Source organism: Bos indicus, chromosome 5 (genome assembly GCF_029378745.1).
Source record: "Bos indicus isolate NIAB-ARS_2022 breed Sahiwal x Tharparkar chromosome 5, NIAB-ARS_B.indTharparkar_mat_pri_1.0, whole genome shotgun sequence".
Lineage (NCBI taxonomy): Eukaryota > Metazoa > Chordata > Mammalia > Artiodactyla > Bovidae > Bos > Bos indicus.
Window position 1 is genome coordinate 74,774,152 of NC_091764.1, and position 143,396 is coordinate 74,917,547.

The 143,396-nt window shown below is 50.3% G+C and overlaps 1 protein-coding gene across 1 annotated transcript; it reads right to left on the minus strand.

The window, feature by feature from the left end:
• Positions 1 to 287: 287 nt before the first annotated feature.
• MYH9 (myosin heavy chain 9) lies at positions 288 to 86,420 on the minus strand. The gene is made up of 41 exons (XM_019961321.2): positions 86,236 to 86,420; positions 55,372 to 55,723; positions 51,422 to 51,578; positions 38,240 to 38,267; positions 37,151 to 37,244; positions 32,953 to 33,045; positions 32,407 to 32,470; positions 31,577 to 31,675; positions 31,073 to 31,216; positions 30,246 to 30,341; positions 29,363 to 29,481; positions 28,426 to 28,578; positions 27,083 to 27,256; positions 26,225 to 26,398; positions 24,290 to 24,404; positions 21,730 to 21,923; positions 21,281 to 21,402; positions 20,202 to 20,271; positions 18,267 to 18,427; positions 17,309 to 17,417; positions 16,167 to 16,298; positions 15,504 to 15,710; positions 14,808 to 14,945; positions 13,974 to 14,097; positions 13,549 to 13,720; positions 12,913 to 13,125; positions 12,033 to 12,177; positions 10,575 to 10,781; positions 10,265 to 10,369; positions 9,847 to 9,999; positions 8,516 to 8,764; positions 8,165 to 8,377; positions 7,795 to 8,007; positions 7,346 to 7,507; positions 5,670 to 5,798; positions 4,688 to 4,776; positions 4,464 to 4,587; positions 4,037 to 4,245; positions 3,269 to 3,377; positions 2,992 to 3,164; positions 288 to 1,832 (listed from the first exon to the last, which is right to left on the minus strand). The coding sequence occupies exons 2-41, from the start codon at positions 55,702 to 55,704 to the stop codon at positions 1,700 to 1,702; spliced, it is 5,898 nt and encodes a 1,965-aa protein (XP_019816880.2). The 5' UTR covers positions 55,705 to 55,723; positions 86,236 to 86,420; the 3' UTR covers positions 288 to 1,699.
• Positions 86,421 to 143,396: the final 56,976 nt, after the last annotated feature.

Genomic DNA, 143,396 nt, shown 5'->3' on the forward strand with positions numbered 1-143,396 from the left:
TGAGCCAGCTCAGTGTCCAGCACATAGTAGGTGCTCAGCAACTGAAAGGAATTGAGATTTATAAGACACTTGTAGCATCCTTAAATCTGGCCAGCCTGCCTTTCTGCCTGACCACCACCCCCTATTAAAGCCTGGGCCCCAACCATGCTGCACTCCTGGAAGCTTCCAGAAATCGCACAAAGGAGGTACCTGCTGCAGAAGCAAAGCACAGTCCTTTCCAGGGAGCCCAGATACAGTGCCTTCTAGGCCACCTGCTCCAGTGCACAGACAGCCCCCAGACACGTGTCTCATAGCACAAGGATCTCTTTATTGTGACGCTCAGTGGAAAACATCTGTAAACCAGCTCACTGTAGTGGTGACAGCTGCAACCATGCTAAGGCACTTTCATTATATAAAAAAAGGGCGGGGGTGGGAGTTCTGTCCACTCCTTTGTGACAGCAACTGGGACCTGAATTCAGAGCTTTTTAGGCCTATGTAGCTTTAATATATCTTCATGATTTCTTGAGTTTGTTTCCTTAAAAAAAAAAAAAAATGCCTTCTTTGCCATAAGTAAGTCTAAATGCAGCATATACAAAATAGTTAGGAATACAAGGAAATTCAGCCACCAGTGTAGACCAGTGTAGGACAAGCTATTCTCTTCTAGACGTGCTTCTGAAGGAAAGGCAGTGATAAAGACTGGGAATTTTATCACTAATTACAGTGAGAGGGAGAAAAGACAACAATGTTTTCTTTTTCTTTTAAAAATGTCTGTGCAGACGGCAGCGTCTTGAGTTATACTGAGTCAACGGTGCTGATCAACTACCCTCGGGCCCCAGTCCTGGCCCTTTCCACTGCTCTGGCTGTCAGACTCGGGACAAGTCCATTAACCATTAAATATATTTGGTCCCCAAGAGTGTTGGGAGAGGCCACGGCTGGCCTTTCCAGCTTGGCCCCTAGGCCCTGCCTGCTCGGCCCAACAGCCCCGCTGCGGCAGGGATGGGCCAAGGAGGGGAAGGGGTCATCATTGCACTTGAGACGTTTGAGAAGCAGGAGGGGACAGTGGCGCTGCCCAGCGGGGTAGGGAGGAAGGCCCTTCCCTCCCCGCCCCCGGCATCCTGTGCCCTGCACAGAGGTGGACCCCCTGGGTCTGCTCATGTTGGACCACCCAGAGTCCACGGGAGCAGGGGAGCCAGTGGGGCAGAGGGTGTGAGGTCACCGAGTGTGATTGCCAACAGCAAAGGAGGGAGAGGGAAGAGCTGGTGGGGAGGCGGGGGAGGTGACAACTCTTCTGGGGCACTGGGCTAGCAAAACTCCTTAGTCTGAAGAAAAATAGATTCATAGAAAATTCTCTTGCCCATCCCCGGAGGCCTGCTCTTGCCCTCCTCGCCTCACCATCTTGTGCTCTGTGGCGAGAGGGCGGGAGATCCGGCTGGTCGCTCTGTCCCTGGGCCCGGGCCCAGGACCCTGACTCTTTGGTATCAGATTCGGGATGGGGGTGGGAGGGGAGCAGGGGGGCTGCAGCAGAGGAAGCCGAACGCCCTCAGGGAGGCCTGGGGGACGGGTGGGGTGGTGAGGGGGGCCTGAGGTCCCTGGCCTGGGGGGACGAGGTGGGGTCACAGTCACAGCAGTCCCCAGAGGGAGGAGGGGGTGCTGTGGGGGCTGGGGAGGGGAGGCGGAGTCACTGATGTCCGTCTCCGGGCAGCAGGAGAAGAAGAGCCGGTTACTCGGCAGCTCTGGCCTCGGCGGCTTTGGCCTCAGCCCCGTCGGCTTTGCCATCCATCTCATCGTCCGAGCAGTCGCTGGCACCTTTCCGGGCCATTCGGCGGGGCACAACGAATGGCAGGTCCCCACGCCTGGGGGCAGAGGCAGCGGTTAGCAGGGCCGGCCAGGTGGCCACAGAACAGCTCGTGTGTTTCAAAGCAACCTCAGAGGAAGACTAGCTCCTGACACCCCACGGGGAGAAGCAATGGGGGGCCTCAGGGTGGGACAGGAGGGCTCACGATAAGGGGGGTGACTGAAGCTTCCTGCTTTCACTCCAAACACCAGCAAAAAACTGTCAGGTAATAGGGGCTGATTAAAAGGAGGCCCAGTGGTAAAGAAACGCCTGCTAATGCAGGAAATATGAGAGACACGGGTTCGATCCCTAGATTGGGAAGATCCCCTGGAGAAGGAAATGGCAACCCACTCCAGTATTGTTGTCTGGAGAATCCCACAAAGGAGCCTGCTTGACTACAGTCCATGGGGTCGCAAAGAGTCGGGCACGACTGAGCGACTAAACAACAGAAGGAGCCCCAAGAGCAGAAGGAGCCACCTCTGCAAAACACCACACTCTGGTCACACTTGGTACCAAACAGGTGAGATCAAGAGACAGGCCGTCAGTGCAGTGTACACAAACAGGCACCTCTTCCAGTCCCAGAAAAGAAAACCAACAACATAAACACTGACTAGACTGTTGCTTTTATGCTTAAAAAACAAAAAGGATCACTGGGAAAAGGAAGTCAACAATGAGAATCTCGACCAAAAAGGCCCTCTGCCTCAACCATTTCATGCTGCCTGATCGGGACACTCCTTCGAGAAATGCCAAGCAGCCCTCTCCACCTGATCAGGGTTGGAAGATTGACCGGAGTTGTGCCAGGGCCTGGCTGGGTGGCTTTGAGCAACTTCTAGTTCACAAAACCTGAAAACGTTCTCAGCGGGTTTAAGGGCCATGACAGGAACAGACTTTTCAGGCAGGATGGGAATCAATCACCCAGAGAGATTATTCAAAAGGCTGGGCTACAGCCTAGGAGGCCGGAGAACCAGGAAGGGCTCTCTGAAAAGCACTTTTCTGGTGTCAGTAAGTGCCCTGCCCACTGACAGGGCTGAGAAAGGGGACTGAGTTTTACAATAGCCTCATGGTCAGAATTCTGCTTTTCAGGACAAAGCAACTTTTTGGAGGAGAAAGGGTCACACGGCGGGGTGGGTATGGGTGAGGGAGAGGGAGTCGGGCGGGGGGCAGTTGGCGGGGCTCACCTGAGCTTGTTCTTGAGGGAGCTGACCTCGCGGTTCATGGCATCCGCCGTCTCAGTGGCATCCTCCAGCTCGCGCTGCAGTTTCCGGCGGGAGGCATTGGCCCGCTGGGCCTCCTCCTCCGCCTCCTCCAGCTGCCGCTTGAGCTGCTTCAGGCGGGTGGACGCCTTGTCCGCCTGGAGAGACGCAAGGCCAGGGGCCCAGGTCAGGACCCCACATGCTGGTGGCCCACCCCATTCTCAGCTGCCTCGGGGCAGGGCCCTGCTCCACCCTGACTCACCTGGTCCTTGTACTGCTCGGCGTTCCTCCGCTCGTCATCCACCTGCAGCAGCACATCCTTCAGCTTCTTCTCGGTCCGACGCACTTGCTTGCAGGCTGCCTGGCGCTCCCTGCGAGGCACCAATACAGTGACTCAGGGGGACCCGCTCTTTTGGAGGGTCTGGTGGATAAATCCACAAACTGGGCCACCCATGTCTGGGTCTCACTGGCCTGTCCCCTGTAGGGAGGCCTTGATCAATGCTCTTGTGAAGGCATTAGGATTGGCCCCATTTCACAGATGAGGAAACTGAGGCTCAAGGAAGTGACATATCACAGAAAGCATATATAAAGCTAGAAAAAAAGAATGACTGATGCCCATTACAATCCGGGTTCAATCCCTGGGTTGGGAAGGTCCCTTGGAGAAGGGAATGGCAACCCACTCCAATATTCTTGCCTGGAGAATCCCATGGACAGAAGAACCTGGTACGCTACAATCGATGGGGTCGCAAAGAGTCGGATACGACTGAGTGACTTTCACTTTCACCCCTAAAGAAGTCTGTCTTGCTGAGCCCACAGATGGGCTGCCCAGGGAGTGGGAACTACCACCTCTCTGATTCAGCCCTAAGAGAGTCACCAGGCCCAACTTTAGAAGCGGGCCGTGGGTTCCTCTTCAAACTCTAGAGCCCTAGCAAAAGGCCCCAGGAGAAAAGATGAGAGCCCCATTAGGATAGGGGATGGGCACACAGAGAGGCCCGAAGATGGTGCTGGGTGGTGGGCGAGGGACACCCACTTGGTCTCGTTGTCCAGCTGCTCCTCCAGCTGTGCGATCTTGGCCTCCAGGGCAGCAATGGAGGCCTTGAACTTGGACTTGACGGTGCCCTCCATCTCCTGCAGCTTGACCTTGAGCTCCTTGTTCTGGCGCTCCAGCTGCTGCCTTGCGTTCTCGTTCTTCTGGGTATGGCTGCGCTCCAGGTTCAGGTCTGTGTTGAGCTGGTCGATCTGTGGAAGAAGGGCTGGTAAACTCAAGGAAGGCAGGGACCCTCATCACCAGATCCTCCTGGATGAGGGAGCTGCCCAATGGGAAGGGTTCAGAAGCAGCTCAACCCCCAAAAGAGAGGAACCAAGGAGACGGTGCAGGCACCAGGATGTCCTCCTCTGAGCATCGGATGGATGGCTTCTGCTGGGGGGCCCGGTGGGAGGGAGGCCCGACTGCCCACCTGCAGGTTCGCCTTCTTCAGCCTGTCGTTCACCAGCTCCGTGTTGCCCTGCTCCTCTTCCAGCTCCTCCTCCAGCTGTGCAATGCGGGCCTCCAGCCGCCGCTTCTCCTCCAACGCCAGGGCACTGGAGAGGGTGGAGAAAGGTAAGAGTGGCTAAGCTGGAGCTGGGAGCCCCCACACCCACCACCTCCTCCAGTGGACACGCCACGCTTGCCCCAGCTCACCCCTTGCCGCTGCTGTTGGCTATCTCGTCGGCCAGCTCGTCCCGTTCCTGCTGGGCCTGGCGCTTGGCACGCTCGGCGGCTGCCAGCTCCTGCCACGGGAACCCAGAACGTGACCCATGGGGGTCCCCATAGCCGACAGCCTCCACTCTCCATTCCCAGTACTCTGAGCCCCTGGCCTCCTCTTCTGAAACCCCTTTCCCAGGCCTGCTTCCTCCATGAAGCCCATTTTCATGAGCCCCTCTGAGGTCACAGCTTAGGCACCATATGTTTACATAGCCCCCACACCTAAGTGCTAAAAACTAAGCCAGGGGTGTTGTAATAAATAAGAAATCACCCTGGCCTGATGGAATGCTGGTCCCTCTGCTTTCCAACGAGACAGGAAGCAGGGGCGACAGGATAGAGATATGAGTTAAGGCCAGGGTGCCGGGGCTCTGAAAGCCAGAAGGGCAGAGGTGGCCTCTGCACCTGAGGCTGAGGTGGCCTCATCAGAAACCCACAAGCTCAAGAGGGCACAGCCAGTCTTGACAGGAAACCTGGCTACCTGGCCCAGTCAGGAGCAGAACTCGGTTGCCAGCATCCTCTCTGCAGAAGATGGCCTAGAGCCTGGGGAATGCTTTCACAACCAGCCTTGCATGAGGCAAGAGGCCGCCAGGGGACATTCAGTGCAGGAAGCCTCTGGAAGGGCCCCCTGCTCGCCAGGCGGCAAGTCACAGTGGGCAGCGGTGGTTACCACAGAGCCCCGTCTTGTGCAACGGAGTCGGCCCCAAATGGTGACAATTTAATTCACACACAATTTAATCACACCAGGGAGCCTTCCAACTTAATGAAACCTTGCACGGCAACCTTTCAGAAAACAAGAACCAGCCCTGCCCACGCCTGGAGCTTGGCCCATTTTTCAAGGCTTTCCCAGGTGACCCAGGCTGGTGAGTGGAGGCTCTGGGCTGCCACCTGCTGGTCAGAGGGTGCACTGCACCCGGCCCACCTCCTGCAGCTGGATCATCTCGGCCTCCATGCTCTTCAGCTTCTTCTCGTTCTCCTTGGACTGCGCCAGGATCTCCTCGCGGGAGGCGCGCGTGTCGTCCAGCTCCCGCATGTAGTCCTTCATCTGGGCCTGGGGGCGGGGAGGAGAGGCTTGGCACCACCACCCCAGCCATTCCCGTGCACCACCCACCAGAAGACACCCCACCAACCCCACCCCAGCCCCAGAAGACACCTCACCAACAGGGACCGGTGGCTGGTTCTCAGCCTGCACCCACGTTCAGCTCACACAGTTATCAAAGGGCAGGAGGGAAGACAAAGCGTTTCTGTTCTACACCACTGACAGTCTTCTGACCGTTAGGGTTTACAAAGGACACCTGTTAGGCCCTGGGTGTGTGTTAGTCCAGCTGCATTTCTGTTTACTTTCTACCACTTCTGGTTGTCTTGGATCCCACGCTCCAGGTCAAGGGCCACCTGCCAGGTTAGCTCCAGCCACAAGACTTATAAGCCTATGTCCTTTGTTCTCCTGTGATTCATTCTAACTCTAAAGATCTTGGGAAATACTTTTTCCCCCTCCTTTTCTTTTGTAGGTAAATCCCAAACTGGGATTCCCCAGGCCCAAGGGTACAAGTCTCGTTGTGTGTGGCCAGGTGGTACCAACTAAACTACCGCCATCAATGCATCTACAGCGCACGACTCTGCCAGCACCAGATGCTGACATGTGTTATCGTTGCTGGTTTGCAGGGTATAATGAGGCATCTCAGAGCTGGGTTTTGTGTTTTTTTAACTTGTTATTTTTAATTATTGACAGGCCAAGCATGTGTTCTGTTTCTGGACTGCTGCACTGATTCATCAGCTTGGAACCTTCTGTCACTGTCCATTAAGGCTGGATTGAGTCATGTCTGGCTTATTCTAGAAAACTGCCACCAAGTGACTAAGTAACTATAACGCCACTGCACTTTTAGCTTTGCACTTGTTTCTTTGTTTGATGTGAAGTCAACAATTTTTGACTACTGCAAGTTTGCTTCTGACTATAATATTTTGTCTCCACTCGGCCTCTGGGTCTGCATCTGTGTAGCAGCAGTAGTATTAGTCTCTAAGTCTCTAAGTCATGTCCAACTCTGGGACCCCATGGACTGTAGCCCGCCAGGCTCCTCTGCCCATGGAATTCTCCACGCAAGAATACTGGAGTGGGTAGCCATTCCCTTCTCCAGGGGATCTTTCCTACCCAGGGATCAAACACAGGTCTCCCACCTTGCTGCTGCTGCTGCTGCTAAGTCGCTTCAGTCGTGTCCGACTCTGTGCGACCCCATAGACGGAAGCCCACCAGGCTCCCCCGTCCCTGGGATTCTCCAGGCAAGAATACTGGAGTGGGTGGCCGTTTCCTTCTCCAATGCATGAAAGTGAAAAGTGAAAGTGAAGTCGCTCAGTCGTGTCTGACTCCTAGCGACCCCATGGACTGCAGCCCACCAGAATCCCCCATCCATGGGATTCTCCAGGCAAGAGTACTGGAGTGGGGTGCCATTGCCTTCTCCGCTCCCACCTTGCAGGCAGATTCTTTACCACTGCGCCACACCCAAGACCTTCAGGGTAGCACTCACAGGCCAGCCCAGCAGTGTCCAGTCCCGTGCTGGGCCCAATGCTGCCGTGTGCAGCTGGATCAGACCAGCCTGAGCTCACCTGCACCTTCCGCAGCTGCTTGATGGCTTCGTCCCGGTTCTTGTTGGCTGAGTCAATGTGGGCCTCCAGGTCCTTCAAGTCCATCTCCAGCTTCTTCCGAGCGGCCACAGCTATCGAGCGCTGCTTCCTCTCATCCTCCAGCTCGGCCTCCATCTCCCGCACCTGGGGAGGTGCTGACAGCTCAGGGGGCCGGACGGACCCAAAGATACTGCCTCAGCTCAGGGCCCAGGTGGGCTTGATCCAGTCCCAGGGAGTCCACAGGGCCTCCAGGGCACAGTGAGGATTACTGACCATAAAACCCTAGTAGAGGGGGTCACTGACCCCCGGGCAGAGAACTAGGATGCAAGGATGTGGAGGACACTCCCACAGACCAGTGGAAGGAGAAAGGAGCACCCAAACTCGGGCACCCCTGTGCGCCTCTGCCCAGGGAGCGGGCAGGCCCTCCGCACCTGTTTGACCAGCTGCTTTTTCTTCTCCTCACTCTGCTCGTCACGGCCCTGCAGGTCCCTCTCGAACTGGGCCTTCATGGCCTGCAGGTTGACCTCCAGCCGCAGCTTGGCGTCCTCAGTGGCCTGCAGCTCGTCCTCCAGCTCCTCCAGCTGCGTCTTCATCTCCTCCACCTGCTGCTCCAGGGCCCGCTTGGACTTCTCCAGCTCATGGACCTGTCACCAGGGGTTCCGGTAAGGACCAGAAGGGTGCTAGGCCCCGAGGGGAGCCAGGGCCCCCAGGTCCCCGGCCCCAGTGTCTGTGAGGCCCTAACTCTTGGTGTCTGGAGGCCGCCCCCCACCCCGAGAGCTGGCCACGGGCTCAGGGACTCACGCTCTTGCCCACGTCATCCTTAGAGCTCATGAGGTCTTCCATCTCGGTGCGGAACTGCTTGTTGAGCCGCTCCAGTTCTGCCTTCTGCTCCATGGCCTCCTCCAGCGCCCGGGCCAGAGACAGCGCCTTGGTCTCCTTCTCCCGGGCCTCCGCCTCTGCCCGGTCACGCTCCTCCGCATACTTAGCAGAGATGGTCTTCTCCTCGGCCAGGAGCTGGGAGACAGGCAGGCACCATGAGTGTGAGCAATGGGCTCTCGGAAAGGGTCAGAGCCTGACAGACAACAGCCTCTGCCCGAGGCAGGGTGTCTGCAGAAGGACGGGAGGAGGGACTGATGCACTGACGGCACCCACCTGGTCAAACTTCTTCTGCTTCTTCTCCAGGTTGGAGACGCTCTGCCGCTGGTGGTCAAGATCCACGAGCAGGTCATCCAGCTCCTGCTGCAGCCGCGTCTTGGTCTTCTCCAGCTTGTCGTAGGCAGCCACCTTCTCCTCATAGCACTGGCTCAGCCCCTCCAGGTCCTTCTGCAGCTTCCTCTTGGCCTCCTCAGCCGTCTCCAGGCACCCCACGCTGTCATCCATCTTCTTCCTCATATCGGTGACCTGGGTGGGAGCAAGGGGTAAGGAGCATCCAGTTGGCACCTGCTCTGGGAGCCGGGCTGCCACTGCAAGCAGAGTTATGGGGCACCAATTCAGTTATGGAAACAGCTTCCCAGCCGCTTCTCTATTCCTCTGGGACCAGGGAAATGGGACGTTCCACAGAGTGCAGGTGTCTAGCACACAGAGCCCAAGGCAGGTGGACACACAGGTCAGCTTGGAAAGGCCACTCAACCCTGACCTGACCAGCCATTTGTACCAAGACTGAGGCCCAGAGTAGGGAGCCTCCATCCCTCCCCTCTCCCAGGCAGCAGCCTGGCATCCCCCGCCCACAGGTGTCTACCCTGCAGCCCCCTCCTCCCACCCAGACACACAGCTGGCACCGCAGGAACGTGCTCCCTGTCCCCACCCAGATGTGGACCCGACTCCACGCCGTCCCCTGAGCTGGTGCAGATCTCGGGGCACATTTAAGTTCTAAGACAGGATCCACAAGAGGGCTCTCCATCTATCTTTGGCCCCAGATCCTTTTAGGGTCTAGAGAAGACCACGGCCTCCTTTCCATGATGATGTTATAACAGGCATAAAGCGAAATATGTAGGACTACCAAGAAACCACTGTAAAAGAGTGCAGTTGTCAGGTACTTTTTTAAGACAATGGTTCAGTAACCAGTGTGCTTCTTTAGCACAGCAGAGAGCAGGCTCCTGAGCAGCGAGGAGCACAGTGACCTTCCCAAAGCCTGGCCTCAGCTCAGACACAATGACCAGTGGTTTCCACTCAACAGGCCACAGGCACTGCTACCGTCACAGCTTGTTGCCCACATTCATAAGGGAACAGAATGCTGACGGTCAGCTGGAGACTGGTGAAATGAAGATGAACTCCAGCCAAGTTCAAGGATCCCTGAATTCTCCTCGGGGACCCCAGGAGTAAGCCCTGGTCTGGGGAGGGCAGGAGCTCCCCGAGGGAGGGCGGCCAGCTTGGGGAGGCCTGGCTGTGCTTCCAGGTCCAGGTGGCTACCCAACCAGAAGCTCCCCAGCCTGCAGGCTCTGACCACCGTTTCCGGGGCGATCTGAGGGGATCCAGCTCCGAACCTGGGCGTGGAGGGTGGAGATCTGCTTCTCCAGGTTCCGCTTGGCCTCTTCCTCCTCCTCCAGCTGCTCCTTGAGAGAGTTCTTCTCATCCTCCACCTGCTTCAGCTTGGTGCTCAGACTCAGCTTCTGCCGGTTCTCCTCCTGCAGCAGCTCCTGCTCAGCGGACAAGGGGGGCCAGGGCTCAGGACCCACACTGTCGGGGCCTTGTGGTCCCCATGGTCTCGGTGGGACAGAGAAGCAGGCCCCAGATTAGGGGGCAGCCAGCAAAGATCTGGCAGGGAGCCAAGAGGTCCCAGAGAGCCTGGGGACGCTGGGGAGGACACTGTGAGGAAGACCCAGAGGCCTGGCAGCTGACGCCGTGTGGGCACAGGTCCTCCCAGGATAAGAACAGCTGCGGGGGGCCCATCGCTGCCCTTACCTGCGTGTCCTGCAGCTGTGACTCCAGAGCAGAGAAGTCCTTGGTGAGCTTGCTAGACTTGCTGTCCGACTGAGTGAGAAGACCTGTCACATTGTCCAGCTCGACCTGTGTGTGGACGGAGACAAAGCCCCGTGAGCTTGACCAGGCTTGCTCGGGGCCCACCTCAGCTCTCTCAGCCATGCTGGACCTGAGCCACGGGCTGAACCCCGGGGGGCTCACAGATGGGCCGGGTCATGGAGACAGAGAGAGAGAAAAGACCAGGGGCCCTGGCAGCATGGCTAGGACCCAGGCAGTCCGGCGGGGGCCTCACCTGCAGCTTGGAGACCTTGTCGGCAAGCTCTGTGCGCACACGCTCTCCCTCGGTGAACTTCACCTGCAGCTCCTGCAGCTGGGCCTCCACCTTCTTGCGCTTGTGCTCGGTGTCCGCCTTGCCCTGCTGCAGCACCTTCACCTCGTTGGCCAGCTCCCCTCGCTCGTTCTCCAGGGTCTGCTTGGCCTTCTCGAGGTTGGCTTTCACCTGCGAGGGGAGAAGCAAAGACATAAAAGGGGGATCCTGTGACATGAGACTGGTTTTCCCAACATCATCAAAGAGCCGGTGGAGCCAGACCTGGAATCTGCTGCCTGGCAGCAAAAGCGACACTGGGCAAGTCCAGGGGGCAGCAAGCTGGCGAGGGCCATGGACTTGGAGGGCTCAGGCCTGATGTGGACTCATTTCCCAGCTGGAACAGGACGCCTGGCGCGTGGCCTCACCTCTGAGGACCACGGCTCCCCTGGCTCTCAAACCATCCCTGCCTGGCCTCCCGCACAGGGAATGTCCAAGGGCAAGACACTGTCATTGCTGATGTTAAGATTTTAGAATTATTTTTATAAGCTTAGGGAAATTATAATTGTTCATAGTTAGACTTCCAAGAAAGCCTCTTAGAAATTTGATGTTTACCGTAACACTGAAATGTTCTTCCAAAAGATATAAAAGCCAAGTTTACAGAACAAACACAATTCCAATCTATTCTATATCAAGCCAGTCACAGTATCAAAGGCAAGTTCAAAGGTAAACTGGACCCCAAGTGCATGCAAAAAGCTTTTTGAGTGAAAACAGCTAGAGGAAAAGGCAAGGCTTCAACCTGCCCAGAACCAGGAGGAAGTCAAAGGGAAACAGAGGAACAAGGCATGTTTCTGAAAATATTGTACAGGCTGCCACGCAGAAGAGCCTCTGTCTTCTCAGGCTGCCAACAAGGGTGGCCGTGGGCTGGAAACCACAGGAGGCAGGACTGGGCTTGTTCAGGAACTGCCTGGTCACAGTCCCCTGGCTGAGAAACCAGCCGGGTCAACATCCCCAGGGTTCTCCCTGAAGATTCCAGCTGACCATGTGTTGGAGGTGTTCTAGAGAAGGGCTGGGCTTCAGAAAAGGGACGCAATGGCCCTCTGAAACTTCAGCTTCAGAGTCACTCCAATTCCATGACACTTTCTAGTCTGGCAGGGTGTTGAACAGGATAATGATGGTAATAATAAGACTAGAACAACTTACTGAGCCCTTACCGACTATGCACTGTCACATGTTACCAACTCCAATTCTCATGTAATTGTTTGAAACGGGCTCTCACTAGCCTCTCTCATAGAAGAGGAAACTGAAGCAGAGATGGACCTGTATGCGCCCCCAACTCACACAGTCAGGAACGGCTGGAGCCTGGACTACGCGAGGGTCCCCCAACCCTCCCCCCGGCCCACAGTGGCCAAGCCTCACGGAGCCAGTCCCAGGGGGCCCACGCACCCGCTTCGTCTGCTCCAGCTGCTCAGCCAGCTCCTCCACGGCCTGCGAGTGCTTCTGTCTCATGTCCTGGATCTGGGCCTCATGGATCCTGGCCTCATCCTCAAGGGTCCTCTTCAGGATGTTCACTTCTTGTTCACGTTTGGACCTGAACAGAGAAACGCCTTCAGGAGGGAGGCCAGGGCCCAGGAGCAACGCTGCCCTGGTGGCACAGAGTCCACAGTAGGGAGCACTGGCCATTCCAGGCAGCTTTCTGCCTGCTGGCTTCCCTCCTCAGCGTCCGTCCTATAGCGCAGGCTCACAGACACACTTTTTTTCTTTTATTAAAAAAAAAAATGTAATATAGGCCTTTTATGCAAGGAATTGGATTTTATTCTAAATATGGGGAGCCAGGAGTAATTTATAAGATTTTTTTTTTTTTTGGCTGCACCACAAAGCATGCTGGATCTTAGTTCCCCTACCAGGGATTGAACCCATGCCCCCTGCAGGGGAAGCGCAGAGTCCTAACCACTAGAGAGCCAGGAAGTCCCCACAGACACGCCTTGTAGGGCTTCTGTAGCCTTTCAGCCTTAAAGCCCACCCCTGCCTCAGCCCAACTCCAAGCCAGGTTCTTCAACTCTAGAGAGAAGCTGCGAGGCCCCATCAGCTTCCATCTGTTCTTGTTGTTCCATCACTAAGTCGTGTCTGCCTCTTTGCAACTCCATGGACTACATCACACCAGGCCTCCCAGTCCCTCACTATCTCCTGGAGCTTCCAGGCTCCATGACAACAGGCCACACTGTGTGTGTACAGAGGCCCTGGGGTCCCCCCTCTGAGGCCAGGGCCCCTCTTTCCCTGCACCACCCCCATCCTCAGTGACCAGGCAGTCAGCCCCAAGGCACACCTGAGCTCCTGTTGCGCAGCTGTGGAATCCAGAGTGTCCTCCAGCTCCGTTTTCAGAGCCTCCAGCTCTTCCCCGAGGTCTCGTTTCTGCTTCTCGGCTTTATTCCTAGCAGCACGCTCAGATTCCAGGTCTTCTTGGAGTTCCGAAATCTGAGATTCCAGCTCCCGGATCTTCTTCAGGGCCATGTTCTTCTGGGTGGTTTCTTCTTCCACTCTGCCAAAGAGAACACCAACGTCAGGAGGAGGTCGCTGTCACCGTCAGAGAGCAGAGTCTGCAGAAAAGACTTAGGGAGGTGCGGCCGAAGCCACTCCTGCTGGTGACCATCATAGCCCCTTAGGAGCTCTTCTTGGCAAAGACACTGAGGCATCTGGAAGACTTAAGGGCTATTCCACTTGGAGAATTCAAAAGCCTCATAGAGTAAAAATTTCATTTTCCAAATTAAGCTTCAGTGCTTTAAACATTTTTTAAAAATTGAAATGTTAAATGAAAAAAAAAAAAAAAAAGGAAAGCTGTAAACTAGCTTCCCAGACAACAGTGGAGCACATGCCCACAGTTCACTGATGCACCAAGAACCACAGCAGGAAGCCTGCTGAGAACACAGGCACTGGCCATCCAGCCTGATACTCTGACCCTCACCTGGCCAGGGCTGCCTGGAGCTCCTCCTCCTTCTTGGCCAGCTGCATCTTGAGCTCAGCGATCTGAGCCTGCAGCTCAGCGATCTGGTCATTGAGGTCGGTGGAGTCTCCTTCCAGCTTCCGGCGGGTCTTTTCCAGCTCCTGGCGCTGCTTCTCCTCTCTTCGCAGGCGTTCTGAGAAGGAAGAGTGGAGAGAGGCCAACAGAGTCTTCAGTGGCTTCTCTTTGTCTTCAAATCTTATATAAAATACCAGACTTCACAGGGAGCAGCTGCCATGTCCCACGTCTGGAGGGTAGTGGCTGGATGCCACAGGCCCCGGGAGACCTGCTTGCCACCCCAGCTCCTGGCAGCAAGGTCCATGCTGGTCCTCGAGTGGTGGGTGCCCCGGAAACCCCAAGTCCAACAGTCCCTGCGTCCCACTACTTACCCTCCAGGTCGGTGATCATCGCCTCATGCTTGTTCTTGAGTTTGGCGAGGCTCTTCGATTTCTCCTCCTCTTCCATGAGGTTGGTGGTGAACTCGGCTATTCTGTCTTCCAGCAGCTTCTTCTCCTGGGGTGCGAGGATGGGTCAGGGCTTAAAGTTAGTTGACTGCAGAAGGCACTGGGTCTCCTCAAGCACAACCCACCCAGGCACTGAGGTCTGAATGGAGGGGCAGGGCCTGAAACACCTGGCCAAGTGCATTAGGATTTCCCAAACCAAAGGGGTCATTTTTAAGCCACCAGCTCCTCTGAAACAGCGGGGTAAGCCTCCTTGGGCCCATAAGCGGGGTGCCCAAGCCCTTCCTGCATTACCCCTTTCTGCGCAGGCAAAAACACCTCCCAGGTGACGGTGCCAGTGAGGGAACTGGGGCAGGAAGGCGTTACCTTCTCGACGCCTGTGACCTCGCCCTTCTCATTCCCTAAAGTGCCCCTGCTCTTCTCACTTTGTCTTCAAATCTTACATAAAATACCAGTCTTCACAGGGAGCAGCTGCCATGTCCCATGTCTGGAGGGCAGTGGCTGGATGCCATAGGCCCCAGGAGACCTGCTTGTGTGGCCACCACTGGAGTCCTAATTCCACAACAGCGACCACACAGCCTGCTTACTCCCCACGTCACAGGGTTCTGGACAGCCGTCCTGCCCTGTGAAGCCTGCCACCCCCATCTCCTCCGGAGATGAAGGTCAGCATCCTGACGGGGTCTCTCCCACTCCTCTAAAGTGATGCCCAGCTATCATCTGTGGCCAGGAAGACGCTGACAGGGGCCCAGCCACCGGCCTCACCTTAGCTAGCTTGCAGTTCTGGTCCTCCATGATGATCTGGTCCTCCTCCAGCTTCTTCAGCTTGGCCTCGGTGGTCACCTTCTCCAGCTGAAGCTTCTGCCGGGCACTCTCCTCCTCCTCCAGCTGCTCCTCCAGCTCCTGCCGTGAAGCCAGGGCAACCGTGAGCAGATAGGATGGGGTCCAGCACCCACGTGTGGGGTCACGTATTTAAAACTGGGGTGCGGGGATGAGAACCCCAGGTCCCGATTCCAACACAGGGTCATGTGTTCTGAGGGGCCACCTCTAGCGAGTGTCCACCCTCAGCTTCTCAGACCAGCTGGAGTGATCACAGAAGAGGGGAATTAAATCAGATTCAATGCTTGGCGGGACAGTGCTCATGAACACCTGACACGTGTCAGAAAAATTAAGCCAAGGAATTCCCTGGTAGTCCAGTGGTTAGAACTCTGAGCGCTCGCTGCCAAGTGCCAGGGTTCAATCCCTGGTCGGGGAACTAAGACCCCACAAGCCACAGAGCATAGCAAACAAACAAACGGAAAAAAAAAAAAAAAAAAAAAAAAACCTGCCTCAAAGAGAACACTCCCCAAGGCTGCTCCCAGGACAGAGCCTGTCCTCCCATAGCACTTGGGACGTCCCCGCTCCCCGCCCACCCTGTCCCCCACGCCCCTCCGGGTCCGGCCCGGCCCCTCCTGCAGGCACCTGGATGTTCTGCTGCATCTTCTTCTTCTCGGCCTGCAGGTGTTGGCATCGCTCTTCCTCCTCCTCCACCCTGGCCTCCAGGTCATGGCAGATCTCTTCCAGCTCCTGCTTCTTGGCTGTCAGACGGGCACGGAGCTCCTCAGCCTCGGCACACAGTTCCGTTTCCGCCTGGAGCTGCTCCTGGAGCTGCAGCTTCTCAGCCAGGAGCTGCGGGAACACGGGAGAAATGTGAACTCTGACGGCTGCTTGTGGGCTGCCTGTCCCCATGGGAGAGCTGGTCCCCAGCAAAGGCTCCATCTCAGGATGCTTAAGCTGCCAGGCATGTATAAACATCACATCCTGCATCGAGGAAATTACCCCCCAATTTCCCTTCAATGCCAAGTTTATGCTTTGTCTACTGGGGCTTCCCTGGTGGTTCAGTTTTAAAGAATCTGCCTGCAATGCAGGAAACCCGGGTTCGATCCCTGGGTTGGGAAGATCCCCTGGAGCAGAGCATGGCAACCCACTCCAGTATTCTTGTTTAGAGAATCCCATGGACAGAGGAGCCTGGCACGCTGTAGTCCGTAGGGTTGTAGAGAGTCAGACACAACTGAAGCAGCTAAGCAGGAGCCCTGGTGGCCAGCAGGAGGCAGCACTACGCGGGCAGAGTCTGCAGACACCCACCTGGGACTGGAGGGTCTCCATCTCTGAGAGCCTGTTCTCAGCAGCCAGCTGCTTCTCCCGCACCTTCACCAGCTCCTCCTCCTTGGCCATCATCTCCTCCTCCTGCCGGCTCACCTGCAGCAACGGCTTGACCTAGGACAGGAGGTAGAGGAGACAAGCTCAGAGAAAGAGCCCCGTCCAGGCTGAGATTTGGGGGCTTTCTCCTCACTTGGGGAAGCGCAAGGGCACGAGAACAAGGGGCAGGCAGGACCCTGGGCAGAGCAGGTATGCCCGGGTACAGCTTTTCAGGAAATCAATTTGGTGCTGTGCGCCATAGGCCTCTGACCCACTAATTACAGTTCGGGGAAACTAGCCCTGTATGTGCATGAAGATTTTCAGGACAGCATTGTTTACAACAGTGAGAATTTAGCAAAGAGATAAAGATCCACCGCCGGAAAAGTAGCCAGATAAATTATAAAACATCTCTAGGGAACAGTATGCTGACTTTTAAAAAATTATGCTTATGAAAAAATTTTAAATGGAAAACCCAAAAAAAAAAATATTTACACAAGTCAAAAAGCTCAGCTATGTAAGAAGATGTATGGTTTACACAGCAGAGATTTAATGGGAGTGTTTAAAAAAAAATGGAATAAATATTGAAACATCTATTCAATATTGATGTTGGCTCAAGGTTGAAGGGATTATAGGTGAATTTTTACTTTCTTGTTTATCCTTTTTGTTGGTATGGTATTTTGCAGTTACCACAAATTATGTACCATAAACAAAAGTAGCTTGACCAACTTTAAATACAAGAGAATTTTTTTGTATAGGCTGGGGAGGACCTAGCCACCGGGTACAGACCACGGTTTCCTGAGTGGGCAGCACTGTCACCTCACGGGGCCGTGGTGGGCAGGCAGGGCCTGGACATCCCAGGAGCTGCCCCTGGAGCCGCCCCAGCCCAGCCCCGCAGCACCTCGGCAATCCACGCTGGACACACACCCCAGCTCACGCCCCTCAAGACCCCACAGGGCAGGACCATCCCCCGCTCAAGTGCTGGGCCCGGGGACACGAGGGCAAAGTGCCAGCCCCGGGGCCTGAGCCCCGCAGGAGGCCAGTGTGAGGCCGGCTCGTCCCTGTGCCACGCGGAGCCCCTCCAGACCCACCTTGGTGAAGAGCCGCCACCACTGCCAGTTGCGCAGTTTGAGGTAGGCGGCACAGTTCCTCTGCAGGACCTTCATGGCCGTCAGCTGCTGCTGCCGCTTGGCGAAGGCCCTATGGGGCGAGGGTCATGGTCAGCGCCTCCAGGCGGGGGCCGGCCAACCTCCCTGCCCACAGTCCTAACCTCGCTCCTGGGGGCTTTTCTGGAGGGACCGACCCCTGCTGGGAGCACTTCAAAATAGATGTGGGGGGAAGGAGGCAGGCTTGGCGTTGAGTCCTACAGGTGACCTCGCAGAGGTGACCAGGACGAGGTCACAACCACCTTCCTTCACTAAAGGGTAAGTGAGGTCGCTGCAGAGTCAAGTGTAACCACTGGTCATTAAGGCCACCTGTCGACTGCAGCTCCCCACCCTCGTGTCACCCCCAATCTTGGGGCTTTTGTTTGGGGAGAGAATGTCAGCAGATGATGTCCTGCAAACGTCCATCTATCCAAACACCCACACTCATGCTCTCTCCACAACGCTCAGAGCTCAGGCTGGAACAGATGCCCCAGAGCCCAGACACAGAGGAGTCAAGGGGCAAATGTGAAGCTGCCCCGCCCACTATCCTACATAAGTCAGCCCCTGACCCCACAGGAGTTGCCGGAACTCAAGGGCACCTCCTCCCCGGAGCTCAGGGTCCTCTGGGGACAGCCGGCTCTGGGTGTCACCCCTACAGGAGGGACACAGGGAGGAACAGTGGGAGGCAGGGGTTTTCTTGGAGGGAAAATCTGAACAGTCACCCTTCCCTCCTGCTCACTTTAAACCTCAGGCAGAAATCCAGGAAGCAGGGGGCAAGGAAAGCTATGTGGGTCTCCCCAGGGACACCTCCTGCCATGAGGGTGCCCAGGCCCTGCTTCCTCGGTACCCTCTGCTACAGGAGAGCTGGGGGTCCCGAGCAAGGTGTGAGCGTCCTGGGACTCACTTCCTGGCCAGGTAGCCCCTGCAGCAGGCCTGGAAGCCGATGATGACATCCGTGATCTTCAGGTCCCGCTCCTCCTCCAGGTGCGCCAGCACGCCAGCCCGGAAGAAGACTTTGCTCTGCCCAATGCGGTACAGATTGCTGTCGAGTTCCAGGGCTTTGATCTAGAGGAGGAGAGCCAGCTGCTGAGCACGGGGCACCCCAGCCACCACAGCGCCCTGGAGCAAGGCCAAGGCCAGGGAAGGGGCCTGGAGCCGGGGCCGGCCCTGTTGCTCTGTGGGCAGCCTTCTCCTGGTGAAAGGAAAGTGGAGCTGGGGAAACGCTGGTATGGGGAAGGTGGGGGCCAGCAAGGGACAGGTAAGGAGTCAGACTTGCAGAGAAACACAGGATCTCAGCCCTGAAGGGACCCTGTAGGTCTCCTCTTTCTTCTCTGCCCCACCCCCTCACTACAGGCCTGTTCTATAAGCACCCAGTCAGGTCACCCTCTGAGCAGAGGGTCAAGCATCATTGCTTTGTCCAAGCCCAGCACCAACTCCAGCTCAGACCAGGATCAAATACTAACTAGGTGACCCCAGGCCTTAACCTCTGTGCGCCCACGTTTCCGCAGCTGTAAAATGGAAATAATGGTTTCTTTAATTAAAAGATAAGTTAACAAAGCAAATAAATAGCACTTCCTTCCTAGCAGAGCTGTGGGAATGAAACCAGAGAAGGCACACAAGGCGCTGAGCATGGGGTCACACGTGGGACCATTGCTGAACGAGCTTTAGGCAATGTGTCGTTACCATCACAGGGCTGTTTCGGTACAGTAACAAGGCTCTCTTATTAAGCCCACTGGTAACAGTCTGTCTGTCCATCTGTCTGCCTGGGAGAGAGGGGATTCAGAACAAACTCCAAAAGGCAGAGCCTTGAATAGGGTAAGAGGAATCTCGGGCTCTTGATGCCCAACGAAAGGCCCTGCAGGTCTGGAAGAGGCCCCAGGAGAAGGGCAGACCAGGGAGGGCAGAGCCATCACTGGGTGCCCCACCTCCCGTCATGACGAGCCTGGCCAACTGTCTTCCCTACAGAGCTGGACGGAGGAGACCTGCTTATGTCTAAAAGGGGGACATCCCTCACAGACCAGCAGCTGAGTCTCCGGAGAAACAGTGGCCCAAACACAATCTGGGGGGGCACCTCTGTCCTTCACACCTCCCTTCCCCCGGGTGACAAGCATCGCAGAGCACAGACCCGTGTCTCCTCCCTCCCTCTCTAGGCTCCACCTCCCTGCCCCTTACAGGGCTGCTCTGAACAAAGGTGGTATTGAATTTTTCTTCCCTTTTCTCTCTCCTCCCCGATGCCCACCCCAGCCCATCCTCTGTTGACTGTTTGGCAAAGATGCAAAGTAAAGAAAGCAGGGGGCGCTGGCTGCTGACCGTGGACACATGAGACCCAGCCAGATGCCTGTCTGCAAAGCAGAAAAATGACCAAGTGGGTAGAGCCCCACCTTGGCCACTGAGTCATCTCGAGGCCTTCATTCACTAAGCACAATCCAGTGCCCACTGCTGGTCGAACACTGGCCAGTGGTGGGGAAGAGAGAAAAGGGCCAGAAACTCAGATTCTGCTAGCTTTGGGCTAGTCGTGGGGCCATGGTGGTGAGCTGCCCCCTGTGAAGATTAGAGGAGACGGGAGCAATAAAGAACCAAATATGCCCAGAAGGAAGGGTCTCTGCCTCACACCACAGCCTTGCCATCTGAGACCTGGCCTTCTCCTCCCCTCCCCACTCCCACACACCATCCTGACCACCTGATGCTCAGTGCGCCTGGCAGAACCAGAACAGGCTCAATGGAGGAACAAGAGAGCACAGGCGTCAACAGATCCAAAGGGCCCTGACCAGGCACACGGGTGCTGGCCACTCGGGTGTGCACACCAGCCACGCGTCACCCACCAGAAGAGCCCACTCACCATGAGCACACACGCCTGCTTTCCGTCCATGAAGCCCTTAGGAATGGAATTTGGAGTCAGGATCTCGTATCTGAGGAGGAAAAGGGCGGCAGGTCAGTACACCCCTTGCTCGGATTCTATGTGGCCTGGGATATCCATGAGACGAGGGCCGTCCCTACAGTGGAGCAGGTGCAGGATTCTTTCCACAGAGTGTCTGAGGGAAAGGGGACACTCAGTGAATTATATCCTGCGCTTTCCTGAGGCTGAACAGCACGAGGAAGGCCTGGCGTTTTCCAGAAAGCGAATGGAAACTTGTGTCAGACTTTTCATTCACTTATGGGTGAGCTCTGAAGTGGGCTTACTAACTGCTAACCAGCACCTGCGTCTTTAGCCCTAGAAGTTTTTTAAATTAAATGTCTAGTTTCACAAATATCATCTGATACAAATCAGAAAATGCCTCATGACCTCATGTTAGAAAGATATGTGGAGTTCAGGCATTATCAGAAAAAAAACCAAGTCATGATATGTCTAAAGCCACCATTTCCCACTTCTAAACACGTCCTCCCTATTTGTTACCAAAAAGAAAAAAAAAGAAATAAATGGCATATATTGAGTACAAAGAGAAAACCTTTTGCTGCAGAACATTTTCCTAACAATCTCTGTCTATGTAACAGACCACAGTTGGTAAACACGGCCAGGCCCGTCTCTGCTGAGATGCTGCAGAGAACCGCTAATCAACGGGGTAGTCCAAGAAATTAACCAGAGGGCTGTGACAGACAGCAACCAGGGCTAAACACGTCATTAGGCAAATAGGCCCGTGTCACGACTGTCCCCGCTCCGCACACACAGCAGACATCCAATTCCATCGATTTTTTTCATACTCAAGGCTCCAGCTGATCCTCCTTTAATGTCTTTTCAGAGCTCGTCTAATTATAGCAAACAGCACCTGGCCCCCACAGTGACTGGGAGTGGAAGCCAACGTGATGACTTTCATTTTAGAGACAAAACAGGAAGTCCTTCCTCACGTGGAGCATGGCACAGAGGACCCCAGCTCAGTGTGGATGAGGAGACGACTCCCCCACTAAAGGCTCTCCACTCACCTCTGCCGGAACTCCTGGAAGACCACACGGTTGGGGAAGCCCTGACGGCAGATCCGGATGCCTTCGAGAACCCCGTTGCAACGCAGCTGATCCAGCACCAGATGGGGGTCCAGCTTGCCGGCCTAGGAAAGAAATCCATGCACGTGCTCTTTCTGTATGCCCAGGGACTGATGGAGAGAGGACGGGCCCCTCTGAACGCAACAGGACAAACGCCCCCCCAGGAAGGAGCAGTCACTGCCCGCCCATACATAGTAGTGACAGTTCAGTTACATGGTCCAGGTCTGAGAGGCAGAAACGCAGGCTCTACGGGCAGGCTGTACCCTAAGACTGCCCGAGCCACCCCGCAGGGTGACTGAACCAAGGGCTCTGTGTGCCACAGGCGAGGGATTTCTGCTCAGGGAGACAGACAAGGGCTGGGCGGCCCGCTGCACACTACCAAGCAGCCGCACCTTCTTCTCGTGGTTGGGGATGATGCAGCGGACGAAGTTGGGGTTGGTGTTCCTCAGCGTGGCCATGAGTTTGGCCAGCTGCTCCTTGTACAGCTGCCCCACCGTGCGGAACATGCCTTTGCGCGTCTTGAAGGCCCCAGGCATTGCCGTCTCCGACATGCCAGCCACCTGGTCCAGGCCAATGATGCGGTCCACTGGAGAGAGCAGGCAAGAGCACGTGAGTACCCGGCAGTCCAGGCCAGGGCAGAGGGGCAGGACAGACAGACAGGCCAATCTGATTAGAAAAAGAGGAGACTACAGAATGGCAGACCATTTCTACTTGGAGCTTACAAAGCAGGCTAAGGTCATCTCCAAAGGCTGAGAGCAAAGGTGACCTTGTGAGCAGAGAGGAGGGAGGAGGAAAGGGTTTGGAAAGATTGCAGAGCCGCAAAGTGGGGAAGCACATTCGTGAAGGCTGACTCTACGTTGTCACTTATCTCAGCCACCCTGGGATGCTCCTAACCCAGAGACACAAGAGCTGATGATGCATTCTGGAGGAGTGAGCAGAGCTGGTCCACTAGCCTGGCTCTGAGGAGGTGTTCAGACTTGACTGACAGGAACCCGATAGTCCATTCAGTCATTTGAAAAAAGCGGACCAGTATCCTGAACTCACACTGACCGTTACCTGAGAGCACTGGGCTAGGTCAGGAGGCAGGAGCTCTAAAGCTACTTGGCCACTGCCTGCAGGAGTCTGGCACACCCTCTCTCTGTCAGCAATCCCCCCATGCAGAGCTCTCTATATCAGGGGCCTAGAGCAACATGCACGGTGCCAGGGCAGAGAGTTCCAGAGAACCACTGCTGCCCACGGCTACCCCAAAGGCCGAGGATCCTTCTCCCTCTCAGGTCTCGCTTGGTCTCCAAGATCACGGGTCTTTCTCATCTAGACCAACCCTCTAAGCAAGCAGCCCTCATCACAGTGGCTCCTGCCCAGAACAATGAAATGAACTGCCTCCTCCCAGGCAAAAACCAAATGGTGAACAAGCCCAACCTAAGTGGCCAGCCATCTGAGGTCAGGCTTACACCAGAGCAAGTATTAAATTTGAAGACTTTCATTGCTAGATGCAAAAGTTAAGAATTCTATGACAAAGTCAGGTTCTTGTTCCTTTGTGGCCAGATCTCTGTTATTTATTTGAAAGCAACAGAAAAGACAGCTGCTCAAGAGGGAAGCCAGGAGTGAGGATAGACCCATGAACCCCTCAGTTAAAACAGGAGGCAACTGTACCTCTTGCAGCCCCCACAGGGCCCCTCTGGCCACCAAAGGTGTCCTGGGACTGGGTGGCTTGTGAAAGTCACTCAGGTTGCCCAGGAGAAGGTTGAACACACCCCCAAAACAACTGGTCATTTCATGCGAGGGTGTCCTGGCCCCAAAAGACCCTGCCCAGGAGGAGAGGTAACTGCTGCATAGACACACAGGTGCCCTTGTCAGCACTGAAGTGTCTGGGCCCACACGCGCACACACATGGCAGTGCCCGCACACACACACAGAGCAATGCACACAGCACCCTGTGCTGGGACACAGCAGCCATCACACACACACGCATGCACGCACGCACGCACGCACACACAGCACCTTGTGCTGAGACACAGCAGCCATCACACACACACACATGCATGCACGCACGCACGCACACACAGCACCGTGCTGGGACACAGCAGCCATCACACACACACACACACACACACACACACGCACGCACACACAGCACCTTGTGCTGAGACACAGCAGCCATCCAAGCAGTGAGATGCCGCCTTCATGAGGGGAGTTCTGAAGGGGATGTTGGACTGTGAAACAATTTTTTTTTTCTCCTTTTAAGATCTATAACATGAAGCTGTCAATATCAAATCACCGCCCAGATGGGCCTGGCTTTCTACTGGAGGCCTGTGATGGGGAGGGGACTGGAGCCTGCGCACAAGCCTAGGGCAGAGACCAGGGAAGGAGCACAGGCAGGCAGGAGCAGCCAGGCAGAGCAGGCAGGCTCAGCAGAAGCACCAGTCACGCAGCCCAGGGTGCAGCACACGTTGGCGCCGCGCCAGGCGGCCAGTCACCTGGTTCTAGGTGGAGGATAGGAAAGCGCTGATAGAAATAGGCTCTCTGGGTGCTCTGCATCTCTGCAACAGAGAGGTTAAAGCAAAACCCAGGCAGAGGGAAGGAGAAACTGGCAGAAACAAGGAAAAAAACGGCTTCGGGAGGTACTGGCTACCAAGGAGATGCAAGAAGGCAGTAAGGAGTTGGACAGAACCCAGGTGGCCGAGTGCTGGGCCTACAAGGGAAAGGTCTGTGGCCTCAGGGCCTAGAGCCTCTGCCCCAGAGGAAGTGACCGTGTGCCATGTTCAAGGATGCTTGGGGCTCAAGGACGCCAGGATTCAGGGACAGGGTGACCCTCAGGGCTGGAGGAGCCCACGCTCCTGGGAGCTAAGTGAGCACAAACCCTCTGGCTTGAGCCCTGCACTCAGCCAGGGCCAGGAAGGGAAGGGGCCTAGCTGTGGGCACGGGGAGGCAGGATGAGGGCCAAGGGCGTACCATCCTTCCACAGCTCCGAGACAAACTTGTCAGAGGACTGGTGCAGCAATGTGGCGATGTTGTCATTCAGCGGGTCCATGTTCTTCATCAGCCACTCATCGGCTTTGTAATCCACCTGTAAGATCAGACCTCGAGTCACAGGCTGCTCAGGGCACACTGGCGCACGCAGGCTCTATGGCAGCAGGCTGACCCCATAGGTGGAAACATCAAAAACAGCGAAGACCCTCAACCTGGTATTTTCATCCCCAAGAAGGAAATAATGAGAAGCGTCCATGAGACGTTCTCTGCAGAGTTAGGTGAAGGCAAAATATTTAAACAGCACCGACGTCTGGCTGCAGGGAACAGGCTAAGAAAACTATGTTGCAGCTACATAGTAGAATATTCTGTTTTTAAAAATGTTCACGGTAATATGAACATTGGGGGGAAAAATCCTAATAATTCCTTTTAGCAACAGGTAAAGTAATTTTTGTTTTGTTTTGTTTTTTTCAGGATATTCAGGTTTTCTCAGAGCATACATTCTCTTACCGTTTTTAAAATATGTTCTCAATAACAAGAGTAATAAAACATCATATATTGTAACAATACAAACAGAGCTACTGGCCACCACGGCCTGCTTCCTAACCAACACAGCGTAACTCAGCCTGTGGTCCCCTCCTGGCCCCTTTCTGCAGGTTTTCCCACACGCAAGGCTGCCAATGATGAGGTGCAAGATGGTGGCGTCTTTCTCCCTAGAGGCAGAATGACCTCCTGGGAGAGGACAAACCCTAGAGTTGGGTGTCTTGGCATGTGTCCCCCTGGGCACGGCCAGAATCCTTGTCTTTTGAGCTGCTGCAGTGCAGGCCGGACGGCGATGCCAGTTTCACCATTCAGCCCTTCCTGGGCTTTCAGGCGTGCCCAAGTTTGGCATCACCTACAACAGTGCAACAGAAGCCTGCCTGCGTTTCTAACAAAGGTGGCGGGAGAACGTGGGCTTTCGGAAGGGGGCATGGCCTCAGGTAACTAGAAAAAAGAGATCTCCTTAACACGTAGTTTAAAATCAAGAGTGGCTTCAACAGCCTTAGGAGACAAAGGAGCTAAGCAGGGGAGGCCGAACAGCGCAGGGCCACGTGCAGAAGGGTGGGGGAGGACCAGGGGTGGCTTGGGAGCACCACTGTGACAGCAAGTCTCTCATCACCGATCCTCACTCATCGCCGATCCTCACTGACGGGAAGGCTGAGGACCGACCAGCTCATCACACCTCCAAGTGTTAGACATTCTGTGCAGGCGACACAACTTCCTGAGAAGAACCAGCTTATAGTCTAAGCTTGGACCTCTGCAGACTCAGGACACACCTGTTCAGGTCCAAGCCCTGGGATCAAGCCCACTGGAGGACGTCTGACAGCTGGTATGAAGACAGCTCTGCTACTTCCTGGCCGGTGGTCTTGGCAATAACAAAGCCAACAACACCTACAGGCATGACTCTCATCCTGGGGACAATGTTACCCCTCAATCCCACCCAGCAGATGTTCCAGGATGTCTGGAGACATTTCTGGTTGTCGCAGGTAGGGAGGGTGCTACTGACCTCTGGTGGGGAGAAGCCAGGTCTGCTGCTAAATATCCTACAACGTGCAGGAGGGTCCCTGACAATAAAGACTGATCTGGCCACTGAGGTGGGCAGTGTGGAGGCTGAGAGGCCCTGCCCAAGAGCACTGACTGCCCAGCACTGGGCTTTGTGAGCTCCGTTAATACACATTCCCCAGTACAGTGGTGGTCACCCACATTTTCCAGATGAGGCAACTAAGCCTCAGAGAGGTGAAGTAACTGGCCCAAAGTCACATAGGAGCGGAGCCCTAATTCAGACTGCAAAGTCCATGACTTTAGCACAAATAGCACATCTACACCCTGAAAACACGCTTAATAATAACACCGCATGACACCAGGGTGTGCACGCCTCACCTTGCCAGCGTAGTGGATGATGCAGAAATCTGCCTTGTCCTTCAGCTGCTTGGGCTTCTGGAACTTGGGGTGGGTGCCCTGCTCCTGCATCACCTTCTCCACGAAACTCTTGTCCGTGGCTTTGGGGAACCAGCACTCCTCGTCCAGCAGGGCCAGGATGCCAGGAGGGCCTGCCTGGAGGGAGCATAGCATCGCGCAGGTCAGCTTGACCTGGAAACCCACCGACTCTCACCCTTGTAAAGAAGTCACAGCCTGGTTTTCAGAAACTCAAGAATCTCACCAGAAGGTGGGCAGTGCTTTCCTCACACAAGAAAAAAATAAGGAGCATGACTGAAAGCACTCCAATTACAAGTTCTAGCTGAAAAAGAAATTTCTGAGGTCTAGGCTATGTCCAACACACCTTAATCCGATGATCCATTGCAAGATTCTCCCATGAGAACACTGGAAATCACGTGGTGGCTTGATGGGCCATGCAGACCCCTGACCCACGTCCAGAGGCTGCCCCTCAACAGGGGTCCTGGCCCCTCGAGTCCCTCTGGGACCCCACTCGACACACAGTGTGTCCACACAACTATGTGGTGAGCGGGGACATTGAGGATAAGGCTCCTGAGGAAGAGGAAGCGCCCCGGAGCCCCAAAGCCTTTCAAACTCTGAGTTTATAAGAGAGCAGACTCGGGCACTGTGGGACTGGCTGACAGGCCTGGGAACCAAACACCAACTTGTTTGTTGGAAAACAAAACTGATTTAAACAAAAAACTCATCATCAAAGTAAACCATTCGGTATTAGGATCACTGATGGTTCCGTCCCCAGAGGGGTGGAGCAACAGGTGGGGCGAGGCGCAGCCTCGAGGCTCTTACCGGCTTCTCGATGAGGTCGATGCAAGGCTGCAGGTCGAGGCCGAAGTCGATGAAGTTCCACTCGATGCCCTCGCGCTGGTACTCCTCCTGCTCCAGGATGAACATCGTGTGGTTGAAGAGCTGCTGCAGCTTCTCGTTGGTGTAGTTGATGCAGAGCTGCTCGAAGGAGTTCAGCTGCAAGAGGGAGATGGGGTCAGACAGATCCCTGTTGTTGCCGGCGAGCCCCCAGGAAGGACCGGAGGGGTAGTTAGGCAGAATCTCCTGGGGCCCCACTGTGCCACCCCCGTGGGCCTTCCCTCATCACACCCGCAGCAGTGGCTGCACTGCTGGGGCCCATGGATCCCGCCAGCAGTCTGGTGGAGCCCCTGTATCAAGATGATGTTTTCAAATGCATAAAATTGATCAAAAGAGAAAGAAGTTATCTGGAAATGTAATTATCAAACGTGGTAACATAGAAATCTACAGTGCTTCTTAATTAACAAGCACAAGTCCAAGCCGTCGGCTTCGTAACACCTAGAGTTTGAAGCAGAGGTGAATGCAAACAGTATGCGTGTGTGCCAAGTCGCTCAGTCGTGTCCGACTCTTTGCGACCCCACGGACTGTAGCCACCAGGCTCCTCTGTCCGTAGGATTCTCCAGGCAAGAATACTGGAGTGGGTTGCCAGTCCCTTCTCCAGTGGATCTTCCCTATCCAGGGATCGAACACGCATCTCTTATGTCTCCTGCGTTGGCAGGCCGGTTCTTTACCACTAGCGCCACCTGGGAACCGAAACAATACAACATCCAACAACTGCTATGATGTGAAAATCCCTGATTTCTACTAAGACAGAACACAAGCATTGCTAATGCAGCTGTGGTTTGCGTACTCTGCTGAATATACTGAGAGGTTAGTGAAAATAAAGAGGTAATTCTCTCCCCACGCAAGTTCGCAGCTCCTCTGAAAACAGCCATGGACCCTAGGCTAGGCTGAAGAATCTCTGAGCTCCTGCAATTACAAGTTTTTGCTACCTGACCTCAAAGTCTTTATGGGCAGGGACAAAGTCATGTCACAACACTCAAAATAAATATTTGAGAAAACATAAACAATAAACAAACAGAAAGCCCCTGCCTGTGAGGCCTCCTAGGACACCGTCTAGATGGTACCATTCTCGCCAGCATTTCTGTTTGGGAAAGGGCACTTTGTTTAAGCTTTAAATATACCCAACTACTGTCTCCTGTCTCCACACAAGCAAGGAGGTGGCCAGTTCAAATCGCTGTGGGACCAGGTGAGAGAGGACCCCAGCCCAAGGAGAAGGCAGCCCCAGAGGCTCAGGAGGTGAGAGGGGTCTCAAGGGAGAAGCTTACATCAAAGATCTCGAAGCCAGCGATGTCCAGGATCCCAATGAATGAGGCACCCTGCCTCTTGGTCTTGTCCAGAGCCTTGTTGATGCGCAGGACGAGCCAGCGGAACATGCGCTCGTAGGTGGCCTTGGCCAAGGCCTCGATGGCAAAGTCAGCCTGCAGGGATACCCGGGGCGGCGGGGAAGGGTCAGACACAGGGAGTGTCTCATTCCTTTTACCCCAACAATGTCACCTGCAGGGCCCACCCCCAGAAAAACAGCCTCAAAGATGAGAAAAAACCTTCAAGCACAGATACGTTCACTGCAGTGTTATTTATAATGAAGAAAGTTGCAAGAGCCCAAACTTTCAACATTACATGCCAAGTGAACTTGTGTGTGTGCACGCTAAGTTGCTTCAGTCATGTCTGACTCTTTGCAACCCTATGGACTATGGCCTCCCAGGCTCCTCTGTGCATGGGATTCTCCAAGCAAGAATACCGGAGCGGGTTGCCACGTCCTCCTCTAGGGGATCTTCCACTCAGGGATCAAACCTGGGTCTCCTGCATTGGCAGGCAGGCTCTTTACCACTAGTGCCACCTGGAAAGCCCCAGAATGAACTTAGAGCTTTGCAAAGACTTTTTAAAAAATAAATGGATATGAACTGAAGTAGCTACAGAAGAAATGACATCTGAGATGTGCTTCAAGTAACACAGCTAGGGGTATGGAGACCAGATTAACCAGAAGCCAAGACCAGCCATGAGTCAGTGACTCCTGCAGCCTGGACCTTGGGCCCAGCTTCCTCCTGCTCTCAGTGGGGTGACACCACCTGCTCTCCAAGGTGCCGTGAGGACTCAGAGAGGTGACAGTGCTAACACAGGGGACACCCCAGGGCAGGCCTCAACGTGGCCACTGCAACAGTCCTCGCCAAGGAGGTGGCCCAACCCCCCAGCCAGAGGGCTCACCTGCTCCTTCGTCTGCGCCTTCTGGACATAATCCCGTCCCACCTTGATGCGCGGGGTGAGGATTCCTCGGGTGAAATCGGTCACGTTGATACCCAAGAGGTGGGATACTTTCTGGGCAGCTAATATTTTTCAAAGAGTAAGGAAGGAAGGGATAAAAGGTTTTAATTAAACCCAAGAGAACAAGTCCCTCTGCTCAGCCTGAGAAAGGTATGGTAACTGAGTCATCGTTACCAGGACAATCAACCCGGGCTCGGCCCTTCCTCCACAGGGCACAGAACAGTCGGCTCTCCCCTCAGACAGGCCAGCGGGCATGGCTCCCAACTCAGGGCCCCACAGCGGGACCTCTGCACACCCTTGGCCACGTCCTGAGTGTGAAGGAGGGTCCTGAACACAAACAGCACCGCCCTAGACACAGGGACAGAACAGGACAACTCACACGCCCACCCATTAAATTCTATCGAAAGCCCCTCCGGAGCACATGTTAAGGCTAACTTAAAGTAGGGTCACTTGCCATGACCTGAGGACTAGCAATGGCCAAAGAGCGAGGGTGAGGACAGTGTTTCATGTCCTCCCAAGTCCACAGGCAAGTTGAACGACAGCAGAAATGACTGTTTTACAAACAGAGACAACTGGTCTGGTCTCAGCATAAATGAGAGAAATCCGGGGCCACAGATCATGGGTTTTCTAGCTCATTCTGACACTTACTCCGTGAAGGAGCAGCAGGGTCATGTTCACGAATGTTTTACCAAAATACGGCATGACAGGCAGCCACACACATGCAGTAAAAAAGAAGAGTGTCTAAGATCTCTCCAAGACTCCTTCTCCTGACCCATCTAACCCAGGCCCCTACCCACATAATCAGGTGAGGGGCCCATGGGATTACCTGTGTTGTCGGGCATGGAGGCCTGGTCGCTGTTACGCTCCTTCTTGAAGACGATGTTGCCGAGCTGGAGGACCCCCGAGATGACTCGCAGCAAGCCTTGGGGTGCAATGAAAGGCAGCTCAGAACCAGGTGGGGTGTCACCCCCCTCAGAGGCCCTCGGGTAAGATAAACCATGTGGGGCACCAGGCCTTGGCCTAAAGCACATCTCCAGGGCCTCTGGTTGACCTCCGCTGGGGCAGCCTTGTGCTTAGATACAAGCTCTGTTAATGCTTCTAAGTTCAGACGTGCCTCTACCTAGGGCCCACTGTCTGTTTTTAAAAATAAAGTTTTATTGGAACACAGTCAGGCCTGTCCATGTACATGCTATTGGTGGGAGAGCAAAAGTGACCCTGACTCTAATGCTGGAGAACAGGGTACACACACCCCAGCCCCTAATCTTCCTAAAATACAGCATCAAGGCCCCCTCACCACCCTCTAGAGAAACAGGAAGACACAGGCAAGGACACCTTGCCACACCACTGTCACTCTGGGTGTCACCAGTGCAGAAGCCCCAGCCCCTTCCACACTCGGCTCGGACAAAGCCGGAATATTCCACTTCCAGCAAATGGCAAGGACAGGAGCAGTAGACCCAGGCCCTGGGAAGTTAGGGACCTGTTCTTTGTCCTCATATGTCCCCGGGAGATATGACCAAGAAGAAATAACCCTGAACCTCAAATCTGGGGGCCCACCTCCCACCACTCAGCCTTCCTCTGGTCTCTATGGACTTCCTAATGGCCAGTGCCAACAGGAAGTGCTCCCCAGCCTCCCTGGGGAGGGCTGGCCCATACCCATCTGCTCTTCCTCTGGGATGCCCATAATCCGAAAGGCCTCCATGGTCTCCTGGAACATGTCCTTGTCCTGTTGCCCGGGAATGGTGACATGCCCATTGGACAGGAAGCGGTATTTGTTGTATGACTCCAGCAGGAGATCAGCTGTAGGGAGCAGAGGGCAAAGTTCAGTGAGGGTCAGGAGGCTCCAGTCAACCCTGTGACCTCAAAGGTGTGGGAGATGGAGAAGCACCCCAAAACACCCCAGGAATGCTGAGTCTCCCCAGCACGAGAGACGGGCACACACAGAGCCCCCTTCCCAAGAGCATCAAGGCCCAGAAGCCTGCAGCTGCACAGTGACCTGCGCAGGCTCCCTCTGGCCTGGTTCAAAACAGGGGCCAAGCCTGCAGCTGGCCCAGGAACAGAAGTCAGGCTCTCCTTGCCTGCCCCCAGGCTGAGATTTCATTTCCTCACTGCAGTGTGGCCTGACTGCAGGGGGATCCCCAAGGTGGGCCCACAACTCACACTTGAGGTGCTCCCCAGCCCCAGACAGCAGGTAGTAGAAGATGTGGAAGGTCCGCTCTTCCTTGGCTTGGCGGATGGCACGAGATTTCTCCAGAAGATCTTCAAGAACATTAAGGAACTGTGCACACTGTTGGGAAGGCAGCCTGCCACATTCCCCCATTCAAAAGCCATGGAACTTCACCAGCAGAAAACAGCAAAACAAAACAAAGGCAAACTATCCTGGCTCTGTCCCTCATGGCGTGTAGCCTGTCCAAACAGCAGCTCTCACACTTGGGAGCCTCGTCTGTGTAAAGGGCCCCCTTCTCACAAGAGAAGGGAGCTAAGAACACCTCCCCAGGCTATTAACATAAAGGAGCATCCACCCAACTCTACCCTCAGGGAACCACACTGAATGACCTTCTATAGCTCCATCCTATTCGAAGATCAATTTTGCACACATGCTCAGTTATGTCCAACTCTTTGCGACCCCATGGACTATAGCCCGCCAGGCTCCTCTGTCCATGGGATTCTCCAGGCAAGAATACTGGAGTGGGTTGCCATTTCCTTCTCCAGGGGATCTTTCCGACTCAGGGATGAAACTCATGTCTCCTGTATCTCCTGCATTGGTAGGCGGATTCTTTACCACTGAGCCACCTGCAAAACCCTAAGCTCAATTTTATCCCTCCTATAAAGAAAAATCAACTTATCCTGGTCCTTTCCCTGGTGCCATAGACAAGGTGTCGCAAGAGGCCGGTAAAGGGGAAACCGCAGGAATCAGGAAGCAGCCTCTTCTCCATCAAGGTCACTTCTCCCAACCCCAGAACACTCTTTACAGTTAACCACAAGGATACAAGTCTCAATGTTGGCTCCCACGATGTAGCCATTGACATCAAAGTTGATGCGGATGAACTTGCCCTGAGGAAAGACAGATGAAGAGATCAGAGCCCCATCGTCCAGCCCCTTCCCCAGTGGCACAGCCTGGAGGCAGGAAACCAAGAGACTGAGCCTGCGTCTGGCAGCCAGGGACCCAGCACCCCAACCGCACAGGAACTCAGGACTCAAAAGGGCCACAGGGCTAAGCCTGAGTCAGGACCATCTCCAGGGGTGCCCAAATTCCTCCACAGAAGAGAGGAGGGAAGCAGTTATCTGGAGGCGCTCCTCCTGCTTGGTCTGACTCTGGGTTCTAACTGGCTGCGGTTACAGCAGGACAAGCAGGGGACCGGTGGGGACTCCTCGCTGCCTCGCTGTCTTCGTCACCTGAGCTGAGGAAGCTCCTTACGCAGGTGTGTGACCCAGTCTACTGCCTACAACAGGCCCGGAAGCACCAAGTCTGACCCTTCTCTGCGTCAAACACTCAAACACTCGGTGGGAAGGTGCCCGTGAGCACCACCACTCACAAATCGAGAAGAGTTGTCGTTCTTGACAGTCTTGGCGTTCCCGAAGGCCTCCAGGATGGGGTTGGCCTGCAGCAGCTGCCGCTCCAGCTCACCCTGGAAAGGAACCCAGAGGCATGGTGAGGGCCAGGCAGTGGCGCGGCTGCCAGACGTGCTCTGCCAGGCGGAGGGGAGGCGGCAGAGCTGTGCCCACACACCCCACGTGCCAGGGATGGGGGCTTCCGGACTCCAACCACACCGGCCTTGGCCTGGTCCCCAGTGTCACTCCAGAGCAACCTTTTTGCCAGATGTCTGGAAACGCTGCCTGACTTGAACTTGCTTCCTGGGCTAACCAACCAGCAGCCCTAGAAAGGGAAAGCAGGCTGCCCATCCAGCTCGGGGACCTGGTGGGACGGCCTGGATCAGCCCTGGAGGATGCACTGGGAAGCAGCACTTGAAATAAGAAAAGACACAGAGGCATCAATCCTTCCCCTGGATCGTTTCCATCCAGGACGCTGCCCTTCCTCTGCCCCCCGGACCTCTACTCCCCACCCAACAGCCCACAAAAAAATTTTCCCTTTTCATAGGACAAGGAGAGAGGGAACCAGATCTGCAAGACCCCACCTGGTCACATCTGTGTCCTAATAAACTCTGCATTTTCCCTGCTGGTCCCCTGTCCTGCTACTCCCCAAGCCCCCCCACCCCCCAAACCTGTTCCCAGCAAGTCAGGTGTCTGGGCATGGGATGAGCAAGGCCCACTTTCAGTTCTAATTATTTACTGATAACATCAATAAGCCCTACTACAGTCTCATGATACTTGGTGGTTGGCAAAAATGTCCCCTTATTTACGCCTTCTTATCCTTGGGTCCTCGTGATACTTAGAGTAGGAAATACAAGACTAGCCCCATTCCACAGAAGAGAAAACTAAAGTTGAGGGAAGGGGAATGAATTGCCCGAGGTCATCCAGCCATCATCCAGCAAAGCAGGTCATCGAATTCAAGGTTTCTACCTCACACCTGTCAGTTACCACACCATCTCTCGCCACGCCCCAGCCCTACCTGGGGATCTCCCTGCTATCAGGTGGGCAGGACTTTGGAAGCAGTTATCATCCTCCTGGCAGGCCAGGTAATAACTGACACTGCCTGAGGAAAAGACGGCTCTTGTTCACCTTAATACCTGGGCACTCTAGGGAGACAGCACATCACACAAGGGCCAGGTGGGGTTTTCTAATTTATCGGCAGGGCTGGAGTCAAGCCAGGACTTTCTGAGAATAAAGGCTGCCTGCCTGTAATCTGTGATGAAAGGGAGAACTGGCGGCAGGTGCTCCCCAAAGAGCCATGAGCTACAGCGTCCCAGGGACGCCTGCGGCACACAAGGCCACTCAGGCACACCATTCTGTACATAAGTCTACAGAACACCGAGGATGCTCTGGGGTCTGGAAAGGCCACCAGCGACTGGAGGGGGCCCCACTACAGCCATCCCTGGTCAGAGATCCTCCCAGGGTTGGAGAGTCTTGATTTTGGACTGTATAGATAATGTGGAGGAGGGTCAGTGCAGCCAGGTCAAGGGGCAGAGGTCAAGCCCACAGAGGAGGCCCTACAGGAGTGCAGGGCACCAGCAGTCACAGGACATTGGCTTCCATCCCCTAGGTTCAGACGGGCTGGGAAGACAGCGAGGCAGCCCACGGATCCAGAGTTGGTTTGAGCGCTGCTCCCCCACTCACTAAAACACCTTCTCCAAGCACAGGCCAGGCGGCCAGGCTGGCCGAGCCACTCCTGTTCCCAGTCAGGTGGGAGCTTGGTCCCCACCGGAGCAGGCAGCCTGCTTAGACGCAAAGCTAAGGCCTCTGTTGGGGACACAGGCTGCTGCTGTGGAAACGTGGGGCCACCAGGCCAACCCAAGAGCGACCAGCTCGGAGTCCCGAGCTGAACTCAGCTGAACTGAATGGTGGTGGCTAACCTACAGGTTTCTCTTCATTGATGCCTAACCGGGCACAGCAGAGACCTTTATTTGTCAATGAAACCTGCATATGGTGAAATTATGAGGCACTGCTATAGGCAGCATGTGCTTGTGAGGTTTGGGATTATCTGCATGCTCTCTGAAGGGCTTCCCTGGATGGAGTTTCTGCCAGGGGCCTCCAACTAGTACACAAAAACCAGAGGGAGGAAGAGCCTCAGAGGTCGCTGTTCAGACTCCAGAAGTCCATCTGGAAAGTCCCTTCACCCAGAGCTGCTTTGCCAGCTTGCCATCTGGCCAAAGCCTGGAACCCCATAAGCTGAGGTTTGGGGTATCCGAATGGGTGTTCTTGGGATGAGCACTTGGGTCACTGCGGGGAGCAAGCTCCCCAGCGTATGCCACAACAGGCCTAGAACACAAGGCACAAACCAAGTCAAGAGTGTCTCGTGGCCTAGGTGTGTGCGCAAAATCACTGCACAGCTTCAGGCGAGGAAATCAAACAAACTGGTCAATGGCCTTTACAACTGAGGGCCTGGACGGTCGTGGGAAGCCAAGGGCAGCCTATTCAATCATTCGAGTTGAACTTGGAGCTGGGTACTGGGTGCCCATCACACAGCAGCCTGAGAACGAGGACGTGACAAGTTCGCCTCCACTCGTCACAGCTCTCACATGCCGTCCTGAGTGCTGGGGGCCTGCCTCTCCCCGCACCTGCAGATGGATCAGCCCCAGACATAACGCATGTGGGTCGGCGTCACTGCTCTGTAACTGTGGTCCCCCGTCCTGTCCCACAGGGCAGCGACACCAAGACCACCCTCTGGAGATCCAGACACATACTAGGCATTCAACCAGTAGTTGGGAAATGGATTTTCCTGCAAATCCAGAGATGGAAAACCGCAGCTAGAGAACTCCTAACCTCCCCAGGCCTGTTTTTAAAATAGGTCCCTTAAAAAAGAATGGAAAATGGGGGAAGGGGAGGGTAGAGAGAGACAGCAAAAGAAAACTTTACTCGTTTCTAAATATAACTCCTGACACCCCTTGGAAAAAGATTCAGAATGTCTGGCAAAGTCTGGCACATGAAAAGTCACTTCTGGTTTGATTCCAGAAGACTATGCTCTTTAGAACATTCTGCAGGACACACCCCAGGTCTGCATGCAAGGAGACACACACCGCTACTTACTTACACACGCTGCACATGGCGCCCTGGGAAGTGGGGGGCGCCCAGATGGCTGTAGGGGACCCCAGTGGCACTTAGATTTCATAGGGAAGTTCAAGAGTGTGTACTTGAGAAACAGAGAGCACCACACGGGCATGCTTCAGACTGACCACACCCCGCTCTGGGGAAGCCCAGTGAGCAGATTCTTGGCACTGCTTCCAGCCAGTGCAGTAAGGGCCGCCCACCCCATCTGGTCCAGCACGCTGAACGTGTGGGGGTCTGGTCAGGCAGATGCTCACTCCGCTGTGCCTCGGTCAGGGCTCCGCACAGGGACTTCTGGCCCTCATGCGCATGGGAACTCTGAGCTTCTGAGAACAGCTAGGTGGTGAGACTGGTCCCCTTCCTGCCGGGGCTGTCATTGCAGAGTGCACGCGAGATCACCGTGTGTCACAACCCAGCCCCTTGTCCCAAGAGAGTCAGTGAACCGAGCCTATAAGAAGAGGTCTAGCCGCAGAGAGTGACAATGGTGTGGAGTGAAAAGCTGCTTAGAAAAAAATCGTAATTCAAGGGCACACGATGGGCAGAACACACATTCCTGGTGTACAACGTGCAGTAAACGTGCAGCTCACCTAGCGAGGACACCGCTGGGTTCGACCACAGTCCACCAAGGGGGAGAGGGGGGGAAAAAAGGGAAGTGAGATGACTTTGCAGCTGCCTTTTCTCTCTTCGCTGGGGGCTGTCCACCCAGAGGCATTTCAACACCAGGGAACAGAAGCAGGGGTTCCAATGCCGGCCTGCCCGAGATCCTTCAAGTCTCCATTGACTTGAGAACCAAGCTTTGGAATCTGTCTTCCAACCTCAGAAGTGGAGGACACACAGCATGGGCTGCAAACTTCCAGCAGTCTCCAGTTTCCACAACAACTCACAGTTAGGGCCGGTCAAGGAGGAAATGGGCTGGCTCTCACCAGACCCACTCCCAGGAAGGCCAGGACGCAGTCTCAAGGAAAGTGGGCCTGGCCTCTACTTCAGTCCCCCAAACACCAAGCCATGGATCATTAAGTGCTCTCCCTTAGGGAAACCAGGCATGTCCATGGGGAGGAAGACCACACTCACCTGGTCCTTCTTGCTCTTGTGTGATGAGGCCACGTGAGCCAGGTACTGAATGACTTTCTTGGTGTTCTCCGTCTTGCCAGCTCCAGACTCACCCCTGCCAGGAGAGCCAGAGTAGTTCTCAGGGGAGAAGTGGCCAAATCTTTGGTGTCTCCCCTTTCCCACTGCAGGCTCTACTGTCTCCCATTCTGTGGGTGCCAATGCGGGACACCCCTCTACCCCCGCAAGAGCCCGTGGCAGGAAAGGGACAGGCTAACTCTGGAATCCTCACTGGGGTCCTTTCCCATGGCCCTCCAGAGGCCTGACAAGAGTAAACTTCGGTCCACTGCCAGCCCTGGTCACTTGGCAGCCTTTGCTTCCAAAAGTCTCAGGAATCAGTTTTCAGCAGCTGTTGACTCAGGGGTCAAAGGCACTTATACATCTTTCCTTGAAACTTCACTTGAAGGAATGTTCTGTACCATTAACTTCCTCGGCAGTGGGTTGATTTATCAGCTCCTCGTTAGGTTCAGAGGACGGAGGTGAGAAGCCCAGGTAAAGAAAGCTGAGGTTCAAAGCAGGAGAATGCATTCTGGGGGCCATCAGCTCCCAACCCTGCCTTGTTGAGAAAATGCTTGCTTTTCTTCTTGGCTATAAACCCCAGCCCCACCCCCTCCTTTGAGGAAGGAGATTAAATCTTTGGCCATGAAATAAAGCTCATTCTACTGTGGGACCACTGAGTAGCAAACATTAAGCCTGTTCCTTGGGGAAGTGGGGGCTTCCCTGGTGACTCAGACAGTAAAGAATCTGCCTGCAATGCAGAAGACCCGGGTTCAATCCCTGGGTCAGGAAGATCCCCTGGAGAAGGGAATGGCAACCTAGTCCAGTATGCTTGCTTGGAGAATTCCATGGACAGAGGAGCCTGGCGGGCTACAGTCCATGGGGTCACAAAGAGACGTAACTGAGCAACTCACATTTTCACTTTTCACTTTTTGGGGAAGGGGTAGGGGATTGACTTGGGAATGGATTTCATGGACCTAGGTTTTGGTAGGAGTCCCGAAGAGTAAGAACAGAACAGAGTGACCAAGGCCCCGCCACCCAGACAGAAACACTTACGTGCACAAAATGGACTGGTCCTCTCGGTCTGAAATAAAAGAGACATGGGGTTAACCTCCAGGAGAGTAAAGCATCCCCCTCCAGTTTCTGAAGGGCTGCCCACTGCCCCCACCCCCACCTTCCAGGAGCAGAAAGCCTCAGACGCTGGCCTTGCAGGAGGATTGGGGGTTCCACACCACCAACACACGCTGATCCCCTGCCTCACTGGGAGGAGGGACATTCCCTGGTGGCAGCTGCTCCCTCCTCCAGGGGCTCAGACTGCCCGCCCTGGCTGCCCACCCAGCCCCAATTCCATCTGTCCACCTCTGAGGAAGCCAACCTCTGGAAAGCTCCCTGGAAATCTATTTTCCTGAGTGCTAAGGTGGAGGCTGCCCTGTGCATTTCTAACTTGGGGTTGTTGGAAACAAGGTCTGTGGCAGATATTTAAAAACACTGTCCCCATCCAGGTAAGAGGCACAAGTAAGACGCTGGGTGAGAGGTGGGGTCAAGGCTGGCTTTGCAGTGGGACAGCCCTGGGCTAAGATGCTGCCTCGGTGTGGCCTTCCCAGAGCCCAGCCTCCTCCCGTGATGGGGGATAAGAGTGTACGTGGAAATTACACACGAGAAAGCACCAGTGTGGTGTCTGGCATGGGGAAAGTGCTCAGAATGTGAGTTCGGAGGCAGGCAGTAAAGAACAGAAGCTCTTCATAATCAGCTCCTGGCCAGTTTCTGTGACAACTGGGGTCTCCCAGCCTGGGGGTCAGGAACTCTCAGCCACTCTCCTAGCTCTGTGAGCCACTCAGCCAGCAAGGATGTAAACAATGCTCTCCCCTTGAGGGCAGGCAGAATAGTAATGTTCAGCTCTGAAAGCAAAGTTTGACAGAAATGCTTTATTTAAGATATCAGGGTTGGCCTGGCTCAGTCCTGGGTGCGCAATTTTAAGCAACAGCTAAAAATAAAACCTTTTTCTTTTCCCTTTTTATCCCATCGCATGGAACACCCCACCCACCTCCTTGAGGTCAAGTCAGCCTGAATCCAGGACCAGGCTACTAATGGACACTTGGCTGCAGTGAGGTCTGCGGTTCCCAAGTCCTGGTTTCCTTATCCATACATAAACATGCTACTAACTCCCTAACAGGATTAGTTTGAAAAACAGAAAGAATGTGCAAAGGACTCAGCCTGGAAGCCTGTGCAAGAAATGAACTCCACAGGCAGCTGCTGTCCATCTACCTCCCCATCAAGAAGTCGCCATGATGGGTGGTGCTGACTCAGTCAGGGAGGTGGAAGAACTAGCTGAGAAGTAACCAGGGTTCCAGCAGTTGTCAGCAGCCTCAGTGCTAGAGAGAAACTGACATCAGCCTTCTGGAAGAACACCCCCACGGGCTCGACTGCCCAGCCAGACCCTGCAGGACACGGCAGCTCGAGGCAGACTCAGGGCAGCCTGTGTGTTCGGCCTCAAGAGATGGATTTAGCTGTTGGGCACCAGCAGATACTGCACAGCAAGGTCACGTGCCTCTCCGCAAGGGGACCCTCCTGCATGCTGATCCCAGCAGCCCACTCGGCTGCACATTTCTGACAATCACCTCTTCTCCTGTCTTGGGACGGAAAAAGGGAGTCCAGCCAGGGAGGAGCAACAAGAAAGCTCGAGTCCAACACAAGCTGCAGCTGCCCCTCCAGCCCTGAGAAATATCAACAGTGCGGGGGTGGGGAGGGAACCCGGCCACTCACATGGACACAGCCCGCACCCTGCCCCCCACTGGGCAAGGGTTCAGAGCAGACCCGGAGGATGACCTTGCTTCCAGCTCTCAACTTTCCCAAAGAACAGGGCCCTTCAAGGCTGTGCAGCAGGGTCTGAGACAGACCGGGAGGGGTCCCCGATAAGGCAGCAGGGAAGGGAAGGCAGGGGGAGGGGCGGGAGGGAGGTGCTAAAGGTGGGGGAAGCCAGGGTAGAATAAGAGAATAAGGGGACTGGGGGGTGGGACATGGCATAGAACAGAAAGAACACAGCTGTGATGGGGTCAGGCCTTCCTCCCCCACCCCCTGCTGCATCTCAGAGGCTGCCCAGCAGCTAGCGTGTTCAGTCCCGCTCCCTGGCAGCAGGCAAGAATGTACCTGCGCGGCACGGCAAGTCTGCAGGCAGTGGCGGCTGAGGCTACCATAAAAGGAAACATTCCCATCCCTTCCAGAGGAGCCGTTTTCCCAGGGCTGTCCGGGCCTGGTCCCTGGGACGGCTGGAATTCCTCTGATTGTCTGAGGGGGAGTCAGATGCTGAAAGGCTGAACAACAGGAAGCAAAGGCCCCAGACACACACGTGTGGGCACACACACACAGTCACACTGTGCACACAGACCCACACGCACACACACAGGGTTGTGGACAAGTTGCATGTGGACATGCATACACATGAATGCAGAGAGCAGACGTGCCTGGGCACATGTGCAGAGCCATGAGTGCGCACACAGGCACATGTACACCTGTGGGTGCACACACACAGATAGACACTTACACAGAGGCCTGCACACACTTCACATCCCACTTCCAGATCCAAATGCTTCGTGTAAGCTTCATCCACTCCACCATCTCCAGCTCTCCCTGCTCTCTGACTTTTCACCTCCAACTCCTGAAGCCAAGGTACCACTGCCAACCCAGCCTAAAAGGAAACCCTCCAACCCTTGAATTTTACACTTAAAAGAAACCTTAATTTGCTTCACCAGAACATTGGCTGAGGCAAACACTTTTGCAGAGGAAACCTGACAGGAGGCGTTTCTGATTTCCTCAACTCTTGCCCCAACCACTGGGTGTCCCTAAATCCACCTGCCCACATCCCCCAGAACCTGTCGATTTCTCTCTTTTTACAGAAGGTTGGGTCGGCACCTCTTAGGAGGCAGGCACTGCCCCTGGTCTGCACAAGCCTGTCTCACCGCATTTGGCTCTGTTCCTGCGCTCAGAAGCATCTCTTCTGGGTAGGGCTATTGTTTTTGTTTAGTCGCTCAGTCATGCCCAACTCTTTGCAACTCCATGGACCATAGCCCACCAGGCTCCTCTGTCCGTGGGATTTTCCAGGCAAGAATACTGGAGTGTGTTGCCATTTCCTTCTCCAGGGGATCTTCCTGAGCCAAGGATCAAACCCAGGGCTCCTGCATTGGCAGACAGATTCTTTACTGCTGAGCCACCAGGGGTCAGGCAGGAGATGGGGGAGGCTGGAGGGAATTCTCAGCGACTCTCCTCTGGCTCAGTTTACTGTGCTGGGGCCCCAGTGCATTCCGGCCAGAACTCTCCTTAACACACACTCCATAAGCTCTCCTCTCTAGGGACACGGACCCTTGAGAGTCCAGCCCACTCCATTGTTTGTTCAAGTCCTTATTTGAGCCTGTGTGGAATGAAGGCTTATTTGAAAACACCCTTCCTTCCTCCACTATAGAGGAGACAGACAGACAGACAGATAGGAATCCGACAGCCCAGAACCAGGGAAGTGCACCCACCAGAGAAAATCCAGTTCTGGGAAACAGGCTCCCATAGGATGAAGACAGTAGCCTGACTTAGGGCCCCTGAACCTCTCCTGCCCTGGTCCTGCTTTGGCAGGGACAGGGTAGAGACAGGAACAGGAATCTCTGCAGTGATTTTCAACTCTTTTAAAAGCCGCAGCAGGGACTTCCCTGGTGGTCAAGTGGTTGAGACTCTGCCTTCCAATGCAGGGGTTTCTGGTTCAATCCCTGGTCAGGGAGTTAGGATCTCACATAGCAAAAAACCAAAATGTTGAAACAATATTGTAACAAATTCAATACAGACTTTAAAAGCAGCAGCAGCCTTTCCTCAGGAAAAAATCTTCCTGAGTCCCCCATATGAAGCTACTGCTAAGTCACTTCAGTTGTGTCTGACTCTGTGCGACCCCGTAGACAGCAGCCCACCAACCTTCCCTGTCCCTCGGATTCTCCAGGCAAGAACACTGGAGTGGGTTGCCATTTCCTTCTCCAACACATGAAATTGAAAAGTGAAAGTGAAGTCGCTCAGTTGTGTCCAACCCTCAGCGACCCCATGGACTGCAGCCCTCCAGGCTCCTCCATCCATGGGATTTTCCAGGCAAGAGTACTGGAAAAGTAGGAGATAAAAACCATAGCTGCTTGGGAGGTGGAGACAGGGTTCCTGGGAACACACTTTACAACTACTGGTCCATGTGTCTGGAGCCGTGGGGGAGAGAATAAAGCCGCTGGCTTGGTGCCCTAGAGCCCAAGGCAGCACCCTCGTTCTGCACGTCCCCACAGGATGCCTGGCCCCTCAGCCTCTGGGCAATGCAAGGGCAGGGTTCCCTGGCAGCGCCGCTCTAAGGATCAAATGAGGCGGGTGCCTAAAGCCCGAGACACAGGGCAGGGTTTGGAGACTGACCAGAATGACCCCAGCTTTCTGCACCTTCCAGCTCTCCCAAATGCATGGCCTCCTCACAACGACAATGAGAAAGGTTTTAAGTTACATATCCAGTGATGAGGCCATTCCCTCCCTGGATTTTATTTTAAACCCCAAATGCCCTGAGGCCTTTTGGAGCCGATTTTGATGTCCACGTGGACAGGTGTTTCCAGCCAGCTCAGGAGGCCCCATCGCAGGTTGTGGAGAGGGGCGGGGGGGAGCCCCAGCCACAGGTATTTCAGGCCAGGTATAGGCTTTACAGGCTTCTGTGAGGGGCCTTCTCGCTCACTTCCTCTGAGAGAGGAGCTGCAGATTCTTGTCCATAAAAGGCCATGCGGCTCGCTCAGCCGTGATGTGACATCAGCCCCAACAGGAAGTATGGGAGGAAGGGAACAGGTCTGGTTCACCCACTGCGGCTGCCCAGGACTGACTCATTGGACGCTCACTCAGATAACGGCTGCTGGTCTTCCGCAGGGCTTCCCTCTGGGGGCACCTGGAACAGGGTTCTGCCTACAGGACCCGTCTTCAGATCAACCAGGTTTTTCTCCAGAACGGACTGAGATGTGGATACAGCCCAAGCAAAAATGAATTCACAGGGCAGTTGCAGCTTCGACAGCCCACCTGAATGGGTGAGAGATGGCACAACCAGTGGGCCTGCGACTGTCCACACCAAGGCGGCTGTTTTTTTTGCTAAAACTGCACAGCAGACCCCCAGGTCACCCGCTGTCAGACCCCTGCTCGGTGTTGCCTGGGACAGAAGCCTCGAGCTGCGGGGACAAATTCCAGGGCTGCAGGTTACTTCTCCTGAGACCCTCTCAGAGACAGCACTTTGGTCCCAGTGGGCGAAAACACCAGGCACTTTGCCGGGTGTAAAATGTGGAGAGACTTGTGGGTTTGAGCTCAGATGTGGGGGCTGGGAAGGTTCTAGACAACAGGTGGTCCCATCAACTGCATCTAGAAGTCAGGACACCAAGTCCTGAGAAACCCAATGACTTGGTCAAAGCATATAAGCTGGACCAAGAAGCCAGGCCTCCAGATTCTTCCCCACACTGCTCCCATAGGCCAGGGCCTCAGGGCTGCACGTGACGTGCTATTCCCACTCACGAAGGGTCACGCCAGCCTTGCAAGCTGTCTGCTACTTTTTCCAAAGCCAGCCCAAGTCATGAGCTTGGGTTATTTAAGTGCATGGGAAGCAATCAGAGGTGAGGAAGAGAGGGGGCAAAATAATGCCTCCTGTTAGCGGGTTGCTGCCAAGCCTCGGCGGCCTTGTGTCACGGCACCCAGGGGAACCTACCAGCACCCCAATGCAGTCAGTGAGCGAGGAGAAAAACCCACTGGTGGCTCCCAAGCACATGGTGGTGTCACCAGCCGTGTTCTCTTCAGGAACAAAGGTGGGCCCAGACCAAGCAGACACTCGAAGCCAGAGAACCCCACTCGGTGCTTCTGCCCACGTTCTCCCCCTGTAGGGTCAGGGTGTGAACTCTGCAGAGGCCCCAGTCCCCAGGCACAGGAGCCAGAGGTCTGGTAGGCCTACCCCACTAGCACCCCTGACAATTAGAAAGAAACTCAAGGGACTTCTCTTGAATTCCGTTAGGAGGCCCCAGATAAGCCCCTCTTGGTCAAAATGCTTCTGGTGGCTCACGCAGGTAAGCTCCTTGTGCACAGGTAAACCTGCCAAAACCACTGCTTCTGGCACACAGGGCTAGGAGCAAGAACTTCTCAGAGTGGGGCTGCTGCTGAGGCAGCTCTCATGGGTCTGCCAGGATGGAGGGAGACTCAAAAGCCACATGTGGGTATAGATGGCCCACAGCAAAGGTCATGAGGACATCTGGAGAGACCTAACAACCCCTGAGGCCAGTTTTACCCTCTGAAATAACCCCTCATGGAAAAGGAAAGAGAGGCAGGACTCCTGGACAGAGTGCACTAAGCCACAGGTCACAGCTCTGCAGCAGAGAGCACAGGCGGCAAAGACAAAGGGACACAAACAGGGAATGAGATGGACACCACCAGGCAAGCTCAGGACAAACCTGGCTTCAAGTTGGAACACAAACAGCCCTCCCAGGAGACAGCGGGCTTTGCGAATGTCCCATTGATGGGTTCGGTCCAACTTAGAGAACCAGGAACACCAATGCTAAGGAGACAAACTGCAGTGGCACGTGAAGATGCGCCCAGCAGAAGCCAGGGGATCCAATGTCTCGAGAAGGACAATCAAATGAAATAAAAGATGGGCTTGGGACTGTGGGTCCAGTATTTGCCCCCACAACATAGCTTCTGTTCTTGGCTTTCAGATTAGAGGTCTGCCCTATTGTGTTTGCAGTCCATCTTGGGTTAGAGAGACAGCTCTTCAATAAGAGTCAGGAAGTCCAGTTGGAATGACACCCCGAGCCCCAATCAGCACCACCTGTCTGCCAGAAGCACGGAGTTATTACAAAGGTCGACACTGGGCCATTAGCCTTGGTCAAGACTAGAGGAATTTTACAGAAGCCACTGATGTTATCCTAAGTTTTACGCCTGCAGACTCTCAGCTCCCTTATCTCTTTAGTTTGGAGGAATTTATCTTGTTCTCCTCTGATAGCTTAATTCCAGAAATCAGGCAAGCAAAGGAAAGCAATCCTTTCCTCCAAGCGCACCAGTGTCCAGCCCTGACATATCGGGACACACTCTCTTGAGGTCTCCAGCCAAGAACTTGAGAAAACAGGAAAAACAAGCCTGTAGGCAGCAGAGAGGTTAAAAGCACAAAGCAGCTTAGCCTTTAGAGACGTTGCAGGTGAGTTTTTGTTGTTTGCATGTTGCGGGGAGGGAGATGTGAAGTAACAGAGACATGGGGCCAAGTTCTCGGCCACCCGCAAAGTTTCAGGTTCCGAGAGGTCACTTCTTTCTTCTCTCCCACTTCAGTCAGCCCAAAGCAAAGCAAAGCCGGCCTGCTGGGTTGAATCAAAAACAAAACAAAAAAAGCAAGCCAAGAGCTGAATCCTTGAAAAGGACTCATTAACCACAGATTCCTCTTCTAAAAAGAACATTTTATAGAAATGAGACTGACAGGCGTGACCACATTGTAAGTAGGCAGCCTCATTTCAGGAGCTGACTTTCCTTCCCAGGGGGCCTCACCAAGCATCCTCTACGCGGGGGCTCTGGTGTTGGGGTGGCAGGCCCAGGGCTGCCTGTCACGATGCCCCTCTGGTAGCCCACCAGCACATAAACAGAGGACTGCTCCAGAGCCAGGGAGGAACTGTCTCTCGTGTGCACGACACCCTCCGGAAGACCCACCCTCGAGGCCTCATCAACCCCAAGGCCCAAGGACCAGATCAGACAAGCCGGGGGCTGCATCTGCCAGCACACGCCTGTGTATCACGTGGTGACTGCGGGGATGGCAGCTAGATGAGCCACTTCCTGTCCATGTCGGTACCCAGAGCCTGGCCTCTCGGAGGAGGCTCACCGAGGAGACTTTAAGAAGCCACCTGAGGAAGCGTTTGCTTATCACCTTCTTCAAGCAAGTGGGAGAGTGTGTGATGAGCAGTTCTTGCAGAAGGCAGGGACTGTTCATTCAAGACATTGCATCTCCAGGTCCCACTGCTACCTTCTATTGGACATTCGTCACAGGACACAGCCTCTCATTCGATCCTTGGAGTAACCCTGCCAGTTCCTTTATCCAGTCAAGAGGCAGACGAGAAAATGAAGGCCCAGAGTTGACCCCGATCGGTCAGGACACAACAGGGCCAGACTCCAACTAGCCCAAACCCCCTGCTCTCTTCTCCACACACTTTCTGCTCACAAGGCAAGTCTCTCCTTCAAGCTAAGGCCCAGAGAGACCCAGCAGACTAGACTCCTCTGATGATCTGCTCCAGAAGCGCCGTGTCATCTGTCAAAGCTGGACCCCCCACCCTCCTGCTGTGGTGTATCTGCCTGCCTCTCAGGCCCCCAACCCCAGCAGGGCTGCATCCAGCACAGCCGGCTGGCAGGAGTGACAGTGGGGTGGCAGGGGCGACAGAGTGCGGCCCTAGGGTAAGCCGCTGCCTCCAGGCCTCCCTGCAGACAGCGGGGCCTTTGTGTGCAGCCGGCTGGCAGGGCTCCCTGGCAGGGCCCGAGCCTCCTGGCCGGCACATTCCTGCCTAAGTAGAATCGTCATATCTGCAGCTTCCTCGGCTGCCTGTCCTGTGAGTCTGCTTTATGCAGGGACTGTTGAAGCACTTCCGACACAGCACCTCTGGAAGACCTTAGAGGGTAGACAGCTCCATGGGAACAACAGTTGCCAAGGCTGGGTGAAGGCAGAAAGAGGGCCCTAACCCACCAAGCCAACAGAGAGCATCCCTCCAACTCCAGCCAGGGAGGAGGACAAGTGGTGAGCCCTGGAGGAGGGGTACCAGGGTGGGAGTGGGAGAACTGGCTTCTGGGGCTGGCTCTCTGGGGGCCTTTGGACAGTCAGTTAACATTTCTGGGCCTGTCCTTCTACCTGTGAGGCAGGAGGACTGTCCTCAAATGTGAAGAGAATGATCAAATTCTACCCTTCTTTGCTTACCTAGAAAGGTTACTCAAGCACCGAGAGGCAGGTGGACACTCACCCAGCCCTTGGTGACCAACCACCCTAGGGCAGCCTCCACTGAGGAGCAGAGGTGGGACTAACGTGGAGCAAAGGGTTAAATAGTTCTCGGATGAGTTCAGGTCTGGAATGCGAGCAGACCCTGCTGTCCGAGCTCATTAGAACACCAGAGTCACCAAAAGTGAACCAAACCTGGTATTCTAACTCATTAACAGAGAAGGGAGTCCTTTTCTTCTCCTCCTGGGGGAGATAACTGAGCTCTAATTCTTTAACTGGCTGGGTCTCCAGTGAAAACACAGGCAGTCTTTCCCACAGAGGGAGACTCCCAAATTCCCCCCAGGGCAGCCCCTGGTACCCTGTCCCCCAGAGCTGATATACGCCTTCAGTCTTCTCATCCTTCCGGCCTCAGATCATTCAAAACCTTCCGCTTTTTACAGAATCCTTAGGAACGCGTCAACCACAGGTAGGAAGACCCAGTAATGCCCAGGACAACAAATTAACCCAATGGGAAAGCCAAGGTTGGGAGGGTGAACCTACCAAGTCACCACAACTTTAATTAAACCCAAGGCTGAGGATTAAAACAAACAAAACTGGGCCAGGCACACCTGGGCAGTGCCATAACCATTTATTGACACATACCTGCCAGCCTTTCCACAGGATCTGACCTCCACGGGGAGTTCCGCGGTGACTTTCTGACCACCCCAGGCCCCAGCAGCAACATCTTCTAAACTCTCAAGACACCTGACACTTGCTGCAGTCGTGCTGACAGCAGGTATAGGTGGCATCTCATCCTGTTATCCAGCTTCGCCCACAGATCTCTGTGTACAAACATGTCAGTCTCTCTGCCCAGACTGCCAGCACTTCGAGTGCCAGGATAATGTACTCAAGTATTCTGGCACTTTCCATCTCCTACCTCCATAGCCTAATCTTGAGTACCATGTGCCGCCATGCCTCATCTTGTGCCCAAGGCAGACTGCACTAATCTACCCCAGCATTCTCTGGCACTGAGTCTCAGAGCCTTGCCAACACAGGGCTAGGCAAGGCACTACTGATTGATCGGAGCTGACACTTGGCACAAAATCCATCTGCAATACTTAGTCCAAAAGTTCTGAAGTAAGTGGGGGCAATTTTGCGCCCCCAGGGAACATTCAATAGTTATGTCTGGGGGCATTTTTGATTGTCACAACTGGAGAGGGAGGGTGCTATTGGCATCGAGTGGGCAGAAGCCAGGATGCTGCTAAGCATCCCATAATACTCAGGGTAAGTCCCACCCCCACCCAGCCTGCAACAACAGAGTATCCAGCCCAAATGTCAGTGGTGCCAGTTTGAGAAACTCTGGCTTAGTCTAACAAATAGATAGAAAAACCATATAATTTATCATCCAAACTGGGGTGCTTCTGAAAGTAAGACAGCAGTGTCAATACTAACTGCAAGGCAGCAGCAGGCATAAATCAGGCCTACAGGCAGACCAGAGCATTTAAGAGATGAAAGGCAAGGGAGGTCCCTAGGAGAAGTCAAAGAGCTCCTCTCATAAAAGTCCCCAGACAAAGCCACCAACTCCCCTATTTGGCAGAATAAATGCCAGTATGTCATAAGCCACAGCCAGCTGAGGGACGAAATCTTTTTCTAGTTCTCATTTAAAGAAAAAGCAGAAAAGGAACTGTCTGGCTGTGCCTTTTAGGATGTGTGTGTCAGAGAACAGACTTGTGTTTCTCAAAGCCAGGGGGGCTGCGTGTATTAAGTAAAACACTCTCTCCAAAAGAGAGAAGCTGATTCTAACAACCTGAGGACCCCAATGCTCCACTGTTATTACCTGACTTAGGGCAAGAACCAAAAGACTCCTCCTGGGAACTTTCTTTATTGGTGAGCCATCTTGCATAAAAGGGCAACTTCTGTTAATTAACTTCCTCCCTATTGTCTCAAGAACAAGAAATCTGTTGCCGATTGCTTTGCTGGTCAACTGTGTGAAACGAGAGGGAACTTGGAAATGTCCCTGGTTAACATGGGGGCTGAAGAGCTGCACCGAGTCCAGCATGAGGCAGAGAGTGGGTGAAAACTTCTCAGTCTGAGGTTCAGAAAATACATGGACCCAGCACCTACACAGATCACTAAAGAGAAGCACTAAGACCCTAGGTTCCTCATGCCTGCAGATGTATTTCCTATCCCTGTTCTCCAAAAGATGAAAACACCCACCCATTTGCCCTCATAATTTGAGGCAGCTCCTTGGTTCCTGTCAAGGCCATTCCATTACAGCCAAGACTTCCTGCTCAACACAAAGGAAAGCTCCAGTCCTCTGCAAGTTCCCTTTTCCTTTTTTCCCCAGCTGCTTCCAACCTGTAGAGCTGACTTTTGTCCCTCAAAATTATCACAGTTGAACACATAACTTGGGCAAATCTCTTTAGGAAGAAGTCCTACAGGTTGTTAAAAAAAAGGCTAGCAGTCTAATTTCAGAAATTCCAATTCCTGGAGCCATGCTATAGTATATCACTACGTTATTCTTATCATAATGGCTTGACGAGAAGTGAAAAAGCCCACTTGCTAGAAAAAAAACCTTTTGGGTTCAGGATCCAGGTATGGGAACATGCTCTAACAGCAATGCAGAGCTCAAGAAGACTCCAGCCTGCATGAGGCCAATTATAAGAGCCAGGAGAAAACTGACTCATAACCTCTGGAGACAGACTCGGGCTCTTCTGGAATCCCACAAAATGTTCTCCCATCAGACTCTTCTAGTTAGCACTCTGAAACCAATATCCTACTTTAAAACTAAAAGGCTGGCTTCCTCAAGGAATTTCGATAGACGTGAACATGAGCCAAAGGGGAGGTCAAACTTGTACATCCTACCTAATTCACCAAGTTTGGTGATGAAACACCTTCCACAGCACTGTGTGGATGGTACAAGACAGACCCACATGTTGCCATTTTAAACCACTAAACCAGGGATAAAATTAATGTAAGACTCATCACCACCACTGCCTAGATTGACTATTAAGATTAAAGAAAAAATAAAATAGGATGCCCATGTAATAAGTAAGACATGAAAAACCACTATCAGTATAAGATATAAGAATGTAACCCTATGCTAAGTAGTTGGCTAAGCTCTGAGAATATAAAGGCAACATGGGCCTGGTCCACACCTAAGTCAAAGTATTACCAGGGTTAGCCCAGACATCCTCCCTAGCTGGCAGTAATACTTCAGTCACGTCTTTAACAAGAGTAGAGACTTGCCAGCTATTGCAAGGCAGATGGAACAGCCATGGTGGTGTGAAACAGAAAGGCCTATTGGAGAAATATAAGGAGTTCCATGCAACCAGGAAGTTGGAGAGGTAGGCAGCAGGCCAATTAAAAAAGGGACAGTGTAAGATGAATCAGGTTCCAGGCTTGGGTGATTGGGTGGATGGAGAAATGGCATCTAGGAGCAGTGGGCTGGCGGCAATCAGCTAATAGAGCTGGTCCTCAGCAGGAAAGTGATGGCAAAGCCACTGAAGCAGGTGGGGCCATGGTCCAGAGGATGAGACCTTGAGAAGCAACAGGTGTTAATAGGGGAGAAGACGTGAATGGGGCCATAAGATTAGGGAACCATAAAATCGCCGGAAGGAAGGGCTTTCAAAAGGAAGTGGTCAAGACTGTCCAATCCTAGGAGAGGTTGAGTAAGATAAGAAGCCAGAGCTCCACAGAAGGGAGGATGGGCTTTACCAGACAGTCTGGGAGGGCAGCAGATGACATGCAGGGGCAGGAGTATGGCTGAGAAGTGCTGAATGGAGGCACTGAGCGTGGATACTTCCCCTAAAGAGTTTCACTGTGATGGAGGAGGGCAGAGACAACCTACAGAGGGCACAGAATCCAGGAGACACTTTGTCTGTTTTTTTTAAAAGACGTAATAACTCACACATGTTTCCAGACTGTGGAGAAGAGAGGAAGAGGTTAAAATCATGGAGGAAAGGGAATAACAGGTAGAAAAGGCGGCCTGGAAGTCAGAGAACTGGCACAGGAGCTCTTGATCAGAATGAGAAATTGGGAAAATAATTAGGAAATGCACTTTTTTTAAAGCTTCTACAATATTCTATCAACATATAAACATCTCCTTTGACAGCCACCAGTCTTGGCTCTCATGCAGTGGCTTACAGACCTCGATGCACAGCCCCCTCACCAGCACCAGTGATAACCAATCCACAGGATCACCAGGGCTTTGAACATGAAGGAGCACCTGCAAAGTTGCCGACAAGGCTGCAGGTAAAGACAGACCCTTGGAAGGCTGAGGGACTCACCTTGCATCATACTCCTATAGGCGGTGTCTGTGATAGCGTAAATGTGGGGGGGCATCTCATGCCTCTTCTTGCCCTTGTACATTTCCACGATCTCTTCGGAATAGATGGGCAGGTTCTTATAAGGGTTGATGACCACACAGAACAGGCCTGAATAGGTCTGAAAAGAGTGACAAACGGGAATGGGTTAGGAAGTTTGACTCACAATGTCATGGAAATCCTGTAGCAAAATGTCTGCTGCCTCCAAGGATCCCAAGTCAGCCTGATGTGAAAGCACCTCATGGAGCCCCTGGTTTTCCAGGTCCTGCTCCAGCAGACCTGCTGAGGCATGGGGGCATCACCAACATTTCTGCTTTTTCAGTGGGGGGCCTCCCTTGACTGCAAGACTGCTGCCAGCTGTGCGCATCAACAAGCATGTGCTTTGGGCAAGATACGGGGCAAGCTTCATGGACAGTAGGAGTCCAGCTGTGAAACTGAGATGTAAGGACAATAAGAGATGTGTTTGCCTTCGTGAGAGACGCACAAAGGGAAAAGGATGCAGCTGCAGCAAGCCAACTGTGTGAAGATACAAATTATTCTATCCTGAGGGACTTTCCAAGACATTTAAGCCAAAACTTTTCCAGCATTGGGAAAGACTCATTATGTTCCTCAACCATATAGATCCTTTGTGGGAGAGTAGATCACAGACAGATAACCCCTCCCTGGAATCTTCCAGAGACAATAACATGAAGATCTCTTAAAAAAAAAAAAAAAGACCACTATCCTGTCCCCCATGAACTTTCTCCAAGACTCAGGTCTCCGCTGAAGGGGAACTCAATTCATCAGCACTCACAGTGAGACTCCTGGGAACACACCTGACACCCCAAGTCTGAGTTCACCAGGTTAGATCAGACCCCAGAGTCAAATCCCAACAAGGGCAAGTTTCTTAACTGCCCCCTCCCCATTTCTCAATCTGTAAAATGGGCACAGGCAGGCTAGTTGATCCTCATTGAGTGAGGGGCTCAGAGTAGTTCAGGAAAGCAGTTTCCAGCAGCAACAGTCTAGGCAGACCTGCCTTTCTTTGGTGTCTTCTTTTTCTAATAATTTCCCTGCTATTTTCTTTTTCTTCCAAGATCCCCCTCCCCCTCCCTGCAACACACCAAAAAAAGACAGACTCCTAATACCTGGATAAGACTCCCAAGACCACCTAGGGGACATGGGTACTCACTGAGGGACACAGCTCTCTTTAGGCAGCTGGAGCAACACAAGCACCTTCTCCCAAGAAAAACAGGCCAGAGGCCCCAAAGAAGCCAGGCAAAGCGAGACCCACAAGCCATGACTCACGCACACCTGCAGCCCCCGACTCTGCTGAGTGACAGCTGAAGACCACGGGGCAGGTTCCTGGCAGAGTTGGAAACAGACCCAGGTCCCACGACCCCCCTCCCCAGCCAGTGCAGACCTCCTTGGCTGTGGAGGCTGACTCTCCAAGAGCCTCCCGTCTTTTTGTTTCCCTCTCTACAAGTGCCCTTGACCCTCATTGTCCACAGTGTTGCCTCTGGATCCAACAGCAGCCCACATCTGAGGGGCTGTGTCAGTCCAGTCCCTTCCACCCCTGCCCTCTCCAGTCTCGCCAAAAATGAGGGTGGATCTTGTAGCCAAATCCAAACACAGGATCTACATGGGAACTGGTCGTGAGGACAAAGCTCCTTCCCAGCACTGGCCAAGGGCTACAGGTCTTGAACTTTCCAAGCAGCAGTTAGGCTGAAAGCAGAACTCCAGAGGGACCCACCAACCACGCAATGGCCCGCATGCAAAACAGCAGCTGAGCTTGGGACATGAACAAGTGTGTTTGGCTGCCTCTTCTGCTTGGAGGAGGGGATGCAAGGCCCTTAATTTCCTTTCTTCCTGGGATAATCAGTCAATTGTTTTCCCTCCAACTACTCTTTTCAGGAGGGACCAGGAAAGCTCTAAAGTAAAGCCGTCTGCACGTAGTATCAGCAAGCTCTGGCTCGCTACTACGAGAAGACAGGAGTGCCTTGGGTAACCTCTGGTTTTCCCTCCACTACTGTCGGGTGGGGGTGAGATGGCAGACCAGGCAGCAGCGAAGTCATCCCAGGAGCTCAGAAACAAGTGCGCTTTGTTCCTAGGGTTTGAGAAAACCCACATTCTAGGAAATCCAGCCTGATGAAAGTGAAGGACACGTGGCCACACATTTAGGGCGCGCAGTGGGGCCAGATGTTTGGAAACAGCTGGTGGTGACAGCAGAAGGAGCCTGGGGTTTACTAAGACAAGTCGTTCTGACAGCTGGGTGGGCAGATGGTCCTGAGAGGAGTTCAGGAGGACCTCAAAATTCTCTGAGCTAATCCCATCAAATCAGTGGACTATCAAACTAAGCCCCGTGGAATGAGCGCTGCAGCTCAGGTGGGAGGCAAGGGGCTGTACCTCGAGCCCATGGCGCTGGAAGCCCGTGGAGGCACAGACATTGAGCAAGTGGCTCTGTTTCCACCCAGCCACGCCAGGGAGCTGCTCCATTCACAGGCCACAGAGGCTCTTTGTGCCTGATCGCCCCCTGTCCCCAGGCCTCCCCCCACTGAAGAAACAGACAGAGCAGCTGTGGTGCAGAATTACCCCACGCCGCCCACAAGGCCAGGCAAACACACCACACAAAGGCTCCCAGGGTTGCAATTTGGAACCTCGTGTGCAGGGTGCGGGGGGGCCTGTGAATGAGGTGGCGCCCCCTTGCCCAGGCAGCCCCACCAAGCAGCTTTGATCTTCCCGAAGCCCTGCACCTGCTGGGGTCTCCATTAGGGCAAATGCACAGTCAGCTTCCTTCTGGTGAGGATGCTGAGAAAGAGGCCAGCCAGACAGAGGCACGAGGGTCTGTGCCTGGGGAAGGCCAGCAAAGATGCAAAAACAGGAGTTAATGGCTGATGCCTCCAGCTGAAGAGTTTCAGAAAAAAGGCTCAGATTCTACCCCTGAGCTTATAGGAGTGGGTCCATGCCTGCCTAGAGAGCAAAACACATGCTCTGGGAGATGAAGCAACTAACACACTTTCATAACTAATATTCCCATTTGCAGTATGCTGATAGGCAAGTGCAGGCCATCAATTTGTTTCATACTCAGTGGTTCTCTAACAGGACCCAAGCTTAACTGCGACACGTACAAAAGGCCGAGCAGAGGGTCAGAGTTACCTTCACCTACAACAAATGGCAGCAGCTACAGAGCCCAAGCCTGAATGAGCCCAGGATTGGCTGGTGTGTTACAATGTTCTCACAACTCCTTGTAGATGGGGAAGTGAGGCCCCACGTAGCCATGTCAAATGTTCAGGGAGGGCCAAGATGCGAACCAGGTGCTGGAGGCTCCAACTCGCATGACCTGAATCACTCTGCTTTACTGAGCAGGACCATTTCTTAGAGGCCAGCGGAGTGGTTCTAACATAAATCATCAAGGATACCAAGGGAAGAGTCCCCTGCCCAGACAACAGCACTTACTCCCATCTCCCATCCACAGACAAGCAATGCTTCCTTAAGGCCGTTTGTTTTTCTGCAAGTCACTAATTCTGAATTTCAATATTAATACCCCAAGAGAAGGGGGCTTTTAATTTGGTCCATACAATATTTTCATCAAGAACTCCTGACTTCCAATCTCAGGCCTGCCAACACCTGGCTGTGTGTGTAAATCCCTTGCCCTCTCTGGGCCTCAATCCTTCCCACTTGTCGTATTACATATTAGAAAGCTGGGTGAAGCTGGTCCATTAAGGACTTTTCCACTTAGATAGGTCAAAGTATCTCCTTATCCTACCAACTGCGAACACCACCCACTTATGTAGATGAGTCCTGGAACCACCTACACGTGTAGAGCCCCGCCCACTTATTTAGATATGTCCTGGGACCGCCCACCTTTTGTAGAGCCCCGCCCATTTATGTAGATGAGTCCTGGGACCGCCTACCCACACAGAGCCCCGCCCACTTACGTAGATGAGTCCTGAGTAGTAGCGCTCCTTGAGGTTGTGCAGCACCGAGGCTTCGTTGAGGCACGTGAGCTCCGCCATGTCTTCCACCTTAGAGAACTTGGGTGGATTCATCTTCTGGATATCATCCTTGTTCACCTTCACCTTCTTCCCGTTCTCCACCAGCTCCACAATGGCCTCCTCACCCATCTCTTCCTTGAGGCTGGCGGGCTCAAAGCCACTCTTGTCAGAAGGCACCCATACCAGCTTCTTGGCAGCCCAGTCGGCCTGGGCCAGGGGGTTATTGATGAAGTTTTTATCCACATAGAGATATTTATCGGCAGCTTGCTGCGCCATGGTGACTTACAGCCAGGACCTAAGGGAGAAAAAAGGATAAAAGGTTAGCTATACACCACACCAGCTACATAAAGATCACTTATCTCATATCTTTGTAAATTGTACAGCATTATAATAAGTAAATTATAGATAACCAGGCTGTACAATTTGTCAAAATTTTATCACTCTCTCTTTGCAGGAGAAAGATGTACGTTGCTGAAGAAAAAAATGATCAAGGATTCTGTAAGGAATTAATGGTAAGATGTATCCTACGGTAAATGTATAATCAAATCTATAAACAACAATTGTGCCAAATGATGAGCATAATAAGAATCTTGGACAGATGTAATTATAGTCACACTAGGCTACACCCACTAAGGCCAGGAAAGTGACCACACAGTTTAAGAAGACTTCCAACAACAACAGATTTCTAGTTAGCCCAAAACAGGCAACTGACTACAAGTGCAAAGTGTAAGTCTCCAGTTTAAAAAACTTTCTTATTTCATGGAGTCAACCAAGAGAAGAAAACATACCACCAGTATGTTGCCAACAGATTTTAATTCCACTGCCCCAAGAAATCAGGTGAAAAGGAAAGAAGTCAGGCTCCAGGAAACGTGGAGAGTAAGTAGTGACTACTTCCCTTTTGGGGCCTAATGTGAAAACATAACCTTCACAATTCATAGCTCAGGAGAACTTAAGCCCATGTGTGTTTGCTTTTTCTGAAGCTCATTTGCAAAACAAAGATGATAAAATAAGAACCCCTCACATCTGAGTGGTTTTATAGTTTATGAAATACTATCACACACACTTCTCTATCTCAGAAGATCCTCATTCTAACAACTCTGTAAGGTGGGTAAGGTAAGTGTTATTATCCCATTTTACAGATGAGGAAACAGAAGCTCTGGAGGTAAGGGGCTTTGTCCAAAGTTACCTAGGAAGGACTCATGCTCCCTGCTCTAACTCCCGCTTCCCACTGCCTAACCACAGTATTTATTCCTGCTCAGAGGCTCAGCTGGGATCAGCTGGGAGAACAGCTGTTTTGAGTGAATCAAAAGCAGGACTTAGATGCCCTGATCTAGAACAGAGCCAGCCAGAACCACCAGAGGAATAGCCCAGAAGCTCACTGCCTAGCTTACAACACAGAAAGGTTTTTCCCTTGTGAGATCAAGGCCCCCTCCCCAGGTCCAGGAAGCCAGGAGGACCCCAGATCCACATCTAGAGTCACAGAGTCTTTCATGCTTCCAGGTCCCAGCAGGAACTGCGATGCCAGGGACGCTTGGAGTGGAGAGAACAAAAGGAAAAGTCTGGGCCATCCAGGCCTTCTTATCTGGGCTCATTAAATGGTTTCCAGATCAAGGCTGAGGGGCTTCCTTGGACTCACTCCAGGAGAGGCTGTCTTCCAGGAAATCTGCTAGCTCCCCACCACCCCCACCCCCAACAAAGAGAAGGCAAGTCCAAGGAGCAGAGCCTGGCAGCCTCCCAGCAAGCTCAGTCAGTGGCTTTGTTTACATTCCCAGCAAACCCTGGCAGCCCCTCTCAGGGGACCAAGGGGCACCATCCACCTGCAGGGACCACCCCCAGAAGAAGCAGGCAGAGCCCAGAGTTAGGTAGCAGCGAACAATGCAGGAATGGGATGGCTGCAAACCACCTGGCTGGCCTCATCTTCTGTGTGGGGCTGGAGGATGGGGGACTGGACAGGCCCACTTCCAGCTGTCCTCACTTCCACACTGGCCACTCAAGCAAATCAGAGGCTTCCCTCTGCCAGAGCAAATACCAATTGTCCTCTGCCTCTCTGCTGTCCATCTGACCACAGGCCAGTCATCCTCTGCAAAACCCTAGCCCTCAGGCTCCCCAAACCAACCTCCCCAGTCACGTCACCACCAAGCTCAAGAGCCTGCAACAATCACTGGGCACAGGCCTCACTGGTTGCTGGTTCTTCGCCTTTTCGCAGACCTCAAATAGGTAAGGGACGAGACAGACTCCCACTGGGATGCAAACAGGGATTCACTTCAACCCTTTCCCCCCAACCCCAAGCCCACTGTTTGTTAAGAGTTCCACCAACCCAGCCCAGTGAAGGGGGTCAACCATTAAGTACCTACCCACCAACATCAAGCTCAGTTTATTCACAACCTCACTTAACCATCAATCACCCTGGGGAAAAAAAACCTCTTTGTATCCCAGTTTACAAATGAGGAAACAGCCCAGAGAGGGCACGTCACTCACCCACAGTCGCTCAACCTCATCATGGGCTAACCCAGATCTACCTGATCTCTAGGTTTGGGCTGTTCCCAGCACACTTATGCCTGGGGTCTTGCAAAAGAAATCCGTCCAACATTTTAGTGGGGCTAAAACTGCCAGTAAATTGAGTAGAATACTGGGAGTACAGGGGGACCCATTCCACAACATTCATCAGATATCTACTGGGCATTAGCAGGCAGGTGGGGAGGCTGAGAATGAGCCTTCCGGTGTGGACACGATAGCCTGTCAAAAACAGAGCAGGTTGAAACAGCATTCTCGCTTCCTCGGCCTGTGACTCTCAACAGCCAGCAGCATCAGTGATGTCATAATGACTCCTGGCTCTCATCAAACTCCAGTTTACCCCAGCAACTCCAACCCTGGGGCAGCAACAAGCCGGCTACCTAGGCTGCAGGCAGTGGGCACAGGACCTTCCCTGGGAATGTGGGTAAACTGCCCTTTCTTCAGTGAGCCTGGAGGCCATGAACTTAGAGTAGGCAGCAGAGGAAGACTCCACCCAACCCCCCCACCTTAAGCTCCTGGTTCTGCCCTACCTTCAGGCCTCAGTGGGAGGGCAGGCAGCAGGTGTAGGTCTGCACTGTCTGCCTCTGACAGCCATCAGAGACCTGCAGGCCAGGCATACACTTCCTGTAAGAGAGAGAGGTACACCCCGCACCCTCAGACCTCAGCCTCCAGGGAGGGCCAAGCCCCCATAGACAGTGAGCTTGAGGAATCCCCACTGGCCTCAGCACCTCAGAAGTTTTCATTAAACACTCCCGCTTGGCCAGGCCAAGGACAGAGCTGTTTGGCTTCAGCAACTCTGCTGGAATGATATGCATTACCAGCAATGCCAAGATCAATACATGGGCCTGACCAGTGGGGAGGGCCACAAGGGTCATGATAAACAATGGAGTTTCTATTCAAGCCCTCCCACTGAGACCCGGAAGGGAACGTCCACATTTGAGGGTTCAAGGGGGCTGCAGCTGAGCTCCTGTTTTCACCTGTGTTAGATAGAGGCTCCTGGGCCCCAGTGCCCAAAGGGGAAGCCAGTGCTGCAGACAGGTTAATGCTCACCTCTAAGGAGGCAGGTGGAGCAAGCCACCCCTGTCCAGAGCTATGAGCAGTGAAATAAGGACTGTTACAGAAAGGCCACTAGGAGGGACTGCCTGATGGCAGCAGCCAGCACACCGCCATTTCTCCCTGCCCTGTCCTGGGACCGTGCTAAATGGCCTCGGAAAGTTTTTTAAAACTCTGTGTAACAGAACAATTTACAGAATGAAAGAAAAATATCCCCCCTACCCCCACCACCACTTAAATTCCTGACATTCTCCCCACAAAAATTAGTTTTCTGTTTTAATGGTCCCTTCTAGTCCTGGTTCACAGAAACGCTTGATTTTTATTTTCAATTATCACAGGCAAAGCAGGGAATTCCACATTTTGTATTTTCCCTTCTGACTCTGACCACTTCCCCACAGGGCCCCACAGAGCCTGCTTGTTGATCACTTTTATCCAAATGCTTCACTGTTGCAGGTGATGACAAAGGAGCTCTGAGAGGGAAGGAACCACTCCTGCACACAGCTGGAGGAGTGGGGACTTGAACCTAAGACCTCGGACTCCAAAGCCTCACTGGCAATCACTTTTAATGGCTGCATAATATTTCAAAGTGGGGCGGTTGTTTTATTTTGTTTTGTTTAAAGGAAAAAAAGAAAACCACCACTTACTAGGTCTTTTCCTCTTATCTATTGGACCACCTTGAGATACATTCTCAAGTGGAGTTACGGGAGCAAAGGAACATCCAAGTGTTTTTATGGTCGCCAGATGTATTATCAACATGTTTTCCACAAGAGCAAACTGATGTGCTTGGCCACTTAGGGTACCCACATGCAGCAGGCACACCAGCACTAAGAGAACTGTCTGCAGGAAAGAGTCAGATAGGGAACCTCAGAAGTCCTGGGAAGCAGCAGGACCAGGCCAGCAAGGGGTTAAGGAGAAAGGAGGCGGCTCTGGCACGCTGCAGCCCTTCCCATGCTGGCTTCCTGCGGGTGCCAGTCCAACTCCAAGAAGCCCAAGGAGTTGCCTTTTTAGGCCATAATCGAGAGGACACAACCAGAGGCTAAATTAGGATTCTCAGGAAATGATGAAACTGAAAGTAAATAGGTTGACCAAAAACCTCTGCTTTCAACCCAAAATGTCATTCCTCGATTATTTGCCTTCTCCCCTTACCCCTAAAGACCCATTTGGATCTATTACTCCTTCCTGTTTTCCCAAGGAACCCTTTCTCTCCCTCCCTTCTGTTGGTTCTCTTTTTGTTATACTTGTTTGTGTGTTTGTCAGGAAAAGAAACTGCCAGCCCCTTAAAGACAGAATTTATTGTACTAGGACAAATCAGTGGTCCAAACACAGTGAACTTTTCCATTCCTAGACAGTAGGATTTATGTAAGCCTTCCATGGACGAAGTTCTAGGCTTGAGTTTTCAAAGTCATTGCAATTCATCTGAAAGCTACCGTCTTAACTCACTGTACTTAACTCAAAGTACTGCAGGCCTGCTACTAAGGTCTTCATTTTTCTCAAGCCTCATAATCATTTCATAAGGGGTATGTTATCATAGGCTTCCCAGGTGGTGCTAGTGGTAAAGAATCCATCTCCAATGCAGGAGACATGGGTTTGGTTCCTGGGTTGGAAAGATCCCCTGGAGGAGGGCATGGCAACCCACTCCAGTATTCTTGCCTGGAGAGTTCCATAGACAGAGGAACCTGGTGGGCTATAGTCCACGGGGTCACAAAGAGTTGGACACGACTGAAGCAAAGCAACTGAGCATGCACGCATGCATGTCATCATAGTCATTTGATGGTGGGGGAAATGAGGTTGAGACAAGTCACAAAACCCAAGTTCAAACTCAGAGCCACTCAGCAGCAATGCCCTGCTCAGTTTCTACTCAGACTGCCCTCTCCCGGGAGTTCTCCAGGGGGAACATGACCTGAGAACCTACCCTGGGGAAGCAAACCAGTAAAACAGACATGATGCCAACTCGAGGCTGCAAACCCCATCTCCCCCACCTTAAATTGGCGGAGCTAAAAGTAAGGTGAGGGCCTTGGGGGAGCCATTCAAGATCTCTAAGCCAAGGTTCCAGTTCAGAGACCCAGGCAGCCTCAACCCAGACCACAGCCCTGTTCCAGCTTAGTCACCGAAGTTTGCAAGCAGCCCCCTTGGATTTCTTTCAATCCCCACCCGCATCCCAGAGAACACAGGTAAACAGGCCCCTTCTCTTTCTCCTTACAGCCACTGCTGAGTGAAAAGGTGCCCTAGCACCACTGTTAACAAAGGGTCTGTGAAAGTAGCTGCTGAAATAATATAGAAATTTTCCAACCCATGAGATTTAATTATTCAATCAACTAATACGTACTGAGGCTCTACGTGCAAAAATATTGTGACAAAGGTGCAAAGGACCCAAGGAGCTTTAATGTAGTGAGATGACAGGACAGACATGTACCACTCGGGACAGTGCCAATCTGAGACTTTGAGTACAGAATGGACAGAGAGCAAGCTCCTTGGTTTTCTCTCCCTTTCACTGCTGTGCCCAGCATCAAATATGGTGAGCGTCTAAAAGGCAGGTTGGTCATATGGATGAAGAGGACGTAGAGCCGGCCCTCTGAATCTGTGGATTCCACCAACCATGGATCAAGACTCTGTGAAGGAAGACAGAGGAACAGCAACTTGTTTATAGGAAAAGAGAAAGAGGTAATTCATTGGAAAACTTGGAAGCCCAAGGGAGTTTCACGCAGGAGATAACATTCAAGTTGGATTGTGAAGATGGGTAAAATATTGAAGGGGGAGGGGAGAGAAGGTCAGAAAGTATTCCAGGCCAAGGGAGAAGAAGGTATAGTTTCAGATGAACTATGAAATTATGTGACCACACAAGACAGGGCTTCTCAGCCTCAGGACTGTGAACATGTAGGGCCCGGTAATTCTTTGCTGCGAGGGCTGTCCTGTGCATTGGAAGATGTCTAGTAGCATCTATGACCTCTACTCACTAGATGCCAGGGGCATTTTGTCCCCAGTTTTGACACCAAAGACATCTCCAGACATTGCCAAAGGTAGGGAGTGGCGGAGGGGGACTACCCCAGTTGAGAACTGCTGAGTTAAGGGATAAACATGAATAAATGTTGCATCAGGGACCCAGACCTCTCCTTAGTAAATTTTCTCCAAATTCTCAAGTGCACAAGCCAACTTTCCTTAAAACTGAAGTCCTCAGCAAAACGATGCCCAGCATCCAAACAATGACCATCATGGATGGCATCATCACCAAGGAAGGACGGTCCCTTTTAATACACTGTAAATTAAGGGATATGACCACTACTGGACTGTACTTTAAAGATTCCTAAATGCCCAATTAAAAAAAGAAAAAAATCAGGCAAAGGAGGCTGATGTATCGATACCCGCCCTGGCAGGACACAAATCTCCCTTGGAGTCTCCAACATGGCAGCTCAGCCAGTGACTCATAAGCAAAGTTCACCAGCATCAATCAAGAGGCCCAGGTAATTAACGGAAGACAGGAAGCAGCCATGTTGGGGAGCGCTGCCAGGGCTGGGTCAGCTCACTCCATCTCATCCTGGGAAATTCACCAAATGCTATTTACTGGACGGTTTTGGCAAATCAGGATCAGTCCCAGGGATGATACCCAGGGTGAATGTTTCCTACCTACCAGAGGGTTATCTCCACCTGGAAGAACCACAACCATCATCACACCTGAACTCTCCCCAAATCTGCACTCCTTTCTGGGTCTCCATCTCTGGCTAAGACGCTGGCCCTCTGGTCACCCAAGACAGTCACTGTAAACTCTTCCCTGGTGGATTAGCAGGCCCTCAGCCAATGGCACCCCACTCCAGTACTCTTGCCTGGAAAATCCCATGGACAGAAGAGCCTGGTAGGCTGCAGTCCATGGAGTCGCGAAGAGTTGGACACAGCTGAGCAACTTCACTTTGACTTTTCCCTTTCATGCACTGGAGAAGGAAATGGCAACCCACTCCAGTATTCTTGCCTAGAGAATCCCAGGGATGGAGGAGCCTGGTGGGCTGCCGGCCCTGGGGTCGCACAGAGTCGGACACGACTGAAGCGACTTAGCAGCAGCAGCAGCAGCAGCCGCCGCCGCAGCCGCCAACCTCATGGCCGGCACCCCTTGCTTCCAGACCAGGCCTGCCTCCCTTTCTGGGCTGTCATAGCCACCTCCTTACTGGCTCTTCTTCCCCTGAGTCTTCTACCTCCTTCAAATCCAGCCTCCTCACTGCCTTCAGGATGACTCAGCAGCTCCATCTCTATGCATGCTCCTTTCTATTTTATTGATATTACTTGCCTGTTCAAAATAGTTCAAGACTTCCCCAGAATACAACCTAATCATCTGTGCACGGTGAGTAGACCCCTTGTAATCCCCATTAATCTCCCCCATGCTCCCAGCCCTTCTCCCCCATCTGCCCTTTCTTTCTCGCTCAGCCTAAGCCATTCCTAGCTCCTCAGAAACAATTCCTACACATCCCACTCGGCTTATGCCTCCAGGCCTTTGAAGAAGAGGTGCCCTCTGCACCAGGAACCCTCTCTCAAATAGCTCCACGCTCCGTTCTCTGCTGAGAAAGACTTCCCTCGTGTCCCTCCCCTCTGGGCTCTGTCCCTGTCTCCACTGCAGTAATCCAGCAGCTGGACCATCATGAGGATAAAGACCAGCTTTCATTCATCTCAATTTCAAACAGCTCAAGGTCCGACTCTGGGTAGGTGCTCAATTAAAGTTTCCAGAATGAATGAACATGAAACAAGGTGAAGAGGAGGCAGGAGTAATGGGGAAGGTTTCAAGGAGGCTGGAGAATCCCGTCGAGCTTTGCAAAGAAGCCAGAGAGTAAGAGAGCTGAAGTGACAGGGAAAGCCAAGCTGAAAGCACACATCAGGGTCACAGCTACCTAATTTGTTACAAAACCCAAGCCATTTGTGGACTAATTGTTATATTCTCCCCCAACAAAAAGGGAAAGAAAGCATATCAGGGCTTTCAGTCCACAAAGAGAAAGAGTACTAAAGCTAAGTTACTGGTCCGCAAGGAGCTCTGCATACGGCTGAATAAACCATCACAGCTTTCTAGAACCACCTAGCACCCCCTGAGTAAGCAAGGTGGAGGTGCCTACCATCTACCACCAGATGTAGCAGAAAGGACCTCAGTTGAGGTAGCATGGCTTCTACCCTCATGGGGACCCAGGAAAAGGCCTGAGTCACCTTTCCTGCCTCTCTTAGCCCTCAGTCCGCATCTGCTGAGCAAGCGCTGTAGGCATGTTCTCTGGTACCAATTCAGAACAGAGACAGGACTTGGAGAAACCACTGCCACGCAGGGCACCAACTCTGCAGATCCTCAGATAAGTGTTTGTAATGCACTCTGATGGAATGCAGTGGAATGGGTGTGAACTTGGAGCCAGATGGCCCTGGGTCTGAATCCTCCAGGTATCACTCCTATGATCTTAAAGCTGTGAACACCTCAATTTCCTCACTTTAGAAAGAGAAAAAAAAAATACTGACCATGGACAATTGGAAGAACTGTAACTCAACTTCCCAACAAAGAAAACACTCTAACACTTACTAGGATCTCCCCTCCTAACTCCTCTATCTTGTCCTCTTGATCTGATTAATCCTAATCCTTCCTGGAAGGATATCGGGGCTTACAAAAACCTTCCAAAAGCTTGGTGACTCTCTCTGGGTTACTAGTCCACAGAGAACAACAGAGTACAGTCTGGTGACCCCCAGACAGTGATTGCACGAGGGGACAAGGCAGGTTGGAAATGCTCTGTCCCATGGCCCTCCTGCTGAGAGGCACTGGACACCCAGATTCTGAGATGCCTGCAATAAGGAAGCCCACTGCATTTTGTCCCCTCGGGCTTTGTTGTTATTGCTGTTGTTGTTTAGTCCCATATCCTTCAAGAAAAATATGTCTCAGTGCTGGCCTGGGATATGCTGGTCTGGTGGGATGTGTGCACGAGGCAGGTGGCAGAAGAGCTGGCCTTTGAGTCTGGTGTGGCACTGACCAGCTGGGTGTGACCCTGTGGACTTGCTGGGCAGCAGTGATCAGGCTCAAACAAGAAAATGGACACAGAAGCCTCCCAATATAAACAAGGCAATTCAGCTTCTCTGCTGCCCAGGGCCACCCTCACAGCAGCCCCCCACCCTGAGGTGCTTGCTCACTCTCCCCAGGCTATGAAGCGGGGAGGGGACCCTCCCCTCCCCACTTCAGGAATGTTGTTTGCTTACAGTAGAAGCCGGGACTTGTTTCCATTAGCAGTATTCCAACTCAGGCCTGTGTTGATGTTCAGCAGATAAGAAAACCAGACCAGAGACAGGCCAGAGAGGAATTTAGCACCAGAGCCCCAGAAACCTCCCCCTTTGATCTTCTCCTCAGAGACCATCTGGTGGGGCTTCCCAGGACTCCTGAGTTCCCCAGGGAACACGAAGACGCAGGGCCTGCACCCAAGGGACCCAGAACCTCAAGAGTGACACCAGAAAGGAGTATGTAGATGCCCTCCTCCTACATGAGGAATAGGGGGTGGGGCAGGGGGCGTGAGACGGAGTAGAGATTGGCAGTGGGGGCAGCGGGGTGGGGGGGATGCACAGCTGCTCACCAGTATCTTATCAGCCACTGAGGAATGTGGACTTTTTTCTAGGGCAGGGGAAGGCAGGAGAGGGTGACATCATCAGATTTGTATTTTAAAGAGATCACCTTCCCTGACCTCCATTTAAGAGGGCAGCAAGAGAAGTCAGCAGTTGAAAAAATACCCTGGACCAGCCACAAGGGGGGCTTCCAACCTGAGAGAAGAAATAGTTCTATGACAAGGCTGGGGAGAAAGGGATCCCAGGCCACATGAGGGGGACAAAGGGAGGTAGACCTCACCCTGTGAGCTACCACTTGGAACAGCCCGGCTCAGGGGGGACCTTGGCAGCCCTGCCCAGCTCCATCAGTTCCTCCTAAGTGAGAAGTGGCCTGGCATCCTAGGAACTCTGCGGTCAGTGTTACCAAAGCATCTCCGGCATAGATCTGTATCAGGTGTCACGGAGACCAATGCACCCAGGTGAGTCTCCTCCACTGAGATACCATCCTGTCCTCAGGGCCACGAGGTAATGAATGAATCAAGCGGCTAATCAGGGCAGAAGCAGTTAGTGCTTAAGGACAACTCCACTGTTAAGAATTCCAGGGACTGTCCTGGTGGTCCAGTGGCTAAAACTCCAAGCATGCAATGCCAGGGGCCTGGGTTTGATTCCTGGTCAGGGAACCAGATCCCACATCAGTTCAGTTCAGTTGCTCATGCTGCAACTTAAATAAAAAGAATTTCCACCATTCAGAACGACAGCCCTTCTTACCTAAAGAGAAAGCTCCCCATGGCCTTTAGAGATTAACCAACTCCCTCAACCAATGCCTCCATCTTTCCAGCCCCATCTGTCTTGTCCCCTGCCAGACATTCATTCTAACCATGGCTCCCCAGAGGACAGTCTTCCCACCATCATGACCCTCCACTCACCCAGGCAGCCCTTCCTAACACCCATACATTACTGCTCTTTCTCCTCTCCCCAGGCCTGCTCCAGCACAGCCTGCCTTATTCTGGAACCTCTCTGCCTGCCCCTGTCGTCCCCAGAACTCCTTCAGGTGCTGACTAAACCCAGGGTTCAGACAGTGAGTCCTCCTCAGTCAGTCAACACTTGTGGACGTGACCTTGACTGTTGAGAAGGCTTTACAGTCCACATTGTGTCTTCCGGAACCTGGCTGTCCAGGAGAATTACCATTCCCTCCTAACCCCTTCTGTCTGGTGTGTCAAGGGAGAGGAGCAGACACATCAGCAATGTAGCTCTCACTCAAAGGTAAGAGGCTGGGCACGCACGCTGCTGGGTAAGTCATCAGCACTGGACCTTGACTCTGCTTTTAATTGGTTCAATATTTGTGTAGTGAGATCACACTTGAGCCTCTCCTGCTTGGTAATGAGCTTCTATTTGGCTGCCCAGGAGAAACTGCAGAGAAGCAAACTGTTCCAGACATGGGGGTGGGGTCCCCTCCCAAACAGCAAGGAGCAAGTGACACCCCTAGACATGCCCCTAGGTTTGACAAGGTTGACAGAACTGCCTGGCCTCCTTCCATCAGGAACTGTGCATGGAACACACCACCCTGCCCTCCTGCGGACAGCATCTCTGAGCCTCGAGAGCTCCCCACTCACACGAGGGGTAACTCTGACCTTCAGATTCCTGCAGTGAAGTTATTCCTTCCCTTTGGTTCTGCTGATGATAGCCTGGTTTTTCTTTCCCCAAGCCTGCGAGCACAGTTTGCTGAAACCCAACACAGAAGAATAACCATACTGAGAAGATGTAATTATACGGCCGCAGTCTCAATGGGAAAGTGCAGCAGGCTGGATTCTGGAGCCCACATCAGGAACAGCTGAGAAGCCCAACCGGAGATCAGAAACAAAAGACAGTTTTGAAGACCACTCAATCCAGGACCCACCAGGCCTTCGGCAGCTTGTTATTCTGATTGATGTTTGCTGCTGCTACTGCTAAGTCGCTTCAGTCGTGTCCGACTCTGTGCGACCCCATAGACGGCAGCCCACTAGGCTCCTCTGTCCCTAGGATTCTCCAGGCAAGAAGGCTGGAGTGGGTTGCCATTTCCTTCTCCAGTGCATGAAAGTGGAAAGTGAAAGTGAAGTCGCTCAGTCATGCCCAACTCTTAGCGACCCCATGGACTGGAGCCTACCAGGCTCCTCCATCCACGGAATTTTCCAGGCAAGAGTACTGGAGTGGGGTGCCATTGCCTTCTCCGCTGACTGATGTTTAAATGGCACCAAAAACAAACAAAATCCCTGAATATCACAGCCTCTACTACTAACAGCCATCCTGATCCCATTGCTGCCAAGCTCAGAGCTCTAAGGCCGCAATGGGGCCCAGGCACCCCTGGGTCTGATGACCAATCTGCGTAGATGTTGAGTAACCCCTGATGAACTTTAGGAATGGGGAAGGTTCCAGTCTCCCAAAAGGTCCAAACTCCAAGGACCAAGCCCAACTGACTCTCTGCCACCCATTCTTAAAGTGCCTAAGGATAACCCCAAACCTCAGTGACTCTCTTTGGTAGATGAGGCAGGAAAGGCCCACAGTGAGCTGATCTGTGGCCATTCAGGACCATATCAATGACCTCTTCTTCTCCATCGCCCTTCCAGCTAAATCTGATGTACACTAATCTCCATGTTGTTTCCAAAGAGACCCATGACTGGTCAACAGTTATCTTCCTGAATTGATCAGGCGGTCACTTAACACTCCCAGAGAGACCTTCCAAATGGTTAATAGCTTATTCATGACCTTTATGAGGAAGGCATCTTAGAAAGAATCAGACTCAGGAGGCAGCCAGACTGGCCAGGGAAATACAGACCTATTGCTTTACTAACAGGACAAACTGGGCCAGGCCGACAGGGCCCCTGGGCCTCGGTTTCTCCGTCTGTAAACTGGAGATGCCCCAAGCTGCCCCAAAGGACAGGAGGGCTCCCCCAGCAGAGCAAGCTGACAGCCCACAGCCCTGACTCTGCGATGCAGTCAGAGCCCAGCTCGACTCACAGGACTACTGTGAGGACCCAAATGAACTAAGGCAGGAGTGGTGCTTGGTGGTGCCCCAGGCCTGCTGGCTCCCCACCCACAGTCTTGCCTCTTCTCTCAAGGAGTCGGTGCCGCTGAGCTCGCTCATAATGAGTCAGTCACAAGCACTGCCCTCACAGAGCCCACTTGGAGGGGTTTGAAGTCACATCCTGCCTCGCCTCACTTGACATGATTTATTCCACCCCAGGAATGCAGCTCATTTCCCAGAATTTTGTAAAGAACTTTAGTTAAAGAGTTTGATCTTGCTGAGAGCTCCATTTACCGCTCAGCTGTGGGGGGGTGGGGACCTCAGCTCTGCTCAGACCTATGGGTGGGAACCACACAAGTCAGCGCTGAAAGACCGCCCCTCCACCTAAGGAGCATCTCATCCTGGGGGCGCCATTTTTTTTTTTTAATCTCAAGCCACAATAGAAAATAATTAATTTAAAAGCTTTATCATAAATATGCAAAAGTGTCAAACAAAAGTTTCACAAAATGATGTATACACTCTAGGCACTCTGATATTTTCCATTCAAATCTATTTAATTTCTAAGACTACTGGTTGCCACACCAATAAGCTCAGGACCCACCAGTGAGTCTCCGTTGATAGCCTGAAAAACACCCATCTGACTCAGCCTTCACTGGGTAGATGAGTCTCAGACTCAGCCAGCAGCTTGCCCAAGATCACACAGTGAAGTTCACAAGGAGAAGTTCAAGTCCAAAGCCAAAGCAAGGTTCTGGGGCTGTCAAACCTCAGGCAGGTAAGACAGCAGCTGTAGCAGCCCAGTCGCCTGACATGGGTTGGATGGTTGGTCCCCCGCTGCTCCCATCCTTTGATCCATACCTCAGTAAAGCCATAGCAGGTATCCTAAGGCCTCTGCCACATTCCCTGCTCCCCACCGTTTCCCTTAAAAAAGAAAGAGGCTGACACTTGGAGATGAAGTGACCTGACTGGATCTGGGGGGTTAGGAAATGTCCTTTGAGGACCTGGAGTCCTGCTGAAAGATCACAAGGACAGAAAGAAAGAGCCCAGTTTCCTCTGTATGCAGAGTCCACAACTGATCAAATCCACTTCATTCAAAACCTCACCACTTAAAGCTCAAGGTCTGGCCCCACAAGGAAGAGATGCCCAGAAGTGCTATGATATTAAAGGCTTAATACAGATCAGATGGGAGAGGAAGGCCACTGCCCCAGGAAAGTGCTCTGCACACATTACATCTTAGGACAGTGTCACCTAATCCCATAGTGAGCAGACCCTCCTGCGTGAGTGTGTGTGTGTGTGTGTGTGTGTGTGTGTGTGTGTGTGTGTATAAACAGATATGCAGAGACATATGTTTATACACATACACACATTCTATAAACAGGAAACCCAAAGTTCCCATCTCTCTAGATCAGTGGTTCTGAAAACTTTCAGCCATCAAAGACTCCTTTGAGAATTGCCTGAAGGCCGTGAACCCTTTGTACCATCTTAGAGGTACATCTACAGAGACCCTCAAGCAGTCCTGGGACTTATAGGAGCCCCCTGGTTACCAGCTCAAAGGCAAAGGGGCATTGGAGTGGCCTCCTCCTCCAAGGCAATGTGAACTTCTTTGAAAGGATTTTCTTCCTTCATTTTCCTCCAGAAGGTTAAAAAGAGGTCCAAGGAAACAGAGCTGTGGTCGGGACGACCCAAGAGTGAGAGTCCGCATGGGAAGCGGAGGACCTGGGATGGTGGGGGCAGGAGGCCATCTCCCCTGGGGTGCTCTCATCACTCTGGACAGCAGAAACAAAAAATCCAAAACTGAACAGCAAACTGTCTCTCTTCTGTTTGCATCCCTTGGGCCTGTTCTCTACTGAGCCAGCCATGTGCCAGCCCTGCACACCGGCTGCAGGGCAGGCAGAGTCACACTCTCCAGAGAAGCCAGGATGGACAAGCAGCATTCCAGGGCCTGCAGCCTCTCCAGGGGAAATGACCCAAATAGGAGCCATGCACAGGATGAAGATAAAACCTGCATATTTCACACTTTACACAAAAATTAACTAACAGTTCCTAGAACAGGTCATGGTAGCATCTGTGTCTCAAAGTCTGGCTGGTATGAGCAGGCAGCTGGCCGCAGGGATGAGCCCACCACATCCGTCCCCAGAAACCTAGGCGCTGCTTATTTTACCGCTTGCCGAGAATCACTGCTTTGCCTGGGCCACAAGCTGGGCCTAGGGGAGCCAACGCTGGTGAGAGAATTAGCTGCAGCCCCTACCTTAGGGAGAAGCCAGATTCAGTCACCCAGCCTGCCCAGGGCGGAGCCTCCCCTCCCCCCATGCAGATGTGAGTGTGCGCGTGCACGCACGCACACACACACACACACACACACACACACTGTGGGATCAGCGCAGGGTGGGACACTTCAGGCCAACCTGGATGTGGCCACTGGAGTCTCCGTATCCAGGGATCCTGGGAACGTAATTTCACCATTCTGCAGCTCCCTTTCTTCGTCTGTACACGGGAATCACAAAGCCCGTGGCATAGGACCGTGCTTCTCACGGTAGACCTCACGACCACACATGACAACCCGGACCTGGAGGCAGGTTCCATGAGTGTCCTGCTTTGCAAAGCCAAAGCCCAGGAGATTTCAGTGACTTGCTCCAGGGCACAGGGAGTAGTAGCTGTTGGTGCCCTGGACCAGCCAGCAAGGTTGGTAAGAAGACTTGGTGACCAGCAGTGAGCAATGGGTCAGGAACAGGAGGGAGCGTGGGACGACCCACAGTCTTCTGTGCCCTCCAGAACCTCCAGAAGCAAAGCGGCAGATGCGGTCCTCATGGTTGCCACCGACCCCCTGTGCCCAGCCCCTTGCAAACTCCTTTAACCTGATTTCTCTGAGTGTGTTAGGAGGGGGGTTTCTCCCCCAGCCCCTCCCAGCTGTCCCTGGAGGATCCCACTGAGGAGGCAAGAATTTAACGCACCTCACGACCACCACAACCAGTGTGGAATGTCCCAGGTCCAAGAGCACAAAGGCCGCCTGCTAAAGCCCCGGAAAGGCCTAGAATCCTGCTCCAGCCCCTGATCCCTGATCCTTGCTCAGGTCCAAAACGGAGTATCACATTCTTCAGATTCTTGTCTGAAAGCCAGAAAGGCAGGCAGGCGGGCGGGGGTGGAGGTGGGGGTGTAGGGAGTGGGGGGCTCTCTGCCATTTCAACCTAAGGATAATTAAAGCCTGCAACTTGCTTTAAAGGGGAAGAGAGTCACCATTTTTCAGCCTCTAACACATGGATCTGTCTCAGGTGTGCAGGAAGAAGGTTGGAGGTGTGAAGCCACAACGAGGATAAGGCCTGATGAATTCCACCATGCTCGGCGGCCAGTAATTAATCCCATGATGAGGCATTCTTCATGAGCACTTGGCAAGCCGCAGCTACCTCCTCCTCACCCTGGCAAGCACAGGAGACGGTTGGTGGGTGGCAGGCCCAGCTCTGGGCAGAAGGCAGGCTGAGAATAGCAGGCTGATGGGCTCGGAGGCGGCCAGGAGATAGCTAGGAGGTGGTAGCGGTGCTGGAAGGCTGAGGGGGAAGCAGCTATGGATCCGTACAGAAGCCAGGCTGTGCCCAGGTCACACACTGGCCATCCACCCCAACCTGCTGCCCACTGCCCTATCTTAGATGGAGCAGAGGTGGTTGTTCTTTACACCTGACACCAGAAGCCAGAGAGTCACCAGGCCGACAGCCACTGTATACAAAAGCCTGAAAGTCTACAAGCCCCTAGCTTCACAAACACTTACAGGGTCCAGTAGGACGACAGGGCAGAAAAGGCAATGGAAGCAGATATTGAAAATGATTGGCCTGAAAATTAGAGGAGCAGGGAGAGGACTTGGGATCTCTCACCTGCTACCTCCGTCAAGGCACTTAGCTTCTCTGAGCCTCAATTTCCCCAGCTCTAAAATGACAACAATAACCTCAGTTATGCAGATGACAATACCCTTATGGCAGAAAGCGAAGAGGAACTAAGAGGAGAGTGAAAAAGTTGGCTTGAAACTCAACATTCAAAAACTAAGATCATGGCATCAGGTCCCATCACTTCATGGCAAATAGATGGGGAAATAATGGAAACAGTGACAGACTTTATTTTCTTGGGCTCCAAAAATCACTGTAGATGGTGACTGCAGCCATTAAATTAAAAGACACTTGCTCCTTGGAAGCTATGACAAAACCTAGACAGCAGATTAAAAAGCAAAGACATTGTCAACAAATTGACATTGTCCATCTAGTGAAAGCTATGTTTTTTCCAGTAGTCATGTATGGATGTGAGAGTTAGACCATAAAGAAGGCTGAATGTCAAAGAATTGATGCTTTTGAACTGTGGTGCTAGAGAAGACTCTTGAGAGTCCCTTGGATTGCAAGGAGATCAAACCAGTCAGTCCTAAAGGAGATCAATCCTGAATATTAATTGGGAGGATTGATGCTGAAGCTGAAGCTCCAATACTTTGGAAGAGGTGACTCATTAGACAAGACCCTGTTGCTGGGAAAGACTGAAGGCAAGAGGAGAAGGGGATGACAGAGGATGAGATGGTTGGATGGCATCACCGACTCAATGGACAGGAGTTTGAGCAAGCGCCGGGAGATGGTCAAGGACAGGGACGCCGGGTGTGCTGCAGTCCGTGCGGTCGCAAAGAGTTGGACACGACTGAGCAACTGAACAACAGCAAAATGGGACCATTAATACTATCACTTTGGTGGGATTAGGAGACTTCAAATGCAATAACCTGAGTGTGACTTCAACCTTCATAGTGATTAAAAAAAAGACTTGGGGCTTCCCTGGTGGTCCAGTAGAATTGGTTCACATTCCCAACTCAGGGAGCCTGAGTTTGACCCCTAGTTGGGAAACTAGATCCAACATGCTGCCACTAAGACCCAGTACAACCAAACAAATAAATAATAAATAAAATAAATACCTTTTTAAAAAATAGATGAAAACTGGTTTGTTAAAAATGGACAAAATGAAAGACATCCAGCTGTTTCTTGGGCAAGTACTAAGTGCTTATCATGGGCCACGTGCAGTGCTAAGGGTCCCAGTGGCAACTCTTCTAACAGAGGCAGGGACACCAGCAAGTATAGTCAAGAAGGGCTAAGACGGAGACCAGCTCGGGAAGGCAGGGGAACTGCCAGAGCAAGGGAAGCTCTCCAGGCAGCCATCCGACACTTCGGACGGCAGCTGGGACTCTAGATTTATAGTTCTGCACCAGTTTGCCACAAGCCTTTCCCCTTCCTCACATAAAAGCGGTGTTTATGGCTCATCGGAGGGGAGGCCATCTCTAAGAACACTTGGTCCAGGAGAAGGGGCGGGGGCGGTGTGCCATCACTCTTATAAGAAAGGCAAAGAGACCTAGAAACTGGTCCATCCCCCGTCCATTCCATGGGTCCAGTTACTGAAGCACTTTGATGACAATGAGTGGCACTCAAGAGGAGAGAGGATGAAAGCGGACAGAAGGAAAAGGGAAGGCAGGAGAGGGTATGGGGACACATTTACTTGGGTCCCCCCAAATCAGCACACAGAGGGCCTTCCACACTTTAGCTGCCCGAAGGCACCAAGAGACAGGTTCATCAGTATTACCCAGATTTTACAGATGAGCAAACTGGGGTTCACAGCAGTTAAAGAAACAACTGAGTGTCCATCAGTGGGTCCCTGGTTAGAGAGGCCTCCTCCAACACACACACTGCCACTCCCTTCTCTCCTCTCATGGGCTGTTCCATGCCCTCCCCGCAAATTCACCTGCTGCAGCCTTAAGCCCCAGGACCTCAGAATGTCCTGCATTTGGAGAGAGGGTCTTTAAAGACATATTAGGTGAAAAGGAGACAGTAAGAGTGGGCCCTAATCCAATCTGACTAGTGTCCTAAGAGGAGGAGGAGGTTCAGACACAGCAACACAGCAGGGATGAGGGCGGCTGACTGGAAGCCAAGGACAGAGACCTCAGTGGAAACCAACCCTACGGGTACTTTGATCTTGACCTTACAGCCTCTGGAACTGTGAGAAGTAAATTTCTGTTGTTTAAGTGGCCTGGTCTGTGATTCTTCCTACAAGCCTTCACCTGATTATCCTTCTCCATAGCATAAGGACCTGCCACAGTGAGCCTGTCTGTCTGGCTGCCATCTGCTTTTCCCCACTGGAATGTCAAAGGCAGGCTTCCGTTTCTTCTATCCAATCATGTATCCACAGAACCGAAACAGTCTCCAGCACACAGCCAGCATTTGATACATATTTAATGAATAAATAAACTGAGTGAAAATGGGATTTAAACCCAGCTGCTGCTTCTAGAGTCACCCACTCCCTTCCCCATGCCCCACTGCTGCCTTCTGCTTTATCCAATTCTCTATTCCTGTACCCATCTCTCCTCCTTCAATATAAAAGCCGGTAAATAATTTTAAATAGTATAAATCCAAAGATAATCTCTAGCCTATAATCACCACCAAACAGTAGTATAAACAAGGTGACAGGAGATGTAAAAAAGATACACAACAGACCTCATCTCAGCCACTAGGGAACATCATCATCTATTAAGTGCTGAAATTCCCGGCTAACGTGTTGTTCTTATTAGTAATTTTAAGTCAATATGTAAAAAATAACGTTAGGTTAGGTTTAGAGTTTGTTTTTGGTTTTTTAAGTGTGTATTTAATGGTGGGCGGAGGGGGGCGGGGAGGGAGGGAATTGAGGACCACGACAGAGCTCTTCTACTCAAACCTCAACCCTGCAGACCTGGTACTGATCCAAAACCCCACAACAGCCTGGAGTGGGGAAACGGTGAGGTTGGCAAAACCTGAAACAGGACCACAGAAGTGTCCAAGTGACCACGTTGCACCCTGGCATTCTCACTCCGGGCAGGAGGATCTTTGCTGTTCTTGCCTGGAGAATCCCAGGGATGGCGGAGCCTGGTGGGCTGCCGTCTATGGGGTCGCACAGAGTCGGACACAACTGAAGCAACTTAGCAGCAGCAGCAGGAAGATAGCAGAATTCCTGCCAAGTTGGTCCCCTGAGCTGGGAGCTGGGGCTAGGGGGTACCAGGACAGCAAAGAGATGGAAAGAGTGAAGAAATGGCAGCAAGGGAGTCATTTATCTGGAATGAAAGAGAATGCCAGAGCAAAGACACAGCATTCCAGTTTCCAGGCCCTTGACCACCCATCTTTTCTGCTTGCACGGAGCCCCAAATAGCTCCTTCACAGTTGTAAACATCTTCCTGCTCACAAGCAGCCACTGGGATTCTGAAACTTCCTCTTTACAACAAAACTACACTGCTGCAACTTGCTGCTGCAACTGGTTCCTTTCCCAGAGGCAGGAGCCGCAGCAGAGCCCAGGTGGCCTGCCTGGCTTTGTACAGTTCACGGACATCCCACCCCACCCACACTGCCCCCACCCTCAGCTGCTTGCCACTCGTGGTCACCAAGGGGCCTCCCTCCGGAACGCCAGGGGCTAGTTCCCCAGCCTCTCCGTTGACAAGGTCCCTTGGAGGCTCTGTCCCTCACTCCTCCCCATCCCAGCCCAACTCCCCATGTGTCTTCTGGTCCAGACCTGTATGAACCACTCAGGGAGTGGGGGAGACATGAAGATATTCCTCCAGTGAGCCCAGAAAGCTCTCCCAAGTCCAAGTTCCTGTGCTTTCTCATCACTGATGACAAAGTGGTTTTACCTGTTTTTCACCAACTCAACCTAGGCGTCTAAGCAGCCACTTTCTTCCACACTCACCCCTATCACAACCCATAACAGCCAAGTGAAGTGATTCTTTCCTGGGCATAGACTGTGAGCCCCTTGAGGGCAGGGCCTGGAATGTCTCATCCTAGGCATCCAGGAGTTTCTTTCCTAAAACAGATGCTCAGGATACATTTATTGAATTAATGAATTTCCAAGAGACTCAATAAAACCCATGGAACTTTCTGGCAAAGTCTGTAATGGTTCTTTCCCACAGTGGACCATAACATAGCCATTAAAATAATAATTGTGGAGCCTGTTGCAACATAGGAAACTTTATATTACAGCACTGAGTAAGTTCGAACACACGACAATATCTAATTTAATATTTAATTTTAGTATTTAATTTTGCAAAGTATGCATGTCTATGGACAGGAAACCCAGAAAAATGCAAAGGGTGGATAGGGTGAGAGGCAAATTTGTTTCTTGATAGTTTTGCTGTTACATTATTTGCGCTATAAACAAACCTCCACCCCCTTTTCTTTTCCTTTAAAAAAGAAACTGATTCCAGTAACAATTATGTCTCTCTCAACACTCCATGAAAAAAATCTCATCCCAAGTCCTTCAGCTGGCTGACCACATAACCAGAGAGCACAGGCAGAATTCCCAGCAGGCATCCTGAGGTTAAGGCCCTGGGAGTGGAATCCTGTACCCCCACATTTCCCAGGAAATGGCACAGGGGAACAAGCCTTATTGAGCCATCTGGGCTGCTTTAGGGGCTTCGAGATGGGGCTGGGGCCCAGAGCCACTTATGAGGAAAGGAAATCTCTTACTAGCCCAGAGTGACTCAGAGGGCCTTGGCGACCTGAATCACCCTTGTACAAAGCTCCGCTGAAGTCTGAGCAACTGAACAAGCTCCCAGCCCTGTTCCCTGGACATGCTGTGCCATGTCCCCACCTTGCAAACCAGCTCAGATGCCGCCTTCTCCAGGAAGCTTTCTCAGATCCCCCTGGGCCCGCAGCATTCTAGTGGGACACTAAGAGCTCCTGGAAACAAGAGTCCCTGATTCCTTCCCCTCGTTATTTCCAGAGCCCAGTCAAGCACCCAGCACACACTGTAAAGCTCTGAGTGAGTGAGTGAATGAGTGAAGTCGCTCAGTCGTGTCCGACTCTTTTCGACCCCGCGGACTGTAGCCCCCCAGGCTCCTCCGTCCATGGGATTCTCCAGCCTAGAATACTGGAGTGGGTTGCCATTTCCTTCTCCATGTAAAGCTCTGAGTCGTTACCAAATGAGTAGACAGACAGACACATGAAGCAGGAAGGAATGCACTCTGCAAGTGGACACAAGAAGCACCCACTATGGAGATGGTGGCAGGCTCCCCAGTGACCAGCCAGGGCCCCTCCAATGGCAGGCAGGCACAGCAGCCGGGGCTCTCCACAAACACTTGAAAAATGGCCGGTTGAGGTTAAAGGTAAAGTCAGTAGCCAAGGCAACACTATCAACCTCGCTCCAAGCAGCCAACTGCACTACAGATGAGGAGCCTGGTTCTGCTGCAGCTCCAAAAGTTCTGCTCCTCTCATCAGTTCTTGGCCACAGGTGAGGGAGGAGGCTTGGGAACCAGTCCAACCCCTCACTGTCAAGTAACAGGCAAGCCCAGGAGTGAAGGGCATCTGCAAGGTCACACAGGGGTCAGAGCATAGGAGTGTGAATCAGGCTCAGTCTCCTCATCTGTAAAATGGGGGCAAACTTCCTACCTCCCAGAAATGAGGGAAGAATTAAATAAGACAATCATGTCAAAACACTAACACAGTACCTGGTACATAACAAGTGGTCAATAAAACTTTAGTCTTATTACTATTATTAGTAAAGCTGGGACTTCAGCCCAGACATCCTGATTCCCAGCCAGCGCCCTCCCACCAGAGCTCCTTCCTTCCTTCCCCATCTTCCCTCCTACCCACCAGGCAATTCTAGCCTCCAGGAAGCTCAAGATGACACAAGCCGCCTCGTGTCCCAGGTTTCTGTCCCTGTGTCCCAACTCCCTAGTAGAGAGTCAGGCTCCTGAGCTAGAGGCATGCTCTCTGCCCTTGTTCCCACTAAAGCCCAGCAGGTCCAGCACAGGGCAGGTCATGCAGCAGGAAGGAGTCCTTTGATGATTGACTTGGCCAAGAAATTTGGGATCAATACCCAATACCTGACTCTTCAATATTAAAAAATAGACAAAAGTTTTTAAAAAGCTCTCTGCAACACGAAAAAAAGAAAAAGAGCTCCCTGCTACCAACTCTCCTATCCCAGGAATTTTCAGATAAGTACTGAGCACCCGCCTTTTGTGAGACAGAGAGATCACTAAGTGGCATTCTGAGCTTCAGCTGCCCAGGCCTTCACATCCCAAGCTTACAGCTAAGTACCAGTGGGACTTGAACTCCACTCATGCAAGAAGGACAAGGGATCAAGTCCATGCAGGGTGCTGGTGAGGACTTGGGGATAAAGAGATGAAACAAGACCCTACTTCTGACCTCCCAGTTCAGCCTTTGCCCCCATTTCAGCCCAGTTAGATTAAGTCACCCAAATGGTTCCAAACGCCTCTTTATGTTTATCAGACAGGAAGCTGCCTTCTCCAGCCCAGGGCCTTATGCAAAACACAGGAAACTTGGTGGCTTTTGAACACCAGACAACTCGAAATAAAGGTGCCTTGGCAGCCTTGTAACAGCTTTTTTTGAAATGCTTAAACCGGTTCAGATGTGCGTCACCAGCTGAACTGTGTGATCTGGGAAGAAGAAAGCAAAGGTCATAGGCTTAGAAAACCTCAGTCTCCAAGCTCAAGGAATCTTCCCACAGGTTCCTCAGTCATCTCACCATACCTTATCATTAAGGGACAGGCTTAATTTAAAATCTTTAAAACCTGAACATACATCTCCTACCACCCAAAGACAGAGGATGTTGGTGACAACCTGAAAAGGGGAGGAAGAGGAGGACAAGAACTAAGCCACTTGGCGTGTGTTTCTATGCAAGTTACAACAAGCCTATGAAAGAAGCATCTCCATGTGGCCAATGAGGAAGCTGAGACTCCAGCCTAACAGTTAGCAGGAGCAAAGGCAGGGGGCTGGTCCCAGCTCTGCCAGAGCCCAAAGCCCTTGTGTGGTTCCCTCTACATGGGTTTTGTATAGAAAATACAACTAATCAATCACCCAAGACCTTAAGTGACTTAAAATTACTAGAAACCAGGACTAGCTGCAGGGCAGTGGAAAGCCGATGTGGCTCTGAGTGGCCCACCCGCCGCCTGGCGCTGCCCCATGTGAAATATTGATTTTTGAGCCGCAGGAACTTCCAGCCCAAGTCGAACTGTCCAACTGGAAGAAGTTCAGAGAAACTCAAACCACTTCCCACCCCATTTCTTAACTCTAGGGCCCCTCCACCCTCCCAGCCCCCAAAAGAAAACGATTAAGGGTGTGGAAGAACAGACTTAAGCAAAGATGAAAGGAGCTAAGTACGTGTTGCTGGGCTGAACAGTGTGTTAAGGCGAGGAAAGGCATGATAACAGCTCAGAAACACTTTTAAATGAGGCCATGTGATTCTGAAAGGCACTGGGTTTGAGGGAAACCAGGGGCCAGAGCTTTCTACCAACTCAGAATGAGTTTGACTCGACCCTCTCATGGGGGGGCGGGGGCAGGGGGAGCAGTGGGAGGAGTGAAAATTACAATATCCCTAAGATCCCTTCTGAGCTTCCCAGCGGGCTCAGTGGTAAAGAATTTGCCTGCCAATGCAGGAAACACAGGTTTGGTCCCTGGCTGGGGAAGATTCCCTGGAGAAGGAAATGGCAAACCCCTCCAGTATTCTTGCCTGGAAAATCCCATGGACAGAGGAGCCTGGCGGGCTATGGTCCATGGGGTCGCAGAGTCAGACACGACTATGCAACTGAGCACATACACACAGGATCCCTTCCATCTCAGACACTCTACGATCCTAAGTAAATTCAGTAGGGAGGATTGTACTGTTGCTACTGTACAATTTCTCTTTTTTTTTTTTTTTTTGGCGTATGGGATCTTAGTTGCTGGATCAGGGATGGAACCTGTGCCCCCTGCAGTGGCAGTCTGGACCACTGGACCGTCAGGGAAGTCCCTGTTTATTTTTCTTTTAAGCCAGGCATCATTCAGAATTAGAGTTAAATGAAAGAAAAAGGAAACATGAGATGGAAGTTTCCAAAATAACATCCATGGAGGTAAGAGAGGGACTCGCCTCACAGAGGCCCCCTGTTCCTCTGGGCAGCAGGGTAAGAACCATAAGGACCAAGAGGCACCAAGGAAGTGAGAGGCACCCTGAGAGGCACCAAGGAAGTGACCTTCGAGAGGGAGGGGAGGGGAAGCTCAAGAGCACTTCAACTTCCCTGCAGGCTGCAGCCCCACCTGCCCAGGAAGGAAGCCACACCTTTCAGTGGCAACTTCCAGAAGACCCTGCAAGGGTCTCTCTAGCCACAGAGGAAGGCTTCCCCACCCAGGGCTGCAGATGAAGACAGCTGCTGAGGGCACTGTCGTGAGAACTCCCTAGATGGCCTGGCCCTCAGCCAAAGGTTGGCCAGGAGCCTTTTCTGCGCCCACCTACCCAGGCCTGGGTGTGCTGTGTCCACCCCGGGTGCTGAAATCACCTTGGGCCAGAGACACCAGTCAGCAGAATAGGGGCCTGAGGCTTTCTGACAGCAGCCAGCCTGCCTCAGTTACTTTTTAAAGAGACCTGCATCAGACACAAGGGGGCAGCTCCCCGCCTGCTCCCCAAATATCCGGTGCCATCAAAGCCTGAGGGGCAGGTGGGGGCAGACAGAAGGGGGTAGATACAGGCTGGCATCCCGCCTTCAAACCACCGGCCCATGGGGTGGCAGGCCCATTTTAGACCCAGGCTCATTGTGCATACTCATGTGTGACTCACATCACCTTTCAAGAGGCCTAGAGCTGCCTGGCAGGGACACAGGCCTGCCTGTGACCCTAAAGGGGTCTTAACCAGCTGTGCTACAGAAAAGAGCCAGCTCAGGAGTGAGCTGAGCCTGAGTCTTCTCTGGGGCCCACACTGTGCAAGGCTATGGCAGTCCTCCTTGAGAAGGCTAGCGGGGCTCTCCAATTCAAAACCCCCCTCTGATCACATTTTCTCGAGAATTTGGGCTTTTCCAATGTTATTAATACATAAAAACCATAGGCCAGATCTCTGAGGGACAACTGGAGATAGGGTGGGTTGCAATGACCCCAAGTTTACAAATGAGGAAGACCCAAGAGAATAAAGGTCTGGTCTGGTCTCCTGGTCAGGATGGGCTCCCCAGGAAAGGACAAGTGGACAGCGTGGAGCCAGGGGGATTGTGGGGAAACTGGCAAAAGGGCTTCCTAGAATACATTCCAGACATGTCCCGCGGGCTTCCTTTTCTTATACAGCAGAGAAAAGGCAATCAAAGCATCTACCATTTTCCAGAAACCAAGGGAAAGGATCAGAGTAGACATTTGTTTAAAGGGGTTACTCTGGTGATAATATGACATCATGGAGAAGAAAGCAGGCCCCAAAATGTTCCAACCACAGAGCAATTCAGTCCATTTTTAAGACCCTTCCTCTTCCCCTGCACGTGGCAGGCACTCAGTATGCAATCTGAGATCTCAAGCAATGCGTTTTAAAAACAAAGACCCCCAAGACTGGCCAGCCAACCACATATTTTTGTTGTTAATAAAACTAACAAAATTTTCAATTTCTGACTATTTAAGTAGTCAACACATGTAAAAAGGCATTTAGTGGAAAAAGCAATGCTCAAGCTCACCCCAGGCTCTGGCTTCCTGGGCCCTTTCTAGAGGCAACCACTGTTACTTGGGTTTCTGTAGCTATCCATGCACAGAGCGGAGGCATCATACCATGATTCGCACAGGAGGGAGCAATATGTATCCCACTTTGTATCAAGTTTTATTCACTTAAAATATTTCTTGGAGAGCATGCCCAATCAGTACCTATAGGTCAGTCTCGATTTTTTTAAAGGCTTCAAGAATTCCCACTGTGCAGCTGTACCATGATTTATTTGACCTTCTTAATGGGCAGTTAGCTTATTTCCTGTCTTTCTCTAGACAATGCTACAAAGAATATCCTTGGACATTTCCTTTTGCATGTTTGAGTTTATCTGCTGGTGAGTTCCTAGAAATCAGTCAGAAGGACTATGCTTTGACAGATATTGCCCAACTACCTTCTATAAAGAGAGTTGTTACAACTTAGACCCCATCAGTAGGGCATGAGGGCACCTAAGAAACTGGGGCATTATGGAGAAATTTAAATTCCTGCATGTCTCAATTTCCCAAGCACTCTTGGGTATAACTGGCAGACACATAAACTGGCATGGTGTCTCTGTGAAGCAGTACGCGCCTTCTAGCAAAATCAAATGTACCCCCAACCAGGGCCAGACCCAGAAGCCAGGCCTCCAGACACTAAGTCCAGTGTACCTCCATGTCACCCCTTAGCTCTCCCTAGACCACGGAAGCTGTGTCTGAGAACTAAAACGCAGTGAGTTTGTGTGTCTTCTGCCTGAGCCGGGGCCCTGCAACAAGGCTAATGAGCACAAGCTCATCACCAAGAGCATCCAAGAGCATCAGCAGGTGGGCCCCAGAACCACCTGTGTTTTTACCACTCAGGCTTTGTGGTCCATGAGCAAACACACACACACACACAAACACACACACAGAACATCATTTTTAGAAGCAGAAAGAGCATTGAGCTAGGAGCCAGGAGAACCATCCACCCTTCCTATCCTGTCTCCTTACCTGACAACCCAGGGAATGAAGACTGATCACATATATTTTCTTAAAAATGTACACAGTCACTATGTATCAGGCCCTTTACATACTTAATTTCTTTTAGTTCTCACATCTAACCCCGTAGGATGGATATCATGACTCCTGTATTACAGATAAGGACACTGAGGCTTGGGGGGTTAAGTGACTTGCCTACAGTCCTAAGTGGCAGGGTCAGGATCTGAACACTGTCTAGTGCCAAAACTCAGGACTCCACTCTTCCCAGCTCTAATGAAGAACCAGATCCCATTAAGTCACAAGCCTACTGCTTCCCAGGGGGCAGCCGGGGTTCCACTCCGTTGTCACAGGAGGGCTTAAGCCCAGGGGCTCAGCACACCAAGGGTTAAAGCCGAGAGGCAGTGACTCTCTGGGGCTGCACAAAGGGAAAATGTACTTCCTGCCCCTGTGGGCAGAGATGCTGTTTTATGCTCAGCAAATTAGGACGTTTGTTTAATTAAGACGACACACAGATTTTGTTATTCTAAATATTTTTGGAACATGATGCTTGGGAGGAAGCTGTCAAGGCCTGGATTTTTGTTTTTTCTTTTTTTCCTTTGCCTGGGGTTTCTCTCCACCCCCCTCCCCACCCCCACCCCCCGACCAAGAGAAGGGTAGGGCCAGGCTCAGAGGAGAACAACAGCCAACCCCTCCTCTCCTTTTGAAATAAAGATGTCAAGCTGGTAAGGGCTGTCTTAAGTACTTTATGGAAGGATTAGCTAGAAGAGGAAGTGAAGAAAGCACAGTTAGCCTGGCTTCTAGCAATACCCTCCACCAGGCGACACAACAATGCAGCAATTTTTAAGTGTGCTTTTCTCCTTTTAAAAAGCTAACAGATCCGTGTTTTGTTTTTTTCTGGAGCAAGAACGGGCAAGAGGCAGGCTGTGATTAACATGCATCCTTCATCCAGTGAGAGGGAAGTTGTCCCATCTCCAACCCCTTAGGTTAAAAGTTTAAAAATAAAAAATAAATGTCAGAAAGCCCTGCCCCTCTCTTTTCCTCTACCCTCACCTGCCCTTCAGACAAGGAGCCCCACAGAACGCACCTCTGGGGGTTGCCCTTCCCCAAACGCTGCCTGCCAATCCAAGCACCTGGATCTGCCATGGGCACTGCCAGGACTTGCTGAATCTGAAGAACAGAGCTTTTTTAGTGTCACCCTGCAGCCATCTGGGGGGCACAGCAGCTCTCAAATTACACTGAGCAATCTCTTGACGTTTTTAATTACACCTCAATTATCATAAATGAGCCCTCACTTTCCAACACTGAATGCTTGCCTCGGTTTGGCAAACCTGCCATGTCCTCCTTCCTCGAGGCAGCTTCCTTTCTCATCCCAGACAGAAGTGGCCCCTCTCAGAATTCCTCGAGTCCTTTGTCTGAGGCCTGTTGGAGACACTCATCACAGGCAGCTTCTGTATCTCAGTCATTGGGCCACTATTTCCCCCTGAGGACTGTAAACTCCCATAGGCCAGAGGAGAAGGGAGGGCTGGCTCCCTTCTCCCAATCCCATGACTCACAGCACCCTTCTAGGGTCTCTGTCATCTTCGCCTCACCTTAGAGTCATCTACGGATTTGTCTTGGCTCTCCCCTAAATGCCCTAGGGCACAGGCCAGGTCTTACTCAACCTCACACCCCCCACCACCTGGCAGAATCTCTGGCACAGAGGAGCCAGTTAAATATTTGCTCAATTACACATCTGTGTACCCTCCCCCCACTCCCAGCAGTCTTGTATATAAATTGACTAATATTAATCAAGTGACTGTCTAAATAGGCCTTAAACCAGCCTCCCTCCTTACCATAAAGGGAATAAACCACCCGGTGAGGTTACAGGCTCAGACAGCACTCAGAAATGGCCACAGTGTTGCAGTAAGGCGCTCAGGTTCTTCCCGTTCAACAGTTACTCAACAGTTACTTTGCAATCCTGTTAAGCCCAGGAAAGGGTGCAGTGAACCCAGAAGTGGCTGGGTCCCTCAACTGCCCAGCGGAGAGAGATCCGCCAGTGCCTAGGACCTGGGACTTCCCGGGAACCTTTTCCCCACACCGGCTGGGTGGGGCCACAGATAGCAGCCCGGGCGCTCACCCTGCCCCCACCTCAAGACAATCTGCAACCTGGTCCAGGAAGACACTCCGTTTCTGAGACACTTGGGCTCTTGGGGGCGCGGTGGGGGGTGGTGGGGAGGCGTAGGGGGGTGGGGGGTGCAGTCCTGCCCTGGGCGTGGCCCCGGACAGCAGGAGATCAGGATCCTGAACAGAGACATTTGGGGGGGGGGGGGGGGGGGGGTGGCGGGGTAAGTAGAAAACCCTGGATCTGGCCCAAAAGGGCACAATGCAATAGCCCAGGCTGGATCCTCTAGGAGCAGAGCCCAGCTCTCCCCGCCCCTACCCTGCCGGGGCGGTCCGCAGGTGCGCTGGAATCAGGTGCGCGCAGGGGTCGCGGAGATTGGTGCGGGCCTTACCCGGCCTTCCACTCCCAGGAAGCAGAGGCCAAAAGTCAAAGGATGCGGATCTGTGAGGGAGGGGAAAGTCTTTCCTGCCTCAAGCCGGGATCCCCGCCGGGTCCCCTTTCCCAAGCACCCAGCCGCACCTCTCCCGGTCCCCCTCCTCCGCCCAGCCGATCGCACCCGGGCGAATGAGGAAGTCGGGAGCCGAGGGCGGAAACCGGGCCAAGAGCAATGTCTGCTGCAGGACTGTCCGATTCTGACTCAGGAGGACGCCCTGACAGCTGCCAAACGGTCCCTGGTGCCCGCTACCTCCGTTTCGAAAACGCCCGGAAACTTCCCAAGGAGCCGCCGCCCCGAGCCCCCCATCTGAACCTCGCCCAAGCGGCTGGGTCCAAGGGACAGAGGCTGCCCAGAAGGGGTTAAAAAGTTTGCCCAACTTGGGCACTGGGCGAGGCGAAGGCGGGGCGCGTGCCCCGGCAGCAGGGGGAGGTCGAGGATCCCGGGTGCCCGGGCTGCGGAGTGTGCCGGCGGGAGGGCAGGGAGTGGGTACGGAGGGTTTCCGGGAAGTGCCCGGCCCCAAGCCTTCCTCGGCTCCCAGGTCTCGCTTCCGTCGGCGTCTTCACCGAGCATCCGCGCGGGAGTCCCGGGGCCCCTCTGTGAAGGGTGCCCAACCCGCTCTCCCCCGCCCATGCCTGGTCGCCGGCCGCGCGGAGGCCGAGAACCACTCATCGCCCAGCTCACCCAGACTCCGCGCGTCCGGTACCCGCCACCCCCGCTCGCCCGCTCGGGGCGGGACCCGCCGGTGGGGCTCGCTCACCTGAACCTGGATCTGCCCCGGGGAACAGGCGCTGCTTCTCCCGAGAGGGCTTCCTCGAGCGCTTCGGGCGACGGCGGGGTGGGGCGAGCGCGCGAGGCGGGAGCTGCAGCAGGTCAGCCTCGCTCAGCCTTCAGTGCCCTGCCCAGGAACAGCTAGGATCTGCGCGCCTCACCGCACCCTGAGCTGCTCCTCGCCGCCCTGCCGCCCCGCCCCTCTCAGAGCGCGCCCACTCCGAGCCCAGCGCCGGCTGCGGGGCGGAGCCTGAAGAGACGAGCCCGCCCCCGAGCTGTCTCACCCACTCCAACCAGCTGCTGGTCATGATGAACAGACAGCTTGACCTGTGGAAAGGCAGTGGGTGGAGCCTATAGGCCCAGAGGGGTGGGAATACGTTCTCCCCATCCGCCCCCATCTCCACCCCCTCCACCTTCCCCCCGCTCTTCTTAGGCGGGAGCCCCGCCCCCTAGGGCGGGCGCAACGAACCGCCAGGTTCCAGGAGAAGGATTGACACAGAGAGAATCCAACCAGGAGGAGTAGAGTCTCGGCGGACTCCCGGCAGGGATTTTGGTGCATTGCCTGATTTCGGGCGAGGCCCGGCGGGAGCCGACTGGGAAAGTCCGGGCTGCTGACACTCCGCCCCGCGAGCTGTTTTCTCTGACCCATGTCATTCTGTTGATACCAGAACAGATATTAAGTACCATATATGGGAAAAGTGCTATTTTACAATGCAGATGGCCTGTGGGGGCGGACCTGGACTCAAGCCCCGGATCCCTTGTGGGCGCCCTGAGTTCCATTTTTGACCCTGTCTTTGGAGTGCGCACGCTGCAGTCTTTCAGCCTCCACACGTCTGCTCCGGTGGGTTCCTTCAGCCTGGAGTGCCCTTCCGAGCCTCTCTTTACCTCCACGTGGTTAACTCGCACATTTCCTTTCAGATATTTTTTGCAAAATGTTTTCTTGGGGTTCTTCAGGCTGGCAAAGCGCACTGTGTGTGTGTATCTGTGTGTGTATTACTGCCCACAACAAGAGGATTACAGATTTTTTTTTTTTAATTTTTAAAAGATTTTGTTACATTTTTAACCCATCTGGAATTCATTTTAATTTTGGAGTGGGAAAGAAATCGAATATAATTTTTCTAATAGCCAACTGTCCACACACCATCATCACCTACCAACTCATATATTCTTGAATCTGTTTCTGAGTTGTATCCATTCGTCTTTCTGTGTGTTCCTGTGCCAGTTCCACAATACTTTAAGGATGGTAGCTCTACAATACATTTTATATCTAAAGAGGGAAAATTTCTCATTACTCTTTCCTTTTGGAATGTTCTTCCTACTATGACTAAACTAGTCTTCCAAATGAGCTTCAAAAAAAGTATGATCTATAGGCAAGACAAAACTGGAAAAAAGATTTTGCAACTCTGTGACAAAGAATTATCAACAATATGTGAATATCAACAATATGCATCCATAAGGTAAACCCCAAATGCTTTAAAATAAAAGTGGTCCAAAAAGGAACGGTCTAGTTAAAAAGAAGAAATAAAAATGTCCAGTCATCTGAAATGCAAACAAAACTACATGGAATGCCATTTTTCACCTATGAAGTTTTTTAAAAAAGAATAAAAATGTCCACCGTCAGCCAGGTTTAGAGATTACAGGTGAGAAAGTAAGTTGATCAATTTTTCTGATAATTAATCATAAAGTAATCATTGGAAAAGCACACCAAGATGAGTTTAATAGTTCTTCTTTGCAGCATATATAACTTGCATAATTTTTCTAAAACTGGGAGAGACCCACCCCAACATCATCTTGCATTTATCTCTCATAGCACTAACACACTAGATTTTTTAAAATATTTTTTAATTTATTTTAATTGGATTACTTTACAATATTGTGATGGTTTTTGCCATACATCAGTGTGAATTCGTCATAGGCATACATGTGTCCCCTCCTTCCTGAACCCCCCTCCCACCTCTCTGTCTACTCTATCCCTCTAGGTTGTTCCAGAGCACCGGCTTTGGGTGCCCTGCTTCAAGCATCAGACTCACACTGGTTATCTATTTTACATAAAAGGTAATGTATATGTTTCAATGCTGTTCTCTCAGATCATCCCACCCTCTCTTTCTCCCACTGAGTCCAAAAGTCTGTTCTTTACACCTGTGTCTCCTTTGCTGCCCTGTAAATAGGATCGTCAGTACCATCTTTTTAGATTCCATATATGTGTGTTAATACACAGTATTTGTCTTTCTCTTTCTGACTTACTTCACTCTGTATAATAGACTAGGGTTTCATCCACCTCATTAGAACTGACTCAAATGCATTTGAAGCTGAGTAGTATTCTGTTGAGCACTAATACATTAGCTTTTAATTGTCCATATACTTACTGTTTCCTCTGCCTGAGCTAGGAGCTGCCTGAGAGCGGATAGGAAATATGCCCTAAATGTCTCTGTGGACCCAGAACTGACACAAGGCTTGACATAAAATGATCTTTAATGGATGCTTGAACAAGACTCAGAGAACATCCATTTCTTTATCCATAAAATGGGTGTAATCACAGGGCCTTGCCTGCAGGACTGTTGGGGAGAACACAGGAGAAGTGGGCCTGTAAGTGTTTTATAAACTGCTAAGCAATGTGTACTTAACAACAGAGCATTATCGATGATGATCATATCTATTTTCCTCACCTTCAACCTCCTACACCACCTTCTCCAGAAAACTGAGGTCCCTAAGAAGATAGAAGGCCTGTCAGCTGAGCTCTGAATTCTCTCCTCATTATCTACTAGCTTGTATGCCTTCCTACTTCAGGAAGCCCTCCTGCTTACTGTCCAAACCTAACCCTTCCTCTGTCTCCTAGAACCTACACCCTAGTGGTATTTTAGAAAAATATTTTATCTATTTTATCTGAGTATTAAAATAGTATTATGGTTGGTGTACATACGTGCTAAGTTGCTTCAGTTGTGTCCAACTCTTTGCAACCCTATGTAAGGACTGTAACCTGCCAGGCTCCTCTGTCCATGGGATTTCCCAGACAAGAATACTGGAGTGGATTGCCATTTCTTCCTCCAGGGGATCTTCCCAACCCAGGGACTGAACGCACGTCTCTTACATCTCCTGCAATGACAGGCAGGTTCATTACCACTAGCACCACCCAGGAAGCCAGCCCATGGTTGGTAGAGAAAATACTAAAAAATAAATCAAAAGTATCTACAACCTTACAAACTCACTATAGCACCTATTAACAAATCTTATTTCCTTCAAATCTTTCTACACATACATATGTAAAATAAAATTGGCAGATCAACATGTATATGGTCATCTGATTTATTACAAAGTTACCACTGTAAATAAGGGGAAAAGATGGTCTTTTTTTCATTTTATTTATTCTTTTTTTTTTTTTTTGCCACCTTACACAGCATGTGAAATCTTAGTTCTCCAACCAGAAATAGAACCCACACCCTCAGGATTGGAAGCACAGAGTTTCAACCACTGGACCACCAGGGCAGTCCCAAAGATGGTCTTTTTAATAAATGGTGCTAGATCAACTGCCTATCTACACATTGAAATAGATTTTTTTTCTCCTTCTCTTATACCATTGAGAGGAATAGCTTAGGATGAATCTGAGACCTAAATGTAAAGATTAAACAGTCAAACTTCTAAAAGAAAGTTCTTCATGACTTTGAAGTAGGCCAAAAAAATTTTAAGACACAAAAAGTATAAATGATAGGAAAAGATTGTTAAATTGAACTTTGTTAAAATAAAGAACTTTCATCCATTAAAAGATGTATTTAAGAGAGTGAAAAATCAGACCATAGACTGGGAGAAAATATTTACAATACATATATACAAAGCAAGGGTGTTATCCAGAATTTATCAAGAACATCTATGTTAAGAAAAAGACAGTCAACCCAACTTTTTTTTTCTGTTTTAATGGGCAGACTTGAATGAGTACTACATAAGAAAGGATAACTAGCCCGGAAGCAAATTGAAAAGGTGCTAACCCTCATTAGTTATCACAAAATGCAAGTTGAAACCACGATGAGTTAGCACCACTCCAGCTAGAATGGCTGAAATTAACATAACATGTGTTGGGGAAGATGGGACTTCCTGAATCTCTCATAAATTGCTGATGGGGATGTAAGTTTCTATAACCACTTTGGGAAAGTGTTTGGCTGTATGTTCTAAAATTGAATATACTTGTATAGGGGTTTACCTGGTGGCTCAGATGGTAAAGAATCTGCCTGCAATGCAGGAGACCCAGGTTCGATCCCTGGGTTGGAAAGATCCCCCTGGAGAAGGGAATGGCAACCCATTCCAGTATTCTTTCCTGGAGAATTCCATGGACAGAGGAACCTTGTGGACTACACTCTATGGGATCATGAAAAGTCGGACCCGACTGAGCGACTAACACACTATACTTATATAACCTGTGATCCACAATTCCACTCTTAACTACATACCCAACAGAAGTGAGTGCTCACACCTGACAAAGACATGTACAAAAATGTTCATAGCAGCTTAACATGGCCAAGAACCAGGAATAGAAAAGCCCACCAACAGTACAGTGGATAAACTGAGAATGTTCATACAATGGACTACTATACAGAAATAAAAAGGAAGAAATTAGTATTATGTGTGAAAAGACACAGTGACTCGGATATCCATGAACTGATAAGTGGATGAACAGAACTGTGGTATATGCCTACAATGGCATATTACTCAGCAACAAAAAGGAACACACTAACACGTGCTACGAGATAGACAAACCTTAACAACATTATGCTAAGTAAAAGAAGCCAGTCACAAAAGACAACATAGTATATAATTTCATGTGTATGAAATGTCTAGAATAGGCAAATCTTTGGAGATAGAAGATAGATTAATGGTTGCCACAGGTTGGGGAAAGGAAACAATAGGAATTTACTGCTAATGGGTATGATGAGGTTTTTTTTTTTTGAGACAATGAAAATATTCTGAAATAAGATAGTGGGAGTGGTTGCACAACTCTCTGATACATTAAATCGAGAAATTAGACAAATTGAGACAGTAACATGGAAACATGTACATTACCATATGTAAAATGGATAGCCAGTGGAAATTTGCTGTATGATGCAGGGAGCTCAGTCAGGTGCTCTGTGACAAACCAGAGATGTGGGATAGGGTGGAAGGTGGGAGGGAGGTTCAAGAGGGAGGGGACATGTGTATACCTATGATTGATTCATGTTGATGTATGGCAGAGACCAACACAGTATTGTAAAGCAATTATCCTCCAATTAAAAATAAACTAATAAAAAAAAAAACAACTGAATTGTTTACTTTAAAAGGATGAACTTTATGGTATATAACATATCTTAAGCTGCTATTATTTTTTTAATGAATTACTTTCACAGACATACTGCTAAGTGAGAGTTTAGACACACACACACAAGTAGATATTGTATAATTCCATTTTTGTGAAGTTCTATAACAGGCAAAATCAAACTCTAGTAAAATAAGCCAGAATAGAGGTTTTCTTTGAAGAGAGTTAGTGAATGGGAGAGGAACCAAAGGAAACTTCTGAAATACTGGGAGGTTCTGTGTCTCAATCTGGTTGGTGGTTCCAACTGGGTCTCCACATGTAAAATTCATTGATTTGTACATTTAAGACTTCTGTGCTGTACTGATGCTAAATTTGTATTTCAATAAAAAAGGAAGATAATAAAGCAAAACTGAAGCAAACTATAAACAATGGGCAAAGATGGATAAAAGGTATATGGGAGTCCTTTGTCCTATTTTGTTTAAGTTTGTGACTATATAAAATTAAAAGTTACAAATAACATGAAAGTGAAAGGCACTCAGTCATCTCCAACTCTTTGTGACTCCATAGACCTTACAGTCCATGGAATTCTCCAGGCCAGAATACTGGAGTGGGTAGCCTTTCCCTTCTCCAGGGGATCTTCCCAACCCAGGGATCGAACCCAGGTCTCCCACATTGCAGGTGGATTCTTTACCAGCTGAGACACAAGGGAAGCCCAAGAATTCAGGAGTGGGTAGCCTATCCTTTCTCCAGTGGATTTTCCTGACCCAGGAATCGAAACAGGGTCTCCTGCATTGCAGGTGGATTCTTTACCAACTGAGCTATCAGGGAAGCCCTGATAACATATAACATAAATAACATGTATATGTTATTTATATTAACAATAACAACTGATAACAAATAACTAAAAAAATACAATTCAAGTCATTGTGTATACATAGTTTATGTTCCTGCTAATTCTTTTTCTTTTCAACATCTTGGCAGCTCATCTGCCTGTAACCATACTTGGGAATTTCACTGTCTTAAAAACAAACCAGAAAAAGGATTACTATCCAAAATATTCAAAGAATTCTTAAAACTCAACAAGAAGAAAACAAACCACATGATTAAAAAAAAAAAGACAAAAAAACCTTAACAGGAAAATGATATACAGAGGGCAAATAAGTGTATGAAAAGATGTTCACCATCATATATCATGAGAAAAAGCAAATGGAAACAATGAGCCTCCACTACACACCTGTTAGAATGGCCAGAATCTGGAACACTGATAACACCAAATGCAGGTGAGGATCTGGAGCAACTGGAACTCTTATTGATTGCTGGTGGGCATGCAAAGCCACTTTGGAAGCCAGTGTTGTGGTTTCTAACAAAACTCAACATACTTTTACCATATTATCCAGCAGTTCTTCTCAGTGTTTATCCAGAGGAGTTGAAAACATGTACACCTCCAAACCTGCACATAGATGTTTCCAGTTGCTTTATTCATAATTGCCCAAACCTGGAAGCAACAAGATGTCCTTCTGTAGGCAAATGGATAAATAAACTGCTCCACATCCTGACAATGAAATATTAGTGCTAAAAAAATATGAACTCTGGAGATATGAAAAGACATGGAGGAAGCTTAAACATATTATTAAGTGAAAGACTCAATATGAAAAAAACTGCCTGTTAATATGATTCCAACTATATGACATTCTGAAAAAAGGCAAAACTATGGAGTAAAAAGATGAGTAGTTTTTGAGGGGTTGTAGAAGGGGAAGGACCAAACAGGCAGAGCACAGAGAGTTTTTAGAGCAGTGAAAATATTCTAGCGACCTCCGTCGTGGTCCAGTGGTTGAGAATCCACCTTCCGATGCAGGGAACAGGGGTTCAAACCTGGTGAGGGAACTAAGATTTCAATGCCTCCAGGCAACTAAGTCCATGCACCATAATTAGAGAGACCCTCCTGCCGCAGCTACTGAGCCCACATGCTCTAGAGTCCTTGCTCCAAAATAAGAGAAGCCCACGGGCCACAACTAGAGAAAGTCTGTGAGCCACAAGGAAGACCCAACACAGCCACAAAAATTTCAGTTTAAATTAAAAATTTTTGTAATTAAAAAAAAAATACTCTCATGAGTGATGTATACCACGTTCTGCCCTACATCTCATCAGGAGATTTATCCAGAAAGTGAGCCTTAACTCACAGCATCTGCATCAGGCCCTCAGATACCGCACCTTGCTCTTACTCACCCTCTGAATCTGCTCTTCAGATGTCCACAAGCCCAAAGCCTCACTGAGGTCTTGCCTTCCTAGATGGCATTTGAATCTGCTCAACATCCCTTCCTCCCAACACAGACTTTCTAGAAACTCCCGAGAAGGGCTGTTTGCTTTCCCTGTTCTCCCTTCCATGATTGCTTCCCAGTCCAGGGTGGACACGCAGCTGGAATGCACCAGTTTGGGCTATAACTGTTTGTGGAAGGTGGTGTTTCTTTCAACTGGCTGGCACCTGGTTTATATTGATCCTTCAGTATTTTTAATAGCACCTCTGCCAGAGGCTCCCATTGACTGAGTGATTACCATGTGGCAGGCATGGTGCCAAGTGCTTTGGTTAAACATCATCTCATTTAATCCTCACAAGGACACTACGAGGTTAGAGATGAATATTGTCTCCATTTTACAGATGAGGACGCAGAGGCTCAGAGAACTTAGGTTGACTTGCTAAGTTCACACAGTGCTGGGGCCAGAGTTCAGCCGATGTCGGTAGAGCTTCAGAGTCCAAGTGCTACATAGTACTACACAGAGGTGCCCAGTGTTTTCAGCTCTCTTCTCCCTTCTTCTCCTCCCTCCTAGATCTGGCTTCTGACCTACTCCCCCACTTTCAAATATTATATTCACGTGTGCTGGTTTAGTTGCTAAATCATGCCTGACTCTTGCGACCTCATGGACCGTAGCTTGCCAGGCTCCTCTGTCCAGGGAATTCTTCAGGTAAAAATACTGGAGTATATTCATGTGAATGACTTTCAAATCCATATCTCCAACCCCAGCCTTTTCCTGATGTTCAGTCTTTCTTTTTTTTTTCCAGTTTGTTTTTATTGTGGTTAAAATACATATATAACATAAAATGTGCCATCTTAATCATGCTTGAGTGTATGGTTCACTGGCATTAAGGCCATGTACTGTTGTGCAACCATCACCACTATCCCGCTCCAAAATCCTTTTCATCTTGCAAAGCTGAAACGCTATAGCCACTCAACAAACAATACCTCCCCCATCCTCCTTTCCTGCTCCACTCACCTCCTGGAAAACCACAGGGCCACTTTCTGTCTCTATGAGTTTGACTATTTTAGGTCCTTCTCACATGTAAGTGTACTCAAACAGCATTTGTCTTTTTTTCACTTAGCATAATGTCCTCAACTTTCATCCATGTTGTAGCATGCATCAGAACTTCCTTCTTAATGCTGAATAAGATTCTCCTATATGTACATACCACACTTTGCTTATTCTTTCATCCATTGTTGAATACTGGGGTTGCTTCCACATTTTAGTTATTGTGTCTAATACCCCTATGAACATAGATGCACAAACATCTCTTCTGTTTTCAGTTTGGGGGAGTATATGCTCAGAGTATAATCACTGGATCATACAAGGTAATTCTATTTTTAATTTTTTAGGAACATCATACTGTTTCACAGCAGCTATATTTCACCTTCTTACCAACAGTGCGCAAGGTTTCCAGTTTTGTCCACATCCTTTCTTCTGTTTATTTATCATAATAAAAAATATTGTTAACAAAGAAGATACATACAACAGGAAAATAGGTGAAAAGTTTTTGGTTTGGGATAGTAGCCATTTTAATGGATATAAAGTGATATCTCATTGTGGTTTTGATTTGCATTTCTGTGATGATTAGTGGTGTCGAGAATCTTTTCATGTACGTATCGGCCATTTGTATGTCTTCTTTGGAGAAATGTCTATTCAACTCCTTTGCCCATTTTGGAATCATATTGTTTGGGAATTTTTGTTGATGAACTTCAGGAGTTCTCTGTATATTCTGGATATTAATCCCTTATCAGATGTATGATTTGCAAGGCTTCCCTGGTGGCTCAGACGGTAAAGCATCTGCCTGCAATGGGGGAGACCAGGGTTCGATTCCTGGGTCGGGAAGATCCCCTGGAGAAGGAAATGGCAATCCACTCCAGCACTCTTGCCTGGAAAATCCCAGTCCATGGGGTTGCAAAGAGTCGGACACGACTGAACAACTTCATTTCACTTCACTTCCCTCTAATCTCTGGGTTATTATTTTACCCTGTTGATATTGTTTTCTGATGCACAAAATTTTTTTTTCATGAAGTGCAATTTGCCTATTTTTTACTTTTGTTGCATGTGCCCTTCAGTCTTTTTTTTTTTTAACCCATATAATATTTTATGCTAAAATAATACATCTTAGACTAAACAGAATATCTTTGGAAGGATATACAAGAAGTAAGTAACACTGGCTATTCTTAGAAGAACTGGGTGATGGGGAAATAAGAGTGGGAGAATTTTCACTGAAGAAAAAAAAACCTTTCTCTCTCTTAAATTTATACTCATATAAATACATTACCTATTTAAATAAAAATCAAATTTAAATATAAAAGATATACTAGAAATTAAAATATAGATATAAAATAATACATTCTCATTTTTTTAACCTAGAAAAAAAATTCAAGCACTAAAAAAAACATGTAAATCACCTACAGTTTTATTACCCAAGATTCTCAGTGCGTTTCCCTATTGTTCAGTTGTCCAATGATTTGGTTCTTGCCAAACCTGTCTTCAAGCCTGACTCCCAACTCTGCTCACATTCCCAGCTTCTCAATGCCAACCAGACTCAACCCAGAGGCCTCTCCTTACTCCTCCATCCTTTTCTTCCCCTGACTCCAAGGAGACTTCACTCCTCACTTCCCTCACCCTCACAACCTCCTCACCCAGCCTTCCTTTCCTTCTCCTCAGCATCTCCTTGCCTGGAAAATCCCATGGACGGAGGAGCCTGGTAGGCTGCAGTCCATGGGGTCGAAAAGAGTCGGACATGACTGAGCGACTTCACTTTCACTTTTCACTTTGATGCATTGGAGAAGGAAATGGCAACCCACTCCAGTGTTCTTGCCTGGAGAATCCCAGGGACAGGGGAGCCTGGTGGGCTGCCGTCTCTGGGGTCGCACAGAGTCGGACACGACTGAAGTGACTTAGCAGCAGCAGCAGCATCTCCTTGCATTCTGGCACTTTCCCTCCCCTCCTCCTCAGATGGGTGCTAGAGAATAAATAACTATGCTTTCTGTTCTTCTTAAGAGCTTTCCTGAGATATAATTTGCATACCTTTCACCCCTGTAAAGTGTACAATTCAGTGGTTTTGAATCTAGTCACAGAGTTATGCAACCATCAACACTGTTTAATTGGAGAACATTTTTATCACTCCAAAGAAACCCCATATCTGTTAGCAGCCACTCCCCATTTCCCCCCAACTTCCTCCTCCTGTCTGAGGCAACCGCCAGTCTACTGCCTGTCTCTAGAGATGTGCCTTTTATGGACATTTCATGTAAACAGAATATATAATATGCAGTCCTCTGCATCTGGTTTCTTTCACCAAGCATGAGTATTCCAGGTCCATTTATGTGGTGCTTGTATTAGTACTTCATTCCTTCTATTGCTGAGTGATCATCCCTTGTATAGGCTTCCCTGGTGGCTCAGATGGTAAAGAATCCACCTGCAGGGCGGGAGACCCGGGTTCGATCCCTGGGTTGGGAAGAACCCCCTGGAGGAGGGCATGGCAACCCACTCCAATACTCTGGAGAATCCCCATAGACAGAGGAGTCTGGTGGGCTACAGCCCATGGGGTTGCAAAGAGTTGGACACAATAGCTGACTAAGCACAGCACAGCATCCCCTTGTATGGATATACCATATTCTATGTATCCACTCATCAGATGACAATAATCAACTTTCCTGTAGGTTTATAACATTTAGCTTTTGCAACTGCATTCTCATCCCACCTCACTTCATCTTGACATTTACTGTTTGAGGAAGGTTGTGTTTGTCCCAGGTGGTTCAGTGGTAAAGGGTCCATCTGCCAATGCAGGAAACACAAGAGACTCGAGTTCAATCACTGGATTGGGAAGATCCCCTGGGGTAGGAAGTGGCAACCCACTCCAGTATTCTTGCTTGGAAATTTCCACGGACAGAGGAGCCTGGTGGGCTATAGTCCATGGGGTCCCAAAGAGTCGGATACGACTGAGCATGCAAGCTGAGGCTAGAATGAGCAGGTATGACTTGCCAGATATCACAGGCTATTAAAAGGCACAGTTATAATCTGAAGCCCTTTTCTCTGTGCTGTTCTGCCTCCCTCCTCAGTCCATTTTCTGTCACAAGCCCCTTTTCCCTTTATATTAATGACTCTGCTCCTCATGGTGTCCACAATGCCCCAGGCTACTGTGCCTTGGATACACAGAGGTTTGGATGTGTGCTCAGAGAGGGCATTAAGTCTGTATCTGATCTGGATTTATAAGCCAAAGGTTTGCCGTCCTTCCAGCCTCTGTGTAGATGGGCTGCTTCTGGGTCCTGGGTGTGGGGGCGGGGTAGCCCAGAGGAGATGGAGTTTTAGGAGGACATGACCCCACCATCCACTCTGCAGAAAGAGGCCTCCCCCACCTGCTCCAGTGCCACCCAGATCTTCCTGTGGCCACTTCCTTCTGCCTGCCGTACCCCTTCCTCTCTAACCACAGAGAACATTAACACACCTCTTGATAACACTAGTCACATTGTCACACAATTCTTTATTTGTCTGCTCCTCCAAACCTGGGAGCACAGATCTGAAAATCACCTTAGTGTCACAGCAGCTGACGCTTATTAGGATCTGGGTCAATGTTGGTGGAATGAATGGGTCTTCCTTTGTTTTTTTCTTTTTTGGCTGCTCTGGGTCTTCTTTGCTGCACAAGGGATTTCTCTAGTTGCAGTGAGAGGGGGCTACTTTTCATTGCTGTGTTCGGGCTTCTCATTGCTGTGGCTTCTCTTGTGGAGCAGGGCATTCGAGCTTCAGTAATTGCAGCAACAGGTTCCATAGTTGCGACTTGAGGGTTCTAGAGTGTGGGCCCAGTAATTGTGGCACATGGGCTTGGTTGCTCTACGGCATGGGGGTTCTTCTCGGACCAGGGATTGAACCTGTGTCCCCTGCCTCAGCAGGTGGATTCTTATCCACTGCGCCACCAGGGAAGTCCCAGTCTTCCCTGTTTTAATAATGGTGCCTATTGGGAATTCTGGGCAGTTCAGTGGTTAGGACTCGGCACTTTCACTGCTGAGGGCCCAGTTTCAATCCCTGGTCAGGGAACTAAGATTGTGCAAGTCATGTGGCATAGCTAATAAAAAATGAATTACTTAATTAAAAAAAAAATTGTGTCTATCATCTATTGAATGCTGACCATAAGACATTTATCCTGACAACAACCCTCAGATATGGTGTCTTATCTCCTTTTCACAGAGGAAGTGGGGACTCAGAAAGGTAGAGTTTACAAGCCCAAGGCCTCATAGACAATAAGAGACAAAGCAGAGATTTAAATCTACACCTATTTGCCTTGCAATATGCTGCTTTTACCACCCTCTTGCAGCACGTGTGAATTTAGAATCAGGCCTTTGGAAGTGGATAATATAAAAATAAAAATAAAACAAGACAAATTTCAACATGAATCAACTATACCTCAATTAAAAAATAAAATATGCATCACATTAAAAAATAAACAAGTAAATAAAGCATAAGGTTGCCCATAGCTTCACAAACTCTTGCCTGTAATCTCTACTATTAGATCTCACTTCTGGTCTCAAAAGAGAAAAACAGCTCAGAGAGGTTAAGAGACTTCCAAAACCACACAGCTCGGTAGGAAGACCAGCCTTCAAGGCCAAGCCTGCTTGTTTCCAAGGGCAAACCTGCGTCAGCACAGCACAGCTGCCGGGTGTTGAATCCACACTGCCTTGCCCAAGTGAGTCTCAGTTTCCACTGAGAAGCTTTACAAGGAAATAAGTAAATGTAAATATTGGAGAAATTGGTACCCTGATGCCTCCCTGGTGGGACTGTTAAATGGTGCAGCCACTTTGGAAAACAAGGTGGCAAGTGCCTCAAAGTACTAATCATGGAGTTACCAGCTGACCTAGAAATTCCACCCCTAAGCATCCACCCAAGAGAAATGAAACAACTGTACACAAAAATGTGTACAGGAAATGTGCATGCATGTTCATAGCAGCATGATACATAATAGCCAAGAAAAGGAAGCAATTCAAATGCCCATGAACTGATCAACAGATAAGCAAAATGTGGCATTCTGTATAATGGCCTGTTATTTGACAATAGAAACAAATGAAGTTCTGATACATGGTACCACATGGAGGAACCCTGGAAACCTAATGCTATGTGAAAGAAGCCAGACACAAAAGGTTACATATTGTATGATTCCATTTCTATGAAATGTCCAGAATAGGCAAATCTATGGAGTGGGAAAGTAGATTAGTGGTTGCCGGGGGCTGAGGGGAGGAGGGAAAGGGGCGTGACTGCTCATGGGTACGGGGTTTCTTTGGGGATGACGAAAATGTTCTGGAATTGCTGATGGTTGCCCAACGCTGTGCCTACACTAAAAACCACTGAATTGTACACTTTAAAAGGGCGAATTTTATGGTATGTGAATTATATATCTATAAAGTTGTTACAAAAAGAGGAAAAAAAAGGTCTCTGCCTTTTCCAAGTTTCACGGAAACAGGTATTTGAAAGTGCCATGGTCCCACACCCATGCTATGCAAAGCATGGCCTCTGCTCCCTGGGCCCAGGATAGTACCCACTGCCAAGCATGGCCTGTTTGACTTGGTGTGAGGGTGTCTCTGAACCTCTCTTCCCTTCAAAGGTGCACTCTTAACATTGAGCCTTCTCTGTGTGGCAAAGGACTTTACAGTCATGACAGATCCCTTGCTGGGAGGTCAGGCCACGTACTGTAAAGTCCAAGATGAAAAAGCCATGGCAGCTGTCCAGCCCAGCCAGGTAGTGATGGAGTCAGGTGACATCAGTCGTGTCCGACTCTGTGCGACCCCATAGATGGCAGCCCACCAGGCTCCCCCATCCCTGGGATTCTCCAGGCAAGAACACTGGAGTGGGTTGCCATTTCCTTCTCCAATGCATGAAAGTGAAAAGTGAAAGTGAAGTCACTCAGTTGTGTCCGACTCTTAGCGACCCCATGGACTGCAGCCTACCAGGCTCCTCTGTCCATGGGATTTTCCAGGCAAGAGTACTGGAGTGGGGTGCCATTGCCTTCTCTGGAGTGGAGGGGCATCGGGGTCTAAAAACCCTGGCAAGCAGAGAAGAGTGATTGAGGAAGCACTGCTCTTGCCCAAGAGAAGCCCCTGCACCTCAAAGACATTTAACCAAAGGAAATGGAGAAAAAAACCACAAAGTGCTTGGGTAAGATAGGGAGGTGCCAGCAAAGGACCATGCAGTGGAGGGTCACAGCTGGTGTCTCCCTGTAAACAGAGGGCAAAGGTTTGAGCTACTAGAAGCACCCGTGCAGGGGGCAGATGGCAGTGTCTGGATTTAAGGTGGCCTCCAGGGGGCTGGAAATTCCTCCTCTGCTTACAGTCCATAAGCGTCCCATGGCCTTTAGGAAGACAATAACCACTGATGTTTATACGTCCCAGACATTTTCTGAGAACATTTTGTATATTCCCTCACATGATGCTCTCAAGAGCCCTCTGAGGTGGGTCTCTTTAGATTCCCCACATTACAAATGAGGCCACTGAAGAACAGAGAGACTGAATGACTTGCTCAGTATCACAGAGCTAACAAGTGATGGAGTCAGGCTTCCAGCCCAGGGCATCTGACTCTAGGGTCCTAGTTCTTAGTAACCCTTCACCTGCCCCTATTTTAAAAATTGATTTTATTTTTTAGAGCATCACTAAGTTCATAGACGGAGAAGGCAATGGCACCCCACTCCAGTACTCTTGCCTGGAAAATCCCATGGACGGTGGAGCCTGGTAGGCTGCAGTCCATGGGGTCACTAAGAGTTGGACACGACTGAGCGACTTCACTTTCACTTTTCACTTTCATGCATTGGAGAAGGAAATGGCAACCCACTCCAGTGTTCTTGCCTGGAGAATCCCAGGGACGAGGGAGCCTGGTGGGCTGCCGTCCATGGGGTCCCACAGAGTCCGACACGACTGAAGCGACTTAGCAGCAGCAGCAGCAGCAAGTTCATAGAAAAGCCAAGGGGAAGCTACAGAGATTTCCCATATACCCTTTGCCCCCATATATGCAGAGCCTCCCCATTATCGACATCCCCCATGAGACTTATTGAGATACTTTAGTTTATAAGAAATATGACTTTGGTCATTCAGATAATCAAAATATACTTTTCATGTATATATTTGGCCTTCATCCACAGCTCCTGGCTCACAGCTCTTAAAACCTTTGGAATTTCCTAACAGAGCAGAAAAGTTTTGTCATAACTTTTGGATTCCACTTAAGGATGGGACTGGTTGGAACTTCCCTGGTGTTCCAGTGGCTAAGACTCCACGCTCCCAATGCAAAGGGCCTGGGTTTGACTGCTGGTCAGGGAGGTAGAACCCATGTGCCACAACTAAAGATCAAAGATCGTAAAAGGATGGGACCAGTTGTGAGTGGAGTGAACCTTGCAATTAGAGGGGAGGGAGAGGGACTAGAGGTGGAACCAGGCCAGTGAGTTAATCAAGCAGGCTTCTGCAAGGAAGCCTCCATAAAAACCCTAAAGAACAGGGTTCAGAGAGCTTCCAGGTTGGGAAACATGTGGAGGGTGATGTGCTCAGAGAAAGCATGGGAATGACACTCCCTTCCCCACATCCAGCCCTATGCATCTCTTCCATCTGGCTGTTCCTGACTTACATCCTTTTATAACAAATCAGTGATCTAGTGAGTAAATGGGTTTCCTGAGTTTGAAATCAATTGAACCTAAGGAGGGAGTCATTGGAACCTCCAGTCTATAGCTAATTGGTCAGAAGCACAGGCAGCAACGTGGAGTTGTGATTGGCATCCAGAGTGAGGGAAGGAGTTAGTTGTGTAAGACTGAACCCTTAACCTGTGGGATCTGACGCTATCTCCAGGTAGATAGTGCCAGAATTTGGTTGAATTGTAGGGTACCCAGCTGGTATCCAAGGCAGTGCTTATTGATGTGGGGAAACACACATACACGCACAGAGGAATTGGTGACTTGAACCCTATTAGTGGGACATTGGTTACAACTGATGAACCCACACTGATACCTGTAATCACCCAAAATCCATACTTCACTCTTGAACACTCGGGGTTCGCTCTTGCTGTTGTACATTCTGTGGGTTTGTACAAATGTGTAATGACACGTATCCTTCATTATAGTATCATGCAGTTTTGTCACTGCCCGAAAACTCCCTTGTGCTCCACCAATTCATCCCTCTCTCCCCCTATTTCACCCAGGTCTCAGCAACCACTGATCTTTTTACTGTCTCCATAGTTTTGCCTTTTCCAGAATGTTATATAGCTGGAATCATACAGAATTTAGCCTTTTCAGATTGGCTTCTTTTACTTAGTAATAATGCATTTAAGATTCCTCCATGTCTTCCCATGGCTTGAGAGCTCATTTCATTCTGGCACTGAATAATATTCCATGGTCTGGAGGTAGCAGTTTATTTATCTGTTCACCTGTTGAAGGACATCATGATTGCTTCCAAGTTTTAGAAATTATGAATAAAGCTGCAGTAAACATCTATGAGCAGTTTTTTCTGCTTTGAAAATTTTTTTATTTGAAAATTTTTATTTGAAAAATAATTTTCACTTATATTGCTTTTTAGTCTGGAGATGGGGACAGTGGTTAGAGGCTGGCCTGAGAGTCCCCAGCAGAGGGACCAGACTGGGTATGGCCTTCTAGGACCCTCATCATCATCACCATCATGAAGCTGTAATAAGAACTAGGAATCCAGGACTTCTCTGGTGGATAAGAATCTGCCTGTCAAGGCAGGGGACATGGGTTTGATCCCTGGTCCAGGCAGCTTCCACAGGCCACAGAGCAACTACAGCCCGGGGGCCACAACTACTGAAGCCCATGCGCCTAGAGCCTGTGCTCTGCAATGAGAGGAGCCACCAAAATAAGAGAAGCCCGCACTCACGACAAAGACTAGTCCCCACTTACTGCAACTGGAAAAGCCCATGCACAATAATGGAGACCCAGTGCAACCAATACATAGGAAAAAACATATAAATACACACACGTGTGTATAAAGAACTGTGAATCCTGTGACTCCTGCAGTGCTGTTGTCAGCATCTATCCACCACGGAGTTCCTAGGATCCAGGGTCCCTGAGCAGTTTCAGGTGTGCTGCGTAACTCATTACATTCCCATAGCAACCCTGCATGGAGCAAATCCTACAGTTCAGATGCCGATGATTTGCACAAGGTTGAGTTTTTATTTTTTACCCTCAGCCCACTATAAGAAATATATTTTATAATACAAACAGCCTCAGATAAATGAAACAAGTGTCCCCCCAATACGCTAATATCTTCCAATCTTTTTCATTTTTGAAAATACTAGTCATGACATTGACTTCATGACACATTTGTGGAATTCTATGTATGCTGCAGATTCTGGCAAATTACTGAACCTCTGTAAGCCACCTGGCACACCTCAAAATGTTGTTGTGAGTAGTAAATGAGATAAGGTATGTGAACAGTTTAACACAGGACCTAGTTTATGGGTTAGGAAGGAAGAAATGGTCCTTATAATACATCAGCAAGATGGATGTTATCACTTTACTGATAGGATAGAAAATGAGGCTTAAGGAGATTAAATGGTTCCTAAGGTCTCACAGACAAGGGCCAAAATCAGGATTGAACTCAGAATCAGGCTCTTTTTTCTGCAATTCTAAGCTGCCTTCCTAGAGAAGCTTAACTTGCTGGGTGTGGCTTCCAAAGGTTGTACTACTGGTTACAGCTCAGTCACCTGGGTAGCGGCCGAGTTCACCTCTCCTGGAGAATATAAGAAGCTATTCCTACTCTCTCCTGAGCTCGTGACTGTCTTCTCTCCCCCTGCTCCATTGTCTAGTTTAATATCCATTTGCTGGGCACTAACTGGCTAACAGAGTTCTGCCAAGAGAACGCACTGGTCATAGCAAACACCCTCTTCCAACAAAACAAGAGAAGACTCTACACATGGACATTACCAGATGGTCAACACCAAAATCAGATTGATTATATTCTTTGCAGCCAAAGATGGAGAAGCTCTATACAGTTAGAAAAAACAAGACCAGGAGCTGAACTATGACAGTTCAGATCATGAACTCCTTATTGCCAAATTCAGACCAAATTTGAAGAAAGTGGAGAAAACCACTAGACCATTCAGGTATGACCTAAATCAAATCCCATATGACTATATAGTAGAAGTAAGAAATAGATTTAAGGTACTAGATCTGATAGACAGAGTGCCTGATGAACTATGGACGGAGGTTCGTAACACTGTACAGGAGACAGGGATCAAGACCATCCCCAAGAAAAAGAAATGCAAAAAAGTAAAATGGCTATCTGATGAGGCTTTACAAATAGCGTGAAAAGAAAGGAAGCAAAAAGCAAAGGAGAAAAGAAAGATATAAACATCTGAATGCAGAGTTCCAAAGAATAGCAAGGAGAGATAAGAAAGCCTTCCTCAGCAATCAATGCAAAGAAATAGAGGAAAACAACAGAATGGAAAAGACTAGAGATCTCTTCAAGAAAATTAGAGTTACCAAGGGAACATTTCATACAAAGATGGGCTCGATAAAGAAATGGTATGGACATAACAGAAGCAGAAGATATTAAGAAGAGGTGGCAAGAATACACAGAAGAACTGTACAAAAAAGATCTTCACGACCAAGATAATCACGATGGTGTGATCACTGACCTAGAGCCAGATATCCTGGAATGTGAAGTCAAGTGGACCTTAGGAAGCATCACTACGAACAAAGCTAGTGGCGGTGATGGAATTTCAGTTGAGCTATTTCAAATCCTAAAAGATGATGCTGTGAAAATGCTGCACTCAATATGCCAGCAAATTTGGAAAACTCAGCAGTGGCCACAGCACTGGAAAAGGTCAGTTTTCATTCCAATCCCAAAGAAAGGCATTGCCAAAGAATGCTCAAACTACCGCACAGTTGCACTCATCTCACATGCTAGTAAAGTAATGCTCAAAATTCTCCAAGCCAGGCTTCAGCAGTACGTGAACCGTGAACTTCCTGATGTTCAAGCTGGTTTTAGGAAAGGCAGAGGAACCAGAGATCAAATTGCCAACATGCGTTGGATCATCAAAAAAGCAAGAGAGTTCCAGAAAAACATCTATTTCTGCTTTATTGACTATGCCAAAGCCTTTGACTGTGTGGATCACAAGAAACTGTGGAAAATGCTGAAAGAGACAGGAATACCAGACCACCTGACCTGCCTCTTGAGAAACCTACATGCAGGTCAGGAAGCACAGTTAGAACTGGACATAGAACAGACTGGTTCCAAATAGGAAAAGGACTACGTCAAGGCTGTATATTGTCACCCTGCTTATTTAACTTATATGCAGAGTACATCATGAGAAACACTGGGCTGGAAGAAGCACAAGCCGAAATCAAGATTGCCAGGAGAAATATCCATAACCTCAGATATGCAGATGACACCACCCTTATGGCAGAAAGTGAAGAGGAACTAAAAAGCCTCTTGATGAAAGTGAAAGTAGAGAGTGAAAAAGTTGGCTTAAAGCTCAACATTCAGAAAACTAAGATCATGGCATCTGGTCCCATCACTTCATGGGAAATAGATGGGGAAACAGTGGAAACAGTGGCTGACTTTATTTTTCTGGGCTCCAAAATCACTGCAGATGGTGACTGCAGCCATGAAATTAAAAGACGCTTACTCCTTGAAAGGAAAGTTATGACCAACCTAGACAGCACATTAAAAAGCAGAGACATTACTTTGCCAACAAAGGTCCATCTAGTCAAGGCTATGGTTTTTCCAGTGGTCATGTATGGATGTGAGAGTTGGACTGTGAAGAAAGCTGAATGCTGAAGAATTGATGCTTTTGAACTGTGGTGTTGGAGAAGACTCTTGAGAGTCCCTTGGACTGCAAGGAGATCCAACCAGTCCATCCTAAAGGAGATCAGCCCTGGGTGTTCATTGGAAGGTCTGATGTTGAAGCTGAAATCCAATACTTTGGCCACCTGATTCGAAGAGCTGACTCATTGGAAAAGACCCTGATGCTGGGAAAGATTGAGGGCAGGAGGAGAAGGGGATGACAGAGGATAAAATGGCTGGATGGTATCACCGACTCGATGAACATGAGTTGGGTAAACTCCGGGAGTTGGTGATGGACAGGGAGGCCTGGCATGCTGCAATTCATAGGGTCGCAAAGAGTCGGACACAATTGAGCGACTGAACTGAACTGACTGGTCACATGGCCATTCCCTCTCTTAGCCTGGAACACTACGGATACTGCCCTCCCTACCTCATTCAAATCACCCCTAATATGTCACCTCCTTACTATTATCCCTAAACCCCTAATCTGAATGAGAATAAACACCCCCTCTCCAGGACCGCCCCTTTCTCCTGCTTTAGCTTCTTTCATGTGTGTGTTTTGGCCTGACAATTTATACGCTATCTTGGTTTATCCATTAACTCTTGTCTTTGCTAAAACATAAACTCCAGGAGAGTAGGAACTATTAGAGTTGGATCTCTGCTCTGTCCCTAGTGCTTAGAACAGTAACTGGCACAGAGGAGGTACTCAATAAATGTTAGTCGAATCAGTCAATGACTTTGGACTCAGACTACAGAGCTGGGCTTATAAACCAATGCAGACCATAGCGAGCCATTTTGGTGGACATTCTAACAAATGGACTCAGACAAGTACAAAGGGAGCTCCCTGGAAGCACAAAGGAGGCAGGGATCAATTCTGATTGTGGATCAGGGAGGAGGAGGTCTCTACATGATCCCTGAAGCTGGGTGGAACTGCAAAGATGGAGATGGCATCCCACGTGAAGGAAAAGGCAAGAGGGAAGATGCAGGGGCGGAAAGGTTGGTTGGCACATAGAACAATCCACAGGGCCTGTAGGTTTGGGTTCAGGATTGATAGGCAGGTGGGAAGATGGCTAGGGTGGGTTGCTAAGGGAGTTGAATGCCAGGCTAAGGAGTTTGGAGTTTGCAAGTCTCTGACAGTGTCTTAAGGTGATCCATCCATCTATTATCTTTATCTATATTCATCTAAATATATCTGATTCCTATCTATCTGTACACACATATGTGGAACACATATTTACACATGCTGCTGCTGCTGCTGCTAAGTCGCTTCAGTCATGTCCAGCTCTGTGCAACCCCATAGATGGCAGCCCACCAGGCTCCCCCGTCCCTGGGATTCTCCAGGCAAGAACACTGGAGTGGGTTGCCATTTCCTTCTCCAATGCATGAAAGTGAAAAGTGAAAGTGAAGTCGCTCAGTCGTGTCCAACTCTTAGTGACCCCATGGACTGCAGCCCACCAGACTCCTCATCCATGGGATTTTCCAGGCAAGAGTACTGGAGTGGGGTGCCATTGCCTTCTCCCCTTACATATGCTATGGGAGCCTATTAAAATATACACGTAAAATAAAAATTAAATATAAAATTAAAATTATATATATGCTGCTGCTACACATACAAAAAAAATCACACATATACATACTTGCACATGTATATGTGTTTTAATAGGCTCCCAAGATTCACAGTTTGGGCATAAAAGGTTTTGCGATGAAACTCTCCCTCCCGCTTCTGTCCTCCCCTAATGCTACTGTCGGAGAAGGCGATGGCACCCCACTCCAGTACTCTTGCCTGGAAAATCCCATGGACGGAGGAGCCTGGTAGGCTGCAGTCCATGGGGTCGCTAAGAGTCGGACACGACTGAGCGACTTCACTTTCACTTTTCACTTTCATGCATTGGAGAAGGAAATGGCAACCCACTCCAGTGTTCTTGCCTGGAGAATCCCAGGGACCGGGGAGCCTGGTGGGCTGCCGTCTCTGGGGTCGCACAGAGTCGGACACGACTGAAGTGACTTAGCAGTAGCAGTAGCAGTAATGTTACTGTATTTTGTGTCTTGCCCCAGCAGATTCACATTTACTGCAAGGCCACACTTGCATAGAGGCTGTAAATCGGGTGCAGGCGTTCTCACCTCTGACCCACACACAGGGCGTGGCCTCTCTCACCGCTGCCTGGTGGTCCTTCCACTTGGTCCTGACCGGAAATCCTGCGCGCTCCACCCTCTGCCAGGTAGATGGATTGAGTCCGCCCACTTCTGTCACATGAGCCAATCGAGCACGTTTATGCAAATTGAGATCCTTTCCCTGCTCTCCGCCCCGCTCAAGACAACCAACGGTTGCAGAGGTGCAACAGGTCAGCCAGGTTCCTGTTCTGACCGAGCTCAGAGAGTTCTGTAAAATTTCTGCCAAGGGCAAAAACAATTTGGAAACCTCGGGAACTGGAGACAGGAGGACTGGGGAATAAATGGAATGCCGCAGTAAGACCGATGGCACTGAATCACAGAAACTGAGGCTTGAAGGGTTGCTGGAGGTCATTTTGTCTGACTTCTGGACTGACATTCTGCCTCACTCCGCGTGATTCCTGTCAGGTGCTCACAGGTGCTGGTGAAGTCACTACCTGCAGACATGACCCAGCTGACGAGAAAGAGCACGTCCCAGATCTGGCTATTCAGTTCAGTTCAGTTCAGTTGCTCAGTCGTGTCCAACTGCGACCCCATGGACTGCTGCACGCCAGGCTTCCCTGTCCATCACCAACTCCCAGAGCTTGCTCAAACTCATGTCCATCGTATCAGTGATGCCATTCAACCATCTCATCCTCTGTCATCCCCTTCTCCTCCTGACTTCAATCTTTCCCAGCATAAGGGTCTTTTCCAGTGAGTCAGCTCTTCGCATCAGGTGACCAAAGTATTGGAGCTTCAGCTTCAGCATCAGTCCTTCCAATAAATATTCAGGACTGATTTCTTTCAGGATTGACTGGTTGGATCTCCTTGCAGTCCAAGGGACTCTCAAGAGTCTTCTCCAACACCACAGTTCAAAAGCATCAATTCTTTGGTGTTCAGCTTTCTTTATAGTCCAACTCCCACATCCATACATGACTACTGGAAAAACCATAGCTTTGACTAGACGGACCTTTGTTTGCAAAGTAATGTGTTTGCTTTTTATGCTGTCTAGTTTGGGCATAGCTTTTCTTCCAAGGAGCAAGCGTCTTTTAATTTCATGTCTGCAATCACCATCTGCAGTGATTTTGGAGCCCCAAAAATAAAGATACGGGGGAAAGCCCCGTGGAGAATCAGAAGTGGTCTCAAGTACTGCTGTTGTATCTTTGCTGTGTGACTGTGGCACTCCGCCTCAACTCTCTGAGCCTCAGTTTCCACACCTGGAAATTGGGAGTAATAACACTACCCTCCTGGCTACTAATAACACTACCTTCCTTGATGTGAGGATTGATGGGCTAGTCAAATGGACAATGCAAGGCATTTCCATCTCTGCAAGTCATAGTCCTTTATAATTGAAAAAGTATCACTTTGGGGTTAGACAGATCAGGGTTTAAATTCTGGTTGTCCCAGTTGCTTGGGATACCTGCCTTAGGGAAGTCACTTTTACCTCTCTGACTCTCACTTTATTCAGTTTTAAAGTTAAAATTTTCATGGGCTGTTGATAGGATTAAACGAATTAAGGTTTATAAGGCACTTGGCAAAGGGCTAAACCACTTGTGGTGGCTAGAACCAAGGCACCTCCTGGATCCTCTGTTTCATCATCTGTCTTCTGGGTACAGCCATCATGTTCCCCGTATGCCTCAAAGGATTGTTCTGAAGCTTAAATATCTTGTGACACAGTTATAAATAGAAAAACATCACACCAATATTAATTAGTGATAATGCAAGGCAGTCAGCACGTTGGAAAAAAGCCTGACCTTGACCCTGGCTCTACCTTTCATTCTCTGTGTGTCCTTGGACAAGTGACTTCCCCTATTGAAGGGTCAGTTTCCTTGCCTGCAACAGACCATATATATGGGCCATCTTGGACATTCGTAAGATGGACTATGGAAAGTGCCTACTATAAAACTTGCACACAACAAATTTTAATAAATGGTTCCTATTATTACTAGCAAGTTTTTCTTTAAATTTCCCTAATTCTGTTTCTGGAACTGAGAGAAATAGTGTGAAAACAGAACTTGTTTCTCACAGTACATTATTCTGTATCTTTTGACTTGTATTATGGGAATGTATCGGTTTTTTTTAATAAATAAAATTTAAATTTAAAATGGAAATACAATACATTATGTATATAATGTACAATAACAAAACATAATAAATTAAAATTTAAAACTAAATTTTAATCTCATGGGTAGAGGCCTTGTCTGGTGTAAGAAGATACCCAAATGCAAAGTATAACCCGGTACCCACACAGGCCAGAATGTACCTTGGAACGGCAGAGTCATGTTTTTTTCTAAGATTACAGGGAAAATTGCCAAATCCAACAAGGGGTCACCTCTGAAGGGACTGACCATACATTGGTGTAAACATTCTCCAAGCCGCTTGAAATCATGTTCTATGGAAGGAAATGACCTCGATTTGGAAACCCTCAGGATGGATTTCCCTCTGCATCAGAGGTATTCGGGACTTTGGGTGACTCACTCCTCCCTGCTGGGCTTGCCCTCCAACCCCAATAAGGTTGAACAGCTCATTTGGGAACAATAGCTCTCCCCCGACCCTAAGGCCTTACATGGATATCAGCTAGCTCTGGGCCATCCACCCAATCCACAGCCAGACTTCTCCAATGTCCTAGGATGCCGCTGGCCTTGGACGGCCTTGGACAGCCTCCCTGCCCCTTTCTCCCCTAGGGCCCCAGTCTGAACTGATCACGACTGCTCACATGCAGCTGAGAATGAAGGGCAGATAGAACATCACAAGCCAAACCCACGTTTTCCCTTGTGTCTACCATCACATCTTTGCTGTCTGTGGCAGTCACCTGGCAGTTAAGGTTCAGCTTCACAGATGATCGAGGCAGGCAGGAGAAAGACTGATGTTTAGGGCCTGGGCTTTAACTGCCTCATCCTGAATTTACATGTCACTTTCACACATCTCATTGGCCAGGACTAGTCACAGGTCCCACCCTTTCACTTGGGGAGTGACTGGAGTATTCAGGGAGCATTGCTGTGTCTGCTACATTCTTCATTCTCAGTCTTCTGGCCAATATTAACTGACTCTAGACTCAGAGGATATTAGAATGGGAGAGACCTTGGGACTCCTTTCATCCAGAAGCGAATCAGAATCCTCTGAGGTTGTTGTCCAAAATGCAGAGTCCTTGGTCCTACTCCAGACCTGCTGAATCAGAACAGTCTGGAGCCTGGGAACCCACACTGTTTTTCTTTTAAATCTATTTATTTTTGGCTGCACTGGGTGTTCATTGCTATGCACGGGCTTTTCTCTAGTTGTGAAGAACAGGGGCTACTTTCTAGTTGCGGTGCACCAGGTTCTCACTGCAGTGGCTTCTGTTGTTGCAGAACACGGGCTCAGGAGTTGTGGCACACGAGCTTCGTTGCCCAGAAGCATGTAGAATCTTCCCAGATTAGAGATCCCACCCGCGTCCCCTGCATTGGCAAGCAGATTCTTAACCACTAGACCACCAGGAAAGACCAGAATCTACATTTTTTAAAGCTCACTGGGAGATTCCAGCAGAAATCAGGCTGGAGACCTACAGATGGAGTTAACCCCCCTTTTATAGATGAGGAAACTGAGGCTGGGAAGGACAGTGACTTTCTCCAGGCCACACAGGAAGTAAACGATCAATCTTAGATCAGAATCTACGCTTCCTGGCCGTTGCTTTTAGCACCTGTATTTGTCACCTGTGGTCTCTGCCCTAGCTTCTGATAACACCATTTTAATTCTCTTTTGTGGAGACAGGGTTCACAGTTCAAGTTCCCAGGGTTCAAGTGGGGCTGACCCACCCAAACTTGGAATGGGTACATGACACAGAATTAACCAATCAGAATCCCAGGATATGTTCTGAGACAGTGTGAGATTAAGTTCAGAAAGTGGGAGGCAGCCTCAGGATGTTTGCTGGAACTATTTAGGGAAAGAAACTCTCTTTCCACTGAGGTTGTTCCCTGGTCTGCTGTGAGCCTGGAACAGCTGGCTGTCTTTGCTGTCATGAAGGGACAGTACCCAGAAATAAGCCCTGAAGAGAGAAAAACAGAGATAAGGGAAGGAGAAGGGACCTGAGAGCATCCTCAGATGCCTACATCCAGCTCTGCCTGGACTTTTCCCTGAGCCAGTAAATTCCATTTCAGTTCCTGGAGGTTGCGGTTCTGCCCTTGTAGATCCAAATAAATGACTGGGGACAGAGCCCTGGGGGTCAGAAGCACCACATCCAGTTAACAAGCATCTACTGAGGGACTTTGGGGAGCTTCCAGTGTGAGGTACTGACCGTGCCCCTCACAAACCAGGACACAGGACCAACACACGAGGCAGTTGGGGTGTCCAAGACAGTGGGATGCCTAGACTGGCATCACAGACATCCAGGGTCTCGTGTGATCTCCTCCCCAGGAGTTAAGCAAGGGAAGCATAATCATCTCAGAATGATGAGGAAACTGAGGCTCAGAGAGATGAAGTCACTTGCCCAAGGTCACATTAGAAGTGGCAGAGCTGAGGCTTAGCCCAGGTGTTTCCACATTTAGCCCAACTGCTTGGTGCTCCATTGGGCTTCACTCGGCCTGGAATTACTTGCCAGAATCATCTGAATGATGATTTCTGTTGTGCAAGACACTGTTGTAAGTACTTTCCATGTTTTGCTTATTCGGTCCGGACAACAAGATACTGGTGAATATGATGAAGGTGATGATGGTGATGATGACATTGCACAGTTGAACAAATAAGGGGGCTTGGGAATTTAGCCAAGGTCACAGGGCTGGGCAGCATCAAGGTCTGATTGTGGCCCAGGGAGTCTGGCTCCTGAGCCCTCTGTGGCTGGAAGTTCACTGTCCTTGCTACACCACATCTAAGCAGATGGCTCCCTAGCCTCTTCTCACCTTGATGAGAGTGGCTGATTAGAAACCAACCTGGGGAGGTGGGGGGTGGGGGGCGAGGGTAGATGGATGAGAGCATCTTCTCTGATCACATTGATGTTCCTGAAATGGCTCCAGCCAGAGTCGCTTCTGGGAGGCCTCGAACAAGGTCAATGGGGATTCTGCTAAGAGGCAGGGGGTAAAGAGTTATCTCCAGACTCCTATATACACAAAATAATTGAAAGCAAAGTCTCAAAGAGACATTTGTAAACATGGACATCTATAGCAGCAATATTCACTGTAGCCAAAATGTAGAAGCAACCCAGTGTCCATTAACAAATGAGTGGATAAACAAAATCTGATATATGTGTGTTTGTGTGTGTGCTAAGTCACTTCTGTCGTGTCTGGTGGTTTGCCACCTCATGCACTATAGACCACCAGGCTCCTCTGTCCATGGGATTCTCCAGGCAAGAATACTGGAGCGGACTGCCACGCCCTACTCTAGGGGATCTTCCCGATCCAGGGATCCAACCCACATCTCTTATGTCTCCTGCATTGGCAAGTGGGTTCTTTACCACTAACACCACCTGGGAAGCCATATATAGGAAATTCTGAGACAACATGGATGAAAACATTGCTGCAGAATGAATGAAGACATTCTACTTTGTGAAATAAGCCAGACACTAAAAGATAAAAACTGTATGATTATACCTATATGAGCTACCTGGAGCCATCAGATTCATAGAGGCAAAAACTAAAATGCTGCTTGCCAAAGATTCAGGGGAAGGGCAAATGGGGAGTTATTGCAGAACGAGGGCTGGGTTTCAGTTTTGTGGAAGAAAGTTCTGGAGATGGATGGTGACACAATGTAAATGTACTTAATGCCACAGAACTATACACTTTTTTTTTTCTTTTTTTAATATATTTTTTTCTTTTTTTGAGAACTATACACTTTTAAAAAACATATTTATTTATTTATTTTCAACTGGGCTGGGTCTTCACTGCTGCGTGTGGGCTTTCTCTAGTTGTGGTGAGTGGGGGCTTCTCTCTGCTGCAGAGAGTAGGCTTCTCATTGTTGTGGCTTCTGTTATTGCAGAGCACGGGCTCTAGGGTGCACAGGCTTCAGTAGCTGCAGTGTGTGGGCTCGGGAGTAGTGGCTCCTGGACTCCAGAGCACTGGTTCATTAGTTGTGGTCCATGGGCTTAGTTTCCGGGAGGCATGTGGGATCTTCCCGGACCAGGGGTTGAACTGGTGTCCCCTGTATTGCAAGGAAGGCTCTTAACAACTGGACCACCAGGGAAGCCCAGATCTACACACTTGTGTGCGTGTCAGTCACTCAGTCGTGTCCAACTCTTTGCGACCCCACAGACTGTAGCCCACCAGATGGTTTAAATGGCAAATTTTATATTATATGCTTTTTACCACAATTAACAATTAATTAATTAAGGGGAAAAAAGAGTAGTCTCCAAAGACAGCCCACTCTCAAATCCCAGTTCTGCCACTCATGTGCTGTGTGACCTTGGGTAAGTTGCTTTCCCTCTCTGTGGCTCAGTTTCCCCACCTATCAAATGAGGATCATAATAGCTAGCTCAACAGAATCACAGTGAGGTTTAAAGTGGTTCATACCAATAAAATCCTCAGAGCTGTGCCTGGAATTCTGTAAGCACTCGGTAAGGTTAGCTATTATTATTTTCATACAGATACTTAGGACTGAGACTAAATGAGAGAAGAAAAATGATGATTCTTTCTTCTTTACAATCCCTGTCTCTTTCCCCAGTTTCCAACAGGCTAAAGACACTAGATTGGGAAATCACTGGTGGTCCAGTGTTTAGGACTTTGTGCTTTCACTGCCAAAAGCCTGAGTTCCATCCCTGGTCAGGGAACTAAAATCCCACAAGCCTCAAGCAGTGATCAATTGAAAAAAAAAAAAAAAGACACTGGACTATGCTCTCAGCCACAGGGTGAACAGCGGAAAAAAATAAATGTCATCGTCAGTCAGCAGAAGATTTCAGCCCAGCCCCTCCATGTGCTGCTGCGCAACTTTGGGCCAGCTCATTGACCTCTCTGTGTCAGACTTTTCTCTTCTATGAAATGGGTAAACTACTGCCTGTCTCACAAGTGAAGTGAGGATTAAGAGAAAGAATGGGCCACTCCACACGTGCCCATCCCTCCTTCTTCCTGGATCCATAGCAGGGGTGAAGGGTGGGGGGTGCAGCTCTGTGTTCCCTCACTTCCCAGGCTGCTCCTGGTTTGTAAAGAACAAGATAAATGTTTTCTCCAATGACTGGTACTTCAGTTCACATGACCAGGACAAGCATCATCAACAAAAGGCCACCCACCCTCCAAGGTCTGCAAAAGAGCCTTCTTCCTCTTTTTAGGCCTTCAAATATGGGCCAGGGAGATGCCCAGGGTGATAAATAAAGAAAAAGCAAAAATAAAACCCCCAAAGTGTTTATTCTGGGATAAGAGTACGTTGCTAAACACAAGCCACAAAGACTTGTGTACAAAAACCACAAGCCAGGGTGCTGAGCAATGTCCCAGGCTGCAGTGCTGTGAGGAGGGGCTGGGCCGGAGCAGCTGGGCTGGGCCCAGGAGGCAGGACCAGGCCCTGCCCGAGGCAGCCCTCCAGGGCACACTGGCACCTTGACGTCCGGGAGCTTGGGATTTCTCACACTCCAGACCACACAGCCTGGCAACCTGCATGGACATTCATGGTGCCCCCTCGAGGCTGTTCCCGCTTTGGCCCCTCTCCTCTATAGGGCCCCCTCTGCCCACCCTACCCACCTCAGTCCCACTAACTCCAACTCATCCGCTGTGTTTAGACACCATCTCTGCTGGCAAACCATGATTGACCCCACCACCACCACCACCACCCAGACTCTGTAACCCCAGCATTCATCTCTGTCACAGCTATTCTATGATGTGTTGCAATTTTTGTGTACTTGCTTTTCTAAGCTGCAAGCACTTAAGGGTAAGAATAGTATAATGGTCAGGGACATGGATTTGAACCCAAATTGCCATGGCTTGAATTCTAGCTTTCCAGCCCTGTGACCGTGGATATTTGACTCAATCTCCTGTGCCTCAGTATTTCCCTCTCTAAGTTAGAGATGATAATGACAGTGCCCGCCTTATGGAGATTCTGCTGATTGCTGAGTATGTCTGTTCCAGTTTTGCATTCCAAGACTGGAGAAATAACAACAGCATGGGTTTCTGGGACCCATTTAGCTAAGCATGGAACCAGCCTGAACAAACCTCCATTGATCACCGGACTTCCATAAGCCCTCACCCTAGCGGTGGACCATTGTGACATTTGGGGTCTCCTGGAATTAGGGTCAATTCAGAGCCAAAAAGTCTGATTATTTCCCTCTCCTTAACACACTGTCCGGAGAGGGCAACGGCACCCCACTCCAGTACTCTTGCCTGGAAAATCCAATGGACGGAGGAGCCTGGTAGGCTGTGGTCCATGGGGTCGCTAAGAGTCAGACACGACTGAGCGACTTCACTTTCACTCTTCACTTTCATGCATTGGAGAAGGAAATGGCAACCCACTCCAGTATTCTTGCCTGGAGAATCCCAGGGACAGAGGAGCCTAGTGGGCTGCCGTCTATGGGGTCGCACAGAGTCGGACATGACTGAAGCGACTTAGCAGCAGCAGCAGCAGCAGCAACACACTGTCACCCTGGTCAATGTCTGGAAGTCCCTTTGGGGGAAGGCTGGGAGAAGGACAAAGACAGTAACTCTTCGATAGTGTAGTGGGGTCCCTCCTCAAGGCAAACTGGTACCCTCTTCATTCCAGCTGTCTGGGTCTGTAAACTGGTTCAAGTCCGGGAGTTGGTCGAGGGTGACAATGGTTTTGGTGACTCACGTTAGGCTCTGTTCACTTGAGCTGGAATTCTGCCACTAATATAGATCAAGTAACGTTTAGTAGACCACCCATCCATTATTTCTAGGGATGCGGTGATCAACTAGGCAAGGCCACAATTCTCTGCGCGTTTAATTGGATTTGAATGGATTGATGTAAGTGAAGCACTAGGATAGTGTCTGCCGTGCTGCATGCAAAAGAGAAGCCCCCCTCATCATCGCCAGTCGTCTTTATGCTCCCTGTGCCTGGCAGCAAGCAGACACCTGGTCAATGACTACAGAATGGGGTGGGGAGTGGACCGGTCCATGGTCCAGGTACAGCTGGAGTCTCTACTCGAGACATAGCTGACTTCACCTATGATTCAGGTAAGACTGGAGGTTCTGGGACATCCAACATGGTCCCACCTGCATGGGGCCCAGAGGAGTTCTGGGAAAGAACTCACTAGAAGGTAAAAGAGAGTCCAAGGGCTTCCCTGGACACCCAGTGGTTAAGATTTTGCCTTCCAGTGCAGGGGATGCAGGTTCGATCCCTGGTCAGGGAACTAAGATCCCACAGGCCTCGGGCCAAAAAACCAAAAACATAAAACAGAAGCAGTATTGCAGTAAATTCAATAAAGACTTTAAAATGTTTCATATGTTTTTTTAAAATCTTTAGGAAAGAAAAAGAGTCCAAACATGGAAGGCTGGTTTGAGGGCATCAGGCCAAAGTCAGAAGGAAGAATTAGGAACACAGAGCAGCCTGGGCTGTGACCCTCAGATGATCTCTACTAGACTTAGTTATTTGTTTTTATTTAGCTGCAATGAACCACCAGCTACATGGTGCTGACAAACTTTCAGGGTGTAGCAATTAATCTCTGGTAGTTTATTTAAGACTCCTTTCTCATTCATTTTATGTTTTCTTTTTCCCCTGATTTCCTCTTCCATTCACCTTTCCCAAATATGTATCAGTCTTGTAAATCTCCTTGTAAAGATTTCTTGCATGCGTTTTAATTTTCAGAAATGATATTTTGCTCTCTTTACTACTTCATGGTCTACCTCTCAGCATGGTTGTATGTAGACTATATGCTGTTTCTTGCTGCTGCGCCAACATCCCCAGCCTAGATCTGCTACATTTTGCTACCAATTAAGGCTGCAATGAACATCCCTACCCAACTTCTCTTAGGGATTTTTAGGAGAGTTTCTCTGAGATGATTACCCAGAAATAAGATGTCTGAGTGACAAGGTGTGCCTGGATTTAATTTTGCCAAATATCGCCTGGTACTTCCAGAATGGCTGCGTGAATTCACATGTCCACAGTGGTACTTGGGGTCTCCCAATTCCTCACATTGTCACCAACACTTGAGAATATTGACCTTTCTGATCTGTGGTGTGTGCAAAAGTGGTATCTCACTATTTTAAAGTATTTTTGTTTTCTGGCCAAGCTGTGCAGGATGTGGGATCCTAGCTCCTCAACCAAGGATAGACCCCACACTCCCTGCTTCAGAAGCTCGGAGTCCAAACCACTGGACTGCCAGGGAAATCCCTATATCTCACTGTTTTAATCATTGTTAACTTAGAATCTGTCTTCTCTGCTGAACTGTAAGTCCATGAGGGAGGCAGGCCCACACAGAGGGTATATCTGTGGCCTTAGCATCCTGACCAGTGCCTGCCATGTATGAGGCACTTCGATTTCTACCTTTGAACAGATGAATGGATTACTACCACATACAGCCCTCCTGAGCTCAAGCTTGACTCTTGGGGAGGGGAGAGGGTTGAGTGAGCCAAATAGGAAGAGCTGTTTACTGAAGTCTCAGAAGTCACTGGCCAAAAGGAAATTCCCTTGAGACTCCCATACACAGCTGGAGGAATGCAAAAGAGCAAACATTCCCACAGAGTCAAAGAAAAGCCAGGGGTTGTGGAGAGAAGTGTCTCTGCTCATCGAGAAAACACAGGCTCTGCTGAGATCCCAGAAGACTCTGGCAGGAGCTGCCAGGGCAGAGTCCCCACAGACAGAATTGAAAGTCAGAGGAAAACAGGACATTTGCTGCTGGGTGGTTGGACCAAATGGGATCTTTCTCATGTGTTGTTATTATTATTATTATTTTTAAAATTTGAAATGAAATGGAAGTCACATGCCTCTGAACTGTTTGGACCAAAAGTCTCCCTGTGGGGCCTGCACAGACCACCACTTATCCTGTCCCGGGTCTAGGAGATGCTTTTCTGCTGGAAGCCTCAGTTTCCTCATCTGTAAAGTGGGTACAATAATGGAGCCCACCTTATTGCCCAGCTTGTAGTAAGCCTGGTTTTGGGAGACTTTGCTAAGGCTCAGTTCAGTTCAGTCGCTCAGTCGTGTCCAACTCTTTGTGACCCCATGAACCGCAGCACGCCTGGCCTCCCTGTCCACCACCAACTGCCTGAATCCACCCAAACCCATGTCCATTTGTCGGTGATGCCATCCAACCATCTCATCCTCTGTCGTACCCTTCTCCTCCTGCCCTCAATCTTTCCCAGCATCAGGGTCTTTTCAAATGAGTCAGCTCTCTGCATCAGGTGGCCAAAATATTGGAGTTTCAGCTTCAACATCAGTCCCTCCAATGAACACGCAGGACTGATCTCCTTTAGGATGGACTGGTTGGATCTCCTTGCAGTCCAAGGGACTCTCAAGAGTCTTCTCCAACACCACAGTTCAAAAGCATCAATTCTTCAGCACTCAGCCTTCTTTATAGTCCAACTCTCACATCCACACATGACCACTGGAAAAACCATAGCCTTGACTAGACGGACCTTTGCTGGCAAAGTAATGTCTCTGCTTTTTAATATACTGTCTAGGTTGGTCATAACTTTCCTTCCAAGGAGCAAGCATCTTTTAATTTCATGTCTGCAATCACCATCCGCAGTGATTTTGGAGCCCAGAAAAATAAAGTCAGCCACTGTTTCCACTGTTTCTCCATCTCTAAGGCTCAGGTTTGGCATTAATGAGGGCCAGGGGAGCATGGCAAAAGGCAGGCCGCCTGGCCTCCCTATGGCCTCGCTTTTCTGGCTTCCTCTTGTGACTTCTGTATCTACATAACTCGCTCACTCAGTCGGCAAACTCCCATAGGAGCACTGAGGCCACAGTGACAACCAGACCCACCCCGCCCTGGAGGGGTCTGCAGACACAGCGCAGAAGGATGACAGTGCGATGAAGGACCACACAAGCGTCTACTCTGTCCCTTTTAGTTCTGTTGAAACGTCACTTTTCTCACTGACAAAATGGGACTCACAGAGTTGTTTTCAGGTTCAAATAAGATAATGGACCGGTGGGAAAGAAACTTCCAGACTGCTAAATGCTTCTAAACAGATGACCCAGACTGTATTAGGAAAGCAGAAATCTACTTACAGAGTGATGCTCAAGATTTGTGTGCTTTTTCTCCTGGGCACTTTAAAATCTAACGGCTGAAAGAAGCTTTCAAGGAAAGGAATGATGCTCTTAGCCGATCCCTGGGTGGGGGCAGTGGGGAGTGGAGGAGGGGGCTCCAGTTTGGTTGCTCATCCTTGCTGCTATTGGTTATCTAGTCACTATCGTGTCTGACTCTTTGCAACCCCATGGACTGTAGCCCGCCTAGCTCCTCTGTCCATGGGATTTCCTAGGCAAGAATACTGGAGTAGGTTGCCATTTCCTTCTCCAGGGGATCTTGCCAACTCAGGGATCGAACCAGTATCTCCTGCATTGGCAGACAGATTCTTTACCGCTTTCCACTAGGAGAGCCCTTGGTTGCTCCTTTTGTTTTCTAAACTGACACAAACTGTCTGAGTGATGGGAGGGTCAGGAGCAGAAGCTGATGGAATCCCATTACTATCTTCCTCTCTCAGCCCAGAGGTCAGGGAGCTGAGCGGGGCGGGGACATAAAGCTCACTGTGTCAGCAAAGGGACAGTGTTAGTGAGAGGACAGACTGGCTGCTGTAAGAGCGAGGAAAACAGCACTGCTTTGACATGACAGTGATGTATTTCTTTCTCACATAACCGTCCTGGGAGATGGTCCGGGGCTGGCACAGCGGGGCCCCCAGGCTCCTTCTACTTCGTTGCTCAGCCACCCCCAGGGCTTGCCATTATTCATGCACCCTTGACTTCAAAATGGTAATCCCCTTGTCATTCCAGGTTAAAGGAAGAGAGGCAGAGGGGATTGGCTGTCACATTCCTTTCCTATTAAGGGCATGTGGAGCCAGACTCCAAGATTGTCACCAGGATTTGATTTCTGCTTCTGTTGTTCGTGTTCCTGAGTACACATCGAACAGGAATGACCTCTATAACTAATAGGATATCATGGAAACATGGAATATGACTTCTCAGGCAAGGTTATAAATGACATTGCAGCTTCCGCCTTGCTCTCTCTCAGATCACTCGCTCTGGGGGAGGCCAGCTGCTGTGTCCTTTGGAGAGGCTCACCAGGTGAGAAACTGAGGCCTTCTACCAACAGCCAGCATGAGGGAAGCATCTTGTAAGTAGATCCTCCAACCCCAGAGAAGCCCATTGCAGACCCAGCCAACACCTTGACAGCAACTTCATAAGAGGCTCTGAGCCAGAACCATGAGGCTAAGCCATTAAAAAACTGACTCACAGGAACTGTATAGGATAATAAATGTCTACTGTTTTAAGCTGCTAAGAGTAGGAGAAATCTGTTACTCAGTACAAGCTAACTAGGGCTTCCCTGAACTTATATGCAGAATACAGCATGTGAAATGCTGGGTTGGATGAAGCACAAGCTGAATCAAGATCGCCGGGAGAAATATCAATAACCTTAAATATGCAGATGACACCACCCTTAGGGCAGAAAGTGAAGAGGAACTAAAGAGCCTCTTGACGAAGGTGAAAGAGGAAAGTGAAAAGGCTAGCTTAAAACTCAACTTTCAAAAAACTAAGATCATGGAATCCGGTCTCTTTACTTCAAGGCAAATAGATGGAGAAACAACGGAAACAGTGACAGACTTTATTTTCTTGGGTTCCATAATCACTGCGGATGGTGACTTCAGTCATGAAATTAATAGACGCTTGCTCCTTGGAAGAAAAGCTATGACCAACCTAGATAGCATATTAAAAAGCAGAAACAAGCTTTTCCATTAAGCGGCCTGAGGTGACCTCTAAAATTGGAGTGCTATTCACTCATCCCAGAAAATCCCACAAAATCATGCAAATCAAGAGGTTCAAATCTTCATGTTCACTTTAAGAACACTCGTGAGACTGCCCAGGCCATAAAGGGTATGCATATCCGAAAAGCCACCAAATATCTGAAGGATATCACTTTAAAGAAGCACTCTGTGCCACTCCGTCGTTACAACAGTGGAGTTGGTAGGTGTGCACAGGCCAAACAGTGGGGCTGGATGCAGGGTCGCTGGCCCAAAGAGTGCTGAATTTTTACTGCGCATGCTCAAAAATGCAGAGAGTAATGTTGAACTTGAGGGTTTAGATGTAGATTCTCTGGTCATTGAGCACATCCCGGTGAACAAACCCCCAAAATGCGGTCCAGGCCTTACAGAGCTCACAGTCGGATCAACCCTACATGAGCTCTCCCTGCCGCATTGAGATGACCCTTACTTTAGATTGTTCCTAAACCAGAAGAGAAGGTGGCACAGAAGAAAAAGATACCCCAGAAGAAACTGAAGCAACAAAAACTTATGGCCCAGGAATAAATGCCACAAAAAACAAATGCAAATAAAAGTTAAAAAAAAAGGCAGAGATATTACTTCACCAACAAAGGTCCCTTTAGTCAAAGCTATGGTTTTTCCAGTTGCTACATATGGATGTGAGAGTTGGACCAAAAAGAAGGCTGAACGTCGAACAACCGATGCTTTGAACTGCAGTGTTGGAGAAGACTCTTGAGAGTCCCTTGGACTACAAGGAGATCAAACCAGTCTATTCTAAAGGAAATCAGTCCTGAATATTAATTGGGAGGACAAATGTTGAAACTGAAGCTCCAATACTTTGGCCACCTGATGCGAAGAGTTGACTTATTAGAAAAGACCCTGATGTTGGGAAAGATTGAAAGCAGGAGGAGAAGGGGCAAGAGAGGATGAGCTGGTTGGATGACATCACCAACTCAATGGGCATGAGTTTGAGCCAACTTTGAGAGCTGGTGAAGGACAGGGAATCCTGGTGTGCTACAGTCCATGGGGTCACAGAGTCGGACACGACTGAGTTACTGAACAACAACAACTAGCTAACTAGCATAAGTTCCCAGAAGTAGCACTCATCATTTTCACTCACATCACATCCTTAACCTAGCTACACGGTCAGGTGTAACTGCAAGGGACTCTGGGAAATGGGCATAGCTGTGTGTCCAGCGGAGAAGGCAATGGCACCCCACTCCAGTACTTTAGCCTGGAAAATCCCATGGATGGAGGAGCCTGGTAGGCTGCAGTCCATGGGATCTCTAAGAGTCAGACACGACTGAGAGACTTCACTTTCACTTTTCACTTTCAGGCATTGGAGAAGGAAATGGCAACCCACTCTAGTTTTCTTGCCTGGAGTATCCCAGGGACGGCGGAGCCTGGTGGGCTGCCATCTTTGGGGTCGCACAGAGTCAGACACGACTGAAGTGACTTAGCGGCAGCAGCAGCAGCATGTGTCCAGCTAAGACTTTGATGACTTAGGTCCTTAACTTAATCACATCTGTCAAGGTCCTCTTGCCATGTAAGGTCACATATTCACAAGTTCCAGAGATAAGGACGTGGGCATCTTTGGGAAACATTATTCCACCTCCCACAAGGCAGAAGCTTGTATGTGAGTGTTCATAGCAGCAGTTTTATTCACAATAGTCCAAAAATGGCCAAATGTCCCTCCATGGATGAATGGCTAAACTTCTGTGGCCCATCCATTCCATCCATGTGTGTTTAATACTACACAACAATAAAAAGAGATGGCCTATTGATACACACAACTTGGTTAAATGTGAAGAAAATGATTCTGAGTGAAAAAAAAAAAAAAAAAAACATTTCAAGAGGATGTGTGAGGCTTGGTTCCAATTATATGATACCTGTGAATGAAAATCACTCTAGCGATGGAGCATGAAGGTCGCCAGGAGGTAGAAATGAGCAGCAGTGGTGGCTGTAAAGGAGAGTCATGTGGTGATGGTACAGTTAAGTATATATTTTTTAAATATTTGTTTATTTTTGACTTCGCTGGGTCTCTATAGTTGCATCACACAGAAACTGCTCTCCAGTTGTGGTGCACAGGCTTCTCTTGTTGCAGAGCATGGGCTCTAGGGCTTGTGGGCTTCAGTAGTTGCAGCATTCAGACTTAGTTGCCCCAAGTCATGTGGGATCTTTCTGGACCAGGGATCAAACCCATGTCCCTTGCATTGGCAGGTGGATTCCTAACCACTGGACCACCAGCTGCTGCTGCTGCTGCTAAGTCGCTTCAGTCGTGTCCGACTCTTAGACGGCAGCCCACCAGGCTCCCCCGTCCCTGGGGTTCTCCAGGCAAGGACACTGAAGTGGGTTGCCATTTCCTTCTTCAATGCATGAAAGAGAAAAGTGAAACTGAAGTCGCTCAGTTGTGTCTGACTCTTCGCAACCCCATGGACTGCAGCCTACCAAGCTCCTCCATCCATGGGATTTTCCAGGCAAGAGTACTGGAGTGGGTTGCCGTCGCCTTCTCTGTGGACCACCAGGGAAGTCAACAATTAAGTATCTTGATTGTGGTGGTGGCTGCATGAAACTACACCTGCGAAAAATTGCAGACAGTTATCACAGTGGGCCTCCCTGTTGGCTCAGACAGTAAAGAGTCTGCAATGCAGGAGACCAGGGTTCGATCCCTGGATCAGGAACGTCCCCTGAAGAAGGAAATGGCAATCCCCTCCAGTATTCTTGCCTGGAAAATCCCATGAATGGAGGTGCCTGGAAGGCTACAGTCCATGGGGTCACCAAGAGTCGGACACGATGGAGAGACTAACACTTTCACTTTCACATACATGAATGCATGTCAAATCTGAATAAGCTCTGTGGATTGTAGTAAAGTCAGCTTCCTGGTTTTGATAATATACTCTAGTTAGGCAAGATGTTAATGTAGGGGGAGGCTGGGTGAGTCTCTAATTATTTCAAAATTCAGTGTTAAAAAAAAAAGAGTAAGGGACTTCCAGACCAGAGACCTGGTTTCTGGGTTCTCGTCCTGGTTCTTTCCTTCTTGTGCCTTAGGCCAATCCCTTACCATCTCTAGGACTCTATCAGCCCATCTGTGAAATGGGGGTTTGGCTTACATCTTACTTACAAAGTTTTCTGTTTCACAGGAAACCCTTTGTTCAAGATCTGACACTGTGGCAGGCACCCTAGGCACCCCAATATTGTGAACCCCAGTGGGATTTACTTACCACCTGTAAATTCTACTGCAAGACTCCCCAGAGCTCAGGGGAAGGCTGGAAGTGCCTATAAATGAATGCCCTCTGATGGGAATTGGTAGTTAAACAGTCCAGCCCCCTGAGCTTTTGGAAGGCTGGCTGGGAGGTCTTCATTCTACACTGGCACCTGGTGATCCCCAGTCGCCTGACTCGATAGCGGGTACTTTATAGTTTGTCTTGTCTTCTCTGGGCTTCCCTTGTGGCTCAGCTGGTAAAGAATCCACCTGCAATGTGGGAGACCTGTGTTCAATCCCTGGGTGGGGAAGATCCCCTGGAGAAGGAAATGGCAACCCACTCCAGTATTCTTGCTTGGAAACTCTCCTGGATGGAGGAGCCTGGTAGGCTATAGTCCTTGAGGTTGCAAAGAGTCAGACACGACTGAGCGACTTCACTTTGTCTTCTCAGTCTCACTTTCACCCAAGTTGCCTGGAACACAATCCAAACAACTGATGGGTATTCAGATCCTCATCTTAGTGTCTCCATCTGCTTCCAATCAAGTCAGGATCCCCCAGGGGCAAAGCAAGAAGACCTGAGTGTGAGGGAGAGCAGTGTCCTGTGGGGACCTCCATGGAGCGCTGGGCCTGCACCTGGATCTTGTGGGAGAGCTGAAAAGGGAGGGAGTAAACAGGAACCCCTGGAACCGTGGTGGCAGAAGGCGGGGCCCTGTGATGATAACTTGCTGTACCATCCTCTGAGCTGACCAAGTCACTTTGGGGCAGTTCTCGTCATATCTTCCCTTTTCACTCAGGACCATGTTCCTCTTTTGACCAAGAAAGTGACCCAAAAAGGACTGTGGTCACTTTCTTATCAGGCCTGTGGTAGAGGCCGAGGACACCCACTTCAAGCTCTTCCCCAGCTCCCATGGCTTCAAGCACCTTCTCCAAGGAGGACACCCAACTCCACTCGGGGCCACTACAGAGCACCCCAAAAACTTTAAGCCAGATGCGGGAGCCTTAGGTGGTGCCCTGAGGTTGGGTCCCACTGCATGCAGTCCAGGACTGCAGCTGGGAGGGAGTCCAGCTGTTGACTTGCGGAGCAGCCTCTCACTAGTGTCTGCATCCTCTAAGTCTCTGTCCCTCCAACAGCATCCACACAGCAGGGTCACAGGACAGATACGTAGAAAGGTTTCAGAAACCAGAGACCAGGGGCTTCCCTGGAGGTCCAGTGGTTGGGACTCTGCACAAAGGGCATGGATTCAATCCCTGGTCAGGGAACTAAGGTCCCACATGCAGCGGGGCACTAGAGAAAGCCCTGAGGGCCACAGTGAAGACCTAGCACAGCCAAAAAGTTTTTAAAGAATTCTTAAAAAAAAAGAGGATTAATGGGCATTTTGGTTCAATTTCCTGCTTCTGTGCACCGTGACTCTTCTTCACGGCCACACACAACCTTCAGTAAAGTCTCGTTACTAAAATCTTGAAGAGCTGTTTCTGTCTGTGGAAGGAGACATGAAACCCCTGAAAGCTCCTTGCAGGTGAGCACACAGATGAGCGCAATAGCTCCTTGGGGCTCAGTCCCATTCAGGAGAGCAAAGTTCAGAGAGGGGTAGTCATTTGCCTGAGGTCACCCAGCAAGTACATTAATTAGAGTCTGGATGTGAACCTGGCTACAGTCCATGGGATCACAGAGTCAGACACGACTGAGCGACTACGCACAGTGGCTTGCCCTCAAAGCCCAGACTCTTTCCACAATAAAGCCTGAATGGTTGGTGTATATATACTTTCTTTTAAAAATTATTTTCTATCCTGGCTTATCACAGGGTATTAACTACACTTCCCTGTGCTACACTGTAGGGCTTTGTTGTTTATCCATTCTCTGTATACTAGTTTTTACACCTGCTAATCGCAGACTCCCAGTTCATCCCTCCCCTACAGCCCCTCCCTCCTGACAACCATGAGTATGTTCTCTGTGTCTGTGAGTTGGTTTCCATCTTGTAAATAAATTCATTGGTGTCAAATTTTAGATTCCACAAATAAGTAATATATATTTGCCTTTCTCTGACTTCACTTTGCTGCAAATGTCATGATTTCATTTTTTTCATAACTGAGTAGTATTCCATTGTGTGTGTGTATGTGTGTGTGTGTAACTTATGGTTATCACCAAAGGGGAAGGGGCATGGAGGGATAAATTAAGAGTTTGGGATTAGCAGATACACACTACTATACATAAAAGAGAGAAACAACAAAGTCTTACTGTATAGCACAGGGAACTATATTCAATATCTTGTAATAAACTATAATGGGAAAGAAAAGAATTTCTGGATGTGCTTGGGGGAGGGGTGGGCAGGGGCTTTCCCAACAGTCTGTTACAAGTCAGGGCCCCAGGGGCTTCCCCATCGCTTGTGAGAGCTGATCACTTCCCCCAGGGCCCAGCTAGCTTCTTCCAGGCTCTATGACTGGACTGGTACTGACCAGGCCATCAGTGGCCATGATGGTGATGTTTATTGGTCAGCTTGATGTGGTGCTAACCCTAGGCCTGAAGCCTCACAGCAAAGACACAGAGAAAACCCAAAAGAAAATCTGCAAGGTTGGAGGGATTCAGGTATTTTCTCTGGGCTTCGCCTGCCGGGTCTGTTTCTCTGGCCGTTTCTGTCTGACTGTTTCCCTTTGTCTAAGTCTCCCTTTTTCTCACACCTCTTACTGCTTTGTGTCTCATTTGCTTTCCCTCTTCTGTTTCTCTCTTTTCTCTCGCATCTTCCTCTCTGCATCTCATGCTCTCCCACCATCTGTCACCTTCTGTCTCTGGTCCTCTCCTCCACCTCCTTTTCTCTTTCTCTCTCCTGAGTCCCTCCACCTCCCTTCCCTCTGTCCCATTCTCCTCTCCTCATTGCCCCTTGTCCTCTCTCCCTCCTTGTCTCCTCCTGCTTTTTCCTCCCCCTCTGCGTCCCCGCCCCCACTGGAGCTCCAGCACGGAGACCCAGGCAGCCTCTCTGAGAAACAAGGCTCCCCAGGGGCCCAGCAGGAAGCATAGTTTCCCCTCTGACCCTGTCGGCTGGCCTTGGGGGCCGTAATGTCCCTCCCACCCGCTCCACTCAGGGACCCTGAGCAGGCTCCCAGGGCTCAGGATGGACGATCTCACTTCTGAGGGGCTCAGAAGACAACCTTTACCAGGAAAGTGGAGAGCAGGGGGCTAGGCTGGGGCTGGGGGATCTGGGGAGGAGAGCTCCAAGCTCACTGAGCATCTCCTGGGTGTTGGCACTGTACCGGGTCCTGAGGGCGGGAGAGCATTAAAGGTCACAGTCTCTTTCCAAGAAGAGAGAGGACACATAAGGACAAGGGGCTAGGGGGCAGGGTGGCAAGAATCGATCAAAGCCTGAGGGGAAAGAGAAATCTCTGTAGAGGTGGGGGCTTCCAGGCCAGCCGGAGGGGAAAAGAACCACTCCCACAGATTTGCACAGCTCTTAATATATTTTTAGATCCATTGGATGACTGTTAGGAGAGGTAGTGTGCTGTGTTAGAAAGCATCCAGGGGTCAGAGGTCTGGCTTCCAATTTAATTCCCAGCTTGCTGCATGTATGACCTTGGACATGCCCCATAACCTCTCCCAGCGTGCTTACTTCACATATGAAGTTGGTGCAAAAGACCTGCTCACAACAGTGTTATAGGGTCACAAAGGTGGCTCAGACGGTAAAGCGTCTGCCTGCAATGAGGGAGACCCGGGTTTGATTCCTGGGTCGGGAAGATCCCCTGGAGAAGGAAATAGCAATCCACTCCAGCACTTTTGCCTGGAAAATCCCATGGACGGAGGAGCCTGATAGGCTACAGTCCATGGGGTCGCAAAGAGTCGGACACGACTGAGCAACTTCACTTTCACTTTCTTTCACCACAGTGTTACAGAGTAGATAGGGGATTAAAGGAGAGGTTATTGGAGAGAGCTCAGGGCCTTGACCCTTAAACCTTGACCCTGTAACCACTTCTTCTTTGCCTCCCGGGTACCCTCTATCCAGCCGTTGTGACAAGGCTGTGAAGTCCCTGCAAAATATTGCTTGTATTTGGCATTTTTTTCTAGGCTCTGTTCTGCATCTGCCCCCTTTCCTGATCTCCTTGTTTCATAGAGACCTTTTTTAAAAAAGTATTTTATTGAAGTATAGTTGATTTGCAATTTGTGTTAATTTCTGCTGTATAGCAAAGTGATGGTTTTATTCATACATACAAACACACACACATGTATATATTCTTTTCCATATTCTTTTCCATGATGGTTCATCACAGGATATCGACGATGGTTCCCTGCGCCATACAGTAGGGCCTTGACGTTTATCCATTCTCTACATACAAACTTGTGTCTGCTAATCCCAAACGCTCAATCCATCCCACCCCCATTCCACTTCCCCCACCCTCTGGGCACCACAAATCTGTTCTCAGAGGATCTTTTATATGGGAGCACCACAAGCAGCATCAGGACCACCTGGGAACTTGTCAGGGCCCTTAGTTACTTAGTTAGGTCCCTCCCCAGACTAACTAAGGCAGAAACTCTAGGTGAGCGCCTTCAGGTTTTAAGGAGCCTTCGAGGGGCTTCTGATGTTCGGGCAAGTTTGAGAACTCTGGGATGGAGCGTCTTCTCAAGGACCTCCACCTCAAGGTAGACTCGGTAATAGTTTCCCTGTGGCCCAGGTGAGGTTGTGAGGCTCAGGGAGGCAACTGGTTCACCTAAGGTCACACAGGTAGATGACAGAGTTCAGGTTGGAATCTGAGAAAAGTCAATACTCTTTCCACATCACCCTGCACCTCCACCCTGGACACCTCCCTTCCCAGTGCCACCGGGACACAGGGCCCAGGGCCCAGGGCTCAGGCACTCCTGGGGGAAGCTCCACACATCCACTAGGCATGGCCCTGCCCAGGGACCTCTCCTTCTTCACCTGTTATTTGGCACAGGGCCCTGCATTCTCAGGGTCTGATAACCAATTTATATTCGAGTAGAAATGGCTGATAATGCCTTCAGAGGTACCTCCTGCATTTTAGGGGATGCTCCTGGTAACCAGGAAGAAAGAAAGCTCATGGGGGGGCTTCCAGGTTTCTTGTTAGAAACGTGTGTATGTTTTGGTGGGAGGGCCATGGATCCCTGAGCACAGGCCGAGTGGTGTCCTGGAAACAGCACAGGCCCTGCTGTGCTGGGTCATCACTGCCTAGGGGCCTCGGACGTTTCCTTAAACCTTCATTTGCTTGCTTGTAAACAAGCAGGATTCCTACCTCCTGTTCCCTTGGGAGGGCCCATGAGAGAGCATTTATCAGGTGGCCCTACCTTCCCCAGGTTGCCCTGGCAGGCTGCTGTGAGTGGAGCCCAACCAGGGCAGGGTCACCCCAGGTTATAAAGTAGGGACCCTTCCTGGGACAGCGCTTAGTGCCACCCGTCTGCACTACCTGTCAAAGGACTGCCTGGAGTCTGAGTGCCTGCAACTCCTGTTCCTGGAAGCCTTCCCCAGTGCCGGCCTGAGCTGCAGCCCTGTGGGAGGCAGTGGGGACTGTGGAGAGAGCCCTGGGCTGGGAGTCAGGGGCCCGAAGCCTGGCTGTGGCTTTGCTGGCAACTCTCTGTGTGACCTGGACAATTCCCTATCTTTCTCTGGGCCTGAAACCTCACCTGAAAAATGAGAGTGAGATGTAAGGATGCATAAAGACCCTTCCCACATAGGCTGTGTAACCATTCCTTAGCTGCCCTGCCTGTGCCCCAGGCATGGTCATGAACAGAGCCTCCCACGCAGCCTCTAGGAGATGTACTATTTTCTTCCCTGTATAAGTGCTTTGAGGGAAAGCCCCTATGTTTGTGTCTCTTTGATCTGCCTTCACCTTTGCACTTAGCTCTGAGATCTGTACATCACTTTGCTCACTCAGGACCTACTGATTAATTCCCAAAGATTCTGGCTTTGTTTCAGAAAAGTACTTTTTTTTGAGGTACCACCTCCTCCAAGAAGCCTTCCCTGGCGGCACCTCCCTGCAGACACGTAGTATAGAATGACTGTCCATCCCACCCCTACAATAATCTGCCTGCAATACAGGAGATCTGGGTTCCATCCCTGGGTTGGGAAGATCCTCTGTAGAAGGCAATGCCTACCCACTCCAGTATTCTTGCCTAGGAAATCCCAAGGACAGAGGAGCCTGGTGGGCTATAGTCCATGGGATCGCAAAGAGTTGGACACAACTGAGCGACTAACTACATATAAAGGACTTCCCTGCAGTTCAGTGGCTGAGACTCTGAGCTCCCAGTGCAGGGGGCCTGGATTTTATCCCTGGTCTGGGAACTACATCCCACTTGCTACAACTAAGAGTTTATTTTTTTGCGTGTCACAACTAAAGATACCCCATGCCATAACTAAGACCCAGTGCAGCCAAATAAATAAATAAATCTTAAAAAAAAAAGGTATAACCTTGAGGAAGATTTAAAAAGAAAAGAAAGACAAAGAAAGTCTTTGCAGCGATGGGGGCCACAGCTGGGAAAGGGCTCTTCCCAGGAAGGTCTGCACATGGCAAACAGCTGGCCGGGGTGTCTGTGACTCACCCCACTCCCACAGACTGGCGGATGCTGCAGTCAGGCTGAGACAGGAGTCAAAGGCCTAAAGGAATTTTGATAAAGACAACACAAGCCCTGGAGTATTTCTAGAATGCAGGAGGTTAAGCGTGCAGGGAGCTGGGTCATGACAAAACTGCCTGATTAAGTTACTTATTTAATTTGTTTGCCTAGATAACATATTCCCGTGATACAAGACTCAAAGGGCTTCCCAGGTGGCTCAGTGAAAAAGAATCTGCCTGTCAGTCCAGGAGACACAGGTTTGATCCCTGGGTTGGGAAGATCCCCTAGAGGAAAAAATTGCAGGCCACTCCAGTATTCTTGCCTGGAAATTCCCATGGACAGAGGATCCTGGCAGGCTATAGTCCATAGGGGAGCAAAAGAGTCAGACACGACTGAGCAACTAAACAGCAACAAGATTCAAAGGGTACCGAGGGGGCACCGTGAAAAGCCTCCCATGCTCCTGTTCCTGCCGCCTGTCCCTCTGCCCCAGAAGCAGCCGTGTTTCTTTCCAGGTGCTTCTACAAACATCCTTGCTCTCCTTCTCCCTTTTTCATATAAGGATACCCAACACTGTCCTTCACTTTGCTTTTTTCCTTAACAGGTCTTTGCAAGCATTTCATATGAACCCATAAAGGGCCATTTTCATTGCTGAATATAGCCTCCCTTGCTGGATTATGGGAACTCTTTATTATTAAGTCTTTGTGGGCTTCGTGGATTGAGCCCCTGAACTCGGTGGGCATCCATTCCGAGGCCTGCACATGGACCGTGCATGCACAAGGGTTTGGATGCAATGAAAGATTTCTATCTCCAGGCCTCAGTTCCCAGGATGAGAAGTGAAAGATTCTTAGAGTTGTCCAGACTACCTCTCTATTTGTGGCCCAGAGAGGGAAATGACTCACCCAAGATCACACAGCAAGTCAGGGCAGAACAGGGGTTAGGCCATGGGTCTCCTATCTCCCAGTCAGTTTTCTTCTCATGATTCTCAGTAGGATAATCATGGGGATCGAGAACAACTACTCCAAGCCTGAGCTTTTGTGCACAGGAGCACTCAGGAATCCTGAAGCACAGGGCCCCAGGTTCTGCAGGGGGAGAAAGGTGAAAGTGAAGGTCACCCAGCCGTGTCCGACTCTTTGCGAATTCTCCAGGCTAGAATACTGGAGTGAGTACCATTCCCTTCTCCAGGGGATCTCTCCAACCAGGAATCATTCTTTACCAGTTGAGCTATCAGGGAAGCCCCTTCAGGGGGAGGAAGGTTCACAGAATCCCCAGGAGCTCCCTGGCTAGCATGTTTGGTGCTAGGTATGACTCCTCAGAAGACCCAACTAGTGGTTATAACAACAACAACAACTATAATAACAATAATAGCTACCCTGTCAGATACTTCTACTGTTGGTGCTTTATGGAACTTGTCCCTTTTGAGCCTCACAAGGGTCCTGCAAGAAGAATGTCTTCAGTCCCATTTTCCCCAGCTGGACACTGAGCACAGAAAAGGTAAATAATCTCATTATTTGCCAACATCCCCCAGCCATGAAGGGGTAGCACTGGGATTTTAACCAGGTATGTTTGACTCCAACTTTCCACTGGGATTATTAATACTCATCAATATATTTGAGCTTCCCAGGTGTTTCAGTGGTAAAGAGTATGCCTGCCAAAGCAGGAGACCTTTGCAGATTCAATCCCTGGGTTGGGAAGATCCTTAGGGGAGGAAACAGCAACCCACTCCAGTATTCTTGCCTGGGAAATCCCATGGACAGAGGAGCCAGGTGAGCTGCAGTCCATGGGGTTGCAAAGAGTCAGACATGACTGAGCGACTGAGCATAGCAAATCAATATATTTGTACCATTTTTCAGATGAGAAAACTGAATGCTTGCAACAAGGCCCCTCCCTGAGACTACTTTAGTTGTGTAAGGATCCAAAGCAGGAATAAACTTGCAGTCCCTGTGGCCCACAGGATGAAAGCCAAACCCTCACTGGTCACTCCCTTGACCTTTAATGTTCAGCATGACCCTGCCCCAGCCCATATGCCCCAGCTTGTTCTGGCCACCACCTGAACAGGCCACCCCCTCTCCTTGCCTCTGCATTTCCACACTGTGACACTCTGGGTAAAGCGGAAAAAGCCAGGTAGAAGAACTAGGTCCAAATATCAACGGGGGAGCCTGGTGGGCTTCCATCTATGGGGTCGCACAGAGTCAGACACGACTGACGTGACTTAGCAGTAGCAGTAGGAAGCAGCTGTATAGCACAGCGAGTTCAACTCAGTACTCTGTGATGACCTAGAGGAGTGGGATGAGGGTAGCGAGATGGGAGGGGGGTTCAAGAGGGAGGAGATATATATATACACACACAACTGATTCACTTTGTTGTACAGCAGAAACTAACACAACATTGTAAAGCAATTATACTCCAATTAAAAACTATTAAAAAATGGACAACGTGATGTTTTGAAATAGGCATTTATTGTGAAATGATTACCACAGTCAAGTTAATTAACACACCTATTACCTCACACAGTTAACTTTTTTTGTGGTGAGGACACAAGATCTACTCTCAACAAATTTCAAGTGTACAATATAGTTTTATTAATTATAATCACTATGCTATAGATTCGATCCCCAGAACTTATTCATCCCACATGACTGATATTTGGTACTCTTTGACCACTGACTCCCCATCGCCCTTGCCCCTCAGTTCCTGGCAACCAGCATTCTACTCTCTACTTCTGTAGGTCCAACATTTTTAGATTCCACATAGGAGTGAGGTCATATGGTATTTACCTTTCTGTGTCTGGCTTATTTCACTTAGCATAATGTCCTCAAGGCACATCCATATTGTCACAAGTGATAGGATTTAGATGTTTTTAAAGGCTGAAAAAAAAAAACAACAACAACAAATATCAACTCTGTTACCTGCTGTGTGACCTTGAGCAAGTCTCTTAACCTCTCTGAGTCTCCCTTTCCTCAGCTGTAAAGTGAAGAAAAGTCTAAGGCCTAAGGTCAGCCTAGTGCCTAACCGTCACACTGTAGGCTAATAAATGTGCAATATTTGAAGGAAAGAAGAGAGGTATTTATTGTGTCTCAGTTCATGCCAGACCTTAAGAAAGACACTGGGGACAATGTGTGAACACTCTGCTTTCCTGGAGATTTTTCTCAAATGGGCTGTGGATATGATTAATCACAGCAGGAGGTAAAGTAACCAGGACTTTTGTAACTGTGGCCAGGATTTCTCCCAAGCTGATGGCCTTGGGCCAGGGATGTGGGTGACGAAGCGCTCTAATGTGACAGAAGAGGAGAGGAGACTTCTCATCCCCACAGCCCTCCCAACGCCCTGACCCCCACCCCGATCCCCACCCCGATCCCCACCCCATTCACTCAGCTTCAATGGTGGGAGCCTAAATCTGCTTTTCAGGCTTCCCTGGTTCTCCCTGGCAGCACGAGCACTTAGCAATTGGAGGAAGCAAGGCTGGGGACCTTGCAAAGAAGGCCGATGAAAGGAGAGGCTTATATAGGCCTCACCTGAATAGCAAGGCTCAGCCCAGTGGCCCTTGGCAACACCCCAGCCTCAAGTGGGCCCCTTGGCAGGAGGGCCTGGCTGGGCCCCTCTCCGGCCACTCTCTGTGGAACGAAGGGCTGAGCAAACGAGCCCAAACTCTCCACCTGTCTCTGCTTCTCAAACCCACACACACTTGATCATAAAAGGAGTAGGTGGGAGCGGGGAGGGGGTCAAGGGTTAACCAGATGCCCCTCAACAATCACTTCAGATCTCCATTGTTTTCTTCATAAATCTTGGGAATTTTGCTTTCCACCCTCTGGTACATCAGTCTGTTTTTCTAGAACCTGATTCCCTCCCCTCCTGCCACCAAGGAGTACATCTGATGGCAGAGAGGATCCCATTCCTTTCTAGCCATGGCTTCCCTCAGGCCCTGGCACAGTCCCTGTCCCCACAGACATGCTCCCCCCTCCTTACAAGGCAGCCTTCCCGTCCCCTCCTCCAGGATCGTACCCCCAATTGTGTCACCAAATCCTCTGAACCCGACCTCCACTCTGTACCGCAGCCATTTGTTTCTCTGCCTCAGCCTCCACGTGGCCTCTCCCGAGGGTGGAGCCACAGGCTGCCTCCCTCTGGGCTCCCGGCCCTCAGCACAGGCCTAAGCCTTAGGTGGACCATGAGAAAGGGTAAGAGAATGAATGAATAAATGAATGGGAAAGTTAGTGGCCACTCGAGGGCTGTGGTCAGCCTCCAGAGAAGTCCACACCCTAATCCAAGAAACCTGTGAACACGTTGCCTTATAAGGCAAAAGGTAGCGTAAGGGCATGTTTAAGTTAAAGATTCAGTGATAGGCAGGAATTCCACTGTGGACCACAGATTCAGCCTGGACCTGAAAGTTCTGCTAGCCCTTCCTGACCGCTTGCCTGGATGATTTCAGACCTTTCTGGCCCTCCCGCAGCTGCAGAAACCAATTCCTCACCAACAATCCACCACTCAGTATTGTCCACTGAAGAAAAAGCACAACCCAAAAGTTGAGAATTGTTATATTCATTTGGTGACCTTACTGAGAGAAGTGGACAACAGAGCGTGGGATGGTTGGATGGCATCACCGACTCAAGGGACATGAGTTTGAGCAAACTCCAGGAGACAGTGAAGGACAGGGAAGCCTCGCGTGTGCAGTCCATGGGGTCGCAGAGTCAGACATGACTTAGCAACTGAACGACTGAGACTATAGGCTGTCAGAAAGCCTCTCGGGAGCTCTGAGGGACTGTTCCAAAGAGGTAAAGGAGGAGACAGGATGTATAGGAGCTTCTGCTGAAAAAAAAAAAACAAACTGTCATCAAAAATCAAAAGATTACTGCTAATTACAAAAACCCCAGACATCTCAAGTTAATGATTTTAGTGTCTTTCTGTGTATGGGAAGATGCAAGAGTCTGGGCTCATTGGAATTATTCCTTTGATGTACATCTTCACTATCTAGGAGCAGTGGCCTATTTTTCTCCATCCTGAAACCCCTCAGTGTGTACCTTCAAGGTCAGCTGCAGTGGCTGATCATTTGATAGCATTCCTCCTTGTTTACTGTAATGGCAGGTGACTTTTTAAAATTAGCTAATTAATTAAAAAAAAAATTGGCTGCATCTCATGGCTTGTGGGATCTTAGTTCCCTAACCAGGGATTGAACCCCAGCCCTGGGTAGTGAGAATGCAGAGTTCTAACCACTGGACCACCAGGGATTTCCCCCAGGTGGCTTTTTTCTTTTTTTGTCCACAGCATATATGTAGCCTACTGGTTCTGTTTCTTTGGTTGAACCATGAATGATACAGGGGCCAAGGGAAGTTGACCTCTAGGAGGTCTGTAAACTGGGAGACCACTTAGGATGGGGTCCTGGAGGGCAGAGGAGAGCCAGCCTAGGGATAGGCTAGAAGATAAGGTGCCCTTCACCTGGGGTCTATGTGGGGCACAGGTCTACATGGAAGCTGGTCCACTGACCTTGGCTGTGGGCGAGCTGGAGGTGGAATACCGACTCCATCGGCAGCTGAGCAAACCCAGGAGTTGGGGATGGAGACAGCAGAGCTGGGGAATGGGCAGTGGGAAGCGGTAAGTCCTGAAGCCTGGGGATGCTGGGAGATGTCTCTGAGAGGAGGTGGAAAACTGGACCAACTCCTGCTCATCTGACCAGGTGTATGGCCAGGCTGGGCTCTGGGGACACAGCAGAAGATAAGGTACAGCTGCTGCTCTCATGGGTCATGCTTTCCCCCTCCCTGTGTTGCCCTGTAAGTGCAGTTCCTGGCACACAATACATAGTTACTGGACAAATTACTGAGACCCTGCTGTGTGACCTTGGGTAAGATGCTTTCCCTCTCTGTGCCTCAGTTTCCTCACTTATCAAATGAGGGTCATAACAGCACCTAGCTCAACAGATGAGGCACTTGACAAAGAAGGTCTAGAAGAGAGAAAAGGATGGAACAGGGAGCTGGGTTGAGAAGAGGCCTGGACTGGAAGGTGAGGTGCCCAAGGTGGGAAGGACCAGCCCTCCCACACCCCCAGGAGTCAGAGTCAGAGCTGGGAGCTGTAAGCCAGCACTGAGGCCGAAGGAAGGACAGTTCTCTTCAGATCTGCCCTCAGTCCATCCACCCATGGATCACTTTCCTGTTTTGGGACAGGCTTCTCCTCCCCCACAGGGTAATCAGAGCCCAGAGCTCTGCCCTCCACACCCCAGACCTCCCTTTTCCCTCAGACCTCTCCTAAGCTGTGGTTTTAGCAAACAATTGAATCCTTCTAGTCCTTGGAGGCCTGGCCCCTTCCTTCTTAGCAGTGGAAAGAAATGCTCTGCATTCCTGAGTCAAGAGGCCAGGGGCCATTCTTGCTCAACCAGGGGCAGACCCAGAGATGCAAAATTAAGTCTGAACCCTGACATCCTTCCCAGGTTCCCCAGTTCCTTGGCTGCCACTGCCCACCTGGTGGGGCGGGGGACTGGTGGCATCTGCTGGATCGCAGGCATTGTTTTCCTTTTGGGAGCCCTCATTCACATTTGGAGGCCTGAAATCACCGATGGCTGTGATGTTCTTGTTTACCGATAAGGCAGGAAATATTTCATTTCACAAAGGTCACAGCAGAAAAGCACAGGGGCCAGTCCTGGGACTTCAGAGTGCCTGCTTTTAGGCTCTAGGCACACTGCCTCTGGGGGGAGAGGAGAAGGAAAGGTCTGGATTAGGAGTCAGGTAAACAAGCTCTACCTCCCAAGGCTGTGAGGCCTCTGGTGGTGAGTCTGGGGTGGGAAACCAGGAGACAGGAGGCTGGAGAGGTCGGTAGGGGCCTCGCAGTTTCCACATTTGCATGTCCCGTCTATCGGGTTTCCAGGTAGGGTGTCCTTTGGAAAAACAGTTTGCTACTGATGTGAGTGAAAGTGTTAGTCGCTCAGTTGTATCTGACTCTCTGCGACCCCATGGACTGTAGCCCGCCAGTCTCCTCCATGGAATTCTCCAGGCAAGAATACTGGAGTTGATAGCCACCCTCTTCTCCAAGGGATCTTCCCGACCAGGGATCAAACCCAGGTCTCCTGCATGGCAGGCAGATTCTTTACTGTCTGAACCATACATTAAGAAAACACAGAAAAAAGAAAAAGAAAAACCACAGGATCAGCTGATCTCTAAAGCCCTCCTGGCAGTAAGATTTGATGACAAGTGGAATCAGGCCTAGGGGCAAATGGAGGGTGGCTTACTCAGGTTACCCCTGAAGTGGCCTAGGGCATGTACCGGGCCAGGGGTCAGAAGTCCTGTTCCTGATGCAGACGTTGAGCCCCACCTGCAGCCTCAGATAACATGAGCCCTGTGCACCTGGAGCATCGCTGGGTCTATAGAACCGTGACTGTCCATGGAGCACTTGTTAGCACGTCTCCTCAGTGACTTGTCCCTGAGGTGCACCGGTCGCCCCTCTGCAGATGGCTCCTGGGAGAATCACGAGGACAAGCTCTAATATCTGGACTACTCTTTACAACTTGCAAGATGCTCCATGGACCTGATCCCACCTAAACCTCACATGAGCCCCGAAGCCACAGCGTTTATTATTATTAAAAGACCAAGAGACCACTGCTGAAGAAGAGCATGGCAGTCAGAGTCAGAAAGGAAGCAGAGGTTGGAGCACTGTGATTTGAAGATGGAGGGCAGGGCTATCAGCCAAGGAGTGTGTACAGCTTCTGGAAGCCAGAAAAGGCAAGGAAACAAACGGATTCTCACCTAGAGTTTCCAGAAAGAACACAACCCTGCTGACACTTTGATATTAGCCCCATAAGAGTAATTTTGGACCTCTGACCTCTGGTATTAATTGTAAGATGATACATTTGCCTTATTTTAAGCCACTAAGTGTGTGGTCATTTGTTGCAAGAGTCATAGAACACTCATCCCAAACCCAGGGAAGCTCAGAAGGATGCAGTGGTAGGGATGGGATTCAAATGCAGTCCTTCTGTCAGTAGGAACTCTGCTCAGGCTCCCAACCATGACGTTAACTCAACAGCCGATCAGGGTTAGGAGTTGGAGACCCTAACGCCATTGTCCGTAAGGAGGAGAAATGACCCTGGTGGAGTGTCTAGGGGAATTCTGTTGTTTTTAAGGTCAGAAATGTTATGGGAGAGAGGAATGTTTTGGGCTGGGCACAGCAAAGAATTTCCATATTTTGGACCAACTCCAGTTGATGAGCACTGGCAGCCTGGAGCTCCGTGCTGAGCGGGATCTTGAGGTCAAGCCCAGGCTCCCAGGTAAATTGCTTTGTGATTGACTGGCAATGCCTGCCTTGCCATGGATGAACAGCAGCGTATGCTGATCTGGATTAGAAGAGCTCCCCAGGGATGGCCCTGAGTTTGATTCATCTTTTTATTCCCAGGGCCTAGGTGTTCCTGAAATGGAGCAAGCACTTAATAGATATTTGAGGGAAGGAGGGAAAGAGGTCAGAAAGGAGAGAGGAAGTAGGGAAGGAAATTTTATTTTCAGGGAGTCCAGGTCTAGGACCAACAGGTAAATTCCTGGCTAGAAAGCTTCTGATTTGCCGCCCCTGCTTCTCTTACCTCCTTGCTCTGATCACACCAATCCCTTCCTTTGGAGATCCACCTTCTCCTGTCTCATTTGGTTCTGGTGGGACACCAGAACAAGGTGCTGACCGTTCTATCCTGGGGCAGGCCTGTGACTCACCCCGACTTTTGTTCCCAGAATCCAAACTTTGATGAGAGGGCACTCCGGGAGAGGGCCTGGAGAGGCGGTCCCCAAACTCAGCCATGGTGGAGTCCACTGGTGGGACTCCTGAGATGGATCTCAGACACTCCTAACCCCAAAAGTCATCTCATTCAGGACCAACAGCCAAAGGCACAGAAATCACCAGGAAAAGAAACATCTTGGGGAGGTCCATGGATCTGACCCTTCCTGAATCCCAGGAGCCTGAAATCTCCCTCAGCCTTGGCCATTTCATTCCCAAGAATGTCAACATGGGGACTTCCCTGGTGGTCCAGTGGCTAGGACTCCAGGCTCTCAATGCAGGACGCCTAGGTTTGATCCCTGGTCAGGGAACTAGATCCCACATACCACAACTAAGAGTTTGCATGCTGCAACTAAAGATCTTGCATGCTATAACTAAGACCCTGTGCAGCCAATAAATATATAAATATTAGAGAAAATGGAACCCATGGTGGCTCAGACAGTAAAGTCTGCCTGCAATGCGGGAGAGCCGGATTCGATCCCTGGGTTGGGAATATCCCCTGTAGAAGGAAATGGCAACCCACTCCAGTATTCTTGCCTGGAGAATCCCATGGACAGAGGAGCCTGGCAGGCTACAGTCCACACGGTCACAAAGAGTCAGACATGACTGAACGACTTCACAGAAAAAGAAAAGTCCCAGATCTTACCCAGGATGTGCACTGCCTTCCCTGGGAAGAGGCCCCAATCCCTCCCTGCTGTAAGACCCTCTGATTGCAGACACTGGGTCTCAAACCCACAGAAAGGTCTCAAAGCCCTCAAGAAGCTGTGGGTCCCCTTGGAGACATGAAACCCACATGGCAAAGGTAGGTGAACTGAGAAGGCAAAGTCTGTGATGAAGGTCAAAGTTGCCAGGAAGACTTGGGGAGGGCCCCCGCCTGGATTTCAGACCATATCCAGTGTCTCCAGAAAGAAAGAACTAGAAGCCACTACCCTAATCCTGAGGCCTGGAGGGAAGCAGCAAGTTCCTAGGTAAAACAGGTTCCCAGAGGCTTTATCCTCCCTGGCCACTCCTCCAGGCTCAGGCTAGGGGTGGGGTGAGAGAGAAGGAAGAAGGGTCTCCTCTTATCTTTGGGTGGGGGAGGGCTCCCCCACCCCAATCCCCCACACACATAAGAGGAAAGGGAAGAGAACTCAGGCTCAGAGCCATGGGCTACAGGCTCACCTGGTCCCACCCATCTCGATCTGCAGCTCCCATAGGGCAGTGTCTCCAGCTGGAGTGTTCATTGGAAGAGGGTGGCCGAGTGCAGCCAGGACACGGGTCTCCCAGGTTGGGGTCTGGGCTAGCACACAACCCAGCTTCTTTCAGACTGGACATTTCTTGCAGCCCCTCCATCTTTCTGCAGACTCCCAAGATAAAACAAAGGAAAGAAGGGGGCACTGGATTAGGAGCCAGGGGCCTGAGTCTCCAGACTCACTATGAGACTAACCCCCATACAATCTCAGCCTCTCTGGGCCTCCATTTCCACATCCATCAAACCAGGGAGTTGGCCTCCATTGGCAAGGTCCCCTCTGGCTCCAGTGTTCTGAGAGCCAAGGGAGATGGGTTAGGGCCACCCCACTCTGGCTTTCTCCCATCTCTCCGATGGCCTCAGAGATCCCATACGGAAGAGGAATTTTTTTTAATTGAAGAATACTTGATGTGCAATATTATATGTCATAGGTATACAGTATAGTGATTCATAATTTTATAAAGTTATACTCCATATACATACAGTTATTACAAAATATTGGCTACATTCCGCTTGTTGTACAGTGTATCCTTGTAGCTTATTTTACACCTAATACCTTGAACAGTCACTGACTTAGATTCCATGTCTAACCCTTTGTTCACCAACAGGAGAAAGTGAGCTCTCATGAAAGGCCCTTCCCATCGGGCCCTAACATACCTGCCTCAGCTCCTGGCTCACTCAGGAGACCAGATGTTCCAGACACACCCTACTGGGGGCCACACCCCACTGGGACCACACCCCAGTGGCTGCATATGTTCACACCACTTTGCCTCCTTCAAATCCCCCTGTTTTCTCAGCCTGACACTCAGTCTTGCCTTCACCCAAGAAGGCCCTGTTCAATTGATACTCCACTGGGCAAGGTGAGCTTAATTGCTGGCAGCCCCATGATTTGTCACAGCACAGCACTCAGCCTCTGTAAATCCACTGGTCCATAAGGAGGCTGGGGGTGGGGGGGGGAGCTTAGCACACTCTGATTTACTAAACGAAAGAAATGGTTCCTTTAAACATAACTGAATAAATATTGACTTAAGGTTGAATTACTCTGGGACTGGGGGTCCTGGTGCGAAGGCTTGCTGCTTCAATAGTCATCCAACAATTTCAGTGCACCTACTAAGCACTGAGAGCACTAGGCCAACCAGAGTAA

What these genes read in the sequence shown, in the direction of transcription:
- MYH9 (XM_019961321.2), bottom strand. Translation starts at nt 55,704, where the DNA reads ATGGCGCAGCAAGCTGCCGATAAATATCTCTATGTGGATAAAAACTTC. An exon ending in AGGGGCTACCTGGCCAGGAA is followed by an intron (nt 17,418 to 18,266) that starts GTGAGTCCCAGG and finishes CTCGCCCCATAG; the next exon opens with GGCCTTCGCCAAGCGGCAGC. An exon ending in TCTCCACCCTCCACGCCCAG is followed by an intron (nt 8,765 to 9,846) that starts GTTCGGAGCTGG and finishes GCTCCCACCCAG; the next exon opens with GTCACCGATATGAGGAAGAA.